The sequence below is a fragment of the Helicoverpa zea genome, chromosome 17, assembly GCF_022581195.2.
Source record: "Helicoverpa zea isolate HzStark_Cry1AcR chromosome 17, ilHelZeax1.1, whole genome shotgun sequence".
In the NCBI taxonomy this organism is placed as follows: domain Eukaryota; kingdom Metazoa; phylum Arthropoda; class Insecta; order Lepidoptera; family Noctuidae; genus Helicoverpa; species Helicoverpa zea.
Window position 1 is genome coordinate 12,016,865 of NC_061468.1, and position 143,456 is coordinate 12,160,320.

Consider the following 143,456-nt stretch of genomic DNA (forward strand, 5'->3'; position numbering starts at 1 on the left):
TATGTAATGCTATCATTATAAAAAAAAAATGCAAAGTATCGAATTTACGGACAATGAAAATCAAATCCATTGCTACTACGAAATACTAGGCAGTATGGTCGTAACACTTTAGCCTGCCCTATAAAGGGCAAAAAAAAACAGGCGCGTTTTTTGAATTTGGAACATTACACCGCTCCAGCAATGTAGAATGACAAAGCAAGTTTATTAAATAGTAGTCCAGGCGCTAGAGGTAGTTGAGTATGCAAAATCCGAGTGACGGGAACTGTGACCGGATTCTTATACCTGAGACCCTAAATAATGACAAAACACATCTTGCCGCCAGGTGTTATGGTCCCTTCTCGGTCCCTTCACATCCCCTCTCCGCCCATACAGTAAGCATAGCGCGCTCACTTGTTTAGTGTGTTTCTACATCTATTGACGTACAGACGTTGCATTTTTAAGTCGTTTTTTTATATATCATATTAAATAATAATATTTTGGTAAATTCTTAGTGTCTGTTCAAAGTGTATTGAAAAACGTAAAAAATGTCGTTAGAAGTGGTTAATTTGAAAAGAAAAAAACCTAACGAACAATTTTGCTTATTCTGCGATAATTCAAGTGATTTAGTGAAGAACCCAAGGCCAAGTACGTTTCTTCATATCAAAGAAGCAGCAAATAGGAGAAAGGACAGCATTAGTGAGAAGTTTTCAAAACTATATGATCCAGACTCCACAAAATAAGAATTTTCATGGCATCAAGACTGTTTAGCCACTTATATAAGTGAGGAGAAAATAAGGCGTCGAGAAATTGCGTTGCATAATAAAGAAGAAAAAGAAGTGTCTGCTTCAACTTCCAAAGCAAACGTGGAGGAGCTGACTCCAAAATCTCGTTCGTCATCAAGAATCAATGAAGATTTATTTGCTATCGGAGTGAGATATCACAAACATTGTTACCTTGATTATTTAAGATTACCGAGAAGTTCTGAATTGCCAGCTGGTCGACCTTCAAATCAAATACCTAAAGAAATACTTATCGATGCATTTGACAAACTAATAGATGAAATTAAAGACCGGTTACCAACACATTCTTTTTACACAATAAACACAATTACCACCCATTGATTATTGTTCATTTGGTTACGAAAAGCTCAACGGTGACTTACGTCCACGAGTCATTAATTCCACCATGTAAATGTACTTCAAATTGTCGCACAATGTCTTGTAATTGCAAAAAATCGGAATTGTTTTGTATTTCATTATGTAAATGCATCAATAACAAATGTGAAAATAAAAATTATTAATTTTTTACCTACTTTAACTACATTTATGCTTTAATTAGCTGGTTTTCATATATAACTTTCATTCTTTTATCAATAAAAAAAAAAATACTGTAATTGTTGTTTTTTTTTATTATTTAAGAATCCATCTTCACTTATAACACGAGAAAATACTATAAATTATTACGAAAATAATCATTAAAGCGATTTTATATCATGCACTAAATACATTCCCTTTATTAATAAGAGAAGAGGGGGTAAAAAAAAATGGACCAAAAAATTGACCGGCAAGATCCACATTATTATTCTTTGACCTTTTCCTCACCTAAATCCATTGGCGAAATTTGGTACTCACATTTTGCATACTCACTTACCTCTAGCGCCCGGTCTATAGGTACTTTATTATGTAAGGTTATTAAATACTTTTGTATTTACCCAATAATATTTTGTCATTCAAGAGGCGGAATAGCCATAAATGTGTTTGCCTACAGAGGTTTAATAAAAAATTGGCGGCAAAGCTGAGAACTACCTATTTATCCTGATTTTTATTCATATTACATGGTCACCCTTAATGGCGACGTCCTAAGGAATATGGAAAAGATGATTTTTTATCAGATATTGAATACATACAATTTTCATTTGTGCATGTATATTTAGTAGAAATTTATACTAAATGTTAGTGTCTTTATTTTTTTTTATTCCATTCCGATTTCAGGTAACTCAAGCATTTTCTCATTTCAGAAACGTCAGGATTGAGGAGCCACTTAAAATACGTTTTTTTACAAAATTCACTCAGTTTTGCTTCTTTGTTTATGTACTACAAATTCAGGTACACTTACTACTAAATGTTTATGGGGTGTAATTTGAATTTGCCACTTACGATTCATGGGAATTCACACTTTCATTGTATGGGTTAAGGTGCCACATTAAAAGTATTGTATCTTCTTAAATATTAAAGGTAGTGGAATTAAATTTTTAGTACTCATTGCGCTCAATTACTACTAAATCATACAAAATTTTCAAGAATGTACATCGTATACTTTCTGTGTTCCAACGTGGCTCCTCAGTCCAAATATTTAGATTGAGGAGCCACCTTTGTGTTCATATAACTTTTGAACTATTATACTACAAATTCCAAGATTGAGCCTACAATACTTTTTAACTTACTACTAAATAAGTACAAAATTTCATTAAGATACAAAAAGTGGCTCCTCAATCCTGATGGACATGTTGACGAACGCTACTTATTATTTTAGTGTAAAATGGTTATTATGCACATGATAAGGCCACTTTTATTTTCTAGTTAATTGTGTTTCAAAAGATCTAACATAATCTATTATAACATTTTAAAAATCCATGACAAGTCTTTCCATATTTTAAAAATAAAAACCAGCGTTCGTCAACACTGTGAACGAACGAAACTTTTTTTTCCCGATCGTCAACAGTGTTGAAGAAAGGGTGTTACCGAACGGGAATAACCCCTGTTTAGTTTGCTGTCTCACATTTGTGATACTAAGATGAAGAGTTTGTTAGCTTGAATGCGCTAATCTCAGGAACTGGACCAATTTGTAAAGTTAAATGTGTTAAATGGACAGTTTATTAAGAAACACTAGGTAAATTTTTATCCAGGTGTGCTATGCAGTCCACGGGATGTGGGTTAAAAGGTCCTTTTATGCAAATATTTGTCATAAAAAATGATAAACCAAATTATTTGTAATATTATTTTATTTTGACTAGTCATGAATAAATTTTCATCATTATTGTAAATGTGTCAGCAGTAACCTAAAGCTGTGGCTTTATCAACAACTAAAAACAATTATTTTATCATAACTAAGTACTTGTGTCTCTTGTGTGGGGTGTTGGCATTTTAGTGGCTTGTGTAGTCGATTCCATGTTTGAATTATTTTTAGTACTATCATAGTTAAGTCAGTTTGCCACTTATTTACATAATTTACTCAGTTACTATTATATCACATTTTAATAAATATTGGTTTATAGTGAGACAACGAGTAATCAATAAACCGAGTATAAAAATCATAAAAAAAATTTGGTATTTTTTTTTTAAGCAATTGTAATTACACAGTTCTTTGTGTTACAAAGTAGCAACTCGGCGAAATTCTTAAACTATTATATTACTATATAGATGCGAGACACAAATTATTATATCTAAGAGACATGTTACTTTGAGAACTGTCTTTATTCACAGTGAGCAGTGAGCAGTGAGCAGTGTGGACTCTGTTATTAGGATTGTTTAATAACATATCTGTATATTTGTCACTTTCCAGTGCTCACTATAAATACGCCTCGTTTAACTTGAATTAATGACGTTATAAAAATACATACTAAATTGAAAACATATAATTACAATTAAAGGGAGATCAAACTGGTATTAGTTAATAATTTACAAGTTCGTGTACAATTTAATGGTCGACTACAAACTATGGACGATCATATTTTTATATATTTTTTTATTAATTAGAAAAATACATTCTCAAAGATAAAATAGAAAAATAAATCGGCGCGACAAGCGTCTAATAATAAGGCCATTCGACGGATCGTCCGCCGGTTTAACTAAAATATTGAAACGACTTTACAGCTAGGCTCGTCGATGTAAGAGGACATACTAATTTATACACTAATTAAAATATCACAAAGGATGAAATATTTACATTAAATCAATAGTTATGGCTACACACTAAAAGTAAAGAGTCGGGTCGTCACACATTACGTCATCGGGATCAGCCTCGGTTCAGCTGGGCGGCGGGCGCTCGGCGGCGCGCTGCAGGTAGCGGCGGCGCGCGCCCGCCAGCAGCTGCTCCTTGCGGCGCCGCAGCAGCGCCTCGCGCTCCGCCGCCCGCGGCGAGAAGCGCGCGGCGGGCGCGGGCGGCGGCGCGGGGCGCGGCAGGCGGCCCTCCAGGATGTTGTCGAGCGTGAGGTCGGCGGAGCGCGTGCGCGCCAGGTCGGCGGCCAGCGCGGCGCGCGAGTGCTGCGGGAACACCAGCTGCAGCTGCGCCGCCGCCGCCTCCAGCTGCGCGCCCGCCAGCGCCGCCTCGCCCGGCACGCGCGTCACCTCCACCGAGAAGCTCGGCAGCCACGACACGTACCGCGACCCTGTGTATGCATTACGAGTCGGACATTTCTTTTCACTACTATAGCTAATTAATGGTCGACTTTCATTTGGCACTATGAAGAATGACTGGAAAACAACTCTACACAATATGTACATCGCATCCCACATATGTACCAATATCTTGAGAAGTCTGAAGCTAGCCGTAGGTAGTATAATATGTACGTGGAAGATCATCACTGCATCTACAGGAACTTCTTTAATGAAGAGGAGATATTTTTTGTTTGTTTGTTCCCTAGAGGCACCAAAATTAAATGTTTAAAATGCTTAAATGTTTTTAAAAAATATATTTCACTGTTAGGAAGCTACATTATCCCTGAGTAAAATAGACCATTTTTCCGTTCAAGCAAGGAAAGGCAATTTCAAGGAGCAAAGGCAAGCCCAAGGACCGCTGGATTGATGAAATTCAGAAGATTGGATGGTGAAAGAAATGAAACCAAACAAAAAACCGAAAAAAAATGGAAAAGCTGGAGGAGGCCTATACCCAGAGCGAGACCATGCATACACACACTAATTTGGATTTCATTCAGTTTTTGTTTTATGTGCATAATTTCCATGCAAGTTGCATGGAAATAAAGGCCTATTATTAAATTATTAAATACCTATTATTATTATACATGTATGTCTCTCCCAGACCTCGGGACTATAGAGGCCTGGATTTTTGGGAGGCGACCGTGGGGCCGAAGCCAACACGCTGAAGCCCTTTTGACACAACTTTAATGAAATGGTGACACAAAACCGACGATAATCCCCGTATACACTATAGCAATGTACCCAAGGACAATCCCCGGTTCTGTGCTAAACTATTGCTAACTATGGATGAAACTAACGGGTGATTTTTTAAGAGGTATAGGATTTGATTTTCAAAAAAAGCACAAAAAACTTGAAAAATTTGATGAAATCTTTATTGGAATCGATGGAACGATCAATCTAGACACACGGCAGTGTGTCCGCCAAGTTCGAGCAAAAAAAGCGACACACTGGCCGTGGGTTATATTACACGAACCATTTCGGGCCAAATTCGAACACCCTATAACTCAAAATCTATTTTATTTACGCATATCAAATTTCAAGTATCTGTTGAGACCCCCTCACTTATCTAAAATACAAAATTTCATTAATATACCTATTGTAGGTCTTGAGATATTGACGTCAGAAAATCGCTATTTTTACTATACACTCACTGACTGACTGACTGACTGACTCACTCATCAAAAACCTAGACCACTTCCAATGGTCGTATTGACTTGAAATTTGGCATGGAGGTAGGTCTTTATGTCAAGGTAAAGAGAAAAATCTGAAAATGGTCAAGTGTGAGTCGGTTTTAAAATAATGAAGGTGTTTTATACCCCTAAGGAACTAAAACGAACTAAATTTATCTATATTTATATAATATATCTTCGAATGGTCGTACCGATCTGAAATTCGTAACAAAGGTTTGTATTTAGTCAAAGTAAAGTAAAAATCTGAAAACGGCCAAGTGTGAGTCACTTTCGAAAATAACGAATGTGTAACTTTGATCCACAAACATAATATATGACAACATGTCATGTCAGTCAGTTGGTAAATCTAGTTCATTTCTTTGTAAGAAGCGTGCATATTAAAAAATCTGAAAGATAGTATAAATGAGTCATTTCCTTAACTAACTTAGTCATATGAAAAAAATAAAATAAACAACCTTACAAAAATAAATGAAATCCCACCCAAAACAAAAATGTGAAAGACTGCCAAGTTCGATAATATGGGAACGCTTCGCCTATAAAAGAAGTGAGATCTGAATAAGTACCAAGTTCCATACACATACCTCAGTTAAAAATAGTTACTTTTTAATGATGTTACTTGGCAAGTTTTAATAGAAAATTAAATACTTGATTCATTGCATTTAGTAGGTTTATAACAAGGTGTGTGAAAACTTGCCAAGTAGCATCATTAAAAAGTAACTATTTTTAACTGAGGTATGTGTATGGAACTTGGTACTTATTCAGATCTCACTTCTTTTATAGGCGAAGCGTTCCCATATTATCGAACTTGGCAGTCTTTCACATTTTTGTTTTGGGTGGGATATAATTTAATGTTTGAAGATGATTTCATGCAAATGCTGGCCGCGGCTCCGGTTTAGAGGGCCCATTTGCAAGGCCCAATTTCGGCACTTTCTCCAACATATCAGCCGGTATATTACGAATAAATGCTTCAATATTGGCTCCCAGTACGTCAATCGTTGCTGGCTCCACAAGAAATAGTCCAAAGGCGTTAGATCACACGATCTAGGCGGCCAATTGACGAGCCCAAAACGTGAGTTAAACTGTTCACCGAAGCCTGCTCTCAATTAGGCCATTGTTTCGCGTGCCGTATGGCATGTGGCACCGTCTTGTTGGTACCACATGTCAGGCATGTCTAATTCTTCCATTTTGGGCAAAAAAAATCGCCAATCATCACACGGTAACGCCCGCCATTCACAGTAACGTTTCGGCCATTGTCGTCTTTGATAGTAAAATTCAATAATTTGCAAGCGTTGTTCGTTCGTAAGTTGATTCATGGTTAAATTATAGACCATACTGAACAAGTTTCACAATGACACAAGACACGATTCACGCGTGATCTACCAAAAACAGTGTTGCCAAAAAGATACCAGCTAAAAAATCACCCTTTACTTGGACTATAATTGTGATGGGATCCTAATGGACTAGGAATGGGGAAACTACGAAAACTATGGCACCTGCCGATGACAATGTATTAAAATACATGTAGAAATGGCAGGTGGAGACTCGCCACCTCACTCACTGGGCCCCCGGGAATCAGTCGCTAAATTGAACAAGAGGGCAACAGGTGCATGAGTGGCTGAAGGGTGAAGATACCTCGGCGGACTTTAAACGCAGATCACGCGCTCCCTGTGGGTCCAGCATCCACCAGCCCACTCGCCACTTACCACGAGGCACCTGGGTAGGCTGCTCGGAGGGTTCCGAGCAGGGCTGCTAACCCTAGCGACTCTATTCTGGTCGGCCAATGAAGGCAAGCCAAGAGGCGGGAGACCTATCCCCCGTCATGGTTCACTCCGGCAGGCCGGAGATGGGGGACAGTATACTCTCCCTGGAGCACTCGGTATATATAGCCCCGCGAGGTCGCTACTCCCCGTCATCCGCCTCAGATGCCCTGCGGGCTGCGGGGTTATTATACATATCATTAACATAGGCCATATTTTAACCGGGTACCTGCAGTAGGTAGTTCCCACGGGACGCGAGTGAAATCATTGGAAAAGTCATTCTTGAAAAGATGTACATATAAGTACTGCATTATTTATCATTCCTGACTGTAGGTAATTGTACAGAAGCCTATTACGTATTGTTACTACTACTTGCCACTTATTTCGGCTGTATACAAATGCCTAATCTAATGATTTGTTTGAGTAAATTGTAATATATACAAACAGGTATAAATATGTACAAAATAAGTCTGAAATAAAGAATTTGATTTGAATAGAGTAAAGTGTTTAGTGGACAGACGGGTGTACCTAGAGAGGAGAGGCGCGAGAGGCGGTCGCGGCCGGCGCTGACCTGAGGGGCTCCAGCGCCGGCGCAGCAGCAGCAGCGCGGCGCACAGCGCGCCCAGCAGCGCGGCGCACACGGCCAGGCGCCGGCGCATCCACGCGGGCTCCACGGGGCGCCAGGCGAGCGCCTCCCGTGCCTCACTTCATCTCTCACGGGAATTTTGTTTCATGTCAACTACTGCTATGACAAACGTCACTCATCTCCAACCATTGACATATAACTATATCTCCAACATATTGTTGTTCTTTGGAAACGTCTTTGTATTGACCAAAGAGTTTAATTACGTGCACTAAGCACTTTTTAGCTACATTATAAATTACTTCGAGAGACGTCCTCAAAGAACCTGGATAAAATATAGCCTATGTTCACTGAGGATAATGTAGCTTCCCAATGTGTAACATTTTTCAAATCGGACAAGTAGTTTCAAACAAACAATGAAATATCGTCTTTATAATATCACTGTAGATAATAGATATATCTAGATCTCCGTGACTGCATATTTAATGGTATTGCGTGAGGCATTTTTGATCCATAGGCATAGATATATATGTATTACCTAGTATTAGATAGACTTTTCCTAACAAATATTTTGTGTCATTGAGTGCGATTTTGACATAACTTCAGGGGCCCGATTCTCCTAAATTAATAATGTCAAAATTGAATCGCAATAGCTATTTAACCTTATCGGGCATTCTGCTACTATTATAAGACGTATTCCAACGGTATTCGATTGGTTTGCCATTTTGCCTTTTTGGTGATTTTGGACTATAAGGTAGTTTGCTCTACAATCATATTGTAATCGTAATTAAAATCGTATTCAGATGACCCGCGCCGATCACGCACAGCACCCGTGCACGCGCACACGCGCTGCATCCGCCTCGCACACGCCTCGCGCCAACATAAACTACTAGTGCATGGACTACTTCGTTCACTAGGCATAGTGGCTTCCAGGTATCACAACGCGTACGCGGGGAGGGTGCAGAGCGCGGGCAGGGCGAGTGCAGGGTTGGCGCAAGGCGGGCGCGGGGCGTGCGCGTGTAGACCTCGATAAATGCAATTTGAGATCTATTGATGCATTATAAGGCTCAAATTCTTATTTAACAAATTTCAATGCGAGTTGGACGCGGGTGGCGTGCGCGTGTCGTGTGAACGCGCCCTACAAATGATTCATTATTAAATGACAAAAAAGGATAAAAAAGTTTATTTCAAAGAAAAAATAGCGGAATGCCACATACGCCTCACTCGTAATTGAGTCGTCAGTCGGATGTGAATCGCATGTAGCGGAATCGTGCCCCAGGTTGGAAGTGCACTGGGCAGCGTAATTAATTTGACAACTCGAATCGTAAATCTGGACATAAACAACAATTCAGTAGTAGTCTAATTTTTCTATGTAATACTAGCTTCTGCCCGCGACTTCGTACGCGGATCCTGTCCCTTATGCCAGCGACTACGGGGTCAGCAAAATCCAAGATCTGAATAGTCGCAATAGACATGACCGACCATAGGGATAAAAGTAGTGATTCTAATTAGTCCGCATTTACGTTGTGTGTGGCAAAAATATTACACGTATTATTACGTAAAAAAACATTAAATATATGACAAAGTCGTGGTGACTTAGTGGAATTCGTAGTGGTTTAGTGGGTATAGAACTAATCTCTCAAGTATGAGCGTGCGTCGTTGATTCCAGGTCTGGCAAGTGCCTGCCAATGCAACTTTTCTAAGTGAGTATGTACTTTCTACGTATATTTTGGATACCAATGACCGTTATTTAGAGGGAATGTTAAACTGTAGGTTCCGACTGTCATTGAACATTCTTGGCAGTCGTTATGGGTAGTCAGAAGCCAGTAAGTCTTACCGGGGTGTTGGGTTGAGCGTGTAACCGGGTTGTGGAGGTACTCAGTTGCATCGTGACTGGAAGTCGACCCTTACATAATTGGGACAAAGGCTCTTGAGATAATAACGACAATAATAATGAGATATAGGCACCGCAGGACATCTGAGGCTGATGACGCTGACGCTAATTCAAGCGTTGTTGTATCTTCGTTATTATTTGTTTGTGAGAGTGAGAAAAGAAAAATGCGTGTCCATTATTTTAGGGTTATCTAAAAGACGGACTAATTACTTTTTTTGATTCACCATACCTATTTCATAACATTCATTTCTATACATTTCAAGTGTAGTATTGCTCTTGAAGTTCCACATCAGGTGTTCCAGATCTTCGATGTTTATACGTCAATAGAGAGTGCTTATCAGACTGAACCACTTTTGCTAAAACGTCATATCTTCATATAGTCCAGGTAGTAGCAGGGCTCCTGGAGTTCCACATCAGGTATTTTACATCTTCAATTTTTATAAGTCAACAGAGAATGTTTATCAGATTTAACAACTTTTGCTAAAACGTCATACCTCTATATGCTATTGTCTAGCTGGGCCCCTGGAGTTCCACATCAGGTGTTTTAGATCTTCAATTTGTATAAGTCAATAGAAAGTGCTTATCAAATTGAACAACTTTTGCTAAAACGTCATACCTGTATATGGTACAGAGAAGCTGGGCTCTTGGGGTTCCACATCAGGTGTCCCAGATCTTAAAATTTAGTATCTCAGCTGAAAATGCTCATCAAATGAAACAATTTTTGCCACGGCACCATATTTGTATCTCTTATAGTTTTATTGGTCTGTTGGAGTTCTGCATCAGGTCTTCAAGTTTCGAAGATAAATTATAGCCTATATGTTGACCAGGCTTAATACTGATACAACAAAGAAAAAATCATTGAAATCCGTCCAGTAGTTCCGAAGATTAGCGTGTACAAACAAACAGACATACAGACAGAATTTTTTTTTTGGATTTGTGCTCCATTACTGTTTCTAAACTAAACTAATCTAATTATTATTTTTTTAATATATTCAATGTACAGACACAGTTTTTTACAGATTTATTATATGTATAGATTAGATGTAGTTCAAGGGATTGAAAACTATATAGTGGTTTCATTACAATTCAATATTAAAAATCATTATTTATTTGTGTCATCTAAAAGTCATAGTGTGGGTCCACACTGCAAGCGCGGTGACTGGAGCCTAGCCGGGCGCGGCGAGCGGTGGCGTGGGGTGGCCACAGTGAAGGCGCGAGCTCTTGTAGCGGTGTGACGTACATCAGGAGTGCAACACCTTGACTTATAGGAAATTGTTCTTTTATTTCACTCCATAACTTTCTTGTTATTGTGCGATTATTGTGGTGTGGATGTTTGCTTTGCCAGATCGGTGGTTGAGATTGAATTGCACTTATGAACGATTCAGTATTCACCGCCATTTTTTAAACAAACAAATATAAACGCACATACGCCGAACGACAAGATCGAACTGGTTTGTTACCCCCGCCGTCCGCGCATTGGGTCGCTCGATGACTGGGCCCGTAGTGTGGCCAGAACGCGAAGATAGAAGCATTTGAAACTCACGCTCGCTGACTCGCTCAGTCCCATCCCACTAGGCTTCCGCCTTAGTCACTTCAATATGGACGCAAAGGCGAGTTTCATATGTTTGATACTTCGCGCCCGTCGTCTCAGTGTGGACCCACACATAGACCAAAATGTTAGGTACTGAACAACAGCAGTGAACATATTATCGTCAAAACTACAGATATCACTACATATTATAAAACAAAGTCCCTATGTCCCTGTGTATGTGTATGTTGTATTGCTTAAATCTTCAAAACTACGAAACCGATATTCATGCGGTTTTTTTAAATAGATAGAGTGATTAAAGAGAAAGGTTACATAACTTTAATACATGAAATAGTGGGGAAATACTGTTATCCCGAGCGAAGCCGGAGCGGGTCGCTAGTTTAGTTATGAATAAAGTTTACCTTATAAAATTAACTTGTACGTATTTTAGGTTTTTATATTTCTATAAAATATAACATAAGCCAAGCTTTGTGTTTGGATCCCCACCACTTCCTGTAAAAAGCGAGCACTCAGTTTCAGTGGCTGGGGGCCTTAAACTCTAGGCATCCACAGGGATTTGTCCGGTTGAGCAGTCAACAGCCTCCTGGGCTGAACTCCGAGATGCCATTCAAAACAATTCGTCCGCTCTGATTTGCTGCTTGATCGCCGAGAAGAACGGTGGTTGGCGACGATATTGTAACACAGTTCCTTTTGCTTATTTTGATTTCTCCTGTGCTGGTTTTGTGTTGTAGAATTAACGGTTACCGGGATAAAATATAGCCTATGTTAATCGCAGATAATGTTGCTTTCTAATGGTGAAATTTTCAAAATCGGTAATTATATAGTAGAGTAGAGCTTATCCATTACAAACAAATAAACAAAGTTTTCCTCTCTATAATATTAGTACAGGTGTAGGTAAAATACGAGCAAAAGCGTTGTCATTTCAACGATTAACATCAATAAGGATGGCTACCTGGCGCAATACGTCAACAAGATGTCTATAGATAACACTAGCCGTTTTCCCGTGGTTTCACCCGTGTCCCGTGGTAACTACTGCCTGTACCGGGATAAAATATAGCCTATGTTGCCCGTGGATAATGTAGCTTTCGAATGGTGAAAGAATTTTTAAAAACGGTCCAGTAGTTTTTGAGCCTATTCATTACAACAAAACAAACAAACAAACAAACAAAGTTTTCCTCTTTATAATATTAGTATAGATAAGCGGACAAATTATTCGTATGGATGTTCTTGTCTAACGTTAGAATATAAATATGTTAATGTAGGTATAAATAGGTAATATAAAAAACCAGTTTCCCAGTGGTATCAGCTACATGGTACTCACCGTCGAAGTGGAACAGATGGTTGGGGTGCCTTGCGGCGGGCGGCGCGGGCGCGCGCGCGGCGCCGGCCAGCGCGCGGCGGCACGTGGGGCACGACGCGTCCTGCTGCACCCACTGGCACAGGCACGAGCTGCAACACGCGCGCGTCAGTACCGTCACACACACACCCCGCACACACACACACACACCGCCGCGACACTCACTTGTGGAACAGGTGCGAGCAGGGCAGCTTGCGAGCCTCCTTCATGGGCTCCCAGCAGATGGCGCAGTTGTCCTGGTTCTTCTCTACTTCCTCCTTGCTAGCCATCGGGTAGCTGCGGACAGCGGACAGAGACTCGCTTGTAAACTACATTGCTTTTAAGGACCACGACTAGCTTTACTCAGTTTGTCTATACTTTTTATGAAAAAAGTCACATTTAGTACTTTTGATTGGTAGCTTTGTTTGTAATATTTTTAATAAAAAAATGTGACATTGTACAGCGATTTTAACGCGTATTTAATTTCTTCAAGATAATTAAACTGTATACAGGGTGTGTCGTTCACAATCACATTAAATCCTATCGCATATTCTTTATGATACTCAGTGGTTTAACCACAGGAATCATTTTTCGTTTTTATAATTTAAATTAAAACATCACGTGTAAAGCAGAGATAAATTTAGGAGTATCAAATATTTTGATCAGTTGACAGCTGTCAGTTTTCAAGGCAAAATTTCGCACATTTTTATTCTATTTACTTTGTTCAAAAAAACATTTTTTTTTATTTTTACGTACTTTTCCTTTTTCCTTTGTGTTAATCGACATATATTAACCAGTATACTTACGCATTTAATTGAATGTGATTGTGAAGGACACACCCGATATACTTTGGTATTGTATGAATGAGTTGAATATTTGTTTAGCAAAGGGTATGATGTGTGTAGAGTGGACTGACTTGCGGCTCATGTGCGTGGCGAGCTCGGAGTAGAGGCGGTGGCGGCGCAGGCGCGCCTGCAGCTCGTGCAGCAGGTGGCGCAGCTGCATGAGCAGCACCAGCGACGCCATGGACACCAGCATGTTGCTGAACACCACCATGTGCAGCACGTGCAGCAGCTCCACCACCAGCGCCACCGACTGCGCGCAACACACCGCAACAACTCAACCTGATAGCTAGCATTCAATCGACTCAAACCATTAGGTCGACGAACTTTACTGATCAATAGTTTACTGTATATACTTAATAAGGACAGATTTATGAGTTACATTTATAAACAAATGCTGCTTTAGCATAAAAGATTCTTTAAGCGAGTGATACACACATGTCTAACATTCTCTTCTTTTGACATAATTATTTTGATCTTTTTTATTTAAGTTACATATTTTTAACAAAATAAAGTATGTTAGCCCTTGGCTAAGTGACTGACGTCGAAGATGAGGTGCGTGTAGTAGGCGAGCGGGCCTGCCACGTCCGCCTCGCGCAGCTGCAGCGCGTAGCGCGCCGCCACGTGCAGCACCGACACCTGCACCAGCACGCACTGCAACAAAGCCGCACGCTCATCCACTGCCGGCAACCCTGGTGACCCGCGTTACACATTCAAGGCCCAGCTGTTACCTCGCTAGTGTCACATTCTGAGCGCATGACGTAACTACTGACCCGATTTAAATTATTACTCCATTCAAAGAACATCTTAGCCTTGCACTTTGGAGGTCAACAAGCTAATTGAATAAAACTATACAATAATTATGAATGCAGAACTGTAGATGTCGGGTAACGGTAGTGGTGCGATTAGTCGTGTACCTCGGCAGCCATGAAGGCGAAGGTGTCCCGGCCGGCGGGCAGGCCGAAGGCGGTGGCGGCGGCCAGCAGCATGGTGGCGGCGGTGAGCAGGCCCGCCAGCAGGCACGCCAGCCGCACGTGCGCCCAGCCGCCCGTGTTCGGCGACGACGACAGCTGCACCACACAATTATGTAACCACTCCACCTCATACATACATATGGATTTTGCCAGAAGAGAAAGCCAAATCAAACACTCTCCATTCATAAATTACCTATATGATTATCATTTTAAATCCGATATTCGATTGCGCAATATTTTAACGCTTAATAACGCTTTGTAAACACCTACTTTCATTATTGAATAACATTTGGTTGTGATTTCGGTTATCTGGATAGGAGCGTGTAGTTCGCAACAAGCTGTCATGTTGTAAGGTAATGCGCGTGCGCGCGTCGCTACCTGCTGCAGCGATCCAGCGATATGATATTATCTCCCGGAGATAGGACACGCAGCTCTAACGCTGTGCAATGTGCATGTGTCTCAACCTCTACAAACTCGTGTACGATTCTCTTTGATGGCATCACAGACAGGCTCGTACGTAAGCAAGGGAAAGTATCAAGCTCAGAAAGACAATTTACAATATTTTAAATCTATTATACTTATTTATATCTATGTATATTATAACCTCCTATGTGTTATTGCTGCGAAGTAGTAATTGTTACAAAAGCTTTTTCGTTCATATAAAGCTGTGAGTACATAACGGTAAAATGTACCGTCACGATTAATTATTGTTCCTGAACATGATGAGCATCCTCTGGCGTGAGTTCTAATAATGTCAGCAATAGTTTAGTAGCGGCCGGCTCCAGTACTCGAGCCACTGAACAATGAACAAACATTTCTTGTCTACCGGTTGTTTGTTCCTCTCGACCGGATCCGAACACTGCTATCGCATTCTACAGCGAATTAATTTACTTCACATCCTGTAATTTTACTTTTATGCAATTGCTTACTGTCGAAATATATTCTAACAACGTGGAGGCTGGAGGAGCCTGGAGGCTGTATGAGGAATGGTATGTTGATTAAAGAGTTGAATGTAAGCGGTTAGTTCGCTCTTAGCGAGGCCGCGAGCGATCTGCTACGATTACGATGTCATAATTTTTTATCGGAATCGTACTGTGTGAGTTTAATATTATGATAAGATATCCCAATTTGTGATATCGTTTTAACCTTAACAAAATAGGTATATTTCTTCCGCAAAAACAATACCATTATACCTATATGTAATCTAGCTAGGGGGTTCTGTTTCTCTGGTACTTAAGTAAAATATTTTCAAGTGCCGCTTCACAGCCACGTGTACCTCCGTGGCAATCATTTAGATTCGTTTAACAGCAAATCACGATGACAACGCACCTCAACATCATAACCTATCGTGGTAACTAACGTTGAAATATACTTCATCAGGTTACTCAGTTACGGAACTTACGGAGCATATATTTACGATGTATTGATTAAAAGGTTGCACATCAAAGCCTTGCATGAAGTGCGTAGGTACGTCATACATAAGTAATGCAGGTGAAACATTTAATTAAAATGAAGTACATTACATACAGTATTAGTTATGAAAAATATTCAAGTTCCTTGTCGGCTTTGTGTTTGGGTCGGGGCCGGCGCACAAGGTTTACATACATTTCGGTGGGGATACACTAGTCAACTGGAGCACTGACTGTGTTGACTTTGTTTATTGTCTGTACATAAAATGTAGCATACATTAACGCGGTCCGCAAGTCCTTCAAAATAACTGGGAAACGTTATTAAACCTCTGCACCTGTACCCCGTACAGTGGAACATTTACTCTGTAGCTGTTGTGACAAGCTGGCGGTTAGTTTGTCTTGCAAACAATCGACATTATAATCTGGAAAGAATGACCAAATAAGTGTCGTTACTCAATATATTATCGCGTGGCGCAGGCGCAGGTCAGACAATGCGTCGCCCTTTAAATTGCGAGGTGCATGCTATTGTTTGAGTTAGCTGTTATCTCGTGTGACGGCAGTAATGCGGCGCATCATTGCTAAGTGAGAGTCATTAACGCGTCCATGTTACGAGTTTACATATGAACACAATGTTACCGGCCCCAACGGTTTCAACAACTTGCAATTACCATTCCAATTATAAAAAGTATTTTTGAGACTTAACTAATACTGAAATGTTTGCGGACGAGAAAGTACAAATTAAAGTGTCACTGAGATTTGCATATATTAAATTATCAGCAAACCTGACAACCAGTCGTACTAAGGGGTTACTGGGTTTAGGGTTGAGGTCAGATAGGCAGTCGCTCCTTGTAAAACACTGGTACTGGTAAAAGTAGATGCTCGGAAGATAATGTCGTTCTATAATAAGATGGTAATAGTTTTGAGGATTGTTAAAAGCCTATACATGGTGTTAAGCGCACCGGCCGGTGTGAATGAATCACTATTATATAATTTTGTTATTTTTATAATTCATGGGAAACTGTAAATAAAGGATATTACTTTTTTACTAAGTTGAAATAAATATAACGATTCTACAGTATTCCCCAAAATTAATCTGCAATACACTTGTTGCCAATCGGTTTAACAACCTCCTCTCAGTCTGTCTGTTTCCAGTTAGCAAGTCTTGATTAGGATAATGATCGTGGATCCTACTTCCTACTAATATATCTATACTAATATTATAAAGCTGATGAGTTTGTTTGTTTGAACGCGCTAATCACAGGAACTACTGGTCCGATTTGAAAATTTCTTTCAGTGTTAGATAGCCCATTTATCGAGGAAGGCTACTCTTTATCCCGGTACGGAAAGTAGTTCCCACGGGATGCGGGTGAAACCGCTGGCAGAAGCTAGTCCTACTTATATTATAAATGTGAAAGTTTGTGAGAATGTATGGATGTATGTTTGTTATTCAATCACGCAAAAACGGCTGGACCGATTTGATTGAAATTTGGTATGTAGACAGGTGATACCCTGGATTAACACATAGGCTACTTTTTATCTCCACACCACGCGGGCGAAGCCGCTGGCGGAAGCTAGTCCTTACTAATATTATAAATCGGAAAGTGAGTTTGTTTGTTTGTTTGTTTGTTCCGCTTTCACGCCGTAACTACTGAACCGATTGCTTTGAAATTTTGCAGACGTAAAGTTAGAAGGCCGGATTAAATAATAGGGTACTTTTTATCCCGAAAAAAATAGCTATTCCCGAGGGAAAACAAAAATATTGTTTGCTTGATGGATGGATTGTAGATGGCGCTGTGTGTCGTTTAAAACAAGGTAATATATTGCAAACGAATATAAACATGTAAAAGAAGCTAAATGATACGATAATGAATCCCCGAAAATGAGGAATTCCCGAGGGATGATGTACAATTTGTTTAATCGTCTAAACTGTTTTTTTTTACATCTACTTATATATTGCAAACGAATATGAACATATAAATTTAGAAGCTAAATGATACGATAATGAATCCTCGAAAATGAGGAATTCCCGAGGGATGACGTACGATTTGTTTTATCGTCTTAACTGTTTTTTTTTACATCTACTTATCCTGAATTAACTATAATTCAACGAATTACTAATTGGTATAAGTATTAGTTAAGTTATTTCGTTCTTGAGGTATGCGATAGATGGCGCTGGGTGTTTTTAAAATGTGGTAACGATGTGTTTTTAAAATACATAAGAAGTGGAATGATAGCTTTTTAAAACGTGGTGACGTTGTTTTTTTTAAGATACGTAAGAAGTGCAATGATATCTCGCGCTTTAACCTGTAGCTCATTGTTCAATCGCGAGCTTCCCGATAGCTCGATAGATGGCGTTGTGCTTTTCTGTATCGTGGTGTTAAGGTTCGCCGCGAATTAGTCTGTTTTGAAATCAGTGGGGCCCAGTAGCGCCAGGGCCAGCCGCGGCTGCGGGTTGTTCGAAAGAGGTACCGCGGCCCTGGTATATAAAAGGCCTAGGACGGAACACGACGATTTTAGTCAGTAAGAGTCTGACACTCCCTCACCGCTGCTAACCCACAGCGGGAGGGGTGAACCGAATTCCACGCGGGCGAAGCCGCGGGCGGAAAGCTAGTGTACTATAAATGTGAAAGTTTGTGAGAATGTATGGATGTATGTTTGTTATTCTTTCACGCCAAAATGGCTGGACCGATGTGGTTGAAATTTGGCATGTAGATTAGTGATACCCTGGATTAACACATAGGCTACTTTTCATCAACATACTACGCGGGCGAAGCCGCTGGCGGAAGCTAGTTTATTTATTACAAAGTACCTAAATGCGTGTCTGTGGTGTTCTCCGCGTCGCGATCACTGCGCGATCGAGACAATCATGCTGTTATTTTCGTCATTACTTTTAATGTTTTATTATTGTTAGTTAGATGTGTTACAAATTAACAAACAATGTAGGAAATAATTATTTTTGAAGACGTGACGAAAACGTTGATTAACTTTGTAATTACTGATTAATAACATACCTATGATGAGTCAGATCTGATTTAAATTCAATCAATAGCATTACCATAATGTGTTATCAAAACAACAACAACAGGAAGATTGTACGACTTAGATAAGGTATATGAAAAGTCGGTACTCACATATTCGTACCTATCCTTGCAGAGCTGTCCGAGCAGATGCAGGAAGCCGACGAGCGTGAACCAGGAGCACCAGAGCAGCACCTCGTCCATGTACTGCACGTTGATGACGCCGAACACGAAGATGAACTTGTAGAACACGTAGTTCCAGAACTTGTCCTTGACGCGCTGCGCCTCGGCCACGCGCAGCTGCCCGAACACCAGCCGCTGCACGCCGAACCCGAACACCGCCAGCGCGCAGTACGCGATGTTGATCAGCGTCTGCAACACAAGTGCCCTTTGTCGTAGCCTTTGAATTTATCACTAAAACTATGCCCCTGGGTTATGGCTATGATGATCCACAGCTGTCTTACGAATTTTAACTTCTTTGCAAAAGATACACTTTTTACGGTTCGCAATGAGGCTCTTTTTCATCGCTCTTGAGCGCTCACGGAACAAGTGTTAGAAAAAATTGTGATAGGTCTCTTTTGGTGTTGCGTTGTGAGTCTGTATTTCCACGATATAACAATAATGAATTAATATCAATTATAGCCTGATTGGGCCCTAAAAAACATATGAGATTCAAGTTCCGTGACGAAAATAGCGCAGGTTGTATTTTAATAGCGTTTAAGTTGTGTGCTGACGTACAACGGCCCGAACAACCTCATCAGAGGTACTGTATTGAAAATTGTACCAGTTTTGTTATTTATTTCATTAAAATTAAAACATATTGACAATCTAGACAGTATAAGCAGAAGAAGTAATTGTACCTATCACTAGTGGAACTGGTGGAAGTAAATGACGACAGTTGCCAAATGTTATGCTTGCTGAAAATGAAATTGCACGTGCATTGTGTCCGTGCATCGTATCCGATAGAAACGTGTTTGGTCTCGGCTGAATAACTTTCCGACAGGATTACTATTTGTCATCCACAGTACAACTATAGAAACATGTAATTTGCTAAAAATATTGAGTAAGAAAGATTAGAGCACAAACTCGTACATATTTGAATGGAGGTGCGTCAGACACTAAGCACGTCGATGTCGGAGAGAACACGCGTGTTTATTCGATTGTAGCTGAGTAAACATCTCGAGCCGGTAATAATAAGATCAATGCATCAATAACGAAGCAACCAGTTTGCGGCGGCTGACCTTTACCCACTTGTCTTAGTAAACCACTTCTATATTTTATTATTAACTTGATCACTGTACATGTTTTATTGTGCCGATTCAAGTTCTACAGGGCTTGAAGGACACTGAGTCACTGCTTCACTGACTTTCCAAAGGTTATTTTATTTTGTGTTATTTTGTAAGGTGACATTGTAAAGTCAGAGGGTCTCTGCAATATTTATTCTTAGTGTTGTTGTGATGATTTGTTACAATTAAATTGACAATCTATATCAGACTTGCAACTAAAGACTTCTGATAATTTCTAGCACACTGAGGTTCAAATTCGTAAATATAAGTCTTAACTGTCAACTATTGTGGCACACATGTTCGGCACGACAGGCGATTAACTTTTCATTTGAATTTGACCATTAAATAGTATCTCATACAAAATATTTTTAAAGTCAATACGTAACAGATATTATACTTTTGTAAAAATATCTGAAATATTCTAAAGTATTAATCGCTCTTGATTTTTCAAACCATTTCACAACTTGAATACTTAAAAATCTAAATTTGGAAATGACAAGATATATATACTTCCCTGCCGATTTCGGCTATGGTGACTGCTTTCAGTTATCATTGAGAGAAGAGCTAGGATGATCAGCTCTTCTATGCGCCCTTTGATGGCTGCAGTACCCTATTTTATGTGTAAACGTGCGCGAGCATTGGCTGCACGTTGGGATACCGTCCACGTAGTTATAATGAATGACTACTGGTGTTTTAGCCTTAAGAGTAACACGCTTCGCGTCCAGTGCGGATTTCCTTTGCTCTTCGAAATCTTTGATCGCATTTTTTACTAGGATGACAAGATAACTTCGTTACAGTCAGTCTCTACAAAATTCGGCTATACCCGGCTATCTATCTATGTCTATAGTTGCCACAAATAAATATCCACATGAATAACGCGCTACACTTTCACATCGCGAGCATAGACTTGCTATGCGTTCTACCTAGGTAAGGTATACTCAGGTAAGGCTGGCAACATCCCAGGTTGTCTAGCGTTGCCAGGAAAGTTTACAATTTGAAACTATTTTGAAGCTGGAGATGAGGCCCAGACATCAGTCACCGATCGTGTTTTGCTTGAATGATAGCTACACGAAAAAAAATCAGTAGGTTAATGCTGGTCAAACTCCCCTTTAAATGAAGCTCTTTTAAATGATTAATTGTTATTGTAATAGTAATGTTGCTATGTGTTAGCTAAGCGTAGCCTGTAATGAGCACGGTCATCGACTCGTCCGGCAGTGCGTGGAGCGCGGCACGCGAGCCGCGGGTGACTCAACCTGTACGTTGACGATGCTCATCCGACACTTGCATCACGTACAACTGCCGACAGCGCGTATAGTACGACACTGGCGTGGCTCTCCACCACTGCTCTCCGTTCTTATATTCGTTCCTGTTGTATTTTCCCTAGGATTTCACTGTTACTTTTGTTTGTGTGCTTTATTAACTTCCCAGTTGTTCTGCAGTGTTAGCAAACATTTTTTGGTTGTTCCTACTTTCCTTTCCGTAACTTTTTATGTACAATTTTTTTTTAATATCCAAAAGAACATTAGTGTAAGTCTGGAAAAGCCATCATTTCCATGGATGTGTGACATATTCACAGATCTCAAATTTTACTATAGCTCTGCACTTTGCAGCAGTCAGGCAACCTTGTCGCCTCACAAGGAGACAACTAAGTTATTATTGTTACATCTTGGTAACATAACAACGGCGGTAATAACCGTGGCAAGGCCTTATGTCTATGTACTTGTGTGTACAAGTGTAGGTGTGCTACAACATTACACGGCTATGTTGCATAGCCAGCTGCACATCAGAACAATAAAATTGAGGTTTCCAATTAATTATAATAAAAGCCTACGCTTTTTCGCGAGACGATGGATCTGTGGATTAGCATATGTAAAGAAATGCTTGCATCTTGCTGAATCCTCTTCAGTGTCAGTTTTGACTGTGGGTGTAGTTAAAAATATTGATTCCCTCTACATATATCTTCCCTCCCATTTTTTTTCTATACCTAAACCTTTCCAACAATGAAGGAAACAAAGCAATGAGAAGCGGCCTTATGTTAATGGTGGCAGTCGGCTGCTAGGTCACCGGCAAGGTAACAAGGCACACCACAAGCTTAATAAAACAATCACTATTTAATTAGCTGATTACTTAGCTTGAACATTATCTCGGTTGCATCTACACAGAATTATAATAAACAATCAAGCAACTCATATCCGCATCCAGGTACTACCACAGATCACTTAATAGTTACGTTTACGTAAGCACTGCTCAAACCAATGATACAAATTAACGAAATTACCTATAAAAAAGGGAATAAGTTCGTTCAAAATATCAATTAACAAATATTTCGGTATTTTTCGGGGTACGATGATGACACGTGTGACGAGAGGAACATCGAAAAGTTTAAGGAAAAATATATTTCCCCTTGCGCAAATATTGAAGGAAAAATGTTTTTCTCTTTGTCCGGTATGTTCTGGCCTCACGTCTTTTATTTGGTCTGATCAACGGATAGGCGAACGTTCTCGTCGTCTTTAACCCCCAATTTGACCTACAACGACTAATTTATTCAAGTTGTTCGGTTCTCGCCGGGCAACATGGCCAACTAAACCTAAGTTTTCAGTTGCTCGTTGCAGCAAGAACCAACAAATCTATTGTGATGGTTTTTGTTCGAATCCTCGATATACGCAACATTGTCCTCCAAGAGCACATTTCAAAGGTTCAACATGTTCTTCCGGTCAACTGCACGGGTACGCGATGTTCCGGACACATACATAAATATCGCGAAGACCAATGTCCGCACAGGTCTGGTGTTGTGTTGCTCTTGTTAGATATACCCTGTGTAATGTTCTGATAAATTGTTGTCAGTTTGCTCATTGCCGACTTGTCCATCTCTGAAGTTTTTATCACATCCTCCTCCATCGGTAATTATCGATCCCAAGTATACGAATTCTCTCACTAGTGCCAGGCATCAGGAATACATAAATAGACGGGTCCTTATCTATTATTATAGAGTCGGATAGGCCGCTTTTTGAGGAGCACTTCTTAGGATAGGCTTATTTTTATCCGGGAATGCGGAGAAGTTCCAACGCAACGAGGGACTTTGACTAATATAACACAAAAGTACAATTATGCTAAACAGTTAATGTTAACGTACTCGTCTGGCAAGCGGATGGTATTTTTATTTATTTATTATAATGTTTCTAGTCTCAAGCGGTCAATGTTCTTGTTTGTTTTCAGTACTGTAATGAACATTTACAGTTAAAGAAAAATAATTTGTTGATTAAGTACCTACTGGAAAATTATCGAACTTTCTGCAACCGATTCCTTGCTGTATTTTGTATGTCTATAAAAAACAGGCAAAGAACGTGTCGGGCCATGCTCATCGTGGGGTTCCGGAGTTTCCTGATTATAACTCATACTTATCCCGACGACCCCTTCAACTCCCCGAAGTAACAAGTAAAGTAAAAATTTGGCTTCTCGGTGGTAATTTTGGATTGCGTGAACCGATTTGTGTAATTCCTTTTTAACTATTTGAAAGAAAATATGATCAGGATCATAAAATATGTAAACTGAGTTTAAAATACTTGCAAATACAGCTAAATTACGAACTTAGTTCGGAAAATATTTTATTTAATTTTCAAAAACTGTTCAATGAATCAAGTCCAAAATAAATAAGTAATTTGTAGTTTATTATATGTATATTTATAACCCCATTAATTTTTAAATACTTACCTGTTCGTCTTGATATCTCATGTTAAGGTAGGAATGACAAAAAAGAATCCCCACTTTTACGTGTCACGATTCTTTTTTTGTCAGGAGGTAATAGAACTTTTTGTTTTATCACTTTGCCGGCGTGATTGATTTCAACTTTCTAGTGCTAACGATCACTGAGATTAAGAGCGGACGGATAGACACAGCGTAGCTATAAGAGTTCCTAGTTGACTACGAAACCCTAAAAATTAGAAAAGCTTCCCGTGTCGCGTTTAGAACAAAAATATTGGTAGGTATATTGTATTGTGCAAGCCGGTGCGCTGTGCGGTGCGGTGCGCCATGTTCCATCCCACAGTTGTGTGCAAGTATTTGTTATTGTTTACTAGTCGGTAATAGAGAGCACATTACTGCGTTACGTGGCGATGTCGCGGTGACGTGTGCCGACCTCGAACAAACAAGCCGATAGCTTTGGCACCGCTCGCAAATACATCGCTGGCATATTTTTGTAAACAACGCATTTATAAACCGAGCCCGAAAAACACACGATTTTTAAGATCTATGAAATCTGAAATCGCCCCCGTATCGCTATAAATATACCATATTTAATAAAATTGTATTTTTTAATATTTCCCCAAGTACCTATGCAAATGTCAAGGCAATTTTTTTGCATGTAACTTTGATGTTTGCTTACTTGGAGAAATATTAACAAAAAATAAGTTTGAAAATCACACTAACTCTCATTAACCATTCCAATCAAGGTTTGTGTAACCATGTGTCGATGGGCAGTTCACAAGCGGACTCCCTTCATTATTAAATACTTCAGTTTTAGCGTATCTTGCTACAAGATAAACTTGTGAAATGCGACACGCACTTGCTCAGCGAGGGGGGTCCGTTCAATGCATGTAACTATTTTGTATTTCCTTGAATAGATAAACTTGCTATAATAAGTATCTTCACAGCCTCCAAAAATAATACTACCTTCTTAGATAACAGGTGTAAAGACAGGGAAAAAAATAGTTAAGTATCAAAATTTTTTTGGTCACGCATTGTTTATTTCAACTAAGCATATATTATAGCAAATATTGGGAGTATGGGGTTGTGACGTCAAATTTATGTTTCTGTATGTTACTGTTACAGCCTTTTTTTTATCGTCCCACTGCTGGGCACAGGCCTCCTCTCACACGGAGAAGGATTGAGCATTAATCACGCTTGCTCAATGCGGGTTGGTGATTTCAGACTTTATAGTCCAGGTTTCCTCAAGATGTTTTCCTTCACGTTTTTGTATGTACTTACCTAAAAGTGACGTACCTACGTAACACTAATTGTGTTGTATCTTCGTTGTTATTTGTCTGTGAGAGAAAAGAAAAAATACGTGTCCGATATTTTTGGGTTATCAAAAAGACAGAATAATTACCTACTTATTTTCATTCGCCATGTCTCTTCGTATACCTTGCGCGAGTCTGTTAGAGTTCATCGCACATGCTAGTAGCCATCGATACAGGGTGCAACACCAGTCAATAAAATATTTTATCACGTGATTTAATGAATCGATTTCTTGAATTAATCCCTTGCTTCTTTTTTAAAATGATTTTTATGATAAATACATAATAAAAGTACTTTTTTTTGTATGCTTAAAATTGAAACGTTGAATTTTAACTTCATCATGATTTTCTGCGAAAATAATCTGGAAAGCGGCATAAAGTGAGGATAACCTTTAATAAATATATAAATAACGTAGAGATCCGGAAGGGTCCGCAAATGACGATGACCGGAGAACATAAATAGCGTCGGGCTGACGATGTGACCTTTCGGGATGCTTTTGTTTTTTATCCACCACTCTCAATAATGTTTACTGGTCACAGAAACTTCCAGACAAAAATAAAAGGTTTAATAATGTTGTTTATAATATGAAATGTCAATGGGCTAGTCCAGATACCTTCCTTGTTGCTTAACATGACACGTGCGTATGTAGGTACATGTATGCATATGAATGGAGTAATAATAATTGCTACTGATTGCAGGTAGGTACTTGATTTAAGTTGTTCGTTCTTAATTGTATCTAGCGAAGGCTTGATTGGATGACAATACATCCATTCCTGTGGGTACCTACGTAATGTTACCTATGTCAAAATAATAATACAGCCTGCGTAATATTATTTTGACATAGTACAGTCTTTGGGTTTAGGTAGGATGGTTGGTTGGATAATTACTATGCACCTTGTCCGAACTTTTGTTTTCGCTACATTGAATATAAATACCTGTTGCAAAGATTGGCTGTTTGTATTGGTAGCGTGATGTGGTTTTCTTTAACTAAAATGTTAGCTACATATTTAGTAAATGCAGGCGCGACGGCAGGCAGGTAGGTTTAGCTCAGAACCTGAATATTTACTTTCACCGGTGAGCCGAGAGACGCAAGCAAGCCTTTTACTTGACTTAAGAGTAGGACAAGCTTCGCGAAACTTTTTATTGATGCCGTTTACGGTTTAAGTGTTTACCTATTGAGAACGATAATTTGTGGTTACTTAACTACTTAACTTTTTATTTAATTACAGATGTAATACAAAGTCAACTTATAGCAATTGGCACACACAGTATGGCTCCGAGTTTATTAGCACTTCATTTGTCGCCAAAGGCTAATGACTCTGGGATACATCCTGATAGTGACAAATAACACACTTGGGTTAATAATCATCTGTGAAAAATACTTTTTAAAAGATGACTGATGGCTAGTGCCAAGTTTACTGCTGCGATATTACGTATCAGTATCAGGTGCTATTAAAAGGCCATTTTTGTTTGTAAATCATACTCGAACTGGATCTAAACATGCCATACAGACTAAACAAGTCCAGGTACCAGGACTAAACAAACAGGTCCTCCTTTTATTTAGGGAAGTAGCATATACATTTACAAAGTTAAAATAATAAAGAGGAAACTTTTTGTTTCTTTGGACCCTAAGGGCTCTGAGACTACTGACCCTATTTGAAATATAAATTGACTGTTGGGAAGGTACATTGCCACCGAGTTACATAATTTATTTATATTTTATCTGGGTAAGGGCAGTAGTTTGCACGGCTCCCAATACTTGAGGTGGATACTTCAGAGTACAAGCTACAATATCCAACAATAGTAAAATAAAAAGTAATGCATTAGAGTTTTAACCAGTAATCTTAGTAATATCCAAAAGAATTATAGGAGCTAAAATTTGTTAGGAAGTATAGAACTTGCAAAACAGCTATTGATGTTTCATAATAACCCATATTTATATAGACCTGTTGCACAAAAATTTGCAATTTGCATAAAAACGAGGAACTTGGAACTTTCTCATTCAAAAACTACTTAATGGATTTAAATAAATTTAAAAAAAGCTGAAGGAACTTTGGTTTCAGAAAGCTTTTTTTTATATATAAGAAATAAAAATGCTTTCTGAAACCAAAGTTCCTTCAGCTTTTTTTTAAAGTGCAATCTCAAAATATCCAATCCCTTCCTGATTAAACTGCTAACTAAAAATAAAAAAAAAATACACTACAATAGCCTTATTGTACTTATTATCAGGATTCAGGAAATAGGTGCCTCAGGAAACGGCTAATTGAAGCCAGTAATCAAATAAAAAATATCATCAAAAGACACAATTACAGATAACCAGCAGTTTCATGTATTTATTAGATTAGATTAACTTAGTTTTTCCGATTGTTATTATTAAGACCATTTGTTTTACCTCAACATCTGAGAAATTTCAATTTATTCAGGTGATCTATGTTATTTTTTAATAAAACTTAAGCCGATAAGAGCTTCCTCTCTCCTATCCCACTTATTTTGCTGTGCCCGACAGGGTCCATGTGAACTATTTATAAATTAAACTTATTTTATTTTATTCATTTTATGTGATGCTTGGAAGCTATTCAAGACTTTTACATCAAACAGTGTCCACTTATGATCCATCTAACTAATTAGTTCTATCTAACAAAATTTGTTAAGTTCACCGACAACATACCATGCATTTTCCTTAAAATGACCGTCTGTCACCTATATCTTATACAGCCATAAAAATGAATTTTTCACAGATTTAATATTATTTGTTGTTGAAATAACAACAAATACTGAAAACAGAATTATATATAAACTTTAGAATAAAGACTAAATATATAGCCTTTATTTTGAATAAATATATAGCCTTGATTAATGCTCAATCCTTCTCCGTGTGAGAGGAGGCCTGTGCCCAGCACTGGGACGATAAAAAGGCTGTAACATATAGCCTTTAATCATAACAAAAGTTATTACATTTATTCCAAATAATAATGTATATTTATATTTTTATTATTTCAAACTGGTTTTTTTCGTAAAGATGAAGTCTTCAATAATAAACAGTGCTGGGATAACACTTATCTCATATTGTGATGCTTTATTTAATTAATGCCCAATTAAGCTAACACTCAATTAATCTACTAGTGATTAGGATTTTTTTATCATATGAAATTTAAATTATTGTTCAATATTATTGATTCACTAATCATTAATGACTATTGGATCAGTTAAACAGGCAGATGTTAAAGCACATGCAGAACAATATGTTTGTACCAGCTACTGAATCATGCATTCTTCTGATGGTGTTCTTAACTATTATTAATAATGATGCCAATTTACTGCTGAGGCAGTGTTGATGATAAAGAATGTCCAACATTTTGTATCAATCTCTTTTTGACTGACGTAAAACACTGCTATCTCATTACTGTTGCCCTACATATTATCATAATTTGTGATAACAATTCAGGCGCAAAAAATAATACTGTTTTGCGACGTAGTTTTGGCAAAATAAGGCTGATATTAAACATCAGCATTTATTAGCATAGATAAGCTCCAAGAAAAACAAACAAGAGTTGCGCGTGAAGTGCGTGGGCGGTGCGGCAGTGGGCAGTACTCACCCACATGCAGAGCGGCTCCTGCATCATGAACGTCATCACGTCCACGAACTGCTCGGACACGTTCCTGGTGGCGTTGTTGTGCGTCGGCGCCGGCACCAGCCGCGGCTCTCCTTCACCCGGCTCCATCGCGTCCTGCCGGCCCAGCGTCGCGTTCGCTCGCCAGTTCGGATCACTAGTCACACTCAGCGCGTAATAAACAGCGATCGAAAGCACTGAAACACTTCCCGCGGTGTAAACCTTGAGATTCGGCAAGGGCAACCTGTCTACGAGTGTCACAGGCATGACGGACACACAAATTTAATGTACTCTAGCGTGGCAAATAAACACTTATACTACACCACAATTTAGAACTTAATGACATTGGATTGTTTTATAACGCAGTTTTATCAAAATAGTGAGACACGACTCATCGAACGCACTACGGCTGATACACTGTGTTACCACATAAATTATATAGCAATTACCCTAGATTAGTTAAAAATAACAGGCACGTGATGAACATCATTTAAATAATCTAGCATATCACAACTGCACATTATATATACGATACAGGTTAAATTCATATATCAACTGAACTGAACTCATTACAATAACAAAGAAAAAGATAACTGATAAAAGTTTAGGTTGTGATTGGGTAATTGAAAATGCGTGTGGTATCACATTTTTACAACCGTTTAGAAATTGTTATAGATTTTAATTATTTGAGTCACTGTTTAATCGGGTTACTTTCAAGCTGTTTATCAACTGGTAAAAAAACACAATTTTATCAAATATTAGGTATTCGTTTTTCGTATGAATGCGATCTATTTCATATCGAATTTTGGTTATTTTTGGACGACAGCAATATTGCCAAATTGACAACGTCACAGTAACAGCTGATTGGATTCGATCTTAGCCGAACATTGCGTTCGTATTTTGAGCTTATGCATTATTGTTTGCTCATTGGTTAATTGGGTGTAAGACAAGGATATGTAATAGTACTACTTGAAAGAAATTCGGTGCTATTTCATATTGCAGCTTCACTTGGTTTCATCGATGTTTTTCTTATGTTAGATAAATCAAATAATTTAAGACTATAAATAAAATGTCTGAAAGAGACTATGCACCTCTGAGCATAGCTTGCGTTCGCGGGCTCTGCGACAAAATATATGACAAGCGGAAATTTGCTGGCGTCGAGATTGAGAAGTAAGTGCCTTAGCTCCTGTTAAACCACCCATTTTTCAGAGACTTTTTTGTTAAGTATTTATTACCTCGGTCGTTCAATTTTATGTTTTCTTTGCGTGGGATTTGTTATTTCGGACAGGTATACAAAGACAAGCCTGTAGATACAGCCTCCCCCTTTAAAGTCATCAAAACAAGTAGTGTATTTGTTTATTTTTTTGTGGTACTGATTTACCCTTCCTTAAGGCGGCCAACCGTCCCGCATTCTGCGGGACCGTCCCGCATTCTGCGGGACCGTCCCGCAATGCTTGACGAAATCCCGTTTTGAAATTATTAGTAAAATAGTCCCGCAAAACGTTGTATGCGTCCCGCATGTCCCGCATCCCTATTTTTCTACCACGCTTCTACACAACACTCACCTGCGCACACGCTCAACAGTGCAGGAACACAGATTACCTATACCTCTAATATAATCTCGTTCTCTTTATTTCTACTGAACTCGTGAGGCCTAATGATTTTGAAAATAAGACATTAGTGCACGCTGTGACACGATATTGATAGGTTAAATTATAGCTTTTTGCTTACGGTTTTTATTTTATTAGTTCCGTCCGATCATTTTTCAAGGCCCCCCCCCCCCCCCTTTCACGAAAGGTTAAGTCCCGCATTCAGTTTTCGGAAAGTTGGCCGCCTTACCCTTCCTAGCATATTTATGGCCAGTTACTCCGCCCCTAAGACGACCCACTGACCATTGTTACTTATAACAGGATGGTGAAAGACTTCAGTGATGCAAAGAACACAAGTCAGATTAAGAGATTGATCCGAGTCCTGGGTCAGGATTTGATGTCCTCCACCAACCCCAATGTGAAGAATGGGGCACTTATGGGACTGTCCTCAGTAGCTGTTGGCTTGGGGAAGGTCAGTTACTTTACTTTGAAAAATGGTTGTCAAAACTGTAGCACCTCACCTCTACAGTTTAATCAATGTGAATTTATTATAGATTATGTATTCAATTTTAATTTATTTAAAGTGTGCCTTTTTCTTTCTATTAGCAACAAGTAGTTCAGCTTCAGCAAGAGTTGTTTTTCAAATGTATTCTGTATGCAGTATGAACTAGCCTGCAAGCCTGGTCAGCTCCAGCCTGATGAGCAAAGGACTGAAAGACTTTGTACACAACTAAACTCACCTGACAATTATTTATAACATATTTGGACTTTCAAAGAGAGAAGTACAATCCTTGAGTTTGTTTCAGCATTTCTTCTTCTTAAAATATGTAATTAAAAGTATGTATGTTCATAGTGAAATCCAAGCAGCAAAATAAATGTTTTTATGTTGTTTCAACAATATTTACTTAGGTATGTGCCTGCTGGAAGAAATTTTAATTAGAGATAAGCTGTGCCCTTGTACAATTTTTTCCTATTATTTATTATTGTTTGTGTTCTATGTGTACAAAAGTGTTAAATAAATAAATAAATAAATAAACCTCACAGTGGACTGCTCATGAATTAATAAATGAAATTGTTGAAATATATGATTATAATAATTAAGTACAGTTTTCGCAAAACTCAGTCACCACAACAAAATTCAGATTGCATTTGGTGCAGGGCTGCATCGAGTACCTGCCCGAGCTGGTGCACCCGATCGTGGCGTGCTTCAGCGAGAGCGAGTCGCGCGTGCGCTACCAGGCGGCCGAGGCGCTGTTCAACGTGCTGAAGATCGCGCGCGGCGAGGCGCTGGCGCACTTCCCGCTCGTGTTCGACGCGCTGGCTCGCCTGGCCGCCGACCCCGAGCCGCAGGTCAAGCAGGGCGCCGAGCTGCTCGACCGCCTCGTCAAGGTGCGCCCGCACCACCTCATCACACATTACATGTTCTCTTTTATCTAGCAACATGTTATTTTATGGGCTTTTTTAAGACTTGTTTTAAGTCTTAACAAAATATTAATAGTATTTGGCAAGCGTCATAGCCAATTCCCAATTCAGCAGGGTGAGGCAACAGCGTGATGCGGTGATACCCTAATGCCTTAGTTAGACAATACCCTCTAAAAATTGGGGCCAAGTGCGAGTCACGGCACAAAGAATTCTTACAGTATTTAAGTAAAACTACGGGCAAAGTCAAAAACGTTTATTGAAACTAGGCTAGTTTTTAGCACTTTTTCACGTCAAATATAAAAGGACAGCACCCCAAAAACGCCCCTCTTTCACCTAGTGTTATGGCTGGAAAGAAGAAGCGGTGAAGAACAAACTTCCCAGCAAGACAGCTGTCTATTACAATTTAATTATAATTAAATTACAACTTATACAATTCAACATTGTTTCAAATTATAATACAAATAAAATAAAAAACACTTTTTGTCCACTCCAGAGCTGCCATCTGCTTGTATCTTTGAAATAATCATTAACATTATAATAAGCTCCATTATAATCAGATTTGAACCTTATACTTTGGAGATAAAGGTGAAATTCTATTAAAGATTTTACAGATTTACCTATAGTAGCTTGATGTGCAGGCGTCTGTGCAAGTGCTGTCATAGGATTCTCATATTTTACACATGTATGCAGTCATCTGAGACATGGAGCAAATCTGAAACGAATACGTGAAGCATTAATTAATTCGTGGTTTATTCTGATGTTAATATCTCCCATTAAATAAGTGTATAAGTTTTAATGCATAAATATATTATTGGCCTCCCTGCGAGTATCGCTGCACAAACTCGTACCTAATCTTGTTTACCGGGACTTGCTGAAAGATAAAAATGTGCATTAATACTTCACAATAGACGTCACTCGCTAGCAGTAAACACGGGTTATCACTGAATGATATAGGTATTTGAATGTTCGGTATAAGTGAATGGTCGCATTCAGTGAGTTGAGGAACACTGGCAGGACATAGTGACGGAGAGCCAGACGTTCGAGCTGGCGGCGTTCATCCCGATGGTGCGCGAGCGCATCTACACGCGCAACGCGTTCGCGCGCCAGTTCATCGTGTCGTGGGTGGCGGTGCTGGACGCCGTGCCCGACATCGACCTCATCCCGCACCTGCCCGAGCTGCTCGACGGACTCTTCAAGATGCTCGACGATGCCAATTCCGAAATCAGGCGGATGTAAGTACTGATGCTCATCAGTTATAAGTTAAACTGAATTATAATACATACAATGTCTTCATTTTTTGTACTTTCAACTAACTGGTGGGTCTAACTTCAGATTTTACTTCCAGGTGTGACGTTCAACTAAATGAGTTCCTAAGAAGCATAAAGAAAGACCCCTCACGAGTGGACTTCCAGGCTATGATCAACATACTGATCACGCACGCGCAGTCGCCCGAAGAAATGCTACAGGTGAGTAGACACGTGCCCAGTCACCGCAGTCACAGAGCACGCAGCCACCCAGCGACCTGTCCGTCACAGTGTCGCTCGTTTGGATACGTTATTGCCTTTTCAAGTCATATACCACGGAAACCGGGAGGTTAATCTAGGTACACTAGGTAAACTGGTAGGTCCCGGCGGTCGTTTAACATCCTTTGCAGTCGTTACGGGCAGTCAGAAGCAACTTAATCTGACACCAGTCTTACCAAGGGGTACTAAATTGGCCGGGTAACTGGGTTGAGGAGGTCGGATAGGCAGTCGCTCCTTGTGGCACACTGGTACTCATCCGCATCGGATGAGACTGGAAGGCTCGACAGATGACGATGGTTGTGCAGCTGACGGCGATCACGTGGATCAAGGAGTTCGTGGAGCTGGCGGGCGCCGGCATGCTGCCGTACGCGTCGGGCGTGCTGTGCGCCGTGCTGCCGTGCCTCGCCTACTCCGACGACCCGCGCAAGAGTATCCTTTGCACCCTCTGCCGCACACTTACTTAAACCTTTCACGACACACTGTTGTTTTTCAAAATATCATCTAAATATATACCTATATAAATAATGCTTGCATTTAATACAATACATAAATATTTCATCATCATAGTATTTCAAATGCTATTTTGTTCAAACTGTTCAGGTGGGTACTGACCAACGTTGCGAGGTGTAATGTACCCAACATTCGCATCGAGCACGTTACGCTGTGTTTTTCAAATCGGCGTAACATGCTCGTCAAAACTCAGTGGTCCGCATTTGCCGTTAGTTCTCAAGATGGCTGACAGCGAGGACGCGTTGCTATCTTTGATTCTACTTACCTAATTATTGTTTCATCCAAATTAAGAAGAAGAAAAAACGTTACTGGGTATCAAACTTATTTAACACAGGCGTATGTGGTCGCTTGTCATTGATAGCAATTAAAAAAAACGAAATGATTACTGGACAGTATAACATTTTGCAAGAGCGTACTGACCGAACCGCGTAACACTCAAACTATTCGCCAAAAAACCGTCAGCCGGGTGGAGCACTCACAGCGAGCACCCTGCACGAATGCTCGCAATGTAACACGTTACATTACGCCCCGTAACGCCGGTCAGTACCCACTACCCACCTTTCAAAGCAGGTTTTCTTGTTCCAAATCTGTGTTGCGACTTCCTTAGCAAAAGTGTCAGGCATACGCGAGACGGCGGCCACGGTGAACTTCCAGCTGACGAAGCTGGTGGTGTCGGGGGGCGGGGCGGAGGGCGGCGCGGGGGGCGGGGCGGAGGGCGGGCGGCTGGACCTGGACGCGCTGGTGGGCGTGCTGACGCAGCTGCTGCACCACAGCTCCGTGCACACGAAGGTGGCCGCGCTCGACTGGATCCACAACCTCTACACCAAGCTGCCGCACCAGGTACCACTCAGGCTCACTGCTTTACTACTCCCATCCATATTAGTCCGTCTTTTTGATTACTCTAAAATGTCGTACAAATATTTTCTCACAAGACTATCACAAACCAATAACAGAGATAAAGTATTTATTAAAATCTTTTTCATCCCACCATCTCGGAAAGAGAGAGAGCAAAACTGCTCTTCGATATCTGAGTGCAGAACCCGTTTTGTGTGTGTGTGGCAATGGTCCCCCGACACGACAAAATTTTGTTTAGTTTGACATGCTGTAGTTGGTACTTACGTAGTGTTAAAAGTTATTTTTTGTTTTAACCTTTTGTCATAATAATTGCGTACTTTTTTTGGGTCGGGGGTTTTTTATCTTCTAAAGCGTCAAAGTTTTTTATTTATTTATTTATTTGGTTCACCAACAGTTGTATACACTGACACAAACAAAGAAAGAAGTAACAAATAAGAGTAAAGTGTAACAACCACTTACAGGTAAACACTGCATGCACACGAATAGTTGACGTAACTTATAATTTTAAATTCTTATACAATGTGTCCCGGGGATAAGTGACCGCCCGAAATTTTTTGAATATTTGTACAAAATTAAGGATAATTTCCTTTATATTTGGGACTTACCGCCTTTGGTTTTTTTTTAATGATTTTTAGGAAATACTGTGACGTGCTGCAGTTTTTTTAAGATATTTCCTAAGTTTTTACATCTTTTTAAATTCTTTTTTCTTTATTGACTAGCCGACATCATAGTTTATCAATTAAAATTATCAAAAATAACAAAAATGTAATAAAACATTTATTAGAAAAAAAAGAAAATAAAAATTCAAAGAAAATAACGCCTTTTTTTCAGTTTTTTCAAAATAAGTCCAATAAATGCCCCCTTAATATCACTTTCTTTTAATTTATTAATAAACTACATGATATTTCTTACAATAGCTCACAACAATGTTTGCTGCTATTTCAAACAAATGCAAAAATACAGTCAGTTGAAATTTGAAAAAAAAGAGCAAAGCCTGTTATTAACATGAAAAAAATCATTAAAAAATTTTTATTGTCAGGCCTAATAAAAATTTTTTAATGATTTTTTTCAAAAATATAAATGAAATTATCCTTAATTTTGTACAAATATTCAAAAAATTTCGGGCGGTCACTTATCCCCGGGACACATTGTATATAAAAGATAACATCGACAACTCAGTTGAGTTGTACTGTAATGAATCTTAAACATGACTTTTAACTAGGTAGTAATATGTAATGTCGTGTGTGTCAGATGTTCCTGCAGACGGACAAGCTGTTCGTGAGCGTGGTGGGCAGCCTGACGGACGCCGCCGACGACGTGGTGCGCCGCTCCCTGGCCGTGCTGGCCGAGGTGTGCTCCTGCGAGCCGCCCGACCCCGCCCACCCCGCCGAGCCGGCCGACCCGCCGCACCCCGCCGACCCGCCGCACCCCGCCGACCCCGCCGACACGTCGCACCCCGCCGACCCCGCCGACCCCGCTGCGCGCCGCGACAGCGTGGTGCGGCCCGCTCGCGCTGGTACCACTTTTTGTAAAACTTATTATTGTAATATACAAAACATGCGTATTAGTCACGTGACACGTGGAGACTTTTTTTATTGTCAGGTGAGCTGGAGTCCAGTCCATATTTCTACAAGTTCCTGCAAGCGCTGCTGCGGCTGCTGGCCGCCGACGACAACTTGTTAGAAGACAGAGGTGCCTTCATCATCAGGTGAGAGCTTCTGTGTCATGTGCATTATGTTATCAAATTACAGCTTAGTATTTATCCTATCATAACTCATGCATGACTGATGGTACAAAATACCATGGAACCATGAAATAGTTATTGAATTACAAATTAGGTATGAACTTCGAAATTTTTTATGAAAATTTTACGCAAACTATGATCTCAAAAAGATAACATGAATATAATAAAAACACTAGCAAGGCAAGGCAGGCAAGTACCAATGCAACTTTTCTAAGTTTGTACCTATGTACTTTCTAAGTATCTCTTAGACACCAATGAGTGTGTTTCGGATGGCACGTTAAACTGTAGGTCCCGGCTGTCATTGAACATCCTTGGCAGTCGTTACGGGTAGTCGAAGCCAGTAAGTCTGACACCAGTCTAACCAAGAGGTATCGGGTTGCCCGGGTAACTGGGTTGAGGAGGTCAGATAGGCAGTCGCTTCTTGTAATGCACTGGTACTCAGCTGAATCTGGTTAGACTGGAAGCCGACCCCAACATAGTTGGGAAAAAGGCTCGGAGGATGATGAATAAAAACACTAGCATAGTGTACCAATAGACATTAGTAGATTGTTTTTTCTAAAGCTCAAATAATAATATTTCACAAAAATAATGTAGTAGTTTGTTCATAATTATGGTTATCTCAAATATTCCTTACCAAGTTATAAAGTTTTTGGAAATAATGATCGTGTAAGTTTATCGCAACGACGCGACTCGTGCTAGACCTGTTCTGGTGGTGAGTGGTCGGGCGCTAGCTCGCCTGTGCAGTAGTGTGCAGTCCGCCGGTGTGGGGTTGCAGACAGCTGTGCGTGCTGCTGAACGCGGAGCAGCTGTACGTGGCGCTGGCGCGGGCGCTGCTGCGCGAGCGCGACCTGCGCTTCGTGGCCACCATGGTGGACGTGCTCAGCACCATCCTGCTCACCGCCGCCGAGCTCTACGACCTGCGCCTGCAGCTGCGCAGCTTCGACAAGCCGGTCAGTGCCGGCGCGTGGCTCTACGTCACACACGACACACTCGCGTCATGACGTGCTCGTGTTGCAGGCCACGCACTCGCTGTTCCGCTGGCTGTACGCGTGCTGGTGCCACAGCCCCGTGTCGCTGCTGGCGCTGTGTCTGCTCACGCACAACTACGCGCACTGCAACCGTCTCATATCCACCTTGTATCCTTTGCCTTTATCACATTTTGCATTTAATCAATTCATTAAACTCTTTAATATTTTGTTTTTGTGGCTATCAAGATGTATCTTTTATACATGTCTGTATAAATAGATAAAAGTATAAGACATTTCCGACAAACAAGGAAGAATGTTTAAGAGATCCTGAACTTGTAATCAGCGGGGACCTGGAGATCACGGTGGACTTCCTCACTGAGGTAGATAAATTGGTGCAGCTCATCGAATCTCCAATATTCGCATGTGAGTGACTTGCACAGATATACATGATACAGGCATTTACTCTAATGTGAACGTGTAGAGCACGTTGTCTTGTGTGTCAGTCCGCTTCAGCTGGTTCGACGTCGTGTCGAAGGAGAGAAGTGCGGCGAGCGGTAGGTTGCGCCTTTGGTCAACGTTCAACACAGCAGTTCCGTTGCTGTATTGGACATTGGTGTAAGGCGCGACTACTCAACTGCGCTACTGCGACCACCTTCTACGAATGCATTCTGTTCTGCACGAGTGCGCAGCCGTAATAACTGTGCTTTAACATTATATTCCAGAGTATCCTGTTTAATTCGGTACATTGCTACAGTATTGTCATATTTTATTAATGAAGTCCATTGTTGTTGTGAAGTTTTAGTCCTACTACCACCCGGAGCATAAAACGTTCCTATCTAGCTGCCAAAACATTAATCAGTCGCAAAAAAGAAATTAGTTACTCCAAAAAGCTGCAATACCGACGTCGAAGTCACATCATCAGAATGTGCATAGTCTGCAAGAATCAGATTGTTACCTATTACCTACAAAGACAATGTACTCTACTAACTAGACTGTTCACGAAAAAAAATATTTATCAAAAATAGACTTTAATGTCGTACCCATAAGGTGGCTATTTCTTTGTAAGCGGTATCTAGTCAAAAACGGTCCTGGCGAGAGGGCATCCGCTGGTAGTGTGTCCTTGTCTGACGTCTTGCCAGCTCAACTAATCATTGGGTTTGTTAGAAATGGTAGAAAATTATATTTTTTATGATTTACTAAAACGAACGATTAATATACTTTGAAACGTATTTAAATATTTTACAGTTACTATAATTAATAAATCAATTCGTTTTATTTTAAAAATAATTCATTATTACTGAGTAACAGTAATATTTAAATATTTGGGCCTGGTAATACTAAATGAAAGATAGCGGTTTGCTCACTTGGTTGATCCTTAGTTGTTGATTGGTGGACGTCTTTTAGAAAGAGACACACTACCAACGGGAGCCCTCTCGCTCGTACCGGTTTTTGCGCCATAGTGCACAGCCTAGTTAGTAGAGTACAATAGTAACTATTATAGTAATCTGTGGTACAATGTCTTTGGGTATCTACACTTAACTGTGACAGTGTTGACAGAATTCGATTACTTCGTCGCGGTAGATTCTGATAGGTGTGCGTTCACCATTGTGTTACCTATATATTTATATTGGCGCAACCCTTTCAGAAGTGTATATGACACGTAGTTCGGATGAGTAGTGGATTGAGCAGATGTATGCGGTGGGTGTGCAGACATGCGGCTGGAGCTGCTGGGCGGCGCGCAGAGCGCGGAGCTGCGCGGCGCGCTGTACGGGCTGCTGATGCTGCTGCCGCAGTCCGACGCCTTCCACACGCTGCGCAACCGCCTGCAGTGCGCGCCCGCGCTGTCCGCGCCCACGCCGTCAGTACTCACGACCGCTCTAAACAATATACACTTCTGGACACATCTATAGGCCCACCTTGTATTTTCAGTTTCGTTTGGTCCTAGCTAATTTTTTATATTAGGTCGAGCAAAAGGTTTGTATGCAGTTTTCAACCTTGCACATTCACAATTTCATTCAATAGTCTTTTTTTGAATTTCGAATACAGAATTTAAAGAAACAAGAGACAATTTGGAGCCTGCTTGTTGATATCAAACAATCGATTACTAAGAAAACTTGGTTTTATTGGTTTACTTGGACTTAATTCTTGAAAAAGTGATTGATATCTTTGGTTTTGCAACAAACATTACTTATTCTTAACATTAAGGTGAGGTTCTCTCAATAATCTATGGATACTTCACCTGAAGTCGCCGCCCAAGCTGTGGCACTTATTCAGGCCGGACGCAGCCAAAGAAACGTGAGTGCTCAACTTAATTTAAGTCGATCTGCGGTCTGAAATGTTTATCGGAGGTACCTAGAGACTGGCGGCTTTGTTCGTCGCCAAGGAAGGCCACGATCTCGGGTCACAACTGAAAGGCAGGATCGATTCATCGTGATGACCAGCTTGAGAAATCATCACCTTACCTCCATTGAGACACAAAAACAACTTCGCGACTTCCACGGAGTATCTGTGAGTGCTCGAACTGTTCGGAGAAGGTTAAAAGAACGCGATATGGTACCACACAAGCCAGCTAATGGGCCCAAACTAACGCGAACCCACCGAACAGCGCGCCTTCATTTCGCACGCAGTCATTTAAATTGGACACAGCAAGATTGGAGCCGTGTTCTCTTTTCTGATGAGTCCAAAATTGTGTTTCATGGCAATGATGGAAGGAAGAAGGTCTACCGACGTAAGGGAGAGCGTTTCGCACAATGCTGCTTTGAAGAGATGGTTGCTTATGGCGGTGGCTCAAAGACTGTCTGGGGCGATATATCTGCGAGCGGCAAAACTCAACTTGAGGTTGTTACAGGACCACGGCTGCCAACATTAAACGCTGAAAGGTACATTCGTGAGTGCTTAGGACCTCACGTGATACCATACGCGGACTATGTGGGCCCAAATTTCCTTTTTATGCATGATAATGCAAGAGCCCATGCGGCCGGCATTGTCAGGGAATATCTTCGGGATGTGAATATCACAGTTATGGACTGGCCAGCCAGAAGCCCAGACATGAACCCCATTGAGCACATGTGGGACAAGCTAAAAAGACGTGTTAGGGCTCGTCAGCCAGTTGCCCAGACGATGCAGGAGTTGAAAATTGCCATAGAAGAGGAATGGGAGATGATCCCTCAAAACTTCATAGAGCGGTTGATAACTCTATGCCTAATCGTATGAGAGCTGCGGTAGATGCCCTTGGAAGCAACAAACGTTATTAAATTAAACCTTTATTTGATAAAACATGTTTTTTATTCAAAAATCAATTGCCTTTAACGAGGCACATATCCGACTTGTTAAGCGTAGCTCCATGTCGTATGGTATTCCAAATTCAAATTTAAAACAATACGATCGAAAAAGAAGGTAAAATGTATCAGGTTTAAAACTGCATCATCAGTTTTTGTTCAATCTAGCAATCATATTTCGGTAGGGGCCATCGAAACCAAAACTCTAAGGTGGGCCAATAGATGTGTCCAGAAGTGTATAACCGCCCCACTTTGCCTCACACTTTTGCTATCTAATCGTTGATCTACCTACATGAAAAATAGCAAATGATTGTAGATTTAGTATTGCCTAAGTTATGTTATGGCCGCTATGATATGAGCAGTGGGCGGGGTATGTACGAACAGGCGTGTTGCAGCGCGGCGGCGGGCGGCGACGCGGCGCTGGACTTCGAGGCGTTGCTGGCGCAGTTCGCGCGAGTGCAGGCGGCGCAGCGCCACTACCGCCTCAGCGCGCGCGCCTCGCTGCTCGACAAGGGCTACTCCTAGCCGCACAGCGCCACTACCGCCTCAGCGCGCGCGCCTCGCTGCTCGACAAGGGCTACTCCTAGCCGCACAGCGCCACTACCGCCTCAGCGCGCGCGCCTCGCTGCTCGACAAGGGCTACTCCTAGCCGCACAGCGCCACTACCGCCTCAGCGCGCGCGCCTCGCTGCTCGACAAGGGCTACTCCTAGCCGCACAGCGCCACTACCGCCTCAGCGCGCGCGCCTCGCTGCTCGACAAGGGCTACTCCTAGCCGCACAGCGCCACTACCGCCTCAGCGCGCGCGCCTCGCTGCTCGACAAGGGCTACTCCTAGCCGCACAGCGCCACTACCGCCTCAGCGCGCGCGCCTCGCTGCTCGACAAGGGCTACTCCTAGCCGCGCACGTCTCCTCACGTCACCTGTCTCAATCAGCTTGCTCGACTTATTACGCCGTCCTTACGCGACAGCCGTGTCGAAACCAGAAACTATTGTTTCCGTAAATTATTTATTTACAACACGATGAGAATAACGAATGTCTCGCAGAAAAACTTAGTTACCACTTACTGCGCAAGCCATGGACCTTGTATTATTATTAGGCATAATAAGTAGAAACAATTACAACAACAATTGAATTGCAATAGCAGGGACCCGCATTGGTTTGCGATTGGTCTGCTATTTTAGTGATTTTGGTCTATACGGTAGTCTGCTCTACAATCATGTTGCAGTTGTAAATCATTTGCAGACAATATGATTCATTATTGAATCACAGAAAATGATAAAAATCTCTATCTCTAAATATCTATAAAATCTAGCATCAAACTTATTTTAATAAATATTTTGTGATCAAAACCAAAAAAAACACCTGAAACATATGTATTCACTCACTCACACATGAAAAAAACATAAACTGGGCCCCGATTCTCCTAAGTTAATAATGTCAAAATCTAATAGAAATCGAATCGCAATATGATCGTAATAGCAGTTTTAACCATATCGGGCATTCTGCTACTAATAAAAGACCAATCGTATTCGATTGACATTTGATTGGTGTCCGATTGGTCTGCTATTTTGATGATTTTGGTCTATACGGTAGTTTGCTGTACAATCATTTTGCAATCGTAAATCATTTGCAGACATAATGGTTCATTATTGAATGACAGAAAAGGATAAAAACGTTTATTTCAAAGAAAAAATAGCGGAATACCACATACGCTTCAATCGTAATCGAGTCGGGATTGGATCTCAGTCGAATCGAGTCGAACGTCAATCGAAGGTAGCTTAAGTAAAATTAGGAGAATCGGGCCCCAGATGTATTTCATTAATGGGTTCACTAAATTCCCTCGATTGTCAATCCATGTATCGTTCCTATTTATAATGTTGGGTATAAAGTGCATCACTGCTCTGATGTATATACCCACATCTATATCATACTTTTTTTACGTACTGACAACATTTAGGAGATTTCTCTTATCTAGAATATACTTTGTATGACGTTTTTGTAAAATCCCTTCGATGTTTTTTTAAACGTATTTGACTACACCTACATACAACTAGAAAGTTGACGTGCGCAATAAATAGTGGGCAGTGACGCGAGACTCGAGAGATACCCCTCGCCTTATAAGTGACTATGTGGATGAGATCATTATTTTTGTACAGAAGAAAAGTAAAATAAACTTTGTAAAATATGAATTTACGTAATTTTCAATTATTGTTACAGGTAGTTGTGCTTGTTTTATAATTATGTTAAACATTCCACTATTTAGTTGTATGATTATCTAGAAATAAAACCAAATCATAAATATTTATTGTTTAATTTAATAATAAAAAACAATGATTTTCTGTATTATATTATAATTATTGCTATTTATAAAATAAACAGTTTTATACAATACTACTTACAGGAAACAAATGTTTTATGCTTACATAAAGTCATATTTATACAAATAATATAATAAAGAGAAAATAATATTTTTGTTTGCAAGTTACTTTGTTTGTACCCCTACAGGCTACGAAACCACTGAACCAATTTGAAAAAGCCTTTCACTGTTGGGAACCTACATTATCCCCTACTAAACCCATAGGCCATATTTTATCCGGTTACGGGCAGTAGTACCTCCCACTTGCGTCCCATAACGCAAGTGTAACCGCGGGAAAGCAGCTAGTTATTTTTGTGTGCGTTCGCGCAGCGGAATGTTGTTGAATTTAAAGATTTTAATTATGCAGATAATTAGTGTAAGACGTCCTATAATTGTGTATGGTAAATAAAAATTTGTGTATGCAGCCATTGTGGAGAAATTCACCAAAAACAGATTCCGCTGGGCGAACGTTGACGAACGTTGTCCTGGCGGAACTTTTTTTAATCCATAGACTTTAGAAGAAAAGAGATGTGTCCGAAAATTAGTGTGTATTTGTGTATAATTGATTATGTATGAATGAAATCAGTGCATGCATAAACTTCGGAGAAATTCAATTTTCCGCTACGCGAACGTTTGGCCATTAACTAGTTTTCATATAAAGCGCTTACATAGAGAGCTGTAGATTTTTACATACGTTGTTTTGAATTGGTTTATATTTGTTTAAAAACCAGATTTAGAAAAAGTCGTAGGGTTTAAAAGATAAAAATATAAACGTAAAATACACTTATTAGGTCTTAGTTCTTAAAGTATGCAGTTTGGGGTCTAGATTTTCACGTTTACACAAACCTTGTAAGTGTCTCCAACATGTTGCCAAGTATCAATGATGTTCCGTTAGTAATTAAAAAGTTATAGGATATTTTACCATGAACAGATCCACTGTTTACAAAGCAGTCGAATATCACGACGTTCTAAAGGAATTGCATGGTAAAATGTATGCCAATAATTAGTTTAATCGTTCAACTATTCACTTGCAAAATTTCATGTCATTAAATTCAGTAATTAAAGAAAGACAATTATAATACTGACGGAGCATCGAAACCCTACATAATCCGACCAAGTTCGGATAGCTACAAAAAAGCGGCCGTGCCATATGTCTAAGCAACGTTCTTAACTTGGTAGGTTAGTATATTTATTAATATGGTACAGTTGCGAACACAAGCGTTAGTAAAAAATAAAACAATTGCATTTCTTGAATGAAAAATATTTTTTAATAATAATGCCACTATCTACGACATTTAAGTTAAAATACGTAACGTTTATTAACGTTATTTTTAATCACGTAGTCAAGTAATTTATGTAAGTAATAATAATAAAAATATTTTTGTACACGGATATTTAAATAGAGAAGTACTTGTTAATTGAAGATTTATTTCTATCGTAGATAGTGGCATTATTATTAAAAAAATATTTTTGATTCAAGAAATGCAATTGTTTTATTTTTTCCTAACGCTTGTGTTCGCAACTGTACCATATTAATAAATACTAACCTACCAAGTTAAGAACGTTGCTTAGACAATGGCACGGCCGCTTTTTTGTAGCTATCCGAACTTGGTCGGATTATGTAGGGTTTCGATGCTCCGTCAGTATTATAATTGTCTTTCTTTAATTACTGAATTTAATGACATGAAATTTTGCAAGTGAATAGTTGAACGATTAAACTAATTATTGGCATACATTTTACCATGCAATTCCTTTAGAACGTCGTGATATTCGACTGCTTTGTAAACAGTGATCTGTTCATGGTAAAATATCCTATAACTTTTTAATTACTAACGGAACATCATTGATACTTGGCAACATGTTGGAGACACTTACAAGGTTTGTGTAAACGTGAAAATCTAGACCCCAAACTGCATACTTTAAGAACTAAGACCTAATAAGTGTATTTTACGTTTATATTTTTATCTTTTAAACCCTACGACTTTTTCTAAATCTGGTTTTTAAACAAATATAAACCAATTCAAAACAACGTATGTAAAAATCTACAGCTCTCTATGTAAGCGCTTTATATGAAAACTAGTTAATGGCCAAACGTTCGCGTAGCGGAAAATTGAATTTCTCCGAAGTTTATGCATGCACTGATTTCATTCATACATAATCAATTATACACAAATACACACTAATTTTCGGACACATCTCTTTTCTTCTAAAGTCTATGGATTAAAAAAAGTTCCGCCAGGACAACGTTCGTCAACGTTCGCCCAGCGGAATCTGTTTTTGGTGAATTTCTCCACAGTGGCTGCATACACAAATTTTTATTTACCATACACAATTATAGGACGTCTTACACTAATTATCTGCATAATTAAAATCTTTAAATTCAACAACATTCCGCTGCGCGAACGCACACGTTATTTTTAGGTTTCGGAGGCGTGAGTCACCTCGCGACACAGACACCAGAGTGCTTAGTGCGAGTTTTCGTGAATTTTTTTACGGACTCACATGAGAGCGCGTATACTAAGATTTGTATGGAACAAAAACAGCTCCACCTAGTGTCAAAAATTGGAACCTGTTTTTGTTCCATACAAACAGTGTTGCCAACAGTTGTAGAAGCTTACCACCAGAGTCAACTTTTAAAACCACCAGAAAACCACTAACAAAAATTTATCCCACACTTAAAATCACCAAATTCACCACTAAAAAAATATTGTTTATATTTTATTGTAACCTAAAACAATTTAATCATCCAAAGATGTAACTCGGCAACGATAGAAAATTAAAACAGACAAAGCATTACATCTGTTTAGCAATTCATCCGACCCGATCCGAATCCTTCACAAATTATAATCGGCGTAGTAGTTTCACAAATTGTTTAGTTACGCATTTGACCAATGAATGAGTACTTAATGTAATTATATAGTAGTCGTTCACCTTTTTGTTTTGTAGATGCTTTTTTGACATTCCGTGAGACTTCAAATCTCCATAGTAACTCCTTAAAGTTGTACCACAAAACTTACATTTCGCTACTTGACCCGCAGTACTTTCAACATTTCGCCACTAAATAGGGGACTTAAACCACCAGTATTAGTGGAAAATCCACTAAGTTGGCAACACTGCATACAAATCTTAGTATACGCGCTCTCATGTGAGTCCGTAAAAAAATTCACGAAAACTCGCACTAAGCACTCAGAGCACAAGAGAGCTTGAGAACTTTTGAACAAAGAGTACCGAATAGAGTTTATCTCTCGCACTAATCTGGTATTGACCAAACACAAAATTAGTATTATTCAAACTTAAATCCGTTTATTTAAATAAGGCTGATTTATCAGTTCTTTTTGAACATCAGAAACAACAAAAGGAAGCTCCAAAACGCCCACTTTTCATGTTACAGGAAAGAAAAGTGGCGCAAGAAACTACCAAGCAACACATCCCGACCCCATCAAATTTTAACAGCGCTAAGTAGCCCGAAGTCCAACTCAATGTTCAGTTCAATTCACTCATTATCAATTGCTCGAAACATTTCGTACATACCATTATTTATTTTTATCCTAATATGTTTTTCTGTTCATTTCAAGAATAAATTAAATTCGAGGTCAAAAATGTTAACAAGAAAAGTATCAAGGTACATAGGTAGTAGTTTTTCTTTGTCAAACTAGAAAATTTAACCTATGTTATAAAATAGAAACACTTGATTACCTAATTCCATCCCAATTTCCATTTCTCAATTAAATAAATCAATATAAAATCTTTCTTTAAATTATTGAGCCAGTATAAAATTACATAGGGAACTTAGAAAAAAATAAATAATAAAAGGGTGTGTGTTTTTATTGCCATAAGTGTATGGTGCGCAAAGCGATCCCCACTCTTCCGCCGAGAGCTCATTATCCGTGCCGATAATTATACCTATATTATTCCGCATTAAAGGACGCCGGAGGAGTTCGAAATTACGTTTTCGTATTCTAAAGTTTATACCCAAAATGAAACAACAAGATTGTGCCACCAGTGTCCCGCGTTATGTGTGTAACGCGCTTGCCGGCCTGGACTAGCGGGCGCTACTAGTGAAAACCTGCAGTACTCGTTTGTTCAAATAATAGCGTATAGTACCTCGCTCACTCTCCTCAATAACTATTACAGTCAGTGCTTCCTGTAAACTGTATATTATAATCTTAATAACTCGTACGTACTATACACGGAATGATTTGATATGTATTATCTGAAAGAGGCAAATGTTTTCTTATGCATAAAGATTGTATACACTGTTTTGCAAAAAACAGGGCCTTCTGTGCGAAATCTCAGTTTTAAAGAGTGGTTAATTCTTATTTTGGACTAATTCCTGGTAGAAGGTTCGAACTTTCTACGTTCCACATATGCCAGTCATTAAAACATTTTGAAACATACGTAAAGTCTTCAAAACTCTGATTTGGTTTTGGTGCCCGTTTTTTTTTTGCAATACAGTTTATTTTGAGATCAGATTGTGTTTTCAGTCAATTTTTTTTTGCAACATTAGATATTGTGTATGGGTAAGATTGATGTCCGACGAATGTTTAGTGAATAAGTTATTCATTTTATGGTCGTGCGCGGCACTAGGGCGCCACGTCCCGGGTGAGCGCGGCCAGGCGCGCCAGCAGCGCGGCGTGCGGCGCCAGCGCGGCCGCCAGCTCGTCGTGCGCCGCCAGCAGCGCGCGCAGCCCCGCGCCGCGCGCGCCCACGCCGGCGCCGGGCCGCGCCTCGGGCCGCGCCGCGCCCGCCGCCTGCGCGTCGCCGGCGTCGCGCAGCGCGTGCTCGGCGTCCTGCACGCGCGCCGCCAGCGTCAGCAGCTTGAGCTCGGCGCTCGACACGTCCTTGTCCAGGATCTGCGTCTGCAGGAACACTGTCTGCGCCACCTTGTACCTTTCACATCGACACGTATGAGCCACACGCATTCAATTCATCCATCGAATAACTTTAAAAAATCGATCAAGAGCGTGTCCAACCAAGTAGTGTAGCGTTTCGTAATTTCCCGGTTATTACTCATACCGACCCCATTAAGAGCGCGAAAGTACAGTGATTGGTTTTCTCCTTTGCAACAACTAGCCCGGTTATGTGTGTTAGGTTTTCGGTGGTAACTTTGCATTGCGTGAATGATGAAGTCATGGTGGCCTACTGGGTAAAAAACCTACCTCTCAAGTATGTGGGCGTGGGTTCGATTCCAGGTCAGGCAAGTACCAATGCAAATTTTCTGAGTTTGTATGTACTTTCTAAGTATATCTTGGACACCAATGACTATGTTTCGGTTGGCACGTTGAGCCAGAACCTAGAGTTCCTGGCTGCCATTGAACTTCCTCGCAATTGTTACAGGTAGTCAGAAGCCAGTTAATCTGACACAGTGCAGCCAAGGGGTATTGGGTGGCCCGGGTAACTAAGTTGAGGAAGTCAGATAGGCAGTTGCTCCTGGTACTCAGCTGCATCCAGTGAGAATGGTAGCCGACTCCAATATATATACTTGGGACAAGGCTCGGGAGATAATAAAGTTAATTTATCACTTTGTCATACATATAATTACTGGTAGCAAATTACAGCTTTCTAGTGCTAACGGTCTCTGAAACTATACGTGGACGGACAAACAGCCAGACATAGATATAAGGGTTGCATAGTCCACTAGGAACCCTTAAGGCTCGAGCAGACCGGATGCGTATGCGTAACCACGTCGTAGTCACGCGCGTAGTTACGGCGTAACCATGAGTTGTAATGTATGGAAATGTATGAGACAGGCCACACCGCTTGCGTAACGTAGACACGCGCGTCGTTACGCAAGCGGTGTGGCCTGTCTCATACATTTCCATACATTACAACTCATGGTTACGCCGTAACTACGCGCGTGACTACGCTTACGTCTACGCATACGCATCCGGTCTGCTGGAGCCTTTATAGTCGCTATACTGTGCATGCTATAGACCAACTATTATAGACTGGCTGGTTAGTCTAGTGGTAGCAAGCGCGGCTGCTGAGCACGAGCTCTCTTGTTTGTTTTCCGGATCGATCGCTTTGTGGGTTTTATAAACTTTCAGTTGCTGTTTAACTTTGTTGTTTTAATGTCTTTGTTATGTATGGATAATTTTATGTATGTATATTTGTATTTTTATGGGCCCTAGTTGCCTGAAATAAAGGAATAAATAAAATAGAGACCCTATAGAGATATCTCATCGTCTCCCGAGCCTTTTCTTAACTATGTTAGGGTCGGCTTCCAGTCTCACTGGATGCAGCTAAGTACCAGGGCGTCTACATCTACCTATAATTGCAATCTGCACTCTTCGGTGTAGCACGAATGATAAAGGGGCGAAGCGTTTTCCAACAACAAATGAATGAAGTGTAGCATCGTACCAGTCGGCGATGGCGTCAGCTCGCGCGCGGGCGAGCGGCGCAGCGCGCTGCAGCAGCGCCCGCGCGCGCCGGCCCGTCTCCGCCACCGTGATGCGCTCCAGCACGTGGAACTGCTCGTCGTTGTAGGTGAGCGAGCGCGTGGCGCGGTCCCGCACCAGGTGCTGCCACGAGTCGCGCAGCCGCTCCACCAGCGTGCGCGCGCGCACGTGCAGGCGCAGCTCCGCCGGGCACGGCGCCGCCGCCGCGTCGAACTCCGCGCGCAGCGCCGGCGCCGCGTGCCGCGCCAGCAGCGCCTGCGCCGCCGCGCGCAGCGCCGCCGCCTCGCCCGCCACCAGCGCCGCCATGGCGGCCCAGCCGTCGCGCGCCGGCGCCGCCCGCTCCAGCGCGCGCGCGGCCGCCAGCGCCAGCGCCGCGTGCGCCGCCAGCGCGTCGGCCCGCGCCGCCACGCGCGCCAGCCGCGCCGCCAGCAGCGCGCCCCAGCGCGACACGCACGCGCCGCACAGCAGCGACGCCGCGCACGCCGCCTCCACGCGCCGCTTGATGGCGTGGCCCACGCTGCACGCCGTCTGCGGGCCGAGGCGTGAGTCGGGCGCGGGGGCGGAGGCCGCCGCCCGAGCCCGGCTGGCTTACCTTGGCCTGGCTGGCGTCGTTCTCGACGGACACGATGTTGGGGAACACGGGGAACTTGGGTATGTCGGGCTCCGGCGCCATGCTCACGTTGTTGTTGTTCTTGTTGAAAAGCATAAGCGGCTCCTCCGCCGTCGTCTCCGGGTAGTCCTTTCCTACACCACACAAAAACTCGTAAAAAAGATCGCTCGAGGACACAAAGTTTCAATCGATTGCGGGTGTTCAGTAGATACAGTTTTGGACATAGTCCGTTACAAAATAAACGCAATACATACTTTTAACAAAAATGCCCTTATTATTATTTTCTTGTTGGTATGAGTCACGCGGATTTTTTGTCCAACTGGTGTGTTGAGAGACCGGACATATAATTGCATAAAATACGCCAGTGCTGCTTCGTACAGTTAGCGTCAACCGTGTCGTCACGCAACTAGATCCACGTTACAGTCGACGCTCCTACACTGAACAAGTATTGCTTTCGATATTTACATAGTAGCGGAGGGGGGGGGGGGCGGGTGCCATCGCGGCACGGGCAAAAGGGACCATCCACGTAATCTGCAAAACCTAGGTTCACTACCAGACGCAGAGCAGGTCCGAGACATTGCCACGGGACTGAGAGAGGTGACACAGTCCGACTGTCACCTTTCTTTTCCACCTGCGTCCTTGCCGCACGCCCGCTCGATCCAAAATTACAATAAATTGACTGATTACTATGAATTCCTTAAAGTTAGAAAAAAAAAATTTGAATTTATTCTGCGCCTACTTTTTGAGTCCTCAATCTAACAAAAACTTGAGTCACCACTTAATTCTGAGTTTAATTTCAATTTAAAAGAGTCCTGAAATCAACAATAAAAAAAAAATCTTTATGGTGGTTTTTTTTATAAGCTGGTCAGGTACTTTTGTGTCCCATAATTAAAAAAAAATACACACGGCACTGATGGTAGGTTTATGCGTTTAGAAATAATTCATAAAAAAAAATTTGGGGTGCTCAATAGGTAGCCGCCCCGGCTGACACCCGATGCTACGCCGCCACTGCATATCAAGATCAAATAATGAAGATGTAAAATTCTAATAAATAAGGAGGGCGCGTCATTTCAGCTTAGACGAGCTATAGGAGCGCGGCTCACCCAGCGTACTGTCGTCCACGACGGACAGCAGCAGCTTGTCCTGGTGCAGCAGGATCTGCGACTCCGCCACCACGCTCGTCTGCTCGCAGATGTACGTCTGTAGGTGCTCGTACTTCTCTTCCGGCTTCAGGAACACCTGCCCACAACACGTGCATCACTTCCAGTTTTACATAGCCGTTTCCGTTAGCGGCGGGGGTTTACTCGTAAATTAATACAATTACATTTAGAATTGTACAAAGAGTTTTTAATTTTCCTAGATGGCGGTTTTTATTATTTTCCATACTTAAAACTATCTTTGTAAACATCAATAAAATAACAGGTTTTATTAATCTGCAAACAACAACAGCTAAAAATAAATATTTCCAAATAATTAAAGAGAGCAATTACAAAACGAATTTAAAAACGGCTGGCACCCCAGCAGTGACAATGACACAACAAATTATGTCTTTAATATTGGGGTATTGTGCCATGCAATCTGCACTCCCACTGCAGGAATCACTATAGTGTCCAAGGGAGTCCAAAGACATTGGCAGCAATCTGGCGGGGTTGTAATCTGTATATATAAAAATGAAACCCGCTTTCCGTTGCCACGAAATAACATGAAAACAGCTTTACCGATTTGGCTGAAAATTAGAGGGGAGGTAACTTAGACTCGGAAGAAGGTTTAAGGAGTTTTTGTCACCATCCGGCTACGGGACGCGGGTGAAACCGCGGGCGAAAGCTAGTTACAAATAATGTACATATAATATTAATTGTTGCTTATTCACAATATTGAACAAAATTACTAAGGGTCGGTTCATATCTAACGGAATATGCGTCGCGTATTACCGGTCGCGTAACGCCAGAACTGACAAATATACGGTAAAACATTCAATCATTCACACCTAACCGATGATGCGTTAGTGCGTCGATCAAACATTTACGATACGCTCGACGCATTTTCCGTCAGATATGAACCGACCCTAAGAGCTTATAAACCCTCTGCTTCACGAGAAGATTGTGGTGATTGTTGATTATTTGTCTTCAGCTTCAGCCAATAATATACCTTTGGTTGGACTATAAAGATGTTAGAAGAAGATATTTTTTATTGGCTCTGCAACTACTAATCTGATTGGAAAATTCTTTCAATGTTGGCATGTTAGACTATCTACAACATAAGCCATAGTGACTATATTTCCTTACTTTAATGCTAGCTGCTTTATTAACATGGAACACATGTACAGGGGTTGTGGATGTCGTTATTTGAACTTCAGAGAAAAACCGTTCGAAAGTCCATATCCTGTGAGGATCCACTTCCAGTAGGCCAGCGAGAAGAGGAGTCACGAGCTTCCGTAAGCCTACACTCAGTTGGCAGTGTGGTGGCAGGTCACGTGCCCAATCTATTGGCCCATTCTCAGTTGTTTGGGTTCCCTGAAAATTTTAGTTCATAATTTATGATAAGTGTTAGAATAAATGAAAAATATTCACAGATAATTTGTTTCTACAATACTTACTGCAATGACTCCAGATGCCTTCTTTGTAGTAATATAAAACATAGTTTCTTTATTTCTTCTACCTCCATATGGTCGAAATGGCAGCTGGCCTGTGGCCACATGGTACAATGTGACGCCGATAGACCACAGGTCCACTGTAGCACCAAAACTCTTTCCCACTGGTTTCCGCAACACTGCTCTTTCATACATGTCAGGGTGTAGGTACTCCTCAGTACCGTACAAAGACACAAACTGTTCCTCCTCTTGCAGCTCTCTGGCTGCTCCGAAGTCTGTGAGCTTATATGTAGTAGTTCCATCCTCATTAATATACTTCATGATATTTCCTGGTTTTAAATCTCTGTGCACTAAGTTATTATCCCGTAAATGTTTCATGCCAGCTGTTAAGTGCTCCAAAACTAATAGAAACTCGTGTTCTTGAAGACCATAGGTATTCTCAGGGTCATCGAGTATGTTGAACAAGCTGCCTCCGGTGCACAGCTCCATCACGATCACTTTACCGCGGCCTTCCTGTTCCTCCTCGATCGCAAGAAGTTTCACGATGTTCTCGTGTTTCACCTTCTTGAGCACCTCAAACTCCCTCATCTGCACATCGTGCGGCCGCATGTGACTCAGCTGGTTGAACGTCTTCACCGCCACGGGTTCCCCGTTGTTTTTGTTGACGCCCTGGAACACGGCGCCTGTAGCGCCCTTTCCGAGCACGCTAGTCGTGCACCACACATAGTTCTCGGAGCCCCGTAAGAAGGACATTCTTGAAAGTTACTTGTGCAATACAGTTACAAAATGTTCAAAGAGGATTTCAAACTCCGTAAGAGTATTTTATGCACAGCAGTCTAAGTGATCTCTTACAGCCATAACATAACCTATGCACTCGTAGTTGTGTAATGCAATACAAAAGTGATGTTCAATTTGAATACTTTCAATAAATAAAATCAACTTTCCAATAAACTGCAAAAATAAATAAAACTTCATTCGTATCATGACAAATGACACCAAAATACCAAACTGCGGCTGCCAGGCCACAGACTACTATGTGTTGGTCTGCTGATAGTATGGCATCTCGCAGTTCAGCCTTTGACTTTCTCTCGTTAAGGTATTTAGAGATGTTGATAATTTGTAAATTATTATTTAGCAGTAGCAGTCGATTGTAGCTCTAGAAATTTTGATTTCTGTTAGTCGGTTCTCGCATGTAATACGCAGTTTCCAAAATCCGACTTGGCAACACTGAATGTGGTGTGAGCATAGATGTAATATACAAACAAGATTGCGCACTATCAAAATATATGTTTACGAAAATAAACTCTATTCCAACGCAATAAGGTACTAAATTGGCTGCATAATACACAGAGCAAATCCGAGCCGAGAGGGATAGTTATAACGGAGGCCGCGTGTCTCGTTCTAACACCTTGTTAGTATAAAAAAATGTTATGATCAACAGTTTTGTCTACTATTTTAAGAATTGTAAGTCAACAAATTAATAACCAGAATCGCATTAATTTATTCGCATTGATTCCTAAACCATAAAGAACATAAATTTGTGTTTTGCTTTTTTTTATTTGTAGCCCTGAACGCACCTAGCGCGTATTCTGCATTTAAAATTTTGTTTATATTTTTTTGCATGAAATGAATTTAAACTATTAAAATGGTGAAAAAGTGTTGCATTTATACTTGTAAAAATGAATCCTATGGTGGTTGCAATATGTCGTTCCACAGGTTAGCTAATAATAACATTTTCGTAAGTCAAACAACTAGGGTGCCCATGAATTCTAGTAGGTAATGAGTCAAAATATGTGTGACGGATTCTCAAACTGTTATACTATTGATACAGCTTCCCAAAAAATGAAGAAAGGCGACATAAATGGCTCATCAGTCCATATATGAAGCAAAAATACAAAAAATCAGTCTTCACTTCGAATCTTTCTGCTTTTATACTGCTAATTACCAAAACAAACTTCAATGCCAATCTTGTTTAATAATCTTAGCAAATTCGGATTTGTCTCACATAGCTTAATCTCATAGTCCATTAGAAAGGGACAGACAGTCTCCGTACCATCTGCTTCACTCGGCTCGTTTTTTGGGTAAAAGTGCGCAGTCCTGTATTACGTCTATGGGTGTGAATCAATGTCACTCAGTGTCCTGTCCAGTCCAGTGTCACTCAGAAAATGACAGTTATTGTCCTGTTTGTTGCATCCTGTTGTGTCGTTTCATTAAGCTTGATTTTACAAATTAATAGCCAAACTCTATTTAAAAGCTTCTTTTACAATTGTGTTGTAAATTAATCATCATTGATCAGCGATCAGTGATCTGCTAGTCTTATAAGTACATAATATCAATATCTTACAAAAAAATGTGAGTGATGTGATACCAAGGTATATTTCTTCAAAATAAAATTAGGTTTTTCAATATATTTTTTAAGATTTAATGTTTTGCAAGTTTAGGTCATCGCGTGACGAGATAAGACGGCGAGATCGCTCATCGAGTAAGACAGAACATCGTATGGACCGCAAACACAGGAGTGACGACAGATCGAGGCCTCATTCTCCCCATACATCTAAAGACAGGTCTATTAGTAGAGAAAGAAAAGACTCAAAACGAAAAAAAAGTAGGAAAAAGAAAAAACATTCATCTAGCAGTAGGTCAAGCAGTGACAGTGATGAGGAGGAGCTTAAGTTGTTACAAAGACTTGAGGCAGAGCGCCTCAGGCTCAAGGAGGAGAAAAAGAAGCAGAAGGAAAAATTGAAAGCTAATGAGACACCTGAAGAAAAGAGGTACACTCAACTACATCATAGTGACCACACAACTTCCTGCCTTATAGTAGCATACTGTTATTCCTTCCCTCACTCAATATTACTTGATCCCAGTAGAAACATATAGGAAGTGATGGTACAATAGGTATATTTATATAAGTATTTGTGCTAACAACATTTTAATAACATTAAATGTTAAACTGCCAGGGCTCGGCGCCTGAGAGAGAAGCAAGAGAAGGAGCGTAAGCGTCGTGAGCGCATGGGCTGGGACAATGAGTATCAGTGCTACACCAACCAGGACAATCCCTTTGGTGACTCTGCACTGACCAACACATTTGTCTGGACAAAGAAACTTGCCAAGGAAGGTGTCAAGACTGTGTCTCGAGATGAACTCGAAGCTCTCAATCGACAAAAGCAATTGGAGAACAAAATAGAGTTGGAAAAGGTAATTCTTGAAATCAAACAAGTTCAACAGCAGCCATTTGCTGTGGTTTTACCTATGTCTTGGCAGAACTTCTTTTTGTACCTTGATTTAGCTTAATACGTCACCTTGGGATAGTGTAACTTCACAACAGTAAAAGAATTTGTTTACTCAGTACTTTTGGAGACAAAAGGCTTGGAGGGAATTTACTATCGCCAAAATTATAGGCAAAATATTTTTTTGCCAAAGGTAATTTACTTAAATTGAACAATAAGATGTCATTTCACAATGAAGTAGTGGTTGTCAAGTGGATAAATAAGTAACGTGTAAAGTATGAATGTAGGTCAATTCCAGGTCAGGCAATTACCAATGCAAGTTTTCTAAGTTTGTATGTGCTTTCTATGTATACCTTGTACACCACTGACAGTGCTGCACGATAATCTGTAGATCCCGGCTGTCATTTGAACACCTTTGGCAGTAGTTACAGGTAGTCAGAAGCCTAAGTCCAGAACCAGTTTAACCTAGGGGTCTTTGTAAAACACTGGTTCTCAGCTGCATCCGTTTAGACTGGAAGGCGACCACAGCATAGTTGGGAAAAGGATGGTGATGAAGTGTTGATGGGTGTTTTTCAGAAAACTTGACCCTAGCAAAATCGGCCTGTCCCACACCTTCAAACATTTTTATTTTGATTTTTTTATATGGCACGTGTGAAAGTGAGTTTTTGATAAATTTAGGTATATATTTTAATGTACAATTAAATCAATATGTAGCATAAAAAGTGGATAGTTATTTTTATATTTAAAATAAACCTAAAGAGGACGTATAAATATCGTGTGTCCCATGGCGCTCTTGGAGATTTCAAATACATCTTACTTCTAAAATATTCGTTTTTGGGTATGTTTAAGTTTTTGAACTTAGTCTCTGTATTTCTAAAAACGTATTTTTAATTTTTATGCCATAAATTTATTGTTATTTTAAGAAATATCATTATTTTAATGTTGTCCTACGAAAATCATTGTTCCGGAAAATCCGGTTTCGTCACGGTGAATTTGATATCGTACTCAAGACAAAATCTACTAATTTGTGTTTTTTCTACCTTCTTGGCAACTTTATGACCGTATTAGGATTCCGCCATTGCCGTTTTAAAGTCAGTTAAGGCTAAAACTGTGACGACAATGTTGGTGTCATCGGCGCGCAAAATTTTTGATCCGGATAGTGGCAGTATTTAAAAGGTCAATAAATTGTTTTCTTAACTCTATAACACTGTATATAACATAAACAACTCATTATTATTAGATTAGTAAGGCTAAAAACAAGGTTTTTAAAATAAATATTAGTTATTTTCAATTTTAAAAGTCTCGTGAGATGAAAACGTCACCTCCTGTGCGTCACGTTACATACTACCGGAACAAAATCGTAACGATCTTGAATTGTAAAGCTTAGTGTACAATTAAATAATTTATGGGAGCGTCCTGTCCGCGCGTGTGGTAGGTATCAAACGAAAAGGCTTACATTTAATCGGTTTTGTTTATATATGTGTGTGTAAAGGTTTATATCTAAAAATTTAGTGAGTTAATACTTTATTCTTTGTAATTGTGTTTTGAAATCGGCAGTGTGGACATTGCTCAAATTATTCTTATCCATCACAAAATTTTCATAATAGTCACTGTCCCATATTCTGGATGTTACAAAAATGGTTTAAAAATATATATTTTTCATTTTATAGCGTTTATTTTGGCATCATAGTATTTTGTTAGTATCTAAAATTTCTCACTAGGCTTGATTTTGGAAATCGTAGCGGGTATCATTAGTAATGACAACTTTTCTAGTGAGATGTGTCCAAGAAGTGACGAAAGTGAAATTATTTAGCTGATTATATAATAATCTTATAGAATTATGCTATCGTTTTGTTTGTTTTTAAAAGATTTTAAGTATATCTTTATGCCACCATAAGTTGATTTCGTTTTAATACTTGTTTGTTTTATTTCTAATTAATTATATTTTGTGACGTTCAGGAATACTATGCATCATACGCTGACAGAAAAACTTTAATATTTCTTAAAATCATATTATAATTTTAATTTAAAATGCAGATTTAGCTAGTTAACAATATATTCTTTAATATTAGAGTAAATAAAATAGAATTCACGAAATAAAAAAAAAATATTTCCTGTGCGTCACAGGGTATTCTTTTCTGAAAATCACCCTGATAATAATTTGGTGTTCATTAACAATTTTTGGGTTAACAATGATTGTTTTTGGGATTAGTTTGTTTAAATAGTTAAGCAAGATGTTATCTTTGGGTAAAATTTTACATTTAAATGTGGGTCGAATTTTGGTGACCATTTACTAGTTTTGTCTGTTTTATGATCTGTATGTGGTAAGCTAAACATATGCCATTTTGAAAGATTTTTAAAAAGGGCTGGACTTCTAGATTACATAAATGTGTTGTACATTTATGTAAAAGTTTACATAAATTTGTCCCAATCCTTAATGTCTTATATCTTAGTGAGTTTTGAATATTTTTTGTGCGTGGAATATGATACTAATATTATAAAGCGGAAGAGTTTGTGAAGCCGCTGGCACAAGCTAGTTGTTTAATATATACTAGCTTCTGCCAGCGGTTTCACCCGTATCCTTTGGGAACCTCTGCACGAACCCGAATAAAAAGCCTACAGCCTTCCTCGATAAATGGGCTATCTTACACTGAAAGAATTGTTCAAATCGGACCAGTAGTTCCTGAGATTAGCGCGTTCAAACAAACAAACTCTTCAGCTATATTAGTATAGATGTATGTATATTCGGCGTGTATTGTTGCGGGCTGCAGGTGAAGCAGCGGCGGCTGGAGCGCGAGGCGGAGCGCGCGGCGCGCGAGGCGGAGGCGGCGGGCGCGGCGCGCGCGCGCGAGGCGCTGCAGTTCCACGCCTGGGCGCGCCAGGAGGACGCCTTCCACCTGCACCAGGCGCGCCTGCGCTCGCAGATCCGCATCCGCGACGGCCGCGGTGCGTCTCTCCCGCCTCATTGCCGACTGCCGCGCTTGCCGTGCCAGGCGTGACAGTCACTTTTACCTACAATAGAATGGTTATTCTTACCAGTCTAACCGAGGGGTATCGGGTTGCCCGGGTAACTGGGTTGAGGAGGTCAGATAGGCAGTCGCTTCTTGTAAGGCACTGGTACTCAGCTGAATCCTCACAACACTCCTTAAACCCTCACAGATGAATGTAATGATTAAAAAGTTTAAAATAACATAACGAAACAGCTGGTAACCTTGCACCTAGTAAATGGTATAACTGTGAGGTATGTTGCAGCCAAACCCATCGACCTGCTAGCGTGGTACGTGAGCTCGGAGGAGTGCGTGGACGCGCTGGAGATGCACGAGCCCTACACCTACCTCAACGGGCTGCAGGCACAGGACTTGGAGGACCTACTTGAAGATATCAAGGTTGTGACTCATTCATGCCTGGACCTGTCACATAGATCACATAGATAGTTTATCACTTACCATACATCACCATCTATCCATGTCTATTCATATCCTGGGGCGCGATTCTACTAATTTTACTTAAGCGACATACGGTTCACATCCAAGTGAGATCCAATCATGACTGAAATTACGATTGAAGCGTATGTGGCATTCCGCTATTTTTCTTTTAAATTAACGTTTTTATCCGTTTCTGTGATTCCTTAATAAATCGCATTGTCTGTAAATTATTTTCGATACGACACACCTACCCTAAGCCAATCGAATGTCATTGGAATATGATTGGTCTTATACTAGTAGCAGAATGCCTGCTAAGGTTAAAACTGCTATTGCGATTCAATTTCTATTCAATTTTGACATTATTAACTTAGCAAAATCGGTATTGATATTGTGTATATTGATGTTAATAAAAGGTTTTCAATAGAGCAATGTAGTGGTGGACAATGTGTAAAGCTAGCAGTGGTGAGGCAGGTGTACAAGGAGCTGGAGAACAACGCGAACCAGGCGTACTGGCAGGACGTGCAGACCATCGTGCTGGCCGAGCTGGGCAAGCTGCGGCGGCTGGCGGCGCCCGACGCGCGGCGCGACGGCGTGCACCAGGCCGTGGCCGACGACGTCACGCAGGTGTTCCGCGGCAAGAGCGGCGCGCAGCTGCAGGCGCTGCAGGCGCAGATCGAGCGCAAGATCAGCGGCCGCCGCGACGGCGTCGACGTCGGCTACTGGGAGAGCCTGCTCAGCCAGCTCAAGGGTGAGTGTGGCGCGGCTGCGGCCTGTGCCTGTGTGTATGTGTGTGTGTGTGCTGACGCCGCCGCCGCGTGTTGCAGCGCACATGTCCCGCGCGCGTCTGCGCGACCGCCACCAGACCAACCTGCGCCGCAAGCTGCAGCTGCTCAAGCAGGAGCAGGGCGTGGCCGCCGCCTCCACCTCCGCCTCCGCGCCCGCGCCCGACCTCAAGCGCGAGCCCGATGAGCCGCACAGGTAAAACACGATATAATAATACATAGCCTATCTAGTTTTTACGGATAGGTATTCCGTATAAGGTATAAACTTAAAACACTGAGCGTGGCCCCATAAGCTCTTGACCGGTTTTTATTAAAGTTGCGCTTTTATAATATTGGAGTGATTGAAGATAACAAGATTTAGTAAGTGGCGAGATTCGTGTAACTGATAAGGATCGTGTCGCAGCCCCGTAGCGGCGGCGAGCCCCGTGGCGTCGACGTCGGCGGCGGGCGAGGTGGCGGGCTCGGCGGCGGACGAGGCGGCAGACTCAGCGGCGGACTCGGCGGCGGAGTCGTCGGGGTCGGAGCGCGGCGCCAGCGTGGCGCTGTACCGCGCGGGGCGCTACTCGCCGGCGCCGCTGTCGCCGCGCGCGCTGGAGCCGGGCACGCTGCTGACGGAGGCGGCGCTGGACGCGCAGCGCCTGGCGTACCTGCGCGCGCGGCAGGCGGGCGCGGCGGGCGGGGCGGGCGCGGGGCAGGCGGGCCCGGCGCTGGGGCCGGCGCCGGGCGACGCGGCGCTGGAGCGCGAGGCGCGGCGGGCGATGGGCGCGGCGCCGGACGAGGCGCAGTTCAGCGTGGAGCACGCGCTGCCCGACCAGCCCTGTCTGTGGGCCGACAAGTACCGCCCCAGGAAGCCCAGATATTTCAACCGGTCAGTATTTTCTACCGCACTTCTCGAACCAGAGTTAATATTCCTCTCTGACAGACCTATCGATGTATGTAGATCAATTTCATAATTGTGCCGGCTCGTCTTCGATACCAACTCTCATTTAAAGTAAGCTAGTCCAGTAAAGCCATTCACGATAACCTCGAGCTAAGAATTTTGCTGAACATTTACGTTTCATTATCACAATTTTTTTTTCATCCCACCATCTCGGAAAGAGTAGTTTTACTCTTTGATATCTGAGCGCAAAAGCCGTTTTTATCCTCTAGAGCGGCAAAGTGATTTGAATTTAGAACATCGTGTGCAATACTCCATTTGTGACAATCTTGATAAGACTTTTCAAACAAATACATATTAAACAAATAAAATACTGCTTATAATAATTATTCCATTAATTAAGTCATTTTTATTATTGTTTTTACATACATTATTAACCTCGTTTCATTTTTAAACTGAGTTTTCAAATAAATGAACTTTAATAGGTACTGCTTTTTAATTTGATACTCATATGTGCGCGCCATTTTGTTTTTTGCATTTAGTAATTTCCTCGATGAGGTGGGATGAAAAGTTACGTGTTGCACTCGAGTGCAAAGATTTTTCACCTTGTGCTCTTTTGATTCCCTCGCTATCGCTCAAGATTCTAATTATTGAAACACTCGCTGCGCTCGTGTTTCAATTTTAGAATCCTTCGCTTGCTCGGTCATCAAAATTGAGCCCGCGGTTAAAAAGCAACTTTGCACTCTTGTATAACAAATAACTATTTCATCCCACCATCTCGGAAAGAGTAGTTTTACCCTTTGATATCTGAGCGCAAAAGCGGTTTTTATCCTCTAGAGAGGTAAAGTGATTTGAATTTAGAACATCGTGTGCAATACTCCATTTGTGACAATCTTAAAAAATAATGGATAAGTTGGTATGTGATGTGGTAATGAGGCGGCGCTTGTGACAGGGTGCACACGGGCTTCGAGTGGAACAAGTACAACCAGACGCACTACGACATGGACAACCCGCCGCCCAAGATCGTGCAGGGCTACAAGTTCAACATCTTCTACCCCGACCTCATCGACAAGAACGCCACGCCCGAGTTCTCCCTGGTCAGTGCACTGCTCATACTGTCGTCTAATTCACTCATCAGTAATTCATTCATTGTGTACATTGAAGCCAGGGTGCTTAAGGATCATCAGAATCTGTTGGTTACCACCAGGTTACCCATTTCTAGCAGTTTTGGAATTCTTGTCTGTTTATCTGTTTGTTTGTGCACGCATCACGTAAAATCTTTAGAATTATTAAAATCTTAAACAAACTTTATAATGTAGGTATCTTGTTCTATAACTTAGTCTTTGTTTCTTGAAAATCGGGTCAGTCAAAAGATATTATTTAATGAGTTCAAGAAGTAAAATATCATAGTCCCCAGGCCGGCGAACAAAGGAGATGGCCATAGTAAAAAAACCCAGAATCGACAGCAACGAAATGGGTACCAATGGGTTCATTATGATAAACCTTTGATGGTGCCAAAAAGTCCAGCCTGAAATCCATGGGGGATCCATATATCATATTTTCCAAAAATATTTTATGTTGAATTTATGTTTATTTTAAAGGTTATTTACATCAAGGAACATAATAAAACAAGGTATACTAACATTATGCAAGCCAATAGCAATATCCCCATAGTTACAGAGTTGGCCTGGTGATTAAAAGATCTTGAGTTTGACCCCTACCCATTGCATTATTGACATGACACCACTCCAGAAAAGATTACTTATCTAACTGGGGAGGTTTCCCAGTTATGTGCAACCTTCATACCTGGCAAAGAGTAATTAAAAAAAAAACTATTATTAGGTGCATCAGCAAAAAGTTTAATTTTTTTTTTGGCTCTTTAGTGACAAGTATAGTTGTCACTTATCCGCATTAGTGGAAAGTACTCTTCAATACGAATAATATAAGCCCAAACACGAGGTAGTTTGCATATTCAGTGGTCGAGTTCCCTCGATCTTCTCTCGTCTCCATCATCAAGTCAACTGCAAACCTCCGCTCTTGTATAGTGCTAGCAGACATACACCTGAGTGCCAAGTTTTTACCCTATGCACGCCTACAACTTTCGCAAGTTGCTCTCAATTTCTCAGAGTTTCCATCATCAGATCCTCACCTGATGATTATCTGAGAAGTATACCCTATCAAACAAAAAAAAATATTTTGCAAATCGCAAACTTCTGACAGCAAACAGTAAAGGCAAACTTTTTTCGCGACCTAAATTCTTGATCGAAAAGCCGTCATAAAAAGAGAACCCCATGGTTTTTGGATGAGATGAATTACTTTTTTAAATCCACACATTATAATAAATTCAATGATACATATGAGGTTTCTTTCGACTGTGTGTGTTTTTTGGACATCTCCTTTTTTTATAACGCATACAAAGGAGATGGCCAAAAAAAAACCCAGAGTCGACAGAAACTTCGTATGTATGGTTGGATTCAGTATAATTTGTAGATTACAAAAAGTATTTCATATCATCTAAAAACCATGGGGTTCTCTTTTTACAAGGTTATTTCGATTAAGATTTTAGTATATAAAAAAGCTTAACTTTTCTGTTTGCCGTTTCTTTAGAAGTTGTGCGTCTAGGGTAAAAACTTTACACTCAGGTGTATGTCTGTTAGCACTATACACCAGTGAAGGTTTAGAGCTGACCTGATGATGGAGAAGAGAGACGGTCAAGGGAACTCGGCAATGGTGAATATTAACTACCTCGTGTTTGGGCTTATATTATTCGCATTGACGAGAACTTTTGACTTATGCGAATAGTGACTAAAAATAAAAAAAAGTAAAACTTCTTTTTTTTTCTTTTAAGTTTTTTTTTATCAACCTTTGCCAGTTCAGAAGTTTCCACATGGGTGGGGGTCAAACTCAAGACCTTTTAATTACCAGGCAAACTGCTCTGTAACTACGGGGATATTACTATTCGCATGTATAATGTTAGTATACATTGTTTTTTATGGTCCTTTATGTAAATAATCTTTAAAATCAACATACATTCAACATAACCTACTTTTGTGAAAATGTGATATAGCTCCTATACCCCATGGATTTCAGGTTTGACTTTTTGGCACCATCAAAGGTCTATCATAATGAACCCATTGGTACCCATTTCGTTGCTGTCGATTCTGGGTTTTTTTACTATGAAAATTTGGCCATCTCCTTTAAGACTTAAGTTGTGAATGCCTTTCTTACGATGAGTCCGACAAACTTTTCTAATGCGCGAAGTTTGGCGCTGCTGCGTTTTTGAATGCTTGACTGCTGGAATTGTCGATATGACGTCACTATGACTCTTCGTACGTACAAGTTTTTTGTTTTTTACAAAGTTAACTTCAAAATTATGGTCAACTTGTCCGACAAAGGTCATGCTGCGTATGGGGTGTCCAACTGGGGCCCGATTCTCCTAAGTTAATAAAGTCAAAATCGAATAGAAATCGAATCGCAATATGATCGGAATAGCAGTTTTAACCATATCGGGCATTCTGCTACTAATAAAAGACCAATCGCATTCGATTGACATTTGATTGGTGTGCGATTGGTCTGCTATTTTGGTGATTTTGGTCTATACGGTAGTTTGCTGTACAATCATTTTGCAATCGTAAATCATTTGCAGACAAAATGATTCATTATTGAATGACAGAAAAGGATAAAAACGTTTATTTCAAAGAAAAAATAGCGGAATGCCACTTACGATTCAATCGTAATCGAGTCGGGATTGAATCTCAGTCGAATCGAGTCGAACGTGAATCGTATGTCGCTTAAGTAAAATTAGGTGAATCTGGCCCCTGTCCACCATCCGGAAAATGTATATATATTTTAAAGATTTGGTATAAATTACGGACAATAGGTGTTGGATGTTAACAGGAAATCATCAATATATGATTCATTTCTACAGGAGGTATTTATTAACTAGATACGCCTATCCATAATATAATATAACATTATATAAGCTATAGCTTCCGAAATACTAACAATTAGTCGAAGTTTTTTTATTCTGAAATGTTGCATTTAAAACCGTCTGTCGAATAATGTATAAGGGTGCTTACATAAAGAAACAAGTTGCCGATACAGGCAAACCTGTACGGGTAGGTACCGATCAGTGCAGGTATAATATTTCAATACAATCCAATTGACTCACTTATAAAGAAACAGGGCCCCGATTCTCCTAAGTTAATAATGTCCAAATCGAATAAAAATCGAATCGCAATATGATCGTAATAGCAGTTTTAACCATATCGGGCATTCTGCTACTAATAAAAGACCAATCGTATTCGATTGACATTTGATTGGTGTGCGATTGGTCTGCTATTTTGATGATTTTGGTCTATACGGTAGTTTGCTGTACAATCATTTTGCAATCGTAAATCATTTGCAGACCACCCCATTGGTTTGCCTAATTTGAGGTTTCTTTGATAAAGAACACTTTATAATTAATAATAATAATAATAAATCATTTATTTCGGATTCATCCTAAAATTACATCCATATTTGTTAGTAAAATTACAAGCTTATAAACTAGTGTTAGTAATAATTAGCACTCATTTCTTTATTATTTAGCAAAAAACTAAAAGCTACAGAATTTAATGAGATTTTTGTGACTGCATTATCTTTACTAACTTCTGAATTCTTGGTTCAGTACTACTCAAAGCTAAACGCATGTCGGCAGTGGCATCCAACAGATTTCTATGCTTGTTTTTAACAATCAGAAGCGTTGAAAACACACTGACGTATTTATAGCTTAAAAGGGGGGTCCACTAGTTTAAAAAAACAGACAGTTTCGTAGGTAAGCAAATGCAAAGAAAGACATACACATGCATATCTATAGTGTATTCACGGAGACGAGTTAGTAGAGCGCTATCTCACTCACACAATTTTTTAACTGCGATTGGTCAGTGATAAATGCTAAGGCGGTGTACACAGTACGAGTACTTTTTAGTCTACTCATACTTCCCGTATTGTGCAGACGTGCTCTTCTTTGTGACTGTGCGCTCAACTTGTGAACCGGCTGGTGTATTGGATTATATGATTGATTGCTTTGATTGAGATAATGGCGGATATCGAACAATCTGCTGTTAAAAGAAAACGGCGGGCTTTTTTGTCTACCGAGAAGGCTATGATTTTAAATATGTACCACGCAATGAGAAATGCAGACTCTTCGGCCTCCAAGGGTGACATTCTGAAAGCAGTTGCATCTTCTTTAGGTGTTCACTGGGCTTCTGTTCATAGAATTGTAAAAGAGAAGAATGATAGTGGCGAGCTAAAATCTCCGAAGAAATTGAAGCAACGTTTGTCAATTGTTGATACGATTGATAACTTTACAAAATGTGCCATCAGAAATATAGTCCACAATTTCTTCGCGCAGAATGAAATACCTACTCTTGATAAGATTTTAAAGAAAATCAGTGATGATGGCACTTTGGGCGTTATAAAGAGAACGACGCTACATAAAATATTGAAAAAAATTGGTTTTAAATTTTGTAAGAGAAGCAGAAACAGCTTATTGCTGGATCGCGATGACATATTCTTTTGGAGAAGAAATTATCTGCGAGCTATCAAAAATGCACGAAATAATCATCAAAAAATCTACTATTTAGATGAAACTTGGGTGAATGAAGGTCACACTACCTCAAAAGCTTGGGTCGATACCACAGTGAAAAGCAGGCGAGACGCTTTTATTAATGGACTAACAACTGGCTTGAAAACACCTTCAGGTGTGTATTTTTTATTTATGTACTGGTCAATATTAATTTTTAAGCGGCGCATGTGTGCTAATGACCGGTTTATTGTTCTTTTGTCATAAATGAGCATTATCATAATAAAATACTTTTTCCCAATTTTTGCATAGAAAACTGGCCCAGGTGCGCTACATCCATTGTTATTATTATCATTAAGTTATAGTTATGTTCTCAGTGTTGAAACACGTGTTTTATAACATGTTTTATATTCTCTTTACAGGAAAAGGCAAAAGACTACTTATTACTCATATTGGGAGTGAGGATGGATTCGTCGAAGGTGGTCTAAATATGTTTGAGTCGAAGAAACAAGGCGATTATCACAAGGAGATGAATGCCGAAGAATTTGAAAATTGGTTTAGAGAAGTTTTAAATATGCTGGACGATAATTCTGTGATAGTCATGGATAACGCTTCCTATCACTCTAGGAAAATAGAGCGAATCCCAACGGCCAAATCTAAAAAACAGGATATATGTAATTGGTTACGCGAAAAAAATATTAGCTGTAACGCTGAAATGTTGAAACGTGAATTATTAAACATTGTTAAAAACCATAGACAGCGATACGACGCTTGTATTATAGACGAAATGGCAAAGTCACAAAACAAAACTGTACTGAGACTGCCACCGTATCATTGCGAATTAAATCCAATTGAGCTAGTGTGGGCTCAAGTTAAAGGAAATGTAGCTTCACACATGAAAACACACAAAATGGCAGAATTAAAAATTGTATTAAAGGAATCCATTCAATATATTGACGCAGAGAAATGGAAAAAATGTATAAAGCATGTCAAAGAAATAGTTGAGCCCAAAATGGATGCCATGGACAGAAATGTGGAAGCAATGACTGAAAGATTCATAATAAATGTAGGAAACGACAGTAGCGATAGTACGGAGAGTGATGATGATGATGATATGTTATGAAAATGTATACTAGGTAGATATTATAATATAATAAAGAAAATATAATCATTAACTCTCGATTTTATTTCTTTCCTTCATATCCATCAGTTAAATAAAAAAGTAGGTAACAATAAATAAATTCTATCAAAATGTCTCTCAATTAATACGATAGACGAAGCCGCAAGAAAAAACTAAGCGTACTTTTAAGAAGCGCAGTGTGAACGCACGTTTACATTTCTAAGGTATTGTTAACGCCCACTGATCCTAAAAAAGTTTTTTTTGTCTTTGTCATTTGTATGAAAATGTGCAATAGAGAAGGCGCTATACTAACTCGTCTCCGTGAATACACTATAGTTACAAATGCGCGAGCCGGACGTAAAATGTAGCCCAAACGTACATCACTTTTTGTTTGTTGAGAAATGCAAAAACGAGGGTATATCGTTTCTGAATAAAGCGGGTTTTAATTATTTTTTAAGACTCAGAACCAAAATTAAGTAGTAAAATGTAGCCCAAACATACATCTTCTTCTGTTGGACAAGTAAGATGGGTAGCGTCCACTTGGAATGCCTGCAGGGACCACCAGTGGTCCACCGCTTTAGAACCACTGCTTTATATTATGAGGTGCTTGTGATGATTATGATAGCTCAACTTTCATAAGACATGTTGTTACTGTGTACTGACTAATTCCCGATGTTGTGTACAGAAAGCATGCCCAGAGAACCCAGACTTTGCAGTGCTGCGTTTCCACGCGGGCCCTCCATACGAAGACATCGCGTTCAAGATCGTGAACCGCGAGTGGGAGTACTCGTACAAGCGCGGCTTCCGCTGCCACTTCCACAACAACATCTTCCAGCTGTGGTTCCACTTCAAGCGCTACCGGTACCGCCGCTAGACCTGCACCGTGTCACGGCCTCGCCCATCTATTTCTCATGTAAATGTCGATTACTTCTACTAACTAGCCAATGAGTAAGCGGAATAAACAACCATGCTCCCGCAATTTTGTATATTTTATGGACTCCTTACTGATCATAAATACCCATGCTAACTACATACCCTATAAATCACAAAAGATCCCAAAATTGGTATTCATTGTATTATCAATGCAATATTACGCTAACCATATTATAAAAGAAAAATATTTGATTTTAATTGCCCTTGCTCAGTAAAATTATACTCACCACCAAAAACATATGCCTACAGCTGTCTTTCCCAAAGTGGGCGATAACGCCTCCTTGCGGGCGCTGCAGGCCCACAGAGGGGTGGTGAGACACCCAGAAACAATGGGGGCATTGTGTGTTGAGGCTTTGGGGGCAATTTGTAATTTTATGTAGCTGGGAGGACTCTTAGAGAATGACTCTCGACTCTAATAAATGAATAAAATAAAGTTGGGATTCAATAATCATTCTCATTGGCAAGTGTAAGAGTTAACTTGAGAGACGTGAGCGCCGCTGTGTACCACCTGCTGTGCTCAGGTCTCAAGTTAACTCTTGCAGATTATAGTAAGTCTCTTTTAGAATGAATGTTTAATCTCCGCCAGTAAAGCTCACAACAAATTGGAAATCCAAATAAATAAACAATTAATTAATTTAATGCTTTTTAAGTAGGTGAAAAAATGGGGGTGCTAAAAATAAATTTATTCTTAAAGTGAGTCTCCCTGACCTCCAGTTTATCGTGCCCTCCGAAACACGGTCATTGGTTTCCAAGATATACTTACAAATTAGCACGCTTAGAAAAGTTGTATTGGTACGTACACTATAAAACAGTTCCTAAACATAATACAACAATAAACAGTTACATGCATAGAGTCTGGAAGTCGGTGGCGAAATAAACATAGCTGCATCCTCTAAGCAGACTTGCTGACGCACCTTACAGTTTTTTTTTGATTTTAGAAATCGTTTTTTTTTTGTAGGGTAGGATCTCTCTAGGTAGGATTTACTGACCGACTTTTTGTAGGACGTGGGCGTTGCACCATTGCTCTCGGACATGGGCGGGCAGCCTTAGGTTGCCATTCGATGAACTTCAATCAAATAGCAAAATCATTCAGATGGCTGCAACCATACTTATACAATATTTGACAGATCAGCAATCGAATAACTCTTAGGGTCGATTTATACTAGCGCAGAGTCGAAGCGCATCGAAGCGTCTATCCAAAAACTGGACATAACAAATTCAACCTTAACTCCACGGCGTAACGCACACATTCGAAGATTTAAAAAAGACGCATTCGTCGGATTTCGCGCGTCTGCGTGCGAACAAGACAAATTGGTGCGCGCGCATTCTCGCGCCCACTAGCGAACCAGGCGCAGCGCGTCAACTGGCAAGTGATTTGTATTCTTAATTTTCGGTAGTTTTTGTATGTTATCATTATATTTTTTTATTTTATTCCACTTCCATTTCCGCACTTTATCTAAAACTAAGATGAGTAAGACACTTTTGCATATAAACAGCCCATATTTTTGCCCGATGGATGTACGAATCACTAACCAATTGAGGCGCCAGAAGTGCTTGAATATACTCAGCGGTTCCTGGTTCCAGCGGTAATTGGTGGTGTCTTCTCTCTAATAATGAACAATTCTATTTTGTCAGAAGTTACAGAAAGTACGAAAATCGAACATCACGAAAAGTAATTGAAAAAATGAAATTGAAAAAATCTGTAAAATGTTGTATTTGATTTTGCTATAACTTTTTTCTGGCATTATATTTTTTTTTACTTTCATAACAAAAAATGTTCTACATTTAACGGGCTATCTAGCCATATAGGTCTCGTTCGTGGTGGACATTTGGACCGGAATCGCCCATTGTCCTTTATACGTGTACCTAGACAACTGATTTTGAAATTCGATTATCTTGAAACGGGTTAACTTTTGCCCAGTGTATCCCATGGTCTTTGTCCGTATTGACCTATACTATCACCTCATGAAAGGATGCGGTCTACTTACCAGTAACCCTGTATATTGGATGCAGTGGTCACTACATACAAGGGTAATGTATCAATAACAACCTCAAATTACTTGAAAATCACTGCAATTGTTCTCTTCTGTACTTTACAGAAGTTTTACAGTATCCTGATGATATCAGCCTTATTCTTGGTTATTCTATGTAATAGAACTCAAAAATTACCTTTTCTTTTGCTAGACTATTTTATGAAAAAATTAATTAAATACTGAATCCTTTGCAAACCCTTTCCTTTACTTTGACCATAAAATATCAGAAAAGAAACACCAAGTCTAAGAGGAAGGTATACTATGCATCAATACAGAAACACAAAGTCATGAAATACAAGTAGGTATGACAGACACAAAATAAAAGAATGCAGCAGTAGATATACATTAGTAACAAATGTTTTACATGGTCATTGCTATGAATCCTAACCAATTTAAATCAACAAAATGCCAAAAATCTTTACGATAGTCCAATATGAATATTGTATACATGGGGTTCCTGTTACAATTATATTCTACGGTTCTGTTTTATTAAAAGAACACGGAAGCTTAAAAAGTAAGAGAATCATAACTTTTGTACACTTTATGGGCATGAATAAGTGAACTATCTAATAATAAACACATTATTGTTTTGGTGTTTCTTCTGCTGGATTGACAACTTCTTCTGAAGCGGGGTTGCTGCGGAAGTTTGGGAACTGTTCCCATGGAGCACTCAACTCAAAGCGGCGGAACTCTTGTGCCAGCTCTAGTGGCTCCACAACCACACGCTTCTGTTCATCATCATAGCGCACCTCCACATAGCCGCTGAGTGGAAAATCTTTCCTGAAGGGATGTCCTTCAAAACCATAATCAGTTAAAATTCTTCGCAAATCAGGATGGTTCGCAAAGAATACGCCGTACATATCCCAGATTTCTCTCTCGTACCAATTAGCAGCTTTAAATACATCATTGGCGGAGTCAACAGGGGTTAATTCGTCAGTGTATGTCTTGACCCTGATCCTGGCGTTATAGCGCAGCGAGAGCAAGTTGTATATAATCTCGAACCTGTGGGGTCTATTAGGTACGTCCATGCCGGCTATATCCACGAGGTTTGTGAATTGGGCGCTGTGATTGTCTTTTAGGAATTGCAACACTGGAATGACACCTTCTGGAGGAATAAGAACTTCCAATTCATTGCCTGCCGTTAGTTGCACTTTCTGTACGTATTTTGGCAAACATTCAGCAACATATTTTCCAAAATCTACTAAATGACTTTTCTGAAGAGGGTTTACTTTGGCTACAGTCGGTCTTGTCTCTGCTGGAGGAGCAGCTTGATCAGCTTTTGTAGCGATGCGTACGACAACTGGGCTTCTTAAATTCTTCAGAATATTTCGTCCTATACTACTGCTAGCCCCAACGGTGCGTTTCAGTAGAAACGACATGTTATTTCTTTTAAATCAAAATATTACTTACGTAATACGATTTGACTGAATAGCTCCACACCAAAAAACAAGCTGTTATTGAATGAAAACAGTTCAAATGTCAAAAATGTCAATGTCAGTCCACCATGTAGTATCCATAGACATAATATTAGTAAACAGGACTGCGCATATAAACCCAAAAAACGAGCCGAGTGAAACAGTTAGTACAGAGGCTGTCTGTCCCTTTCTAATAGGGTGACTATGAGATTAAGCTATGTGAGACAAATCCGAATTTGCTAAGATTATTAAACGCAGATTGGTATTGAAATTTTAACTTACGCAGTTTGTGACCTTAAGATACTTATAAAGGCTTTTAATAATTAGCGGGAATTAGCAGTATAAAAGCAGGAAGATTCGAAGTGAAGACTGTTTTTTTTTTGTATTTCTACTTCATATATAGACTGCTGAGCCATTTATGTCGCCTTTCTTCATTTTTTGGGAAGCTATAACAATAGTACAACAGTTTTAAAATCCATCACCCATATTTTCACTCATTACAAGAATTCATGGGCACCCTAGTTGTTTGGTTTACGAAAATGTTATTATTAGCTAACCTGTGGAACGATATATTGCAACCACCATAAGATTCACTTTTACAAGTATAAACGCAACACTTTTTCACCATTTAAGTAGTTTAAATTGATTGAATACAAAAAATATTAACAAAATTTTAAATGCTGATTACGCGCCAAGAATGTTCAGGGTTACCGCTAGAAAATAAAAAAAAGCAAAATAAAAATTTATGTTGTTTATGTTTTAATAATAAATACGAATAAATTAATGCGATTGTTATTAATTTGTTGACTTACAATTGTTAAAATAAGATACAAATTTTATGTGATTCAATTGTTTTTTGGGAAGACAAAACTTTTGATCACAACATTTTTTTATGCTGGCAAGGTGTTAGAAAGAGACAAACAGCCTCCGTTCGAACTATCCCTCTCGGCTCGGATTTGCCTCTGTGTATTATGCAACCAATTTAGTACCTTATTGCGTTAGAATAGAGTTCGTTTTCGTAAATATATATTTTGAGCGTGCGCAATCTTGTTTAGTAATATTATATCTATGGTAGTATCCAAACCATAGACATAATATTGTAAACAGGACTGCGCACGTAAATCCATAAAACGAGCCGACTGAAACAGTTATGGCCTTACTACAAAAACTTTAACCCCTGTTTTACACTTGTCTAATAAAATTTTGGCTGCAAAATGAACCGTATGTCAACGTCATAATTTGACATTTTTTTAGACAAGGCATAAACTGACGTTTAAAAGTTTTTGTGGTAAGACGGTTAGTATATAGCTTCTCAAAAACTGAAGAAAGGTGACATAAATGGCTCAGCAGTCTATACATATGTAAAGCAAAAAAAAAAATAGCAGTCTTCACTTCGAATCTTCTTGCTTTTATACTGCTAATTCCCCCTTATCATTAAAAGCCTATATTATTATCTTAAGGTATCACTGCGTAAGTTAAAACTTCAAATACCAATCTGTGTTTAATAATCTTAGCAAAGGATGATGGGTAAAATTGGCCGGTATATCCAATGAAAACCATTTGCATATCAAATGATAGCTTATACCCTAAGCTTCATTTTTTGTTATGGGCACAACCTTGTAAACCACCGGAGAACGAAGATATAACACCTAATAGCATAGGACAGCCCATGGACTTGAACCACCTCAGTGCGTATGGGAGGGATGTTTAAGTGCATTATTATTGTCAATAATTGTCAGAACGAGTCACAGAAGGTATCTGTGCTCATATTTTCCAAGTTTATTGAAAAAAAAAGATTATTTAGCAGGTAGTATTTACAACGTATGGTGTACGTATTCCGCCGTTCTGGTGAGTCTAACCGGTAAATCCAATAAAAACCATTCGCATATCAAATGATAGCTTATACCCTAAGCTCCATTTTTTGTTATGGGCACAACCTTGTAAACCACCGGAGAACGAAGATATAACACCTGATAGCATAGGACAGCCCATGGTCTTGAACCACCTCAGTGCGTATGGGAGGGATGTTTAAGTGCATTATTATTATCAATAATTGTCAGAACGAGTCACAGAAGGTATCTGTGCTCATATTTTCCAAGTTTATTGAAAAAAAAAAAGATTATTTAGCAGGTAGTATTTACAACGTATGGTGTACGTATTCCGCCGTTCTGGTGAGTCTAACCGGTAAATCCAATAAAAACCATTCGCATATCAAATGATAGCTTATACCCTAAGCTCCTTTTTTTGTTATGGCTAAAACCTTGTAAACCACCGGAGAACGAAGATATGACACTTGATAGCATAGGACAGCCTATGGACTTGAACCACTTCATTTTGTATGGGAGCGATGTTTAAGTGCATTTTATATTATTGTCCATATTAGTCAGGACATATCACACGAGGAAATGCTATCTCCAATAATGGAAATAATATACGGTGGTAGAAGTAAAAGTTTTTATGTTTTGTTTTGCTATCAAAACAATTATGCCTAGTTAAGACCGATTTTAATTGATAATCTACCCTAGGCTTATTTGAATAAGTGATAAGTTGACGAAAATACATCATGCAATGAATTTTTCTACTATGGATATTATGTTAACAAAAAAAAAATGGTGCAAAAAGTATAACTCTTTTGTGCCCGACTGTACTTATTTCCGGTCGATTCTTGACATGAACTGTTTTATTTCAGTAACTGTAGGGTATAAGCAATAATCTAATTCACATTAGAACTTTATTGGTTATCAGGCCAGGGTTCATACAAAATTGCCCATCATCCTTTGGATTTGTCTTACACTGCTTAATCTCATAGTCATAATCTCATATTAGAAAGGGACAGACGGCCTCCGTGCTATCTGCATCACTCAGCTCGTTTTTTGGCTGTGATTGCCATAGATGTAGTATACTAAACAAGATTGCGCACTCTCAAAATATATATTTACGGAAATGAACTCTAGTCCAAACCCTAAGTTACTAAATTGGTTGCATATTGCACAGAGGCAAATCTGAGCCGAGAGGGATAGTCAAAACGGAGTCCGTGTGTCTCGTTCTAACACCTTGCCAGCATAAAAAAATGTTATGATCAACAGTTTTATCTTCCCAAAAAACAATTGAATCACTTCTATTTAAAGAACCAGAGTTTTCAGTCGACTAGCTTTATTTAGACCAGTGCCCTATTTATATCCGCACGCCTGTGGCAGCGAAAATCTGCTTTTGAAATTTTGAATTGGAAGTTCTTCATGAGTGTTGAAGGTTGCAAGTCAAAGAAGGTTGTATGCTTTTCATGTCGCTACATAACAAACTGCGTAAGTTAAAACTTCAATACCAATCTGTGTTTAATAATCTTAGCAAATGCGGATTTGTCTTATATAGCTTAATCTCATAGTCACCCTATTAGAAAGGGACAGACGGCCTCCGTGCTAACTGTTTCACTCGGCTCGTTTTTTGGGTATATGTGCGCAGTCCTGTTTACTATATTATGTCTATGGTGAGTGCTCAATCAAGTTTGTTATAAAAATATAATAATATTAATCTGTGGCAAAGACTACAATATACACATAGAGAATCTGTGGTTTGTAATATTTATAGATATTATAATGTTATTAGATTACTTTACCTTCTCACTCTGTACTCTAAACTCCAAAGAGTAAAGTAATATATAGGGAAAAGAGAGCCCACTCACGTGTTATTCTTGCAACCCAATTTGACAATGCGCCATCTTTCTCTAAATTGGCCCCGAACTACCTACATAGCTATAGCTATAAAAATATTATAATTATGCATCATATTCATAACATTTTCTATTAGGGTAAGTAGCACCATATAACTATAACATTGGTTATCGTTATAGTTACATGGTGCTACTTACCCTAATAGAAAATGTCATCGTTAATATAGTAAAAGGTCGAAGGAAAACAAATAATTATTATATATTACTTTTTATTTACGCGTGTATGCGGAATGCAAAAAACCGCCATATTGATATTATTATGATCGGTTTTGTTAAGTTACTTGGAATACTGACACCAGGTCTTTTTAGATGAAATTTGATATTTGTGCTTTTTTAAACCGTTTTTAATTTATTCGCCTATTATATCTTTTTTTAAAGTGTCTAATATTTTCCTCATACTTTTCTCTAATTAATATTGCATAAATAATTTTATATTAACAAACAAAATCGATTATAGTGTAGTGCCATCTGTTGGTAATTTAAGGTATCTTTTAGATAGTAAATAGTTTCCGGGCCAAATAAAAGGTGGCGACTCTTCGTTTACTTAGCTGTCAAAATGTACGGAGTGTCCTCCCCCTGCTAAACTCTATGCACAGAGACTCTATGTTTTGTTTGTACCAGTATAACCGGCAAGGTATCCTTTTCTGAAAAAATAGCTTTAGAAACCTCAGCTTTGATTTAGATGAGTGAATCGACAATCGTAGATTAATTTTAGTACATTAACAGCGAGACATAAACTGTTGACTGTAATTCTTAAGTCTGAATACGATGGATGACGACTTGAAAGAGTTGAAGTCGTTGTTGCGCTCGCTGGTGGTGTCGAGCCCGACTCAGATGGACGTCCGCACCTTGATGCGGGACTTCCGCAACATGGTGGGGTCGCCCATGCCGCTCGCCAAGTATGGCCACAGAGACCCCGTGGCTTTCCTGAAAGAGCACTTCGATGATTGTTTCGTGGTGAGCAATCCCTTCAACATACTTGTAGTGCATCCTTCAAAAACATAATATACCATTCGTGTTCATTTGAATATTATGGTTAATGTTGTAATCATATTTACAAAAAGTATAATGTTGTAAACAATTTTAAGCCACTGGCATAAAGTCATGGTATTTTCCAATAAAATAATTTGGCGTTCACAGATGACGGGGCCATCGTCTAACCCAGTACTTACTCTGATTGTACCAGACACATTAAAACACATTGATCAGTTTGTACAGAGACAGAAAGTACCTTCTACTGCTAAATTGTAAGTTTATCATAGAAAATAACTTTTTTTTTATTTACTTTGCATATAAACAATAGCTACCAACAGAATACCCATATGCCAGCTCTGCAGTAAAGTTGTCCAAAATATGTAGCAGCTAAAGTTTCATATGTGTTTAGGCCAGTGCTACTAGATTTGAGAGATTTAGTTACCATTAAGAGGTTTTCTATATTATAAAAAAGATAATTTGTTCTTGTACCCCAAGGGCTACGAAACTATTGAAGCAATTTAAAAACATTATTCACCAATGTGAGGCTATATTTTGTACAGATAGGGGAAGAAGATCCCCTATAAGCCAGTGAAACTGCAGAAAACCGTTACTTATCTATTCATTCTAGCAATATTACATATAATCTTGGTAAATATTATTGCTGTGTCACATAATATTAACGAAAAAAGCATAATAGAATCGGCCAAGTGCGAGTCGGAATCGCAAATGAAGGGTTCCATACCATTATTTAGAAAATGAGCAAAAATATCACATTGTTGTATGGGAGGCCCCCAAATTATTTATTTATTCTAGATTTCAGTATTTGTTGTTATAGCGTGAACAGAAATACATCATCTGTGAAAATTTCAACTCTCTAACTATCACAGTTCATGAGATACAACCTGGTGACAGACGTACGGACAGACAGACATAGGGGCAGAAACAATAGGGTGCTGTTTTACCTTTTGGGTACAGAACCCTAAAATGCAACAATTATACGAGAACAGAGATTCACTTGTTAAGTATTCCCATGACTGAAGTCCCACTTTTCTGTGTTAATGTCTAAAAATTCCATCATGAAATCAAAGCTCTGATCTGAACAGATTGCAGGGTGTATAAATAGTGTGATTAATGCTTTGTTTTTAATTTACTGCCACAGCAAATCAAAGAGAAGAAGCATTCCAGAATCTGCAGTGAATAAACAAAATCTCATTTTCGAGACATTTGTCAAAGACACACTACCTGTCCTTAAAGAATCGGAACAATCAGAGGTGAAAGCTCCTGATATTGTTGCTGATGCCAGCCACAACACAGAGAATGCTGTCAATCATCAAGTCACCAGCACAGATGTCAAGAACTTCCTCAAGAAACGCCTTCCACTTTACAATAGTCTACATAATTTAGAAGAGCCATCTTCAGAGAGAGAAGTAACAATATCTCTGTGTCAAGATGATGATTCGGGAAAACATACATCATCCAGTAAGTTTATAGTTGTGTAAGATAAAAAGTAATTTCGTGAAAATTAAGAATTGCCACCCAACGTGGACATGCTGCCAGCCTTTTGGTTTTTAGATGCCATTTTATAATTATTTTTAGTTGTATATATGTTTAAATAAGTTTACGTCATGTAAATATGTACATCATCATCACCCTCCGAGCCTTTTCCCAAAGTATGTTGGCTTCCAGTCTAACCGGATTCAGCTGAGTACCAGTGCTTTACAAGAAGCGACTGCCTATTTGACCTCCTCAACCCAGTTACCCGGGAAAACCCGATTACCCTTGGTTAGACTGTAAGGCTGGACACCAATGACTGGCATGTTAAACTGTAGGTCCCCGTTGTCATTGAACATCCTTGGCAGTCGTTATGGGTAGTCAGACACCAGTAAGTCTGACACCAGCGTAACCCAGGGGTATTGGGTTGCCTGGGTAACTGGGTTGAGGGGGTCAGATAGGCAGTCGCTCCTTGTGAAGCACTGGTTCAGCTACATCCGGTTAGACTGGAAGCCGACCCCAAAATAGATGGGAAAAAAGGCTTGGAGGATGATGTTTTTTACTAAAATACTTTATGATTTTAATTGTAAATGTTATCAACTAGCTTCTGCCAGCGGTTTCACCCGCATCCCGTGGGAACCTCTGCACGAACCCGGATAAAAAGTAGAATATTGCCTACCTCGATAAATGGGCTATCTAATACCGAAAGAATTGTTCAAATCGGATCAGTAGTTCCTGAGATTAGCGCGTTCAAACAAACAAACTCTTCAGCTTTATAATATTAGTATAGATAACACCTTTTATGGATCGTCAAAAAAAAAGTTATTTAGTACATAGGTAGTTCATACAATACATATTTAGAGTTCCTGGGAGCATTCGTAGACTGTGGTTGCTATCTTCTTGGTATTAAAAAATTTAGGTACTTGGTTTTATTGAGTATATCATTAAGTACTTCTAAAGAAATTACGTAAATTCTTGGATTGAAGGTAGACGTAGACCTACTTAAAAAGACGTAAAGTTGAAACAAACCGTATGTCAAGGTAGATAAAGTTTATATTAAATTGTTGTCTTCAAAAGCGCTCCGCGCTTCCAGCGGTTTGCGCTAGGCCAAGAATGCTCACCCTCCACCAGTTCCTATGTGTTTTTGCCGTGAAGAAGATATGATGGAACAAGCTCACAGACAACACAATACTGTCTGTGTTTGAAGAACCAGTTCTATACTAAATGTTCAAAACATTATTATAAAAGTATTAACAATTCAGTTACCTACATAAATATTTAACCATTTATTTACACACAAAGTTTTACACACACAAGTAATGGCAAAGAGAAAATATAAACAATGGTCCACTGTCCAGGCAGCAGCAGCACAAAGGCTCTACAGCTAGAGGAGCTGAAGTCGGATATCATGGAGCTGATCCGAGCAGCCCCGCGCGGCGTGTGGTGCACCGACCTGATACGTCTCTACAGGTCAGTACACACCACTACAGACATTGCTGAAACTTTCAAACTTATTTTGGATGCAATCACACTTTCTGTGTTTCTTTTTGTGAGTTTTAGAACTTATAGAAGAAAATGGTGATTAATGCTCAATCCTTCTCCCTGTGAGAGGAGGCCTGTGCCCAGCAGCGGGACGATAAAAAGGCTGTAACACAACACATGGTCAGAAATACAAATATGTATAGATATTTAAACTAAAGAATCTAAATGCGCTAATATGACAAAAAATACTTTGACACTAACAAAGTAACTATTATTGTAATCTGTGCTAACAGCCTTACTTATAAACGTAAATTGAATAATAAGTAATACTTGAGGGCTTTTTAAGCCATATGTGTTAAGGATTAAACATAAATGTTATAAAAGCATGTCGCGAGATTTAAGTTAGATATACTTATATAAATTGTGTACCATTCAAATGCATTTTAATATGTCGCAGTCATCTAGTTGGAGCTGCTATTTGATTGAAAGACTTGTGTCTTTATGGAATCATCATCATAATTGAATCATTTACATTGAACAAAATAACATATCAATCTGATGGAAAAGACCTCATCCGTATACCGTGTTTTTGTTTGTGACAGGGAACGCTTCAACCGCGAAATAAACTTCATACGGTTCGGTTACACGAGCGTGATCAGCCTGGTGTACACGCTGGGGGCGGGCGTGGTGATCACGCGGCCCGACGCCACGGGCGACTGGCACCTGGCGCCGCGCGGCGCGGGGCCGCCGCCGCCCGCGCCGCCCGCGCCGCGCCGCCGCCCCGCGCGCGCCTCGCCGCCGCCCGACCCCGACGACGCGCTGCCCGGCATCGACTATGTGAGCATGTTCCACGCCCACCACCGACTTTTGTCACCAACAATTACGACACCATAACGTTGTCCCAATTTTATCAAAATTGGCGCTTACGCCTCTGCCAATCATAGCGACGCGGCAACGCAACGCGGTTATAAGTTTCGGTCCTAAGGGTGCTTACATAAAGAAACAGGTTTCCTGGTTCAGACAAACCTGTACGGGTAGGTACCGATCAGTGCAGGTATAATCTATAATATAAAAATGAATCGCAAAATGTGTTGGTAAGCGCATAACTCAACAACGCCTGGACCAATTTGGCTAATTCTTTTTTTGTTGTATTTGTTATTGTCAGGAGAAGGTTCTTATGAAAAAAAATAGGGTAAAGTAGAGAAGTCAGTTGACGGGAGCGAAGCCGCGGGCAAAAGCCAGTATTTCAATACAATCCTATTCACTCACTGTATGGGCGGTAAATAAAACCGACCTCAATATGATTTAACACTTGTATTTTGACAATAGTTACAAAAAGAACAATATTTCGTAAAATACGCTGTTACGATGCGTTTCGTTCGAGAGGAAAAATGGCAGTTCAGTTCATCGGAACCCAGCACACGTCGCCCCGCGTAGCCGTTCCGTTTCACTCGGGTTGCGTTCCGGCGTAGACACATAAAAATATTTCATCACATCACAGTATTTCAGATAAAAATATGCGACAGTGAAGGTGACCTGACCTGATGATGAAGACGAGAGAAGGTCGAGGGAACTCGACAACTGAATGTGTAAACTTCTTCGTGTTTGGGCTTATATTATTCGTATTGATGAGAACTTTCCACTAATGCGGATAGTGAAACCAATGCTTGTCACTGAAAAAAATAAAACTGACTCCCAAAAACACTGAAAAGCAAGAAAAGCTATTCTTAGGTGCATCGGCCTAGCAGTCGGTGGCGAAATAAACATATCATCCACTAGACACTGACTTCTCGGCCGATGCACCTAAGAATAGTTTTTTTTTAATGTGGTTTGTACAGTAGCTATGTAGACTACACAAGGGGAAGAAATGAGCCAATGAGCGAACACTGTTTCTGCGCTAAGCGGTGCACGTGATGCATGTAAGCAGCAAGTAAGCAGTGCACATGAGTGAGGCGGCGCGTTGCAGGACGCGGACGTGTTCCCGGCGGACTGCCTGCACTTCACGGAGAGCATCCCGGCGCAGGAGCTGAGCGACGTGCTCCCCGGCGCCATGGTGGAGGTCATGGTGGGCGAGGTGTACTCGCCCTCGCACTTCTGGCTCATCCGCCTCGGCGACCAGTACCACATCGCCATGGAGAACATGATGGACGAGATGACGTTAGTACTCCTACCGTCTCATTTACGACATTTGAATCCTTACAATGTACAGCTGTCTTATTCAAATATTCGGAAAGTGAAACGTTCAGTGGTGGTTTGTGGCCGTTTGGACTGGCTGCATGTAGTAATTTTGGTAGCACTTGGTAACTGAGCAGTAAGATTGTTCTTATTGATATTCCAAAATTGTAATTTACATCGTACGATTTAAATGAATATCATAGGACATAAAGCAGTTTTAAAATAAGAATACAGCAAAATAATGATGTCCTCCTAGCCGATTATCGGCTACGGCGGCTGTTCTCATGTAAGGAGATTAGCCAACTGCGCAGGACATATTATGTGGAACAAGCATTTGCGCAGACACAGGTGCACTCACTATTCCTTCACTCTCTGCGCCCGACGGGATACACGACCGGAGAGAGATCAGGCGCAGGACGGACATTTACATGCTCTCCGATGCACGGGTGTAAATTATACAAAATCCCTCATTTTGGAGAGGCTGCGCATAGTATGTTACTGGATTAGAACGCGCCGAGTGTTCGTTTGTCTGCAGGGAGTACTACAACGGGTCGGGCCGCTCGCGCACGCTGGCGCGCGGCGCCGTGCGCGTGGGGCACTACTGCAGCGCGCTGTTCCTGCGCGACTGGCACCGCGCGCTCATCGTGCGCGTGCTGGACAGCGACACGGTGAAGGTGCGCTACGTGGACTACGGCACGGTGGGCGCGGTGGCGTGGCGCGCGCTGCGGCCGCTGCGGCGCGAGTGGGCGCGGCTGCCGGCGCAGGCGCTGCGCGCGCGGCTGGCGGGGCTGCGCCCGTGCGCGGCGGGGCGGCGCTGGCCGCCGTCGGCCGCCGCCGCCTTCCTGCGCCTGGTGCGCGACACGCCGCTCGTCGCCAACATCGTCGCCGTCGACACCGAGGTGAGCGCCCTGACCGTTCCCTCCTATCGCTCTTAAACTTTGCACACCGATTACACAAGGGAACAAGATTTTTGTTGCATGAAATATTACGACTAATATTGTATATTTTTGGGCTGCTAATTGAAGATCTGAAGTCAGAATTTCTGTATCAGCTTTAGTTTTTGAGATATCAACAAAACGTGATTTTCAAGAAAAACACAATTTTATTAACAAAAAGCAGCAGAAGAACAACAATTAAGCATCAAAAAACTTTCTTTTATAAGATTTTCCAGCTTAATTCGGTTCGGTAGGGCTGACTTTAATGCTGCAACAGTAGTTCGCCATCATGTTGGCATTCCAATGACCCTGGGACCGCTTTTCCCATAGATTTTTGAAAAATCTTTCTGATATTGATATGTACGTGTTTTATCTATTAAATAACACATAAATGATTCCTGTTCACATTTTGGAATGAAATGAAATGAAATGAAATCGTTTATTTTGCAAGTTGGACATAAAATCACTTTTACACGTCATTTTTAAGAACGCTGAGGTCGGCATTTCCTAATGACTGATCCCTGAGAAGAAATGCCGAAACAAACTCAAGGGTCATAGTCTCTTTTAAAGTCCAAACATGTTATAAATCAAATAATATTAGGTGTGAGTGTCACCATGTACGCGGTCTGGAATGGCCTTTTGAGGAAAGAGCCACATCAGGCTGGAGCTGACCAGTCCCAACAGACGGCACGCATGTATCAGTCGTCGTGTAGCTCAACCATATCTTAGGGAGCTCAACGACCTGTCACACGACGATACCAGATCTGCAGAACATTTGCGTAGGCCATTCAAAAATACTCAAACCCGCCAGACAGTATTTATGTTATAAGAATATATAATGTTGCTCGCATACACGATACTCACATTCACAATAATAATAAATAATAAAAAAAATACAATTATAATATATAAATGTCAAAAAAAAATGTCATTAATAAAATGTTATCTGATGATATTATAATAATATTTAAATGTCAAAAGAACAATACACAGGCATTTGAAAAGATATCACTCACTAAGCGAGCAGCTCATTCCCAAGCTTCTTTATCATTTAAATAATCAGATATTTTGTAATATCCTTTTTTCAAAAGTTTGGATTTTATATGATTTTTAAATTTCTTAATAGGTAAATCACGAACCGCTTTGGGAAGTTTATTGTAAAAGCGTATACATTGACCCATGAACGAGTTGCTTACTCTGTGGAGGCGAGTAGCATGTACAGCAAGATTATGTTTATCTTGCTGTACATGCTACTCGCCTCCACCAAACTGGCCCAACGAAATATGGATTTCTGGCGGTCTCCTTTGGTTAACATAAAAAAGGTTATAGTGAGCTAACCTTAAAAGATAGACATATAATATGTATGTATATAGAAACAATTCTGTCATACATGATTTTTGCGAAACTTTAACCGTTTACGCAGCGCACTCAGCGTAAGCTCTCTCAATAGGAAAATATCCCCCGATTTTGAAACATTTTTCAAATCGGCCAGTCGTTCCTGTAGTTCCTGAGATTAGCGCGTTCAAGCAAGCAAACTTCAGCTTTATAATATAAGTATAGATAGTACGGAACCCTTCGTGCGCGAGTCCTACTCGTACTGGGCCGGTTTTTACAAATTAGTATCACAATTTCTCTCTCGATGTCTCTGTAAATCGAGCTATTAATGTGGTCGGGATAGGTAGGAGTTACAAACGGAAACTACGGAACGTGGCTCGATACGCTTTCGGCAATTTTTTTAAATAATAATATTAGCACGGTAAAATGAAAGTTTTAAAAATGGATACAGGAGGCCATAATCGAGACCCTGTTAATCGAAACGTCGACTGCGGTGGACCGCAACCTGAGCACCGAGCTGATCCGCGCCGGACACGCGGACGAGCGGCCCGACTCCGCGCTGTGGGTGAGTGGCCCCTCCGACAGCGTCAGCGACGTGTCCGCGTCCGCGTCCGAGCTCGTGGGGCAGCCGCCGCGCCGCCTGCGCACGTGGGCCGCCGCCGCGCCGCCGCCCGGCCCGTCGCCGCTGCTGCGCCGCCTGCGCTCTCTGCGCGCGCGCCTGCAGCAGCCCTCCCCCGCGCCTCCCGCCACACCCGACCCGCAAGTCAGCCATCCTGTCCTTCGGCGCCGTATCGATTTACACAAGAAATGTCGAAATACGCTTCCGAATCTCATTTGAGTTCATATTTTCATAGTAGGTATATGTATGTGTCGCTAATCACTGCGCTCGAACCTCGGGGAAGGGTTCGGTACAATACTGATCGTCGGACGCGTCCTCGAGATTCGCGCACAGTGGGTCACTGCGAGGACGCTGACGCTTGCGCGTGTTGCAGACGGCGGAGTGCTACCTGAACCCGAGGTTCGAGGCGCTCGAGAGCGGCGCCACGCCCAACCTGGAGGAGATACACGCGTACCTGCGCGACGGCATCGTGCTCGACTACGTGGCCGCGTACCGAGAGCACGTGCCCGCCTGCCTGCCGCCCGAGCCCGCGCCCGCTCCCTCCGACTCCCCCGCCAGCGACCACCCACCCGACCTGCCCGCGAGGATCCCCCTGTGGTTGCCTACTACGCCCGATGCCTGCCTTCCTTCGCCTTCGTCGCCAACTGAGCTCTCCTCACCCCAGGTCACGTCTCAGAGACCTCTATCTCCGCCGGCCGCCCCTCTCGCCTTGTCGCCCAAAGTCTCAGAGCCTTGCGAGGCAAAGGCGCATTCAGCCATTAACGTTCAACTAGACATACACAAACAACCGAATGTGAATATTCCGCCGGATGACAACCCGCAGACAGAGTGCCGGCGGCAATCCGTAGTGCACCCGCAGCCGGCGGCCCCTTGCCCGCCGCCCGGCGTGGTGGCGCCGGCCTGGCCGGGCCCGTACCCGCCGCCTGGCGTGGTGGCGCCGGCCTGGTCGTCTCCGTACGCGCCGCCCGGCGTGGTGGCGCCAGCCTGGCCGGGCCCGTACGCGCCGCCGGCCTGGCCGGGCCCGTACGCGCCGCCCGGCGCGGTGGCGCTGAGCCCGGCCGAGTGCGACACGTACCGCAGGCTGGTGCACGTGAACCCGGAGGCCGCGCACTGGTACATGGCGGGCGCGCTGGGCCGCGCCATGGGCCCCGCCATGGGCCCCGCGCTGGGCGGGCCGCCGCACTTCCCATCCCCACCCCCGTTCGGATCTGTGCGAGCGCCGCCCGGTTTCAATATCTAGGCCGGCTTCGGTGCGAACTTGCGTTGGCTCACATAATGTTTGTACTGTCTTTTCTTTTTCTTTCCACGTTAAAAATCATCAAATGACCCCTTCCGCTGGGTAAGCAGCGGTGAGGGAGTGTCAGACTCTTACTGACTAAAAGTCGTCGTGTTCCGTCGTAGGCCTTTTATGTACCAGGGCCGCGGTAACTCTTTCGAAAAATCTCGCAGCCCCGGCTGGCCTTGCCATGTTCCTAGTGCCTTGTACTAACGCAAAACAAAATATACCTCAACATTAGGCTAACTGTACCTATTATTATATAAAATTGTTAGATTTAATTTACAAATTGTTATATAATTGTTACATAACATAATTTTTGGTGTAAGAATGCCTCTGGTTTGACCACAGACTTTGTTCAGTTATTTTTTTATTTCTTTTGCGTTTAGAATATATTGTTAAAGTTTTGAAAACAGCCCTAAATAATCATAAACAGTACCCATTTATTTCTAGCAGTAGCTTATTTGTTTAATATGTAAACTCTTTTGCAAAAAAAGCGGGCACCTATCTTGGTTTTAAGGATTTTACGTTTATTTTAATTACTGTAATGGCGTCCACGGCCGATTTCGACCACGGCGGCTGTTCTCATTTAAGGAGCCAACTGCGCGGGACATATTATAGTGCACGAGCATTTGCGCAGACACAGGAGCACTCCCTATTCCTTCACTCTCATAGCCCGATGGGACGGCAATCCGACACGACCGGAAAGAGATCAGGCGCAGTACCGACATTTACGTGCTCTCCGATGCACGGGAATCAATCGCCAACTTCCAGACTGCGGGATGCTTTGTGAAAGTTTAAGAAACCCACAAACCCGAGACCTAGAGCACAGCAGCCGCGCTTGCGACCACTAGACCAACGAGGCAGATAGATTCGGTATTTTACACAAAAATACCGAAACTCGTAACATTGCCATCAAATCATCAGCAGAGAACATTTAGAGCAGGTCAAAATTTTATCAAATATGCATAGTTTTTTAACATATTTTGATGTAACAAAAACGTACGTTAATCATTAACTAAAACGACAGAGATCAGGCGCAGTACCGACATTTACGTGCTCTCCGATGCACGGGAATCAATCGCCAACTTCCAGACTGCGAGATGCTTTGTGAAAGTTTAAGAAACCCACAAACCCGAGACCTAGAGCACAGCAGCCGCGCTTGCGACCACTAGACCAACGAGGCAGATAGATTCGGTATTTTACACAAAAATACCGAAACTCGTAACATTGCCATCAAATCATCAGCAGAGAACATTTAGAGCAGGTCAAAATTTTATCAAATATGCATAGTTTTTTAACATATTTTGATGTAACAAAAACGTACGTTAATCATTAACTAAAACTGCATTATCAGTTTTCTGAAAATCACATCATAATCTTTTCAAAACGCCCACGATCTTTCTGCCAGGAATTAGTCAAACACAACGTTTAACCAGTTTCTTAGCAATTCTACAAAATTCAAATTTAATACACTCTCACGCATGCTTGGCTTACCCTTTTGATGCTAGTAACAAACCACAATTATTAAAACCCTTTGAAATACACGAAAAGTCCTTAAAACCTATATTTCGCATGGGTGCCCGCTTTTTTTTGCAAAAGAGTGTATTTGTATAAGTCTTATCGAGTTTGTTTAACTCAAACAGAGTATAGGTTCCTATTGTTTTTTTTATTCTTATTATTGAAGTTAACGACAAAGAATCATTTTGTGGAGTACAAATCTATAATCACAGATGTTTTAATGATCGATAGCAAATTCAGCTGTAACTTATGTTGATTATAGAACTGTCACCCAATAAACCTTTTGACTTTACCTGCTTAGAGTTAAGTATACTAATTTTACTTAAAATATTGATCGTTTCTGTGATAAAGAATCAAGTCGAGAGTGGTAACTATTTCTTCTATTAATAAAAAATACCATTGTAAATAACTTGTATTATTTTTTAGGGTTTCCTAGTAAACTGGGGGTTTTGTGCCTTTTTGGATAGCTAGATAAATGTAGATGTTTTTAAGTATTCTGCACAAAAAATGAAGAGTAATATTCTTGAGAAAATAGCTACTAAAAAAGTAATTGCTGTTCGCTATAATTTCCTCTGTGTGAAAAGTCGTGGTGGCCTAGTGGGCAAAGAACCAACCTCTCGAGTATGAGGGCGCGGGTTCGATCCCAGGTCAGGCAAGTACCAATGCAACTTTTCTAAGTTTGTATGTACTTTCTAAGTAAATCTTAGACACCATTGGCTGTGTTTCGGATGGCACGTTAAACTGTAGGTCCCGGCTGTCATTGAACATCCTTGGCAGTCGTTACGGGTAGTCAGAAGCCAGTAAGTCTGACACCAGTTTAACCAAGGGGTATCGGGTTGCCCGGGTAACTGGGTTGAGGAGGTCAGATAGGCAGACGCTCCTTGTTTGTATGGCGTTAGTCCTACATTGCACGAGTGGCTTCCCTGGCGACTGGCAGGCTGTCTAGGAATATCTCTGTTCTCATTAATGTTCTAGCTCTTATCATGTTGTGTAGTGCATTTATTTATCTTTCAACATATTATTTATATTTTTAAAATGGGAAATGCAATATCTTGTAATTTGCAGGAAAATGATATTTTACACTTTTCACGCATCAGGAAACTGGACTCCCAAAGCGATCGTCCACGCTCAGTGGTTGTCAAACTTAGAAGCTCTAGAGTTCGAGATGAGATACTTGCATCCGTCATCAAGTTCAACCGTGCTCACCCACGAGACAAGTTAAACTCCACACATCTAGGATATGGCGGCACTAAAAAGCCTGTTTTTGTCTCTGAACATCTATCTCCTATCAACAAAGCTATCCATGCGGAGACTAGAAAAATAGCCCGTGCGAAAGGTTACAAATACGTATGGGCAGTGCCGTAACTAGGGCGGTGCCAGCGGTGCCCAGGCACAGGGCGCAGACCCTGGAGGGGCGCAGAAATGACCAGACCAGTATCTAGTTTTGTTTCATGCATGGTAGTTAGTAGGTACATTTTGTTTTATTGCGAATATGGTGTAGACGCGCCCTCTGTACTATCTATATCTAAATGGCATTTTTCAAGCGATCTTGAAACAACAACACTTGTAAAGGTGGTTTTATATTTGTCTGATGTGTCGTGACGTGACGCGTCAGAACGGTATCGGTTTCATACATTTAGTACTAGCTGGTGCCCGCGACTTCGTCTGCGCAGGATTAGTATTTCGAACAATGTGTTTATAAATTGTAGCCAGTAGCGGCTTTAGGGTAGGGTGCGGTTGGGCGACAGCCCAGGGCGCCGGACATAAGGAGCGCCGCAGGCGCCCCCAACCAATCCTTGATCAGAATTTTACTCCTATTTTTGTTTTAATTTTCATCAAAGATCGCAGCTTACAAGAACTGTATCCAAATGTATGAATAGCATCAGGGCCGCCTTAACCTATGGTGCATGGTGTGCGAATAATCCGGGCGCCGCGGGCTCAGGGGCGCCGCGGTACGCTCCTGGACCAAGAAATTTCAATTAAATTAATGTATTGTCATACAATGCCGGGCGCGTTAGATACACTACTTTTATGTCCCAAAACTCAAAAATTTTCGCGCTCGCTTCGCTCGCGGTTTCTTTACACTTACGTTTTTTTCACATATAGCTACTTTGAATTTAATGTCCCAATACTCAAAAAAATTCGCGTTCCCTTCGCTCGCGGCTTCTTCACTTCACAGTCGCCTTTTATTATATATGTTAAGGACTTTTAGTGATCCAAATCTCAAAAAAGCTTTTTCGGGTTGCTTCACTTTATAGTTGTTTTTATTTTTCAACATTTTTTTGTCTACCCTAGCAAAAAGGTAGCGTCATTTTTAAGTCCTTTTATTAATTAGAAAGTAACTTCTAGTTTCTATTTATGGTACTACTTTAAGTCCCAAAATTTTAATTCATAAGCGCCAACACCAACAAAGAGTTATCTACGTTTGGGCAACATTTTAAGTCATTTTTGTTTCTAAAATATAACAAAAAATTTCGACCTCGCTTCGCTCGCGCAATCAGAACCTGTGTTCCCGTGTTTTTCATTCACCAACCAGCAATAACTTATGTACGATTGAGCTACATTTTAGGTAATTTTTGCTTGGACTTGTGAACTATGAAAAAAAAAAATTCGCGCTCGCTTCGCTCGCGCAATCGGTAACTACATATATTATGTCTCTGTTTTTCGTATGGGTTTGAATTGCAGTTGGGGGCGCCGTAGAAATCTCGCGCAGGGCGCTATAGTTCGGCCATTCAGAGAATGCGTTCCTGACACGTCGCGATTGAACTGACGACGTAACTTTGCAATGGCGTTGCAGTTACGATAAAAATATTTTTGCTGGTTGTTTACCGTTTTAACAATTGAGGAGCATTAAAACAACATTATTATATCAATAATCAATGAATGTTATTACGTCGTCAGTTCAATCGCGACGTGTCAGGAACGCATTCTCTGAATGGCCGAACTATAGTAGAATTAAAGCCGGCACTGATTGTAGCCTATGTGTTATTCTAATGTATAAGCTATATTATTGTAAAGTTTCATTAAAATCCATTCAGTAGTTTTTGCGTGAAAGAGGAACAAACATCCATCCATCCATGTATACAAACTTTCGCGTTTATAATATTAGTAGGATGGTAACGTTCCCACTAGTGCGTAACGTGTTGTGTTGTGATGGCTTATGTATGGAACCGATACAGTTCTGACGCGTCACGTCACGACACATCAGACAAATATAAATCCACCTTGTCTTGCTCGCAATATTACATACACAAACAAAAGTACCTATACAGTAACTATGAGACCATTTCTGTCTATATTCATTTGGAGGGCGCCACTTCTAACTTAGAAGTTCTAAGCAAATCTATCAATCTAGCTGAGGAGATGTACATATAGTTCACGTTACGCTATCATTGCTGTCAGCCACATTCATTGGTACTCCCTTTATCTTTGATTTTATTCATTAACTACGCGTGCGGCGTTACTGACGCACTAGCGTGCGAGAGATAGATTTTGAATAAACAATTTTTATCTTAAAGAAATCTACTAAGTACCTATACCTTCGTAAACAAAAAATAGATAGATTTATTTTTATGCACATTTGTCCACTTTATTGTCAGAGCCTGGTTAGAGCATTTTTCAAGGGCGCAGTTTTGAAAGCTCGCACCGGGCGCATAAAAGGCTAGTTACGGCACTGCGTATGGGTTCGCGACGGTCGCATTCTGGTTCGCAAAGATGACGGCTCTAATGCTAAGCAAATAAAATCCTTAGACGCCATCTCACTGCTTTAAGTAATTAATATTTGACTGTGCTCATAATTATATGCTTAACATTTTAGTTCAATATTTATTATCAAAATATGAGAGGAATGCGAACCAAACTCCATGATATCAACTTAGCAGTTGGCACCACACATTATGATGTCATTGTTATGACTGAAACGTGGCTTAACAGCAGCATAAATGATGGTGAGATTTTCAACACATCATACAACATATACCGAAGAGACAGAGCTTCCAGTTCTCTCGGTTCCAAGGAGGGAGGAGGCGTACTGATTGCGATATCCAAAACAATTCACTCAGTTCGTGCTCGCCATTGGGAATCAACGGCAGAAGATCTATGGGTTAAGTTAAAATTGAATAATGGTAAGCAAATTAATGTCTGTGGCGTATATCTTCCACCACCAATAACCCAACAACAGCTGGACTCGTTCCTGGACAATGCAACGAGTACCATCGATACTACCTGTGAAGATGTAATTATACTGGGCGACTTCAACCTTGGATTCATAAACTGCCATGCCAGTGAACCTAACACATCGAGAACTGTACCTTCTAACTACAGTAACAGTCTGGGCTTCTCATTGATTGATTTTATGTCGGTAAACTCACTGCAACAGTTTAACTGTATAGAAAATTCTAAAAAGAATGTTTTAGATTTAGTTCTTTCTAATTTACTGATTTGTAATGTAAAAAAATGTGAATCTCCATTATGTAGAGTAGACAAATATCACCCACCTTTAGAATTATATTTCCCATCTGTGATAATAGCCTCCTTAAAACCTAAACAAACAAGTAGTTTTAACTTCCGTGGTGCAGACTATGAATCAATCAACAGAAGACTTCTTAGTTTTAATTGGCATGAGTTGTTTGATCCTATATTATCGGTCCATGAAATGGTGTCTATCTTTTATTCAAGACTAAATGTTGTAATCAGTGAACTCGTTCCTAAGCGCAAGCGTATTAACAGTAAATATCCACAGTGGTATTCTAAATCTCTAGTTAATATCTTAAATGAGAAGGAAAAGTTGAGGATTCGGTTTAACAAGTATGGCAACCCGAGAGATGAAATCGAATATAGAATTTTAAGCGACCGCGCTCGAACACATATTAAAGACTGTTACAATAAATTTCTGAATGGGATGGAAAACAACATTAAGTTTAATCCAAAAGCCTTCTGGTCGTTCGTTAAAGCTAAAAAGTCTCAGTCATCAACGATTCCATCAGAGGTAAAATTAAATAACTCCGTAGCCAGTAATGGTGAAGGGATTTGTAACTTTTTTGCTTCTCATTTTTCCTCGACTTTCACCACATGTAATGGTAACAACAGTCAACTGGTTGCAGGTACACATAGGTTTCCTCAGCTAACATTGTGTGCAATTCAATTTACTGAAAAAGACGTTCTCAGTAAACTTCTGCGTTTGGATGTGACCAAAGGACCTGGACCTGATGGGCTACCACCTATATTTTTTAAAAAATGTGCTCGTAGTCTAGCGCTCCCACTTACATTAATATTTAATAGATCTGTAGCTGCAATACGTTAAACGTGCGCGCGCCGCAACGGCGGGCGCCCCACTGAAGTCTCGCTACTCGGGTTGTCGCTGCGCCCCCGCAAGGGGGCGCGGCTGGCGGGCCGCGGGGCTACGCCCCTTTCCCGCGGGGTCCAATCGCTGCCCGTTACTACGGGCAGGTCTTTGGATTGCCGATGTAGGCGCGGCAGGTTAGGACAGCGTTTGTGCGACGCTGCCCTATGTGTTAATATGTCGTGTGTTTGTTTGCAGGTGCGCTGGCGGCAGCACATTGCCGCTTCTTCACGGCGTCTCGGCGGTCAGTCCTCGCCAGGTGAGACCCCCGGTTACCCGGGGGAGGCCCGGCGGGTGACGACCAGCGACAGAGACGCCGGCTCTGCGCCCCTGCACAACGGGTATGCTAAACCCGCGACTGTAACGCTTCCAGAGCTAGCCGGTCACGCTCCAGCCGACGGGCCGATTATGTATGTATGAGCGGCTTGTATGTGTGTGTACCGCCGCTCAGTGTGTGCGCCACCGTGTGCGCGCTTGCGCGACACGGTATTGCGTGAGTACAATGTTGTGGAGTCGTGATTGTGTGGCGGGTTGCGTCGTGCCTATATTAACCTAGCACACGACGCTCGCCGAGTGTATATCGTGTGTGTGGAGTGTCTGTTGTGTGAGCTGGCTGCGTGTAGATGGGTGCAGCCAGCTCGGGTGTCGTCAGTCCGGTGGTGGCGGCACGTCCGGCAGGAGGTCGCGCGGTAAGGCCTTAGCGTCGGGCGGGCGCGCGTGCAAGGGCGCCAGGTGCTTGACGTGAAGCCAAGCAGATGCGTCTGCACGCGCGAACATGCCCTCGCTGAGCCGGCGCACGAACTCGTCCAGGCTCTCCATCTTAAAGTCCCGCTGGAGGACGTCGTTCCTCACATAGCGAGGAGCTTGCGCGATGAGCCGCAGGCATGCGCTCTGCTGTGAGCGCAGCGTCTTGCGGCTGCTCTCGCTAGTGAGGGCGAACCACGCTGGGGCGGCGTACGTCAGTACCGGCCGGATGTACGTCTTGTACACCGCCAGTTTGGTACGCAGCGGGAGGCGAGATGAGAGCACTGGTTTGAGCAAGGCGCGGGCTACCCTGCCCTTACCGGCGACTTGCCGGACGTGTGCAGCCATGGTGAGGCGCCGGTCGATGGTGACGCCCAGGTACTTGACCCGGGGCGACCACTCGATCTCGGCGCCTTGTAGTGCCAGTTTGGGTGGTCGTGCGGGGCCGCCCCCGATGAGAATCGCCTGCGTCTTACCCACGTTCACCGACAGCCGCCATTTGGACAGCCACTCGGGGAGGAGGTCGAGGACACGCTGCATTTTGACGATCGCGTGCTTCGCGCTCATCGACGTCGTGATGTACGCGGCGTCGTCAGCATACAGCGCAAGTGTCGAGTCCTCCGCCGAGGGGATGTCGTCGGTGTACCGTGAGTAGCAGACGGGCGAGAGGCAGCTTCCCTGCGGCACTCCCGCTCTCACCGGGCGCGCGCTTGATAGCGCGCCGTCGATCACCACACGTATTGTGCGTCCTGAAAGAAAGCTGAAGATCACCTGTGTTATGCGGCGGGGCGTATCCGACGTGGAGATCTTGTATATGAGACCGGGGTGCCAGACCCGGTCAAAAGCCTTCTCCATGTCGAGGAATACTGCAACCGCGTGTTCACGCCTGTTCACCGTGTTGGCGAAGTGGTGCAGTACCCTCGTCAGCTGGAGCGTCGTGCTGTGTTCCGCCCGAAACCCGTACTGTTCTGGGCGCGGCGTCAGGTGCGGGGTGAGGTGTCGCAGCAGGAGCAGCTCGAACACCTTGGAGATGGTGGGCAGGAGAGTGATGGGCCGATAGCTCTCTGGCTTCAGCACGTTCTTCTGCGCCTTGGGCAGCATGATAACGCGCCCCTCCTTCCATATACGAGGGAAGGTCCCCGTGCGCAGTATCCCCGTGTACAGGCGCGCCAGGGCCGCGACCATACGGTACGGCAGGTGGCGCAGCGCTGTGTTGGTGATACCGTCAGCACCGGGGGCCTTCTTCAGCTTGGTCCGGAGGATGGCGCGTCTGACTGCGCCAGGCGCGAAGAAAATAGGGTCTTCCTCAGAGGCTATCGGCGATGCGAAGTAGTCCCCAAGGTGTTTCTCGACTGCTGCGACGTGTTCTGCGTCTTGAGTGTCGTTCGGGCGGAATTGACGCTCCAGGTGCTCGGCAAAGATCTCCGCGCGGTCTGGTGCGGTGTATCTAAGTGCCCCGCCGCTGTCCAGCAGCGGCCGCACTGGAGCTGGGGTGTTCGACAGCTGTCGGCACAGTCTGTGTATAGACGGCCAGTCGCCGTCGACAGCGTCGATGCGGGCCTCCCAGCTCTCGCTGCGGTGTGCGTTGAGCTCGGCCTTAATTCTCTCCGCGAGACGGTTTACGACGGCCTTCTCCGTCGGGCATCTGGTAACTTGCCACCGTTTGCGTAGGCGCCTCTTCTGGGCGATCAGTTGCTGCAGGTGGCGCGGCAGGGGGGGGTAGGCGGTTGCCCCCTGCGGAGACACAGTTGTCGCCTCATCTAAGGCGCTCTGGATGCAAACGGTGACCTCTTCAGCCAGACCGTCCACGTCCGCGGGGGAGACAATAGGCCGAGTCGGCGTGGTGATCTCCAGTTTCTTGGTGAAGGCGTCCCAGTCGATTTTCCGACGTGGCGCTCCTAGGCGCTGTCTGGTCGGCATTCCTGAAAGGACGACGAGTACAGGATGGTGGTCGGACTGCATCTCGTCGTCCAAGACTTGCTGCGTGATCTGGCACGTGAGCCCACTATGGACCACAATGTCCAGCACGTCCGGGGTGTGTAGGGCATTGTCCGGGTAATGGGTGGGCACTTCTGGGCCGGACACCGTGTACCCGTGGGCTTCTGCGTCCGCGAAGAGCCGTCGTCCCTCTGGGTTCGTCTGAACGCTATTCCACGCTGGGTGTTTGCAGTTCAGGTCGCCGGCAATGAGCGCCGGCCTTGGTGCGTGCGGCGGCAAGAGGGCCCGCAACTCCGCGTGTTCTAGGCGGGTCGCGGGCGGCTTGTAGCACGCGTAGAGGTCGACGTCCTCGCCGGCCACGTGCACTTGGACTCCCAGCGTGTAGAGGGAAGCAAGCTGTAAAGGGGCTATCTGCTGATGGACGACTCTTCTCTTTACCAGTACTGCCAGACCACGGTACCGATGCAGGAATGCCGATTCTTCATCTTGCCGGTAGACGATGTAACCCGGGAACCGCGTCCGATCCGCTGGTCCCAGGTGTGTCTCGCTGATGAGCGCCACGTCGATATCTTGTTGTTGCAGGAGATGGCGAAGTGGTGCGGCCTTGTTCCGGAGGCCGCGGGCGTTCCAATGTAAGATCCTCAACGGCCTAGCCATTGTAAAGGGCGAGCACTGCCGTCAGGCCGTCGAGGACCGCTTCTTCCGGGCTGGCTCCTTCCCGGAGTGCCCTGATCACGCCGAGAAGGATGTGTATGGCCCGGGCCGTCCGGCTTTTGCCGCTGGAGTCGCTGGTGTCGGCCGGCGGTGGCGGTGGCCGCCGGCGGGGGCGCGCGGCGTCGCGCTGCTGCAGCGGTTGTGGGCATGTGGGCGCGAGCGGCGCCGGGGGCAGCTCCTGTGCCTCCACTGCCTCAGCGCGCCGCGTCGCCCGGCGTCCGCGTGGTGCCATCTCCTGCTCTGGGACGGCTTCTGGTGGCTGCGTCGTCTGTGTCCGGGATTGGGGCGCGGCGGTTCCTTGAGGTGAAGTCTCGCGCGCCAAGCTAGCCATATTTATACGGTGCGTTTCGAGCGCTCTCATTGGCCAGCGCGGATTGTGATAGATTCGCGCCCTACACTACGGAATCATTGTAATAGCATTTAAGTAGCCAGGCATTTTAGTAAAATATATTCATTCTTACCTCGACTGTGGAGTTTGATTTATCTTACACCTATCTGCGCTACAGATCCTTAGCGACAGGCATATTCCCAAACGACTGGAAAATAGCCAATGTGGTGCCAGTGTACAAAAAGGGAGATAGATCAGATGTAACAAATTATCGTCCTATATCATTGTTACCTATCTTTTCTAAAGTATTTGAATGCCTAGTATGCTCTGTCCTTAAAGCTCACACTAAGGTTCAAATTGGTCGTCAACAACACGGCTTTAGTTGTAATAAGTCCACTGTTACTAACCTAATATCCTACGTTAATGATCTTTCTATGTGTGTGGATGCTGGGGTACAAATTGACGCCCTCTATACTGATTTCAGTAGCGCATTCGATAAGGTTGATCATCAAACGCTACTGGTAAAACTTGAAAGCCATGGTGTACACGGGAATCTTCTGGAATGGTTCAGGTCATATTTAAGTAATAGGAAACAGAAAGTGGTGGTAGAGGGCTATCAGTCTTCAGAGTATATTGCTGCTTCTGGTGTGCCGCAGGGTTCTCATACCGGTCCTATTTTATTTACAATTTTTATAAACGACGTCACCGACTGCTTTCGTCACAGCCAGTGCTCCTTATTCGCGGATGATCTTAAAATCTACCGTAAGATTACCTCTATCGAGGACTCTGCTCTTCTTCAGACCGACTTAAACTCTCTGCAGACTTGGTGTGACAAGAATAGGATGGTACTTAACGTGAACAAGTGTCATCATATCACATTTACACGAAGGAAACGCATAATACCGACGCAATACTCTCTCGCAGGATCTTCGCTACAGAAAGTGGACACCATCCGTGACCTAGGAGTACTACTGAGTTGTGATCTATCTTTCAGCCCACACATCGATACCATTGTGGCAAAAGCAGCTAAAATGATGGGTTTTATTAAAAGATCTTGCAGGGATTTTAAGAGTACAGACACAATAAAGTCTCTTTATCACTGTCTTGTTCGCAGCGTACTGGAATATGCGTCTCCAGTTTGGAATCCAACATATGCTGTTCACCAAAGACGTATTGAGCAAGTACAAAGGAATTTTACGCGGTACCTTAGATATAAAGATCAAAGTTGTCCATACAGAGCCGACTATGAACTGCGTATGAGTCACTTTAAATTGAACTCCTTACATAATCGTAGAACTCTATCTGACATGGTCTTTCTTTTCAAAATTGTTAATAGTTTAACAAGTACTCCTGACCTGCTCGAACAGATCAACATAAATGTACCAAGCCGGAGTAGGGTTCGGTTAGTCAGACCACTTAAAACATTTGCGAGTAGAACTCCACGTACGAATCTCGGTAAGTCTGCCCCACTAAACAGATTGATGAGCACCTACAATAAAGCCTGCTCGAATGGTCTGGACATTTTCGTCTTCCACGACTCTCTATCCCAGTTTAAGAAGAAGGTCGCCATGATTGATCCATAGTCTAACCTGGCCGATCGCAATTTATGTTATTTGATATTATAGTTTTGTTAGTTGATATATTTTTCAACTTATGTACTTAATGTTGTTTGTTATTATTTAATTTATTATTTTCAATTATCAATATTAGTTTTCAATAATCCTTATTGTATAATCTTTATCTTATTTTTTTTTACTTAAAATTGTTTAGCTTTAATTTATAATTTAATATTTTGGCTTAAGTAATTAATTTAACCATGATATTGAATGAATTTCGATGATGATGAATTTGTATGAAATTTGTAATTTTCAATTTATTTATTTTTTTCTTAGGTTACTAATAGTCTAAGCACGTCTCACTGTGATTGATGTGCATACCTTTAATTGATTTATTTACACAGGCCCTTTTTATGTACAACCTAACCTTTGAAAGTTATTGTGAATAAGTTGTTGGTGTGCCTTATTTAAATAAATAAAAAAATAAAATATTAGATTAAAAAAAAAACCTTTAAAAATATAAAAAATAGATGGCCACCGATATCGGACACAGGGTCCAAGGTACCGGTGGTAAGGGTCCCAGAGACAGAAACCTCCTCACAATACGCGCCGTATCAAGGAGTACTGCCTTCTGAATCAATCCCTTGATCCAGCCGCCCAACGAGAGCCTCCTGAGGTGTTGGTCGAGGCTCTTGGCCAGCGGCGGCCCTAGCCATTGCGAGGCTACGTGCGGCAGGTCTATGCGAGGCCCTTTGTCTTACGTGAAAAGTATGTGTTGCGAGAGTAAGCTGGTGTTTTGATTTAGCTAAACGTCATGTTTGAGGAGAAATGCTCAAGTTAAACAAATTAATACAATTTTATTTTTACTACAGTTGTCTTGTGTCATCGAATTCCTTAAACATGTTGTAATATTTTTAAGCCTCGAAGAACTGCTTTTTCGATATTATTATTTTATTATTCGAATTCTCAAGACTATTTCGGTAGTGGGATAAATTTCAGTTAAATTATTTTCTAATATATGTCGGAGGCGTCATCAGGATGGCACTATCGTCCGACATCAGTTAGGGTAATCAAGCAAAGAGATAACTCAAAGAAACTCAAAACTCAAACAAACTAAAAACTCAAACGTTTATTCAAATTAGTCAGAACAAAAGACAGCCCCCAAAACGCCCGCCCTTCGCCACTTCCTATGTGTTTTGGCTTGGGGAGAAGAAGTGGCGGAACAAACTCCCCAGCAACACATGTCTGTCTGTTAGGTTAGAAGAACCATTACCTACAATACAAAAATTATAAGACACTACAATTAGTTTAGGTACTACAACGCAAGGCAATAACACTAGGTACACTACACGTAACGAAAGGCAGTAACGCGACAACTCCACGAAGACTCGACGAAGCCTCGACCAAGACTCGATCAAGACTGAACTAAGACTGAGCTCCGCGGACGCCACGCTGACCACCACGACTCCGCCAAGCGCGCCAAAATGTTGTTTCACCGGAAACGCCACCAGAGGGCGCGCTTGCGTGACGTTTAGTGTCCGTACTATTGACAGTCTCCGACACGGCCATCCTGCGTAGACCCACGTCCTCGTGGGTTAATCTGCAACAACACAAACACAACACAGTATGCACAGTACAGCCTCGGCCACTCCTGACCACAACAGTAACTCTCGATCTTTGTTTTACGCTCTTACTTCTCTCAAGGAAATGAAACAAACTTCAAATGGCCTCAATTAGGTCTTTAACAAACAATCTAGGTGACAACTAGTTCTCAAAAGCTATACCCAGAGCAACCGAGTACTAAACTCTCACAAGCAACAAATCAAACTCTACATTTAATTGGGAAATGATCAATGAAAAGAAAGAAAATAATCGTTTCATTACAATAATTCAGAATCAAAATTAGGAATTTCAAAGTAAAACTGATCACTGCCTCTTACAAGAGACAATAAACTCTAAACTGATAAATTAAAACAAAACATTTAAGCTCTACATGTGACCATGGCTACACTTAGCCCAGTAACCTCCAGTTACTCTTTACTCTTTACTGCGAACCTCACATAGGAACGCCGAGTCTACCCTGGACTCATTGGTTTCCACTGAAACCCGACCTCCGCCAGAGCTGACTGCTTACCGCGTACTCACGGACTACTCACTGAGCAGACGCCGATTTCTACTGAGCTACGGCTACACGACAGCCTCTGGTACGGTCCGATCATCATGCAAACTCAAACACTCCTCAATATCATAACTACTTCGTTCCATCTCAATTTCATCAGTGATACTTTGATTTTCCGGCCTATCAAGTGCGAATTGATTTTTAAGTAGAATCAAATTTTATTTTGTGTACAATAAAGAATAATAAGAAAGCATTGATAATTAATAATCTAAAACACAAGTGACAGAATACAAGTCACAAATTATTCCTCAAAATCAGTCACGACTATGGACCAGCTCAATAATTCAAAGTTACAACATTTAATTGGTTATCGTGAAGTTTGTCTGGTCAATTTAAACATTTTCAATGAAATAGAATGCTTTCACCTTGTGTGATGACATGCGATGTCCTGGCCTGTCGCAACTCATACGGCCTCCACGACAAATCCGGGGGAGGATGACGCTCCAAACAGCAACTGCAGCGCACCTCGCCCGCCGCTTGACTAGTAGACCTCGTCCTGTTCTCCAGGCTCGGTTCACCTTAGATTATATCTGTAAAGCTAGAAATAAAAAGTGCTTAGGCAACCGATAAATATTGACAACATATGGGTCAGCAACAAACCTTCTCGTTATGTAAGATAGTAAGACCTACACACATGTTACAGATTTAAAGAATAGCAATCACTATTCAAATGAAGAAACTAGATACATTAAATGCTAAGCACGAAATCAAAGAAAGATCGAATTGCTAGTCAGACTCAACTTGTAAATTACAAAATCATTACAGCTACGGTCGTCATTCACATCTACGCCTTCTACTTGATAGGCTTCACATAACCGTCGTGTCCCTTAGCCGAGCTCTCAGCCCATCCTGGCCTCCTAGGGACCACAACCACAACCACAGTGACATGACACCAACTGTACCACAGATTCACACAGGTCTCTTCCTGGTCACCCCGATGCCGTCACACAGGCCAACGGGTCTCTTCCAAGTCACCCCGATACCCATCATAGGTACAGCTTAACACAACGAAATTACAGAGTAGGTGAATGTAACACCTTACCAAAATCTATAGTCTGATGCACAATTCAATCAAATGACGCAAAACTGAAATATTCTAATTTGAGGTTTTAATTGATAAACAGAAACCAAGTCATCCCTGTGACCAAACATAAGGTACACACTTCAGCCATCCTTGTGACAAGTGTTCAACGGCAGTCATCTCTGTGACTTCCAACGTAACAGTCAATCAACCCTGTGATTGAAGCGCAACACACAAGCATACACACATGTCAACCCTGTGAACCTAGCTTTCATCATCTACGATTTCATTAATTAAAAAAAAAAAACTACCATCATTAATCACACATCAACATCTCAACACATATCGTGATTCTACACAGTGCCTCCATCAAGCACGCAAATCAACATACATAACGCCTCCATCAAGCGCTATCTGGTTTGAGACCAAATAGAACCAAACGATCAGCCGAAACCACCTAATACCACCAGCTATATCTATGCTGGCCGTTTGAAGAGGTTGAGACCGGGCTCTCTGCGGCTCTGAAGGAACGAGACTGCTGCTACAAGGAAAACATCCTAACACCCAATCCTGCCAAAACTCACGTCTTGTGCCTACCATCTACGCAACCGCATGGCTAACCACGAGATAGATGTCGCTTGGAGAGCCGTACGTATCGCGCACATGAACTGCCCAAGGTCCCTGGGCGTAAACCTGGATAGGGCACTGACGTGTAACACCAACTGCGAATATGTCAAAAAAAAGGTGAATTCGAGTAACAACGAGTAGTCGCGTTACACAGTGGAAAGTTGCTCGACCTGATTTCATACCACCCGTAGAACGACTCCCATCAGTCATGAATTAGCGTGTCCTGTATGGAAGTCCCCAACAGACTACGTACACCAGTCGGCAGATGCAAGGATAATCTATCTAGGTAAGGCTATGCTGACGACAGCAGATTGCCGCACCAACACTCCGAACTCACGATGACACGTTGGGCTCCTGGCAGGCAGCTGGAATGCTCCGCAGTAATTTTGTCGCCAGATTGCACAACAACCACCGTCATTGTTGAAACATGAAAAAAAAAAAGACAGATTCGGTTAATTTTCTAGCATACCCTCAATAACTAGCTTGACATGTAACAATGGAAAACGATACCATTACCATAACCGTCGTTACCATACTTGTACCTTTGCTGAAATTCTTAATAAATCTTCTACTACAAACTCCATTTCAAACTATCGACGTTCCATTATTTTTTTTTTGTTAGCGGGTAGAAATTTATCTTCGCATGGCGAATTCGAAACGCATGTGGGCATTCGGATTGCATCCCACTTCTGATGTCGCAGGCGTCATCAGGATGGCACTATCGTCCGACATCAGTTAGGGTAATCAAGCAAAGAGATAACTCAAAGAAACTCAAAACTCAAACAAACTAAAAACTCAAACGTTTATTCAAATTAGTCAGAACAAAAGACAGCCCCCAAAACGCCCGCCCTTCGCCACTTCCTATGTGTTTTGGCTTGGGGAGAAGAAGTGGCGGAACAAACTCCCCAGCAACACATGTCTGTCTGTTAGGTTAGAAGAACCATTACAATACAAAAATTATAAGACACTACAATTAGTTTAGGTACTACAACGCAAGGCAATAACACTAGGTACACTACACGTAACGAAAGGCAGTAACGCGACAACTCCACGAAGACTCGACGAAGCCTCGACCAAGACTCGATCAAGACTGAACTAAGACTGAGCTCCGCGGACGCCACGCTGACCACCACGACTCCGCCAAGCGCGCCAAAATGTTGTTTCACCGGAAACGCCACCAGAGGGCGCGCTTGCGTGACGTTTAGTGTCCGTACTATTGACAGTCTCCGACATATATATTTCAGCACCGAGATAATATTCAGCTCTTCGTATTTCTGATTCAGGGCCGACAAAATAAATTAAAGTACTTAAAAATCGTGTACATATGATTCATGATGCTTTTTTCTAGGTTTACCATAAAGAAACCGGAGACAGATCACTGCAAACTTTTAAAGCGCTAGCGAAGCGAGCCCGTAATTTTTGAGTTTTGGAACAGTATCTAAAGTACCAAAACGAATTTAAAAGAGGCCGCCGTAGGTAAAGAAAAAAGGCGCGAGCGTAGCGAGCGCGAAAATACATATTTTGGGACGCAATGATACCTAAAGATTGAAGAAAAAAGTTACTGAAAAGCGCGAGCGCAGCGAGCGCAAAATTTTTGAGTCTTGGAACACAAAAATACTCAAACAAGTTTGAAAAAAACCCGTGGAAAGTTCGGTGCTTTAACTTTTTATTAGCTTGAGGACTCAAAGAGTAAGCGCAGAATAAATGAGAAATTATGAAAAAACCGCGAGCGAAGCTAGCGGTTTTTTTTAAAAAACTTTGACGAGTTAATTTAAGTAATCATATAAAAACAAAAATAAACAAGAAAGAGATGGGTGACAGCCGGACCGCCCCCTCCGCCCTTACGCCGCTACTGCCCGCCCGCGAGCATAGCGACCGCAAAAATTTTTGAGCTTTGGGTCACTAAACCACCTAAAGTTGTATAATAAACAACAGTGCAGGGTGAAGTCGCGAGCGTAGCGAGCGCGAAAATTTTTGAGTTTTGGGACATAAAAGTAGTCTAATCAAGTTAGAAGAAAAGGTCTGGTACTGTCAAGTGAACAACCGCGAGCGTAGCGAGCGCGAATTTTTTTAAATAGTTTGTTTAAGGACTCTCAAATTAAACTCGGAATTAAGCAAAAATAAAAGAATCCGTGACTGGACCGAGAGCCAGTTGTTTTTGTTACTTTGGTGTTTCAAGTTTTTGTTAAATTGAGGACTTAAAAAGTAAACGCAGAATGAATTAGAAATAAAGAAAAAATGCATTTTTTTTTCTTGGACCAGATGTATATACACATTATATTTTTTTATATTAATGTGGGTTGTAGCGCGAGGCCCCCCCAAGCGCGAGGCCCTGTGCGATGGCACAGTTCGCACACCCCTAGGGCCGCCACTGCTCTTGGCTATGAGACCATTGGCCGTAATGACAATCGGCACAATAACAGCCGTGTCGACATCCCACATGGCGACAACCTCGCTAAGTCAAGATATATTATTTGTTTCTCTTTCTCAGCTTTCACTAGGTTCTCTTCATGCGGGACGGTGATATCGACTATCATCGCGCGGCGCGCTAATCGATCTATCACCACTATATCAGGCTTATTGGCTACAATAGTCCTGTCAGTGATGATAGATCGATCCCAGTACAACGTGATATGGTCCTTTTCAAGAACTGGGTCGGGCGCATACCTGTAGTACGGTACCTCAAGATCTACAAGTTTGTATTGCAGAGCAAGCTGCTGGTGGATGATCTTGGCCACTTGGTTATGCCTGTGCAAATATTCACCGTTAGCCAAACGAGAACAACCAGATATAATATGTCTGATAGACTCACCTGGATGGTGACATGCCCGACATATGTCAACCGTCCCGTCTTTCATAATATACCTCCGGTTGTTATTCGTCAAGATAACTTCGTCCATAATTGCACATACAAACCCTTCGGTTTCTCCAAATAGGTCACCGAAGCGTAGCCAAGCTACAGACGCATTGAAGTCTACATCGGGACCATGAAGAGCCCCGAAGAAGCGTCCGTGTAGCTGTTTGCTCTGCCATACCCCCTTGCGATCATGGGTAGTTAGTACCACAGGTCTGCGCCAGTTCTCATTTGCCAACGATAGCGGGGTGAGTCCTTTGTCCACTGCTACCATATCACGATGTATACCCACGTCGCTTTTGAGAAGATATTCTCTGAGACTGCACACCTCATGGCTGCGTCTTTGCATTTAAAAAACCTCGTCCTCCACATTTCCGTGGGATGTACAGACTCATCACCGACGATCGTGGGTGATGCATTCGTTCTGCGGTCAGCAGTGTGCGGACTCTCCTGTCCAGATCATCCAATTCTGTTTGGGTCCATTTGAGTATGCCGAAGGAGTACATCAGTATTCAGGGGCCCAAAGAAACGCTCCCGTAATTACTGTTTCATGACAGCCACATTGATGCCTAACCCTTCCGCCATACCCAAGTATTTATATGTATCGTTTGCGGAGAGTGATCTCAGGTTTATAGAATCTGAGAGTTGTACTCCCTCAGATTCCACAATTCCCCCTCGCTTTACATGCATGACTGCACATTTGTCCACACCGAACTCCATCCTGATGCAACTACTGAAATTTTCAGTGATCTTTAGTAGCTTCATCAGCTGCAGTTCTGTGGTGGCAAATAGTTTCAGTTCATCCATATAAAGCAAATCATGTTGTTATTATTATTATTTCTTTTTTCTTTTGCTTTATATAACTTGGTTTGTTTAATTTATTAACTTCTTAAAATAGTTTGTATAATAATTTTCTCTCATAACTTCGTAGTTGCATTGTATAACTTTCTCAAAGTCGACCCAAAAAATATTGTAAGCATTTCTTTTTCATGTTATTATCGTATATATCAATACATACAAATTGTAACAGCTATTATGTTTTTAAAAAGAGTAACCATGGAGTTTCTTGCCCGTTCTTCTCCATTTTGGAATGGGCAACTAGAATCAAACTTATTTATACTTTTGATGTTCATAAGTGCTTGTAAAGGCCTACATGAAATAAATGATTTGATTTGATCTCGTCGCTACAGTTTTTAGAAGTACCTAATATAGTTTTATAACAGTAATTGTTGTTGCTCTAAGTGTGACATGTCTGTTATCTTAACGTTTCAAACTTGGCACAGTGGGGTACAACCGGACGGGGTGATATCGACTATCCAGTTGATTTATTCCCCATGTATTCTAATAAGAATACATGGGGAATAAATCAACCGGTCCGGTCAAAATAGACCAAAAAATGAGTGTGAAATTACATTAATTCACAACACGCTGAAAATGGGTGAGATCGTTTAAAATATTAGGGGTTACAGTATGAAATTGCCGTTTTATTCTATATAGTAGGTTTTTGAATTGACATAGAGTCTTCATGGTTTGAGAGTGTCGAATGAAACTTTTTTCACCTGGTTTCTTTGATGTTCTTCTATTAAAAAATGTGAAACATTTGATTATCGATGTTCAATTGTTTTTCTTATTCAACTTAAACAAGAAAGATGGATACTGCGAAAATTTGAGTAATTTTTTAATATGAGTTCCGACGCGGAAGTAAACGGCAGAAACAGCCCGCAATATCAATGCTGCATTTGAAGAGGTGTCTGCTAATGAACGCACCGTGCGATTTTGGATTAAACGCTTTCGTGGTGGAAACTTTGACTTGAAGAACGAGCCACGAGGAAGACCGCCTGACAGGTGGGCCGGAGCAAAGATAATCGATCCAGGTGGGGTTTCGCGGGCGGGGCGGACCTTGAGTGCGAGTGCGGGGCTGCCGTGCAGACGATGTCCCACCTAATCGCATGTTCACTGTGCCCTGAAACCTGCTCGCGGGAGGACTTAATGAGCGCATCCGGCCGTGCTCTCGCTGTGGCGGCATATTGGGCTGACATAGTGTAGTCTCAATATATGACATGTCATCGACACGAAAGAAGAAGAGAATTCTTCAAAAGTCCGGGATTAAATCTATCCTATGTTCTTTCTCAAGGTCAAGTCTATCTCTGTACCAAATTTTCCTAAAATCAGTTCAGTGGTTTAGACGTGAAAGCATAACAGACAGACAGACAAAGTTACTTTCGCATTTATAATATTAGCAGGGATTATATTACCCAGACCACGGCCAACAAGCATGCTCATCATACAAATATGTCGACCGAACCTAGATCAAACCAGGTTGGGCAGTCCGGCATGGTGACCATTGCGCCATCTAGTCGCTATACAAACGATTTCTCTGGTTGTAAGATAATTTTATAATTTTTTTACATTCGTAGTTACTGTTTTTTATATTTGTTTATACGTAGGTATATAAATGTTTTTTAAGGAATTAATTTTATTATTGGTATTGTCTACATTTACTATAATGTAATAAAGAAGAAAGAACAATGGGCGATTCCGGTCCAAATGTCCACCACGAACGAGACCTATATGCAGGGGGAGGACACTCCGTACATTTTGACAGCTAAGTAAACGAAGAGTCGCCACCTTTTATTTGGCCCGGAAACTATTTACTATCTAAAAGATACCTTAAATTACCAACAGATGGCACTACACTATAATCGATTTTGTTTGTTAATATCAAATTATTTATGCAATATTAATTAGAGAAAAGTATGAGGAAAATATTAGACACTTTAAAAAAAGATATAATAGGCGAATAAATTAAATACGGTTTAAAAAAGCACAAATATCAAATTTCATCTAAAAAGACCTGGTGTCAGTATTCCAAGTAACTTAACAAAACCGATCATAATAATATCAATATGGCGGTTTTTTGCATTCCGCATACACGCGTAAATAATAAATAATAATTATTTGTTTTCCTTCGACCTTTTACTATATTAACGATGACATTTTCTATTAGGATAAGTAGCACCATGTAACTATAACGATAACCAATGTTATAGTTATATGGTGCTACTTACCCTAATAGAAAATGTTATGAATATGATGCATAATTATAATATTTTTATAGCTAGAGCTATGTAGGTAGTTCGGGGCCAATTTAGAGAAAGATGGCGCATTGTCAAATTGGGTTGCAAGAATAACACGTGAGTGGGCTCTCTTTTCCCTATATATTACTTTACTCTTTGCCTATATGGCTAGATAGCCCGTTAAATGTAGAACATTTTTTGTTATGAAAGTAAAAAAAAATATAATGCTAGAAAAAATTCTTCATTTTTTCAATTACTTTTCGTGATGTTCGATTTTCGTACTTTCTGTAACTTCTGACAAAATAGAATTGTTCATTATTAGAGAGAAGACACCACCAATTACCGCTGGAACCAGGAACCGCTGAGTATATTCAAGCACTTCTGGCGCCTCAATTGGTAAGTGATTCGTACATCCATCGGGCAAAAATATGGGCTGTTTACAAATGTGTCTTACTCATCTTAGTTTTAGATAAAGTGCGGAAATGGAAGTGGAATAAAAAAAAAATTAATGATAACATACAAAAACTACCGAAAATTAAGAATACATTTTTGGCTATAACTTTTTTTTGGCATTGTTTTTTTTTTACTTTCTTAGTAAAAGTTACTCTAAATTAAGTGGACTATTTAATTATATAGGTCTCGTTCGTGGTGGACATTTGGACCAGACTTCATACATTCTTGCCCAATCTCCTTTATTAGTAGTCTTGGCAAAGTCGAATTTGTCTCACAAAGCTAAATCTTGTAGTCACCCGATTAGAAAGCGATAGACGGCCTCCGTACTACTTCACTCGGCTCGTTTTTGGCTGTTAGTTATCAGTCCTGTTTGTGTACTACGTCTATGGCTTTACCTGAGTTAACCACAGATTGTTAACTGCGTTTTGTAGTCTATGGTCGTTTTGTAGTTATGTCTCGTCATAGATGTAATATAATAAACAAGATTGCGCACGCTCAAAATATATATTTACGAAAATGAACTCTATTCCAACGCAATAAGGTACTAAATTTGTTGCATAATACACAGAGGCAAATCCGAGCCGAGAGGGATAGTTAGAACGGAGGCCGTTTGTCTCTTTCTAATACCTTGCCAGCATAAAAAAATGTTGTGATCAACAGTTTTGTCTTCCCAAAAAAACAATTGAATCACATATATTTTTATCTTATTTTAACTATTGTAAGTCAACAAATTAATAAAAATCGCATTCATTTATTATACGAATAAATTATTTATATAAATTATTATTCTTAAAACATAAACAAAACATAATTTTTTATTTTGTTTTTTTTTTTTTTTTTTCTAGCGGTAACCCTGAACATTCTTGGCGCGTAATCAGCATTTAAAATTTTGTTTATATTTTTTGTATTAAATCAATTTAAACTATTTAAATGGTGAAAAAGTGTTGCGTTTATACTTGTAAAAGTGAATCCTATGGTGGTTGCAATATATCGTTCCACAGGTTAGCTAATAATAACATTTTCGTAAACCAAACATCTAGGGTGCCCATGAATTCTTGTAATGAGTGAAAATATGGGTGATGGATTTTAAAACTGTTGTACTATTGTTATAGCTTCCCAAAAAATGAAGAAAAGCGACATAAATGGCTCAGCAGTCTATATATGAAGTAGAAATACAAAAAAAACAGTCTTCACTTCGAATCTTCCTGCTTTTTTACTGCTAATTCCCGCTAATTATTAAAAGCCTTTATATAAGTATCTAAAGGTCACAAACTGCGTAAGTTAAAACTTCAATACCAATCTGCGTTTAATAATCTTAGCAAATTCGGATTTGTCTCACATAGCTTAATCTCATAGTCACCCTATTAGAAAGGGACAGACAGCCTCCGTACTAACTGTTTCACTCGGCTCGTTTTTTGGGTTTACGTGCGCAGTCTTGTTTACTAATATTATGTCTATGTGTCTCGTTCATTCAACCACAGAGACCAAACATTTCTCGACTCTACTCTTTCTTGTCCTTGCCTGACTGACGTACAACTACAATCTTACAATGAAAAAATATGATGATAACAAACATGGCGGGTCATAGAGCGTCATTGAATTGAAACGTTGACCTAACGTTTTGTACAATTACAAGTATTACAACGGCTTCGGACTATGTGGTCACTAAGGGCACGGACTCTCAATGACATCTCGTGGAAAAGGTTTGTGTTGAAAGACATTGGTTGTGTATCGAGAGTGTAGGGGCTAGGTGGGTTAATGTGAGCTTGGATTGTAGTGACAGGAGGTGCCGGGGCAAAGGCGCTCGGCGGTAGGCGAGTCGGCGGGTGATATGCAAGCGGCGCCGGCGCGCTACGTGTCAGTGAGCGAACTGTACTCGACCGACGAAGTGGAGCTGCTGCTGGACGAGATTAGAGAGCTGGAGCCGACCAGCTGCCGCGGCGAAGACGTGCAGGTACTCGCTGAGCTCTGTCTCAGTACTCGTACATCGATCCGCGGTCGCCGTCGCACAACACTACTCGTGTGGGGTTCATCATACTGTTTACATTTAATATGGATGGGTAAACTGGGATAAGTACTGGCTGAGGGAGTATTTATTTATTTAAAAACATCTTAAACTATCTTTACAGGATATCTTTACTATCTTTATTTATCTTAAACTATATATATATTTGCTGTAATGTGAGCAGTTATGCTGTTTCAATGCCAAGTGGCCATAAGGCTCTGAAACTAATGAACCAATTTAAAAAATTCTGTCACTTTTGGAAAGCTACACTAATCACGATAAAATATTTATATTACTAAGCACGATAAAGTGAAGCTTCCGGTTATCATTTAGACATCCGTGGCAGTCATTATGCGTAGTCAGGTCTGACAACCAGTCTTTCTCTATGATGGGGTATTGAGTATCCCGGGTAACTGGGTCGAGGAGGTCAGACAGGCAGTCTCTCCTTGTAGAAGGGGATTTACTCTGTCGGTGTGCTGAAGCACCGCTACAGAGGTGTAGTGGAGTCGACCGATACTAAACGTGTAATACGGGTGTGGGATCAGGACTTCGAGATAGCGGGCAGCGGGTGCGGTGCGGGCGCGGGCGGGCGCTCGCCGGCCGGCACGGAGCTGACGGAGCGCAGCTGGGACTCGCACGCGCAGTACCGGCGCGCGCCGCCGCCGCGCCCGCGCGCGCTCGCGCCGCTGTACTGCCGCCTGCGCCACCTGCTGACGGCGCGCGGCGCGGCGTCGCTGCTGCTGGTGCTGTGCTCGCTGGGCGCGTGCGCGTGCGTGTGGGCGGGCGTGGGGCTGCGCGTGGGCCGCGTGCCGCTGGCGCCGCGCGTGCGCCTGCTGCTGCTGGCGGCGCTGTCCTCGCTGCTGCTGCACTCGGCGCTGCTCGTGCTGCACGTCACGCGCCTCGCCGCGCTGCTGCCGCTCGACTGGAACAAGCTGGTGACTAATACTGCATCCATTGACTGCTGTCAATGTGTCTCCTGCTAGTTAAGAACTCCGTCATGGTTGGGTGTACATTCCCTTTTTAATATAAAATAAGCACAAGTTATATGTTAGGCTAAAGGGTTGATGCTATTAGGCAGAATTTAACCTTTTATACTCCAGAGCAACCACTTGAACCTGCCCTAATCGCCAAGCCACTAATTCCGCACAAATACCTACGAAAGAAATAGGGTTTGAAATACAATATTTCACTAGCAATCAACGATAATAGCAGACAAAAAGAGAATTTAGTTACTTGTGTTTGTTTTTAACTTATTGAAGTTTTTTTATGCATGATTTTTTGAAATCAGACACATAAACGTATAAAAACGTTTATTTAAAAGAAAATGTAGCAGAATGCCACATATGCTGCAACCGTAATTGAGTCGTGATTGGATCAGTTATTAACAGTTAAAAACAATATCAGGGCCCCGATTCTCCTTAAGTTAATAATGTCAAAATCTAATAGAAATCGAATCGCAATATGATCGCAATAGTAGTTTTAACCATATCGGGCATTCTGCTACTAATAAAAGACCAATCGTATTCGATTGACATTTGATTGGTGTGCGATTGGTCTGCTATTTTGGTCTATACGGTAGTTTGCTGTACAATCATTTTGCAATCGTAAATCATTTGCAGACAAAACGATTCATTATTGAATGACAGAAAAGGATAAAAACTTCTATTTCAAAGAAAAAATAGCGGAATGCCACATACGCTTCAATCGTAATCGAGTCGGGATTGGATCTCAGTCGAATCGAGTCGAACGTGAATCGTATGGCGCTTAAGTAAAATGGGAACAAATATAATGACCACCATAAAATGCTTTGATACCCTTAGTTTTGCAACCAGAAAAATCTACTGAACACCAGAAAAATAAAGTCTAAAAATGTAATAGTACCAGCTATTTTAGTCACGACTTCACTTTAAATTGTATTCGACCACCAAATTTAGTAAATGATCACCAACTCTTGACGACCAAATTAATGTATTATTTTTGCCTAAATAAGTCACTGTGATTGCCATAAAATGTAGGCTTATTATCAAATAAAGTATTATGATGCCATATTAAGTTATGTGTCCGGCTTGCAATGCATGCGTGAGTGTCAGTATGACGAGTGACAGGGGAAAATGGAAGAAAATGACATATTGCGCCGACCCCAAGTAAAATTGGGAACAGGGCAGGAGAAAGAAGAAGAAGAATGTGTTTCTCAATACACTCCCTCGAAAACACACTCTTATCGCACTGTTTAGAGGCATGCAATAGACAATTTTCCACCCTAGTGCAGGAAAAGGGTCCCCATAATGTAATTACATTTATTGTATCAGGCCGAACTTATTTTTTTGGAGTCAGTTTACTTAAACAGGATAGCAAGATGTAAAAACTTTGATTATCATTTTATATTAAAACGCTGGTATAATTTTGATGATCATTCACTACTTTTGGTGATCATTTACTACTTTTGGGATAACAATGATTTATTTGGACTCATTTTGCTTAAATAGGATAGCAGAATGTAAAAACTTTGGTTATCATTTTACTTTAAAATGGTGGTTTAATTTTGGTGATCATTTACTATTTTTGGCTTGCGCATGATTTATTTTGGAGTAATTTCACTTAAATGGGATAGCAAAGTGTTAAAACTTTGGTTATCATTTTACATTAAAATGCGAGTTTCATTTTGGTGATCATTTACTATTTTTGTCTGCTATTTGTTACTATTTCTGGTGATCAGTTAAACATAAGCCAAGTAAAATTAGGAGAATCGGGCCCCAGACAGTTACATATCAATTGTATGTCGCTTAAGTAAAATTAGCAGAGTCGAGCCCCAGGTATCTTGGCAACTAGGAGCGAAATACAACAACAGACATTTCAACAGCACAGCATATGACAATCTTATAACTCACATTTATTTGACCCCTACCAACTTATTCCAAATATGTATTTACATACATCACAGTTTTCAGTTCAATTAAGGATGTGTTTTGAGATTCTCTTGGGTTTTCGAACTAATTCTCTCTGATCTGAAAGCTGCAATTGAAAGATAAACAATGATGCTTAACATGACATTTTCATGATTCCTCATGTTCTTGGGGATTATAGGTACTCTGGGGATTATAGGTAGGTACTTGTATAAGGGAGTATAAATAGAGTATGGGAAGTTAATAAATAGAGAACGAACTAAATAGAGTGCCGTCACGAGTTCATCAAGGTTGTGGACACGCCCACTGTGCCCATTGCGGTAGATTCCACTGTGCTAAATAAGATTAGGACACCTAACTCTAGTAACGGGTGTGCACCGACACCTCGTTCTAAACGAAGATAATAACACACAAACTAAGCTTAGCCGCATTCGGCCTAGAATTACGTGTAGCCCAACTTCGGGCTTTGGCTATAGATAACCACAGATTACTATAATAGTTACTTCTATAACTACGTATGTCTGGCAGATATTTTGAATCGAGCGTCATGAGCATTGATCAAATCCAATGTTCCCAGTATGCATATTGGATCAAGATATTTGATGAGTACATTTTACTTATGCTGCGAAGGTCCGTTCTGGTCAAAGACTATGGTAATTTATGGTTCGCGTGTTGTCGAATTCGATCGGAGTTGACTGTTCATACAATAGCTCTGCTAGTTTTGTTGTTTCTTTTTTATATTACCAACAAAATCGAGTTTAAAATCCAACGACTTGGACAACTGGGGCCCGATTCTCCTAATTTTACTGAAGCGACATTCGATTCACATTCCACTGAGATCCAATTCCGACTCAATTACGATTGAAGCGTAGCGTATTTCCCTTTCCGTGTTCAACTGGCGACACCGGTCTCGCGAAATCCACACGCTTTTGTTTTACTACGGAATCCTACGATCCCGTGTTCAATTCGCGTCAACTGAGCACGCTTTTGCGATCAAGCAACGTTAAAAGAAGTTTTACAAAACAGTGTGTAATTGAAATGAACACTTTTTTGACTTGACTCTTAGACTGTTTGAGTCTTTAAAAGCGTGTTGAATTAGCGACGGTATTATTTTATAGTAGATGGTAGGTTGTATTATTAACTCTATATGATTTCAATGAAATATGGCATATAATACAATTAATGTTTATTTATTATCAGCACAAAAAAAACACAGATAACTATTTTGCGGAACCACTGCTGGGGTTTTTGATGCCGTCTCGAAATAGATGTAGGTTGGACCTTTATTTTTCGTGAACGTCGTATTTTCTTATCATGCATGTATGAAACAGTAGAGGAAGGAGTCTGCAATCGAGATAGTTCAAATTAATATTTCAGTATTTATGTGTTTACTGGATTTGGTTCTTCGCTAAGTACTTTGATTATTCTAATAAATTCAGACTTTGCGTCTATAGTAATCATATAATTTTCTTGTAACAAATTGCAATGAGAAGCGCGCGAATCCAACTTCGGGCGCTCTCGCCTGCTTCGGCCCGCACGAATTATCCCGAACATTTACGAACGCGCTAAATCAGTACGGATTTGTTTCGAATAGACAGGTTAAAAAACCGTGTTCATTCCAACTACACACTGTTTTGTAAAACTTCTTTTAACGCAAAAGCGTGCTCAGTTGACGCGAATTGAACACGGGATCGTAGGATTCCGTAGTAAAACAAAAGCGTGTGGGTTTCGCGAGACCGGTATCGCCAGTTGAACACGGAAAAGGAAACACGCTGAAGCGTATGTGGCATTCCGCTATTTTTTCTTTGAAATAAACGTTTTATCCTTTTCTGTCATTCAATAATGAATCATTTTGTCTGCAAATGATTTACGATTGCAATATGATTGGTGAGCAAACTACTTTATAGGCCAAAATCACCAAAATAGCAGACCAATCGCAAACCAATCGAATGTCGTTGGAATACGATTGGTCTTATATTAGTAGCAGAATGCCCGATATGGTTAAAACTGCTATTGCGATCATATTGCGAACCAATTTCTATTAGATTTTGACATTATTAACTTTGGAGAATCGGGCCCTCTGTTTGCTTTGTCGAATGTCGATGCGTCATAATATAGAAATGCGCCATGATAGAACACGCTGGGTGTGCAGGGCGCGTGGACGAGCGCGTGGAGCGCGGCGTCGCTGGCGGCGGGCGGCGCGCTGACGCTGCACGCCGTGCTGGCTGCGCCCGAGTACCGCTGGGCGCCCGCGCACCTCGCGCATCTGCTCTGCTCCGCCGCCGTGAGTACCGCACGATATCACTTTGTCCGCAACAATATCAGCACGTCAAACTAAACCACTCAAACTTAGGCCCTCCGCACATGGAGCTACTGAAAAGGAACTAATCACAAACTCACATTACTAACGAGTTTTTTGAGCGTCACCGCCCATACATTGCCATACAGGGTCGCACACGACGCGACTAGTCACTAACCAGTTAGTAACGCGTTGGCGACTGATCGCGCGCGACGCGACGCACGTTGGATCGAAAATCGGCTGTAGAAGACATAGGATCTCAATGCCTTAAATGTATTTTTTTTTGCTAGAAATGACTTCTCTTGATTATTACTGTTCTATAAAATGCCATATGAAGTAATTGTGTGCATAAATGGAAGAGCTATAATTTTTATAAGAAAAAAATGTATGGAGCCGACATGAAAAATGAGGATATCTCTGGAATCGCAAGGTTGGCCGTTACATCCTTGCACACTGTTATAGTACTATTTATTTGTGAATTTTCGACATACTTAATATCGCGGCATCACTTGCGATATTTTTTTAAAAAATCGTCAAAATTAATAAATAAATAATGTTTATGATATGATATGATGATATGATATGAAAAAATCTTTAAAAACAAGCTTTTATTTAAATACGCTAAAAAGAAAAAAATAAACTTTGACTGTAACTTTACCGTCAACTTATAACGACATTTCAAATTTAACATATTTGACACAATTTATATGTTTTAAAAGCTTGACGCGACTTTACTAAGAAAGTAATTACGAGTACTTAAATCTCGCGACAAGCTTTTATTACAGTTCCAGTAAAAGTTTATTTTTTAAAGTTAAAGTTTTTCTTCTTAGCGCATTTTTACCTCAATTTTCTACTTGTCAAGCCCTGTCATTGGATAACCATATGTATGGATGGGATTGAAAAACATAGGTTATTCACCATTTTGTAGCGGCGGCCATCTTGGATTTTTATTTCGTAAAGTGAAATGTGTTCTACTTGTCAATCCCTTTCATTTGATACCCATATTGTATAGGTACCTTAAAAATAACTAGTCCGCCATCTTGTATATTTAGCCATGTTGGATTTAGAATGAAGTCACATAACTTAACATGCATTGTCATCCAAACTAAACATGCATGCAAAATTTCAGCTCAATCGGTTGAGGGCAAGTGCCTTAAAATTGGGTTGTAAAATTCCACCCGAACACACATAGTCTTCTTCTTTCGAGTCGATGACATGTCATATGAGATTACACTATGTCAGCCCAATATTCCGCCACAGCGAGAGCACGGCCGGATGCGCTCATTAAGTCCTCCCGCGAGCAGGTTTCAGGGCACAGTGGACATGCGATTAGATGGGACATCGTCTGCACGGCAGCCCCGCACTCGCACCCAAGGTCCGCCCCGCCCGCGAAACCCCACCTGGATCGATTATCTTTGCTCCGGCCTACCCGTGTTCGGAGTCTGTTTAGAGACTGCCAGACTCTTCTCGGGAGATCGTGTCCAGGAGGGAGACTTTCTAAGAGCGGGACAAACGACACACATAGTTACATACATAAATAAAAGGTTGTATAAGAAAGGTTGTAATAAAAATATTGTAAATTACACTTGGTATAGCCATGTTTAAGCATTAAAATGTACATATCATAAACATTATTTATTTATAAATTTTGTCGATTTAAAAAAAAAATATCGCAAGTGATGCCGCAATATTAAGTATGTCAAAAATTCACAAATAAATAGTACTATAACAGTGTGCAAGGATGTAACGGCCAACCTTGCGATTCCAGAGATATCCTCATTTTTCATGTCGGCTCCATACATTTTTTTCTTATAAAAATTATAGCTCTTCCATTTGTGCACACAATTACTTCATATGACATTTTATAGAACAGTGCTGATCAACAGACGTCATTTCCAGCAAAAAAAAATTACATTTAAGACATCGAGATCCTATGTCTTCTACAGCCGATTTTCGATCCACCGTGCGACGTGCCGGTCGCCGAGCTACTAGGTTACCCGAGTTTACTGTGTTTTGATGTGAAAAATGAACGATCTGTTTCACGCAGCTCTCGTGCTGCAACTGACAATCTGCAGTTCACATTATTTTGGATATATGGGTGAATCCAAAATCTGCGTCGATTCCTTCGGCGTCTGTTATGATGATAATATAGTATAATGACATCGTCATCTTCGCTCGATCCACTCGTCATTTTTATTGCTTCCAATATTTCCCCTTGCTAGGTTTTTCGCACGTGTTTATTTGATAGTAGAAATAACAGGAGTGACTGAAACCTTGACATGTGAGTAGCGTCGTGTGCGAAATACAGTTTATAACTAGTTTGTAATTCTAATTACTGATTAATTCCGTCATATTTGAGTAGCTCCATGTGCGGAGGGCCTTATTCTTCTGAAAACTGCATTGAAAGAACCATGCGTCAACTTGTACTAGTGTTCATTGTGTCTCATCTCTCAAATAAAAGTCTCAAAGGAGATGTTTCCAAATGTATGGAGCCCGGCCCGCTCTTTGTACACCATTGTACAAAATGGGGAAAAATATTTATAACAGTTTTCAATGATTTAATTAATTTTATTTGGCTTTAACAAGAATCTTTTCATGAAGATTTTCTCATTCTAAAATCCTAATCCTAACTATCCTAAATAATATTATAAATGTGAAAGCAACTCTGTCTGTCTTTCTTTTCTTCACGCCTAAACTACTGAACCGATTTGTGTGAAATTTGGTACATACATAGGTTGGAACTTGGTAAAGGACATAGGATAGTTTTTATTACAAAAAAAATACAAAAATAAAATTTATTCCAGACATATAGTGTCATCTATTTCTCAAACCAAAAATCTGTTGGAAGTGTGTGCGTTCGCGCAGCGGAATGTTGTTGAATTTAAAGATTTTAATTATGCAGATAATTAGTGAAGACGTCCTATAATAGGCATGATGACAAATTTTTAAATTCCTTTGTATGATGTAGGTATACGTCTATTTTATATGAAAAATTATTAATTTTAAGAAAATGCGAAGTTTTTTTATCAAATAATTGCATTTTTCTCTGTCCACTTTGAATCCGGCGCGAAAACGCTTGTCAGTGTCATGTCGTCACTTGTGACGTCACGACTGAAATTACAAGATGCAAGTAAGCAACGCTCGTGCAATAATTAAGTTTTTTGTGTTATTAAAAATGAATTCGAAAGTGCATAGGTGTTGTGGGGTCCCCCAATGTAAGAACACATCCAAAACAACTCCTGATAAGTTATTTGTGTACGTTCCTCACAATAAAAAAATACGAAACAAGTGGCTTAAACTTGCAAGGCGAGATTCAAAAGCAATATTGCCCAGGGTACAACTTTATTTTTGTGAAGATCACTTTGATGTAAGTTATTACATAGTTCTCTAGATTCTAGCATAGTTTATAATGTAAATAACTATTTCGAGGTTAGGTTTCATCTCTCATTGTTTTTTAATTAAACTAGTATACTTACATGGAAGTTTTAACATTTCTAAATTCAGCTGAACAAAAATCTTTATTTGATGCCAAAAACTTTCCCAGCATTATGATATCAATTCTAGGCAAATTAGCGCTGTTTGCCTTGATAAATCCGGGCTCCATAACTCGTGTTATAAACAATTAATTAATTAGAAACAAAGATCGCAGTGGAAGTTCACAATAACGAAATGTGACGTTCGCGCGCTTTCGCGCGAGTTGTTTTCAGAGATGACGTCACGAGCTCTGATTGGTGTTCAAGATATCATGGCGGATTGCCTTATTTCGTAATTTTATTTTATAAAAATACATATTAATCACATTATTAATAAAGAAATCAATGCGCGTTTTATATTCCAAGCTTCAAGTTTAATTTAATAAATATATTATTTTAATGATTTTTGATTACTGTCATCATGCCTATTGTGTATGGTAAATAAAAATTTGTGTATGCAGCCATTGTGGAGAAATTCACCAAAAACAGATTCCGCTGGGCGAACGTTGGCAAACGTTGTCCTGGCGGAACTTTTTTTAATCCATAGACTTTAGAAGAAAAGAGATGTGTCCGAAAATTAGTGTGTATTTGTGTATAATTGATTATGTATGAATGAAATCAGTGCATGCATAAACTTCGGAGAAATTCAAGTTTCCGCTACGCGAACGTTAAGCCATTAGCTAGTTTTCATATAAAGCGCTTACATAGAGAGCTGTAGATTTTTACATACGTTGTTTTGAATTTGTTTATATTTGTTTAAAAAACAGATTCAGAAAAAGTCGTAGGGTTTAAAAGATAAAAATATAAACGTAAAATACTCTGTTTTTTAAACAAATATAAACAAATTCAAAACAACGTATGTAAAAATCTACAGCTCTCTATGTAAGCGCTTTATATGAAAACTAGCTAATGGCTTAACGTTCGCGTAGCGGAAACTTGAATTTCTCCGAAGTTTATGCAATTATACACAAATACACACTAATTTTCGGACACATCTCTTTTCTTCTAAAGTCTATGGATTAAAAAAAGTTCCGCCAGGACAACGTTCGCCAACGTTCGCCCAGCGGAATCTGTTTTTGGTGAATTTCTCCACAATGGCTGCATACACAAATTTTTATTTACCATACACAATTATAGGACGTCTTACACTAATTATCTGCATAATTAAAATCTTTAAATTCAACAACATTCCGCTGCGCGAACGCACACGTTGGAAGTCCCTATTCCACGCGAACGAAGTCGCGGGCAAAAGTTAGTAATAAAATGTCTTCGTTCTCAACCCATAGTACTTTCGAGTAAAATAGTTCCCATCAGATAATCGTAATAAATGGATGAACCCAGAATCTTCTTTTTCTTTTATATCTATTTAACAATAACAGCAGTGTAATAAACTTTCTACGATCCATCTTACAATTCCTAAAAACACGACCAATACAATAGGCTGCCGAACAAAATGCATCGCATCGCAGTTTTGTATACCTTAACCGTATTTGCAAGCTTTTTTTTTCAACTTTACATTTTGTACAATCCTGAATGTATCTTCTTTCAAATGAAGAACGAACCATTAACATCGGTTCACGCAATCCAAAATGACCACCGAAGACCCAACACCCATAACCCATCTAGTATTTACAAATTAGTGACCACATTTCACGACAGATGTCGCTGTTCTTTGGAATGGTGTATGAATATACAGTGAACGATAATCGGGAAACTACAGAACCCTACCTGGCCCATTTTTGTCTGGTTATTTAGATCTAATAAACAATGGATGCAGCTATGTTTATTTCGCCACCACATTTTTAAGTTTCCGACTTCCCAAAAAGGAGGAGGTTCTCAATTCGTCAGGATCTTTTTCTTTAATGTAGGTATATTCACCGATTACTCGAAAACGCCTGGACCGATTTCCAATTTTTTTTTGTTTCATAGGGTTTACCTTCCATAACCATCAGGTCAGGATCTGACGATGGAAACCCTGAGAAATCGAAGTCAACTTTCGAAAATTGTAGGCATATGCACAGGGTAAAAACTTGACACTAGGTCTGATAACACTATGCAATGGTGAAGGTTAGGAGCCGACCTGATGATGGAGACCAGAGAAGGTCGAATATGTGAACTACCTCGTGTTTGGGCTTATATTAATCGTATTGATGAGAACTGACAACTATACTTTTTTACAACAAATATCGTAAGCGGTGGCGAAATAAACTTAGGTACAACTTAGACACTGTCTTCAAGGCCGATGCACCTAGGAATAGTTTTGTTTTGCTTTTCAGTGTTTTTGGGAGTCTGTTTTATTTTTTTGTAATAAGTTTTTTTAGAAGTAGGTATAGTTTCTTTTATTAAGATGTTTATGAGTGGCAAGCATAGTTGTGAGTATGGCATGTGTCGCGTTGCAGACGCTGGGGCTGGGCGGCGCGTGCGCGGCGGCGGGCATGGCGCTGGGCGGCGCGCGGCGCGGACAGTACCGCGCCGTGCCGGCCGCGCCCGCGCCCGTCTCCGACGACCCCTTATAGTGAAGGCCGCCCGCCACTCACTTCTAGGCGGCCCGTTTTATAGTTTTGTACGTCGGCCCGCGTCCAGCGCCGGCACCGTCTCTTTATTTTTTCTTCAAGTCTGATTTTTATTCTAGTCCGTTTTAGGTTTAGCGATGGATCGTTTGTGAATTTGTCGAGCGACGGCGGTTCCTCGGTTAGTTCTTGCACAAATCTTTCTAGTGGATCTAGTCGTGTTGTGTACCGATGCCGTGTCGGTCGAGCGCGTTCGTGTCGAGTCCCGGTTTTCTCTTCGTCCACTGCGTATTGTTAACGGAATTATCATATACGACATCTATGAGAATATTCAAATGTCTCTGTAATTTAACTATAGTACACGAAATGTATGCGACGGATAATGTTTTAATGTAAGTGAAGTATTTATTACGTTAATAGTCACATAATAAAATTGTTGTATAGACGACGCGAACGTTGTGTATGCGAACTTTCTTTCCTCGTAAGCTTGTATTGAATCAAATCGTTTGCATGATGTATGAAATATATATAAATTATCTACTTATTGTTCGTACAATAGTGAGCGTACATTATATTTAGTGTTAAGAAATAATTCGACATGTAATAAATGATACCAGTTGTTAATAGGAACTAATTTTATACTGTCCGATGTGTGGTCTCCCCACGAGCTTACAGAGTGTTCCTCGGCGACTCGCACCTCTGTTACAATTTTCGATTAATATTCCTTTGTATGTCTTATACATATCACATGTAAGTGTCGGGCGGTCCGGCCCGCAGCGACCACGTAACTCGAACCGCTTCATCTGTCTGTCACCTCGTCTGGCTACTCCTGTGCTTGTTTCAACGAACATGTCACATATAGCAGACGTTCATTGTGTATCTAATGTATGATGTCGATCAAATAATGTACGAGTCATTTTTACTTTAACATTTTTAATGATAATAATTATATGGTTTTATACAAATATTTACAATTGTTTCATTTTTCCTAAGTCATCATCACGTTATTTAAAGACCGACCCTGACGACGGCGACGTGCCGACGTTTGTGGCGAAGGACCTGTGTACGTGTGCCTTCACATTACGTCGCAAGTAGTGCGGCAGCAGCGCGACAGCCGCGCGACGTGATTGTCCATACTAGACGGCAGCGCGGCAGCCGCGTGCTGTCAGTCGACTTCGAGCCAGTGTTGCACGAGTACGTTTTCACAATGAGCGAATACCTATATATAAAGCTGCGTCTACGCTAGGAGAGCCGAGCACGGCTCCGCTTGTGCTTTGCTCGTGCTCGGTTCGTCTAGCGTAGACCCGCCTTAGGCCTCTCGGGGCGGCAGCGGCGGCGGCGCGGGAGCGGCAGGATGTTACGCGTATAATCAAATGGACCGGGCCTCGAATACAGCGGCGCGGGAGCGGGCAACGAGCGGTGAGCTCCAGTCAAACGGTGGCCGCCCGCGCCGCCTCCGCTGCCGCCCCGCTGCCCGCAAAATTCGAGGCAGAGGCCTTAAAAGTGCTCAATTTGACGCTCTATTGTCTTCGAATGTTCGAATCTGTAACGTTATATTATATTATATTAAGATGAAAGCTCGCAGCACCAGTGATGTTTCCCCTTTGGGAAATTGTTCCCTTGTAGAAATGAACTGGGGCCCGATTCCCCTAAGTTAATAATGTCAAACTCGAATAGAAATTGAATCGCAATATGATCGCAATAGCAGTTTTAACCATATCGGGCATTCTGCTACTAATATAAGACCAATCGTATTCCAACGACATTCGATTGGTTTGCGATTAGTCTGCTATTTTGGTCTATACGGTAGTTTGCTCTACAATCGTATTGCAATCGTAAATGATTCATTATTGAATGATAGAAAAGGATAAAAGTTTGGATTGCCCATTTATCCAGAAAAGCTATATGTACTTATTTTTTTTATTTTTTTAAATATAAATGGCCATTTATATTTATTTTTTGTTTTTAGTGTATATAAGTTAGTTTTATGTTGTATATATATTTATTATTAAGATAAGATATTGTAAAAAGTTATTTGTAAATAAAAGGATAAAAACGTTTATTTCAAAGAAAAATATTGCAGAATGTCACATACGCTTCAATCGTAATTGAGTCGAGATTGGATCTCAGTCGAATGTGAATCGTATGTCGCTTAAGTAAAATTAGGAGAATCGGGCCTTTGGCCACCCTAAGTCGCGCGACTGTGTTTGTAATGAGAAGGCATCCGCTACTGTCGTGCGGTTGCCGCGCTGCTGCTGCACTGCTTGCGACGTAATGTGAAGGCACACTTAGTTCCCTCCCGTCACATTCGACCACGTCGACGTTACGTGGCTGCTGAAAGACATAGTCTTTCTTAAGGCTAGCTTAGTGGATGTGCAGAAGCAGCTGTATGCATCCCAAAATACCGTCGCCAGTTAGCGCAGCGAAGTCAACGTCTGCGTAAATCGGTAACGGTAACTAGGTCACCTCAGTGCCGTAACTAGGGCGGTGCCAGCGGTGCCCAGGCACAGGGCGCAGACCCTGGAGGGGCGCAGAAATGACCAGACCAGTATCTAGTTTTGTTTCATGCATGGTAGTTAGTAGGTACATTTTGTTTTATTGCGAATATGGTGTAGACGCGCCCTCTGTACTATCTATATCTATATGGCATTTTTCAAGCGATCTTGAAATAATAACACTTGTAAAGTTAAAAAAGTAGAAATAGTAGTTTTATATTTGTCTGATGTATCGTGACGTGACGCGTCACAACGGTATCGGTTTCATACATTTAGTACCAGCTGGTGCCCGCGACTTCGTCTGCGCAGGATTAGTATTTCGAACAATATGTTTATAAATTGTAGCCTATGTGTTATTCTGATGTATAAGCTATATTATTGTAAAGTTTCATTAAAATCCATTCAGTAGTTTTGCATATCTTACTATTTGACTTTGATTTGTTAATTTACAGTGATTTTTATTTGTTTTGTGTCCTTAGACTGAAAAATTTTCGCGCTCGCTTCGCTCGCGCTTCCTTACATATGACTGCGTTGACTTTTTCAACGGGAAACCCACCAAAAACCATAAATATTTTTTTTACTAAACATTGTTATAGATATTTATTTCGTTAGTTTAGTTACCCATAATCTGTTCTAAACACTTTCATATACATATGTTGGTACTCACGATTTTCAATACATAGGGGCCACTTGGGTAATGATTGCACAAGGGCGCTACATAAGCTCATTTACGGACATTGCATTTGCAGACCATACACTATAAAATTTGCGCGCTCGCTTCGCTCGCGCTTATTTACGATTACTTGTCTCTTCTTGCAGGCGCACTACACAGAAGAGTTAAGTTTTTTTAATGATTATGTGGCTTAGTTTTACACTTCAGTAAACAAATATAATTATTTTACCTAATTAAAATACGTATTTTATGATCTTAACGAATTTTTCTTTTTTTTTGACAAAACCCAGTATCATATGTAGTCGTAGGGCGGCATAATCAGTTTTGCACGCGGGCGAACTAACAGCTAGCGGCGTGCCTGGGTTAGAGCATTTTTCAAGGGCGCAGTTTTGAAAGCTCGCACCGGGCGCATCAAAGGCTAGTTACGGCACTGGGTCACCTGTGGATTCATCGTGTAACGTGAACATGCGGCGCGGAGCGTGCCCCGATGTATCGGGTGCAAGTTTCGCGTCAGCAGTTAAGTATGTCGCCATCGCCGCTGTCACCGCCGAATGCCCGCCCGCTTCCGTCCCTGCGGCTCCTCCGCTCGACCGCTCGATCAGCTGCTCGTTTCTGCAGCCTCGGTGAAAAGCTATCCTGGTTTACGGAATACAGCGTTGTGGACAGTCAGTGAAGTCTATTGACAGTACCCGTTTTTCCGAGTCATAGAATCCTTTTAGGAACGGAAATTATATTGGGGTTGGCTTCCAGTCTAACCGAATGCATCTGAGTACCAGCGTTTTACAAGGAGCAACTGCCTATCTGACCTCCTCAACCCGGTTACCTGGGCAACTCAACACAACAGACTCATGTCACGATTCACAAAAACAATTTGCTGCGCCACTTCTTCCCAGCAAAAACACATAGAAAGTGGTGAAGGGTGGGCGTTTTGGGGGCTGTCTTTAGTAAATTTCTGACATTCGAAAAGTGCTGTTTTGCAGCCAAGATTGAATAAACGATTATAAATTTTATGGTCGTAAAATAATACAATTTATCTCTTGTTTAGGATCCTCTGAAAGTTTATAATTAAGTAATATATAGTAATAGATAAGGAATAAATAAAATGAACCTCAATTTGCACTTTGTATTAACATATTATTAAATATTTGTACACAACCCACCATATCTTATTATATAATAGACAAAATGCAGGAACCTGCTATGTCTAAATCCTTTTTAACCCTATACTGATTGACACAATTGTTTTTTTATTGTCTTCTGATTGATGATTATTTAGTAAAAGCACAGTGCATGGTGTTAGCTTGTCTGCACACTTGTAAAGTACTTGTGTATGGACTCCACCAGGCTGTCTGCCTTGGGTTTAGCTGCCACTCCAGCCACTTCAATGCCAAGGTTCTCAATCTTGTATGCTGTAGAGTTGCCAATAGCAAAATGTGGCAGTTCTGTGAGGCTGTTGCTAAATGTCTGTAATTGCCTGAGTACATACTCACATCCCGACGGACTGAAAAAAACCATGCAACAGGGTTTGTGCAAGTCATTCACTTTCATAAGATCTTCTTTTAAATTCTCATTTTCTTTGGTTTCATACACCATTAATGCATCTACTGGGATATGTGAAGACTCCAAAATTGTTGGTAGAGTCTCTGATCTTAAGTTACCACATGGAAATAAAAACTTGCAATTTGCTGGATTTTCCCTGACAATAATTTTTGCTAAGTTTTCAGCATTTCCTGATGACATACCTCGAGCATCTAACCCAAGAAGTAGTTTGATTTTATGACAGCTAGCGTCACCTACAGTGTAGACTCTCCTGGAGTTCCATATGACGAACCTGGCGGGGTCCCAGCACTTGGCCACGGCGTCGACGGCGCGCGGGCTGGTCAGCACGAGCCCCGCGTAGTCGCGCAGCAGGCTGGCCGCCAGCTCGTCGCTGCGCACCAGCCCGAACTGCAGCGGCTCCACGAACACCGTGCTGTACTTATACTTCACAAAAGCTTGCTCGTAATCTTCCGACTGGCTTTTGAATAGCACTACTTTTTTCATTCTTCTATCGTTATAGCTAGGTACACGCAAACTTGATTTCATTAAGTTTGTTGTTCACCTCCACATGACAGTTGTCCCTGGAATGAAGTGTACACCTCATAAGCAACCAAGACCAAGACATCTTCATTTACCTACTCACTTCAACGAAGCATAAAACAAAAATAAACTTGTAACCTAGGTATATACCGTTTCGCTCCTAAAAAGTTTTCCGTTTATTACACAACTAGGCTGAACTGAACAGGAATGACAAATACTTGTTTGTTTTGTTTACGGTTGATCACAATTTGTTTGACGTTGACGGCTGTCAGCGACAAAAAGTACTCTGTGGCGACAACCTGTTTGACGGCGGATGTTTTTTTTTGATAGCGCCTCCCATAGACGTAATGTACAAACAGGACCGAGCACCTGTCTGTCCCTTTCTATATAATAGGGTGACTATATGATTAAGCTATGTGAGACAAATCCGCTAATATTATTAAACACAGATGGACATTGAAGTTTTAACTGACGCATAGGATGATGGGTAGCTTAAGGTTACAAAAAATATCTTGAGTTTCTCCGTGATTCAGAAGGCACGTTAAGACCGGGTAAATGTAACGTTATGGGGCGTTATGTAGCGTTATTAAGGATATAAGATATTAGGAAAGCAATACAAGGTATTTATTAATTTGTACATTACATTAATTATAGTGGAACAATTCGACAAAAGACTAGGGTTTGTCGAACATATCGACCAAGTTGTATTAAAAGCTTCAAAAATACTAGATTTCGTTATGAGGGAGTGAAGAGCCTATAAACATTCAAAAACAAAAACAAGCATGACATGCTTGTTTTTGGATGGGTGTGCCCAAGTTTATTTCGCCACCAATTTTGAGGCCTATGTACCTAAAATTACTAATAGCTTTTTTTGCTGTTTTTGGAAGTCGGTTTTATTTTTTTGTAAAAAGTTTTTTAAATTTTTGTTTTTTCAGAGTTAAAGATAGCTGTCACTATCCGCATTAGTGCAAAGGTCTCATCAATACAAATAACACAAGCCCAAACACGAGGTAGCTTACACATTCAGTTATAGAGTTAGTAATAATCTCTTATCTAAAACAACTCCTACACCATTCCTTTTCCCATCACTTCCACAATAATAAAACTTGTATCCTTCACCAATTTCTCTAGCTTTCGTAACTTTCCATTTCGTTTCTTGCGAACATGCTACATTTATTCGTCTTCTCTTAAACACATCCGCTAACTCTCTGGCTCTTCCAGACATCGTTCCAACATTCCAACTTACATACCTCAATCTTACTTCCCGGGCTCAGTTCTTACATTGCCCCGCTCAGTTTGCCCGGGTTGGTGCAAAAACCCTTGTCCACTTCCCACAGGGGCCGGGTGCTGCCCCTGCGCGTCGCCTGGGGGGTAGGCCCTAGCCCTATCACTCACATCTATTATACTGGACATATTGCAAATTTAATAGAGATTTGGCTATATTTTTATGACCGGCCGCCTGCCTGACGTCAACCCTTGGGAATGCTTTTGTTGGTGGTTTTCCCTCCGCCTGAGGGTGGACCCATGGCGCTGAATATTATGCACGGGGTTATAGTTTTTTCCCTTAGTCACCTCTTACGACACCCACGGGATGATATGGGTCAGCCCTATTCGAAACCGGGAGCTGCACGGAAATCGTAACGTACGTAGCCACAGATAATACACATGAACACACCACCTGCCGGTAGTCAGACATGCGTTGATCTGAGACCGAACGGGAAAATGATTCTCTTCTCTTTTATCGCCCGAAACATCCTTTGATTCGGGTCAAAATACCGCCACCGAACCGAGAACGAGACGGTCGAGCAATGGATCACATTCACGCTGCTCGGGTGTTCTCGGCGTGAGTCTGGATGAGGCTTAAGAATTTTGGAGTGGGGGTAGTGAATCCAAGAAAAAGCTCAAATTAATGGTACAGTCAACTTCAGGTCAGTCAACTATTATTTTTGTACCCTAAAAGCTAGTACTACTTTCACAACTACTACTTTCACTTTTAGGAAGCTACACTATTCCCCGAGAACGTAGGCTATATTTGAACAGGGTGCGGGGCAGCGGGGTCCTACGCGGAAGACATGTCTTTCTCCGTTGGTCGTAGCCGTTGGTAGTGTGTAGTGTAGTACATGCTATAGGTACTGCAAAAATGCGTCCCTGGAACGTTAGTTTCGTTGTAAAATGTGAAAGACAAAATATCAATTGACAACATTGATTGTTGCGTTTTGTGACTGCTTCGGACAAACAGATAATATAACTTATTGTAACGGTCAACAACTATAGCGGTTAATATTTTCAAAACATCTGGACGGCTGGAAATACTGCTTTGACTTACGTTGAACGATTATGTTTTCGTGAAATTCTGATTATTTTCAATAAATACGTGACATAATGTCAATGTGTGTATCATTATGGGGTATTTCTTCTTTTCTATAAAAGAAACACGTTTCGTAACTTCTTTACGGGTGTTTAACAAACGGATGTCTGTTAAATCCTGAAGAAAAATTTGGAGGTGTCATAAACTCATAATAACAGGACTGTAAATAAAATATTAAAATTAGTATACACAACACACAAATGAACGGGCAATTTTATGTTGATCGTAGTGTGCAGTGATCTTTTGTTATCGAGGTGGACGGATGTGGGTTACCAATGGCGCTAAATGGTTGTTCGAGCGGGCTGGTGGTGACGGCGGTGGTGGCGCTCCTGCTGCTGCCCGCGCAGTACTACGTGCCCGACCTGTACGCGGGCGTGGAGGACCCGCTGGCCGGCGCCGAGCAGCCCGAGACTCCCACCGGCGCCTTCGGCTGGTTCGATCTGGCGTTCGTTCACTTGCCACCGCTTGACCTGTTCGTCACAGTGACCTTACTCATACTAGGATTGTTAACATATCTTTGCGAGTGGATACAGAGAAAGCTGATGGAAAGAAGAATTGTAAAGGTGCGTTTGTATCGTACACTTATTCGCATTCCATCTCAAGTAAACGCCGCTATTCTGTATTCATCACCACGTGTTTTAAAGTAGCGAAGTACGTCTCGACTTTGCTGGGTCTAAGGGACTATGCACACCACGTTCTTTAAACGCGCCGTCGCCGGCGCGTTTTTATCCTGCAGAGCAGTTTGTTGTCCTTTGTATCGATGCAAATGCGCGTCACCGGCGCGTCTGTACCGAAACAAACGTGCGTTTGCATCGCTACACACGCGCGTTTGCATCGCGTCTGTATCGCTACACACGCGCGTCTGTATGTGTACAGGTGTGCAAAGGTCTACAGGCTGCGTCTGTCATGCGTGCGTATCGCGTCTGTATCGCTACAAACGTTTAAAAAACGTGGTACGCATAGGCCCTAAATAACAAGTAGGAACATAAATAAACCTTCCTTATTAATAACTAGCCTTTTTCCCGCGGTTTCACCCGCGTCCCGTGTGAGTTACTGCCCGCACTGGGATAAAATATAGCCTATGTTACTCGCAGATAACATAGCTTTCTAATGGTGAAAGAATATTTAAAATCGGTCCAGTAGTTTTTGAGTTTATCCATTACAACCAAACAAACAAACAAAGTTTTCCTCTTTATAATATGATGAGTATAGACTATATTTTTGATAGAAACCGAATGGACGTGTTGTGGACTCAGTGGTTTTTGTTGTTTATCGGGAAATAACAAGTCATCTTCAGTATTTTTTTTTACTTATTAGAGCAAATGTAAATATACGTTGTTTTCGTGTACCTTATACTTGCACCGCATAAGAAATTTCGTAACGAGGCAGATTAAACCTCTTGAAACAGTACGTAATACATTGAAGCGTAATATAGTAAAGAGTCGGGTGATGTGGATGGAATGTGCGGCGTGCTCGAGTGAGCGGCGTGTCTGTGTGTGCAGCTGAACCAGTACCTGGGCGCCAGCGTGGAGCGGCTGCGCGCGTGGGACGCGCAGCAGGAGCAGCTCGAGGTCACGCTCAAGATGGTGCAGAACGCCACGTCGGAGTACAACCTGCTGCTGTACCTGCTGCTGCGCCAGCACCGCTGCCTGGCCGGGCACAACGGCCCGCCCTCCAACTGCTTCTTCGACAAAGGTCTCGAAGAAGACCTCCCTTTTTTAAGGAATCCCACGCTCGACGCGTAACGCACGCCTCCTCGCGTTTATTATTTAATAATTATAGTGTTGAGTTGTTTACGCTGTTTTTCAGTATTACGTTTGAGTAGGTATACCCGTGTCACGCCACGGGTGACAATTTACAGAGTCGTGGAGAGTGTCGTCCGAGGCGCAGCTGTCTGCAGGCAGCAGCTCCGAGCTGCGAGCACATGCCAGCTGTGGCCGCATCTCCGTTTACACAAAGCCACCGAAACACCAAACTCCTGTAAGAAGTGATGGGAGATATTAGGCGTCTGTCGTTGCTATCATTATAAAAAATCGAAATCATTTCGTCAAATAGCTGCTCTACGTACAATACGAGATGAGACAGACGCCAAAACAGAATCTTTACAGAGGATCACAAAGAGCCACAGTAGGTTCTTGGGCCTTGATTTTGCAAATTTAACTTATAGTCCCCAAGCCGGCGAACAAATTTTTTTTTGACTTTGTGAGTGCCTTTCTTTCGATGAGTCCGACAAACTTTTCTAATGCGCGAAGTATGGCGCTGCTGCGTTTTTGAATGCTTGACTGCTGGAATTGTCGATATGACGTCACTGTTCCTCGTACTACCCGTGCCGATAAAGAATGGGATTAGAAATCGCGACAGCTGTATTTACCTCTCGCTCATGTGCTATAGTGTATGAGGGAGAGGTAAATACAGCTGTCGCAATTTCTAATCCCATTCTTTATCGGCACGGGTTGTACATACCTACAGTTTCTATTTTTTGCAATATGTTTAATAAAGTTGCTTTCAATATTGTGGTCTACTTATCCGACAAAGATCATGCTACGTATGAAGAGTCCACCATCCGGAATATATATGTCGATATGATGTCATTGTTCCTCTTCGTACACACATCAAAAAAAGTTTGCGATCACTTCGAAAAACTAAATCTTTTTTGTTACTGTAGATCTCCTGTAGATTATATTATGATTTTTTCTTCTATTTAGATTCTTTATTTGAAAATAAAGAATTAGAACATAAAACAATGACCCCGTTCAATTGTTTTTTCATATATAAGGCTTTCAGTCCTAGCTTACGCTCATTCAGAAATCTGATTTTGTCAATTATAAGCGATTCAAGATATTTTTCGCGGAAAGTTGTGATTGAAAAAATGCCAAGAGGAACATCAGAGGTTTTACGAGCCAGAATAGTAACTTTGAGGAAAGAGGTATCACGGAATGGGGAATTTAGCTGACCGACCCTGCAGCGGTCGCCCCACTGTTTTGACAGCTGCCCTAAAGCGCTATATTAGATAGCTGGCAGCCCATGATCTAACAATCAATGCCACTAAAATAAAAGCAGAAGTCAGGATCGCCTCTGGGCTTAAAGTTAGCACGTAGACCGTTCGCTATTGCTTGCACCAGGCTGGATAACGAGCACGGAGGTCTTGGCGAGCTCCGCTCAATTCCCGGCAACGTCAACAACGAAGATTGCAGTGGGCTACACTTCGGCAAAATGAAGAAGGTGAGGACGAAAACATTTGGCAAAACTGTCTGTTCGTTGACGAATCCCGAATCAGCACTCATCCACATAACCGACGTGTCCGTGTCTGGAGAAGACCAGGCGACCGTGAAAGACAAAGAACTGCCACTGGAACAGTTCAGCAAGGCGGAAAATCGATATCCTTTTGGGGTGGCATTGTAATTGGAGCTAGAACGCCTTTGATTCCGTATCGGGGCTTCATGACAGCAGACATGTACAAAGTAGTTGCTATTGATGATATCGTCAGACCATTCCGAGTAAACCATGGGCACTCAACGAGTCAATGCTGCTCTTCAAGAATACGATATCACACGATTAGACTGGCCTGCCGGCTCGCCCGACTTAAGCCCAATAGAGCACGCGTGAGATGCTCTTAAACGAGCAGTATGGAACCGTGAGCCACGTCCCCAGACAGTTCCAGAGCTCAGGGAAGCTGCTATTGATGAATGGTATAGGTTACCCCAGGAAATGCTGCATAACTTGTTCTCAGCATGCCCAGGAGGATATTCGCATGTGTTCGAGCCAGGGGAGGAGTTATTTTATATTGAATATACACCTTTTAATAATAAATTGTTGTTTAAGTTTAATTAAACAGTCTTTTTCTTTCTATGAAATTTCTATCACAATTACATTATGATTAATGGCTCAATAGTTTTACATTTCAATTTCAAACAGGGTATTCTTATTTAAAGAAAGTATACATCATAGACTTTTTCTTTATAAAGTTAAATTTAAAGAAATATAGGAGCTTATGCTTATATTATATACTTTTTTTGATGTGTGTAAGAGCAGAACATTATATTCAAGTAGTTGGAGGCGCAAAACAAAAGGTTTGCACCGAGTTACCACCACCCCGCCGTCAGAAGAGAGGATCAACCGGCGTCAGCTGGTTTGTCCCAGTTCCTATCCTAATCATTGACAACTACGGTTCGTTCTGAATTGTAAAGCGCAGGCCACATCGCCAGCTAGCGGGCGGGCGGGCTAGGCGGGCGAACATCGTTTCACCTCTTTACATATTTCGGTTCACACCGCTAGCTACCGACTAACCTAACTAAATATCCGACGATTCCAGCGAAGCTATTCGTTCCCCTCGTTGGCGTGCTCGGTTCGTTCGCCCGTCCTCCCCGTTTCGAGAAGACTAGTCGACACTCGTCTTTCAAATAGCAGTGTAGTGTTCGTCTGTCCGTAGTTTTCGGTCCTTTCATGTGATTCAATAATGAATTATTTACGCTGCAATATGGTTGTAGAGCAAACTACCGTATAGACCAAATGGCAGACCAATCGCAAACCAATCGAATGTCATTGGAATACGATTGGTCTTTTATTAGTAGCAGAATGTCCGATACGGTTAAAACTGCTATTGCGATTCAATTTCTATTCAATTTTGACATTATTAACTTAGGAGAATCGGGCCCCTGATCTCTCTCCGGTCGTGTCGGATTGCCGTCCCATCGGGCGCAGAGCGTGAAGGAATAGTCAGTGCACCTGGCTGATCTTCGTACATGAGAACAGCCGCAGTTTCCGAAATCTGTCTTGGACGCCATTATTTATATCAAACACTAGCCGTTTTCCCGCGGTTTCACCCGCGTCCCGTGGTAACTACTGCCCGTACCGGAATAAAATATAGCAGTGGCGAAGGGTGGTTTAATGAAATAGGGAAGCCGCAGCAAAAAAAATAAACTGGGGGGGGGAGTACTCAGGGATTGGGGGGAGAGGTAATGGAGGTAATTTCTCAGTCCACCTTTTAGCACTGACTGAGAGACTGATAGTTTGAACATGTTTTCTCGAGGAATTCGGCAGATTATTAATATCTATAAAACTTTATTATCTTTAGTTAGGTATATTAACTACTAGAATCTGAGAAAACTTGGCACTAGAAACAATACATTTTAAGTATTTAATTTACAACGGCCTGTTAGCCATCGATATTTATCGTAGGTATTTATCCGTCAGGACGTTAGTAATTTTAATATAGACGTAATATTGGTAGGTAATTCACCCGAGCGGCGTGCCCGAGTTTTATAACACGTTTTTATTCTCAAAACTTAACCTTGAAAAATAAGTTCCTTCCTAAAGTAAATAATCTGTCGGAAAACAGTCTAATGCGATAAATGCTATCCTAGTTAAGTTTTAAAAGTAGGTACACTAAAAAGAAACCTGATGCCAACTGTCTACGTATCAAAATAACTCAATTCAACGTAGGTATCTCTATTTTCACTAGGTACACACACTGTAGTACTGTACTTCTTGTACTGAGTACCAGGTCGGTCACACGGTGCGATCGCGGGGATTAGTAGGGAGTAATGATACAGCCAACTACTTAAACAAAATTATATACTTGGTGAATTCAAAAAAAAAAAAATCCCAACTAGGGTCATTAAATCGCGGAGAATCTTAACAGCGCGATTCAGGATTTGCATAAAAATGCACAACGCCATCTATGTTGAAATAATGTAACTAAAACACTTCAACTAACATAAAATATTGTACACACACGAACTATGTTATTTCCAAATGATACACACACTAATAAATTCAATTAAATAATTCAACGAACAAATTGTTAATGATATTATCTAAAACAAAATAAGAACAATGAGAGTGAATTTGTCTGATTTGTTTGTTTACATATTTGAGAGCTCTAAGCGCTGTCACTCGCGCGTAGACAGATATAGCTACTCTACTCTTGACGCGTTCTTTCTCGTTCACTCGCGAGTTTTGAAAGCTGGAAGCCGCTCCGTGAGCCGGCTTACCGCTCGCCCATATGCCGCGAACATCGCGCGGCGCGGCGTGGATGACGTCACGCAAGCGTAGTTTTGTATGGAGGAGGAAGCCGCGGCTTGTTTAGTAGGAGCAAAATGTTTCAAGTAATTTATAGACAATTTTTTTTACGGTGGTAGGCGTCTTGTTATACCTACATATTTAAATTGTGCAGTTTAAATGATTATATTAATTATACCTATACCTATATTATAACTTATACCTATGCTTCTTTCTTGAAATTCAAAAGGGAAGCCGATGGGAATCGGCTTATAAGGACGCCTCGCCACTGAAATATAGCCTATGTTACTCGTGGATAATGTAGCTTTCGAATGGTGAAAGAATTTTTAAAAACTGTCCAGTAGTTTTTGAGCCTATTCATTACAACCAAACGAACAAAGTTTTCTTCTTTATAATATTAGTATAGATGCAATATCTATTAGACACTGTTGATTTTCAAAAACACGGACGTCAAACAATTTCTACAAGGAACAGAGAACGAGAACTCTGAGTTAAAAACAAATGACGTTAGTTTCTGTTAATTTATCGAAATAAAAACACAGTTGCGTAAAAATATTAGTCCCCAGGCCGGCGAACAAATTTTTTTTTGATACATATACATTTAAGACTTTGTGAGTGCCTTCCTTACGATGAGTCCGACAAACTTTTCGAATGCGCAAATTTTGGTGCCGCTGCGTTTTTTAATGCTTGACTCCTGAAATTGTCGATATGACGTCACTATGGCTCTTCGTACATACACGTTTCATCTTTTGAGATTCGTTTAATAAAGTTAACTAGAGAATGGTGGTCAACTTGTCCGATAAAGATCGTGCTGCGTTTGGAGTGTCCACCATCCTGAAAATGTCGATATGACGTCACTATGACTCTTCGTACATACCTGTTTCATTTTTTGAGATTCGTTTAACAAAGTTAACTAGAAAATGGTGGTCAACTTGTCCGATAAAGATCGTGCTGCGTTTGGAGTGTCCACCATCCTGAAAATGTCGGTATGACGTCACTACGACTCTTCGTACATACACGTTTCATTTTTTGAGGTTTTTTTAATAAAGTTAACTAGAAAATTGTGGTCAACTTGTCCGATAAAGATCATGCTGCGTTTGGAGTGTCCACCATCCGAAACATGTCGATATGACGTCACTGTGTCTCCCCATACATACATGTTGGTCAAACACAACAATGATAGATAATACTATTCTTATTGCAAATATCGACTTGTCCGACAAATGTAGTGAGGTAAATAGTCAGTTCGACAAGAAAATGAGAAAAAAATATTACAATTGGAAGAAGTTTATTCTTTTTGTCAATTTCTGACTTAAATATTCACGTGCATTATTTAAGTATATTAAATTGGCATACTACTTACCAATTTTAATTACTATTTTAGAAAAAGTAGCCTGACTAAGACGTATTGTTGATAGTTTATATTATGTTAAGGAATAATATCCCACATCTATTAATGGACTATATATCAATCAAAAGGTCTTTTTAAGTGCAACATTTTGTCCCAACATACCACTTATCAATTCTTAGTATTTTAGAAGATATAGCCCAAATAAGGCGTATTATCGATAGGTTTTACTATGTTAGGGAATAATGTCCCACCTCTAGGTATGAACCATATGTCAATCGAAAGATCTTTTTAAGCGCTATATTCCGTCTTAACATACCACTTACCGATTCTTAGTATTTTGGAAGACATAACTGACCTAAGGCATATTATTGATACTTTACATTGTGTTAAGGAATAACATCTCACTTGAAGTTATGAGCCATGTTTCAATCAAAAGATCTTTTTAAGCGCAAGGTTGTATTAGCATAACTCCGACAAATTGTAAGTACTTTAAAAGGATGGTGGACACTCCAAATGCAGCACGATCTTTATCGGACAAGTTGACCACCATTCTCTAGTTAACTTTATTAAACGAATCTCAAAAAATGAAACGTGTATGTACGAAGAGCCATAGTGACGTCATATCGACAATTTCAGGAGTCAAGCATTAAAAAACGCAGCGGCACCAAAATTTGCGCATTCGAAAAGTTTGTCGGACTCATCGTAAGGAAGACACTCACTAAGTCTTAAATGTATATGTATCAAAAAAAAATTTGTTCGCCGGCCTGGGGACTATATAAAAACATGCTTGTAAGACATCGCCGCGGTGTTTGCACGGCCAGGCGACCGCTCACAGCCGCAGGACACGGGGACGCACTCGCTCGCAGGATTATCAACTTCGGTCACTCACCAATATTATAAAGGCATTTTCTTGAAAGTGGATGGGTTTGTGGCACACCCCCACTCCACCCCCTTCGGAGTGTTCCAAGTAGCGCATATTCGTTTAAGATAATTTTCAAATATTAAACTTACTTTAAGTTCAAATTGTATAGTGAAATTCTATGTGAGCATAGATCAGTTTATCATCTATTTGAAATGTTGACGATTTAAGTCAAGTTATATTGATCGTCAAATAAGGCAATAACGCGACTTATTGTATATGTGTTATTGTATAGTGTATATTATTATTGATTTTGAAACCGGTCGCGGTTTCGTAAAATAATGATGTGAGCCACCGACTCAGTCCTAGTCAGCAAGAGCACTTCCATAGGAGCGCGCGTCGGGCAGGCCGCCAATAGACTGCCGCGGCTACTACATTACGGTATTACCGTCCCTCTACTTACGCTCTATCCGTGCCGAGCCACGTACTTACGGTGGACATTTTCTCATGGTAAATAATTATAACTAACACGTAGAAAATTATTAACGTATAACGGAACGGAGTCTCAGGGTACTGTTATAACGTACTGCGGACGGCTACGAAGACACGCACACGTAGCACGCAGTTTGTTCAGTTTTGTAATAATATTGTGGCTTCAAGTTGCTGTTGACTTTTGTTCCACTTCTCAGATTTTACAGAAACAGTAGATAATTTAAGCGATGTCCCTCAATCTTGCTGAGGATGCTTATGTCTACGGCGTAGCACTTACTCGTAGCATATGCTACGAAATCGTGGAACAGGCGACAGAGGCCGATAATTTTGTCCTTTACCCCTTTTTATATTTGATTTGTAATAGCTTAGGTGAGAATAAAGTTTTAGTAGTGTTTGTACTCACACTGTTTGTACTTTTAATGTTTGTAGGTGAAGTATACGTGCTAAAGCAAAATAATATGTATAGTCGAAGGACACAATACCGTGATCATGTAACAATATCTTGTTCCAGCTGTGAGCCACGTCTCACTCCGCATGAGACACGTGTCAGGCACACACACACACACACACACACGCGCGCGCGTGACGTCATCGTGCGAGCCGCGTCGCACGCGTCACTCTAACCCGGTGTCCTGCGTGAGCGACGAACGCGACGAACGCGATCAACTCCACGGCATGCCCTACATGCGGCCTATGTGACAGTCTGCGGCGAGACGCGACGTAACGCGCACTTGATTTGAGGGCGACCAGATGCATTCAGAAGCGTTGATCGCCGCAGTGCGTGAATAAAGATTGTTGTGGGACATAAAACATAAACATTATAGAAATCGTTTATTAGTATAAAGAACTTGAAAGAATGTTGCTGTCTGTATTTTAAATATGAACTTTCAAGCAAAATTGTACTGTACTTCTCCATGATTTGAGAAGTAATTACCAAAATCACGTAGGACATTTGTCGCGTATAGCATCGCGTCGCATTACGTCGCGTCGTGTTGCGTCGCGTCGCGTCGCGTTCGTCGCCCACGCAGGACACCGCGTGAGCACTACTGCCGTATGTATGTAGGAGAAGAGAGAGAGAGCGGCCGGACGGACTGACACAACATGCAGTGCTCGCACTGATTTGAGTGGAACAGAAAACTTGAGACAATCCAATCTGCGCCGGAGCCCGCTAGTGCGTCGCTTATGAATGTTGCTCCAACGTAACGGGAGCGCCTGCTTCTAACTTTGCATGTTTTCTTTGATTAGGTAATAAACCTTTCCCGGCAGCGTAATGGCGCGGAGGCAGTTACTGCGGCTCTGCGTCGTGCTTTAACTCTTTGTATCTGTATGTTCTAGAATCGTAAATGTTTTCTGTTGTTCCTATTTTACTACTCGATTTCAGGTTATTAACAAACATAGGGAAAAAAACAGCCAAGAGCGTGTCGGGCCAAGTGTAGGGTGCCGTAGTTTCCCGAGCCCATGCCTATCCTATCAACTCAGAATAAAACGTAATAGCTCGAAGTAGCGCTACTGCAGCGACAAATGAGGTGACTCATCATCCTCCTGCCCTTATCCCAATTCGGCTCAGCATGTTTTCTCCTTCCATACTCTTCTATCTGCCGTCATCTCGCAAGTAACCCTTGCACCCTTCCAAACAACATTTAAATTAAATATTTTATTTACATAAATTTTAAAAAGTAAAAATAAACTTATACAGAAAAGAATTTTAAGCAGTGCACAAGAAAAACCTGGTGGTCCAGAATCATTAACGTAACATATCTGAATCATAAGTAAAAATTTTTTTTAAGTCTTTTGTCCGGCCCAAAATGAGCAAAATATGGATACCAACTATTCTTAGCAGAATTTAAAACATTTGTTTATAACTTTACTTTAAAATGTTGATTTCATTTTGGTGATCATTTACTATTTTTGTCTGCTATTTGTTACTATATCTGGTGGTAAGATAAACATAAGCCGTTGTTATTTATTCATTATAGATATGAAGTAAGACATCTCGACATTTATTGAGAACCTCCTCCTTTTTGGAAAGTTAACAAACAGTAATCCACGCGACTGTTGTGACAGCACGCTGACGCGGAGCACCTCGTGGCCGCGCCTGCTCCCGCACGCGGTTCACCACAAGCAGTGCGTATATAGTTGAGCGAAGCTGTTGTCGTCATCTCGATGTGAATTGGGGTGGAATGAGGGCGACGTTTGATGATCGAATGTAGTTTCAAGAGGGACAAAGTGCGCCTAGGTGACCTACTGCCGGTCTCACACGTTTCAACCAACTCACCTTAACTTGTAATCCTGTAAGCATGTACGTGCTACGCCGTAGCAAGTGATTGACTCAAACGCTACGTTGCCGTCTCGTAGCGGTGTAGCTATTGACGGTCGAGGCTGTTGCTCGCGTGCAGCTCGCGTGCCGCGGCGTGTAGCTCGCGTGCCGCGACGTGCAGCTCGCGTGCCGCGACGTGCAGCTCGCGTGCCGCGACGTGCAGCTCGCGTGCCGCGGCGTGCAGTTCGCGTGCGAGTCGCGTGCAGCTCGCGCGTGACAGATGGCGCAACATCTCGCAAGTGTCGACACTTAATTGAACAATCAGTTCTCGCGACAACTTCGATACTGTGATGAACCCGTATCGAATGAAAACTACTGCCATTTAACTTGCCGACAAGTTTGCTGAGGTGTGCGGGGACCGAATCTAAATTAATACGGCCGCTTTGTTCAAGGCCGCCTGCAGACGATTATGATTCTTATTGCGGTCCAGTAAGGTTCACGGGGATGTACCGCATTAGTAATTACAAACAGTAATTTGATGAGAACATGAAGACGCTACACGTGTAATTCTATTGTACTGGCAGGTACTGCCGCTGCAGTTCCCAACTATTGTTTGCGTTGCTCTAAGTCTAAACTATCATTTATATTTATTTTATTTGAGCTGCATAAACAGTTACCATTGAAACAGAAGGAGACAATGATATGTAGCAGGAGACTCAGCTCAGTATACGCTGCGCGAGACTCAGCTCAGTATACGCTGCGCGAGACTCAGCTCAGTATACGCTGCGCATGCAAGCACAGCATTGCTGGCTCCTGACAGTTGAGCAACATTTTATAATTTAACGCGCACACGAAAGAGACAAAAAGGAGAATAAAATAAATGAATGAAATTTAAACTAACACGGAAGACCAAAACTTAAAAACACACACAGACAAAAAGTAATAACAAATAAAAACAACAATACAATAAAATTTAAATTACACAATAGTTAAAAAAATCGGCCGTACCATTATTTACAAAACCGTATCTAGCTGTTGCCGTCATCGACATCGAGCAAAAACTAGCAAAAAATCACGTTTGTTGTATGGGAGCCTCTCAAAATATTTATTTTATTCTAGTTTTTATTATGTGTTTGTTGTTATAGCGGCAACAGAAATACATCATCTGTGAAAATTTCAACTCTCTAACTATCACGGTTCATGAGATAAAGCCTGGTGACAGACGGACGGACGGACGGACAGAGGAGCGAAAAAAATAGTTTCCCGTTTTACCCTTTGGGTGAACCCTAAAAAAGAGCCGACGGACGCATGATTCAAAGGTCTACTGCAATTTCTGCTGGGTTAAAACATTTCGAGTCAGATGTGTTTTCAAGGTACGGTGGGACATACTTTGACGAAGAGGAGGAGGCAGATTATTCCACATCTTCGCAGCAGAGTATTTAACACTACCTTTGAATTGCGACGTCCGTGAGGTTTGTGTTGTTTGTGTTGAGTTGTATCGAACGTCGTCTGCGCGGGATTCACACAAGTTGTGTGGCACAACCACATTGAGTACACACTTGCTACATTAAAATTAGTTTTATATGAAGTTTTAAACAATGCATGGTTGTCGCTGAGGAATTATTGACGCTCCTCACAAAAGTCGGTACTAGCAGTAGTGGTAGCCAAGGATGCCGTAGGTCTTTATGTTCTAGAGACAGAGATGGACTACTAAACTACCGTAGACACGAGCCTCGTAGCGCTGCTACGTCTCCGCGTAGCGCACTGCTACGCCGTAGTACGAGAACAGCCGTAGGTTATTTGATCGCTGTGAATGTTTGGGAGCTCTCACTACTGGTCGCAAGGTTGTTGTTACTGCCATATAATATCAAAAGCAATTTCGGCCCGACTCAGGTATCGAACCCGAGACCTCGAGCACAGCAGTCGCGCTTGCGACCACTAGACCAACGAGGCAGTCAACAATCAATCAGTCAATCGCTTGGTGGATTTTCTTAAACTTTCACAAAGCAGCCCGTAGTCTGGAAGTTGGCGATTGATTCACCCGTGCATCGGAGAGCACGTAAATGTCGGTCCTGCGCCTGATCTCTCTCCGGTCGTGTCGGATTGCCGTCCCATCGGGCGCAGAGAGCGAAGGAATAGTGAGTGCACTTGTGTCTGCGCAAATATGCTCGTGCACTATAATATGTCCTGCGCAGCTGGCTGATCTCCTTAAATAAGAACAGCCGCCGTGGCCGAAATCGGCCGTGGACGCCATTATTATTATAATATCAAAAACTAATTTCTAGCTATTATTGCCACAACGTTTTCACACATTGCAACAATATGCTCAGGATATTATTAGTATTATATATCTACTTATATTGTGGTGTGGTCTGGTCACGGTAGATTAGAAGAATTGAAATAATACGTCCATTTAGTTTGAAGGTCCGGTTTATTGTGTAAAAAGACAATATAAAGACAATTACAAGTCAGTATTGCTGAAGAAGCATTTTAAATAAGGCTGTTTACATACATGGATGGTTACACACTACATCATCCCCGTTATTTGAAAAAAAAAATGATTACAAGATTTTTTTTTTTTGTAACACTTATTTATATCCTATGATTATTATTATATTTAAAATAATAGACTACTATGGTTCCTTATACAATTTTGTCCTATTCTTATGAACTATTACATTTTTTCCATTAATATTAAGTTTAACATTAGGTGCAAGATCTTCAACTACAATATATGGGCCAGTGTACAAAGTATCCAATTTATTTCCTATCTCATTTTTCAACAATAGTGCATCACCTGATTTGTAAACAATGGGATTACTTGACTTATCATAATTTAGTTTTCTACGTTCTTTACTTACAATTAAATTATTTTTTGCATCTTTTTGAGCTTTCTGTAATCTGTACTTAAATTCTGACACATAATTTTCAAAATTATACAGTGGTTCTACAACATTACATAAATTATTAGGTAATCTACATACTTGTCCAAACACTAACTCAAAAGGTGTATATTTAGTCACTGAATGTACAGTAGTGTTATATGAAAAACACCAATACTGTAACCATGAACTCCAACTTGAAGGATGATTATCTGTTTGGATTCGTAAATAGGCTCCTAACACTTTATGTGCATTTTCTAATGATCCAATACTTTGATGGTGGTAAGAAGTCGCGATTGTTTGTTTTATATTTAAAATTTTGC

The 143,456-nt window shown here is 41.2% G+C and overlaps 10 protein-coding genes across 21 annotated transcripts; 6 read left to right on the top strand and 4 right to left on the bottom strand.

The window, feature by feature from the left end:
• Positions 1-2,962: 2,962 nt before the first annotated feature.
• LOC124637915 (E3 ubiquitin-protein ligase AMFR-like) lies at positions 2,963-29,409 on the bottom strand. Of its 2 annotated transcripts, none has more exons than XM_047174643.1 (8): positions 28,862-29,409; positions 19,081-19,338; positions 14,484-14,636; positions 14,110-14,220; positions 13,641-13,819; positions 12,911-13,021; positions 12,710-12,837; positions 2,963-4,366 (listed from the first exon to the last, which is right to left on the bottom strand). In XM_047174643.1, exons 1-8 carry the CDS (start codon positions 29,141-29,143, stop codon positions 4,005-4,007), a joined length of 1,584 nt encoding a protein of 527 aa, XP_047030599.1. In that variant the 5' UTR covers positions 29,144-29,409; the 3' UTR covers positions 2,963-4,004. The 2 variants fall into 2 exon arrangements, with proteins under 2 accessions (XP_047030599.1, XP_047030600.1); XM_047174644.1 differs by having other exon boundaries at positions 14,110-14,144; positions 14,588-14,636; positions 28,862-29,397.
• Positions 29,410-29,737: 328 nt separating this feature from the next.
• LOC124637914 (protein VAC14 homolog) lies at positions 29,738-42,158 on the top strand. 5 transcript variants are annotated; one of them, XM_047174639.1, is made up of 15 exons: positions 29,738-30,046; positions 30,787-30,937; positions 31,624-31,854; positions 32,902-33,119; positions 33,233-33,353; positions 33,716-33,839; positions 34,540-34,760; positions 36,027-36,291; positions 36,378-36,483; positions 37,295-37,469; positions 37,537-37,655; positions 37,831-37,910; positions 39,177-39,345; positions 41,161-41,278; positions 41,341-42,158. In XM_047174639.1, the coding sequence occupies exons 1-15, from the start codon at positions 29,946-29,948 to the stop codon at positions 41,350-41,352; spliced, it is 2,211 nt and encodes a 736-aa protein (XP_047030595.1). In that variant the 5' UTR covers positions 29,738-29,945; the 3' UTR covers positions 41,353-42,158. The 5 variants fall into 5 exon arrangements, with proteins under 5 accessions (XP_047030595.1, XP_047030594.1, XP_047030597.1 ...); XM_047174638.1 differs by having other exon boundaries at positions 41,161-42,158; XM_047174641.1 differs by having other exon boundaries at positions 29,739-30,046; positions 39,177-39,374; positions 41,003-42,158.
• A 4,771-nt stretch (positions 42,159-46,929) lies between these two features.
• LOC124637926 (inhibitor of nuclear factor kappa-B kinase subunit epsilon) lies at positions 46,930-53,745 on the bottom strand. Its single transcript, XM_047174659.1, has 6 exons — positions 52,727-53,745; positions 52,416-52,643; positions 51,234-51,369; positions 50,113-50,264; positions 49,483-50,048; positions 46,930-48,012 (listed from the first exon to the last, which is right to left on the bottom strand). Exons 1-6 carry the CDS (start codon positions 53,471-53,473, stop codon positions 47,706-47,708), a joined length of 2,136 nt encoding a protein of 711 aa, XP_047030615.1. The 5' UTR covers positions 53,474-53,745; the 3' UTR covers positions 46,930-47,705.
• Positions 53,746-54,864: 1,119 nt separating this feature from the next.
• Positions 54,865-68,696, top strand: LOC124637927 (cactin). 4 transcript variants are annotated; one of them, XM_047174663.1, is made up of 10 exons: positions 54,865-55,092; positions 55,162-55,491; positions 55,678-55,915; positions 58,719-58,893; positions 59,200-59,333; positions 59,844-60,120; positions 60,197-60,350; positions 60,558-61,022; positions 61,984-62,128; positions 68,403-68,696. In XM_047174663.1, exons 2-10 carry the CDS (start codon positions 55,220-55,222, stop codon positions 68,589-68,591), a joined length of 2,049 nt encoding a protein of 682 aa, XP_047030619.1. In that variant the 5' UTR covers positions 54,865-55,092; positions 55,162-55,219; the 3' UTR covers positions 68,592-68,696. The 4 variants fall into 4 exon arrangements, with proteins under 4 accessions (XP_047030619.1, XP_047030616.1, XP_047030618.1 ...); XM_047174660.1 differs by having other exon boundaries at positions 54,865-55,072; positions 55,140-55,491; XM_047174662.1 differs by having other exon boundaries at positions 54,865-55,072; positions 55,157-55,491.
• LOC124637929 lies at positions 65,616-67,772 on the top strand. Its single transcript, XM_047174664.1, has 2 exons — positions 65,616-66,775; positions 67,020-67,772. The coding sequence occupies exons 1-2, from the start codon at positions 66,112-66,114 to the stop codon at positions 67,718-67,720; spliced, it is 1,365 nt and encodes a 454-aa protein (XP_047030620.1). The 5' UTR covers positions 65,616-66,111; the 3' UTR covers positions 67,721-67,772.
• Positions 68,697-70,925: 2,229 nt separating the features above from the next.
• LOC124638327 (NADH dehydrogenase [ubiquinone] iron-sulfur protein 3, mitochondrial) lies at positions 70,926-72,160 on the bottom strand. The gene has a single exon (XM_047175265.1). It carries the CDS (start codon positions 72,060-72,062, stop codon positions 71,265-71,267), a length of 798 nt encoding a protein of 265 aa, XP_047031221.1. The 5' UTR covers positions 72,063-72,160; the 3' UTR covers positions 70,926-71,264.
• A 4,265-nt stretch (positions 72,161-76,425) lies between these two features.
• LOC124638175 lies at positions 76,426-88,040 on the top strand. The gene is made up of 9 exons (XM_047175067.1): positions 76,426-76,782; positions 76,966-77,072; positions 77,960-78,279; positions 79,650-79,761; positions 80,376-80,610; positions 81,740-81,930; positions 82,484-82,847; positions 84,670-84,783; positions 85,211-88,040. The coding sequence occupies exons 1-9, from the start codon at positions 76,594-76,596 to the stop codon at positions 86,075-86,077; spliced, it is 2,499 nt and encodes an 832-aa protein (XP_047031023.1). The 5' UTR covers positions 76,426-76,593; the 3' UTR covers positions 86,078-88,040.
• Positions 88,041-90,682: 2,642 nt separating this feature from the next.
• On the top strand, positions 90,683-96,837 carry LOC124638290. The gene is made up of 2 exons (XM_047175225.1): positions 90,683-92,972; positions 96,680-96,837. The coding sequence occupies exon 1, from the start codon at positions 91,473-91,475 to the stop codon at positions 92,934-92,936; it is 1,464 nt and encodes a 487-aa protein (XP_047031181.1). The 5' UTR covers positions 90,683-91,472; the 3' UTR covers positions 92,937-92,972; positions 96,680-96,837.
• A 13,244-nt stretch (positions 96,838-110,081) lies between these two features.
• Positions 110,082-131,067, top strand: LOC124638040. 3 transcript variants are annotated; one of them, XM_047174832.1, is made up of 5 exons: positions 110,082-110,169; positions 110,244-110,420; positions 111,005-111,406; positions 115,527-115,658; positions 130,774-131,067. In XM_047174832.1, the coding sequence occupies exons 2-5, from the start codon at positions 110,298-110,300 to the stop codon at positions 131,014-131,016; spliced, it is 900 nt and encodes a 299-aa protein (XP_047030788.1). In that variant the 5' UTR covers positions 110,082-110,169; positions 110,244-110,297; the 3' UTR covers positions 131,017-131,067. The 3 variants fall into 3 exon arrangements, with proteins under 3 accessions (XP_047030788.1, XP_047030789.1, XP_047030790.1); XM_047174833.1 differs by having other exon boundaries at positions 111,017-111,406; XM_047174834.1 differs by lacking the exon at positions 130,774-131,067 and adding an exon at positions 121,546-122,623.
• LOC124638041 (uroporphyrinogen-III synthase-like) lies at positions 125,934-127,181 on the bottom strand. Of its 2 annotated transcripts, none has more exons than XM_047174835.1 (2): positions 127,054-127,181; positions 125,934-126,944 (listed from the first exon to the last, which is right to left on the bottom strand). In XM_047174835.1, the coding sequence occupies exon 2, from the start codon at positions 126,907-126,909 to the stop codon at positions 126,121-126,123; it is 789 nt and encodes a 262-aa protein (XP_047030791.1). In that variant the 5' UTR covers positions 126,910-126,944; positions 127,054-127,181; the 3' UTR covers positions 125,934-126,120. The 2 variants fall into 2 exon arrangements, with proteins under 2 accessions (XP_047030791.1, XP_047030792.1); XM_047174836.1 differs by having other exon boundaries at positions 127,042-127,170.
• Positions 131,068-143,456: the final 12,389 nt, after the last annotated feature.

Bases quoted from the DNA above. Each gene is read 5' to 3' on its own strand.
- LOC124637915 (XM_047174643.1), bottom strand. From the start codon at position 29,143: ATGCCTGTGACACTCGTAGACAGGTTGCCCTTGCCGAATCTCAAGGTT. The intron at 19,339-28,861 runs GTGAGTACTGCC...CTTGTGTTGCAG, and splicing joins AGGAGCCGCTCTGCATGTGG to ACGCTGATCAACATCGCGTA. The intron at 13,022-13,640 runs GTCAGTCCACTC...CGCTGTCCGCAG, and splicing joins GCCACGCACATGAGCCGCAA to CTACCCGATGGCTAGCAAGG.
- LOC124637914 (XM_047174638.1), top strand. From the start codon at position 29,946: ATGTCTGAAAGAGACTATGCACCTCTGAGCATAGCTTGCGTTCGCGGG. The intron at 33,354-33,715 runs GTGAGTAGACAC...ATGGTTGTGCAG, and splicing joins CGCCCGAAGAAATGCTACAG to CTGACGGCGATCACGTGGAT. The intron at 37,656-37,830 runs GTATCCTTTGCC...ACTTGTAATCAG, and splicing joins AACCGTCTCATATCCACCTT to CGGGGACCTGGAGATCACGG.
- LOC124637926 (XM_047174659.1), bottom strand. From the start codon at position 53,473: ATGTCCTTCTTACGGGGCTCCGAGAACTATGTGTGGTGCACGACTAGC. The intron at 52,644-52,726 runs GTAAGTATTGTA...TAAAATTTTCAG, and splicing joins AGGCATCTGGAGTCATTGCA to GGAACCCAAACAACTGAGAA. The intron at 48,013-49,482 runs GTACGATGCTAC...TCGATGTGAAAG, and splicing joins GCTGACGCCATCGCCGACTG to GTACAAGGTGGCGCAGACAG.
- LOC124637927 (XM_047174660.1), top strand. From the start codon at position 55,145: ATGTTTTGCAAGTTTAGGTCATCGCGTGACGAGATAAGACGGCGAGAT. The intron at 55,492-55,677 runs GTACACTCAACT...TTAAACTGCCAG, and splicing joins GAGACACCTGAAGAAAAGAG to GGCTCGGCGCCTGAGAGAGA. The intron at 60,351-60,557 runs GTAAAACACGAT...ATCGTGTCGCAG, and splicing joins GAGCCCGATGAGCCGCACAG to CCCCGTAGCGGCGGCGAGCC.
- LOC124637929 (XM_047174664.1), top strand. From the start codon at position 66,112: ATGGCGGATATCGAACAATCTGCTGTTAAAAGAAAACGGCGGGCTTTT. The intron at 66,776-67,019 runs GTGTGTATTTTT...TTCTCTTTACAG, and splicing joins TGGCTTGAAAACACCTTCAG to GAAAAGGCAAAAGACTACTT.
- LOC124638327 (XM_047175265.1), bottom strand. From the start codon at position 72,062: ATGTCGTTTCTACTGAAACGCACCGTTGGGGCTAGCAGTAGTATAGGA.
- LOC124638175 (XM_047175067.1), top strand. From the start codon at position 76,594: ATGGATGACGACTTGAAAGAGTTGAAGTCGTTGTTGCGCTCGCTGGTG. The intron at 76,783-76,965 runs GTGAGCAATCCC...TGGCGTTCACAG, and splicing joins ACTTCGATGATTGTTTCGTG to ATGACGGGGCCATCGTCTAA. The intron at 77,073-77,959 runs GTAAGTTTATCA...TTACTGCCACAG, and splicing joins GTACCTTCTACTGCTAAATT to CAAATCAAAGAGAAGAAGCA.
- LOC124638290 (XM_047175225.1), top strand. From the start codon at position 91,473: ATGAGAGGAATGCGAACCAAACTCCATGATATCAACTTAGCAGTTGGC.
- LOC124638040 (XM_047174832.1), top strand. From the start codon at position 110,298: ATGCAAGCGGCGCCGGCGCGCTACGTGTCAGTGAGCGAACTGTACTCG. The intron at 110,421-111,004 runs GTACTCGCTGAG...CGTGTAATACGG, and splicing joins GCCGCGGCGAAGACGTGCAG to GTGTGGGATCAGGACTTCGA. The intron at 115,659-130,773 runs GTGAGTACCGCA...CTGTGTGTGCAG, and splicing joins ATCTGCTCTGCTCCGCCGCC to CTGAACCAGTACCTGGGCGC.
- LOC124638041 (XM_047174835.1), bottom strand. From the start codon at position 126,909: ATGAAATCAAGTTTGCGTGTACCTAGCTATAACGATAGAAGAATGAAA.